At 39.3% G+C, this 144,179-nt stretch overlaps 1 protein-coding gene across 5 annotated transcripts; it reads right to left on the reverse strand.

The window, feature by feature from the left end:
- Nucleotides 1-37,242: 37,242 nt before the first annotated feature.
- Nucleotides 37,243-120,117, reverse strand: PIK3C3 (phosphatidylinositol 3-kinase catalytic subunit type 3). 5 transcript variants are annotated; one of them, XM_037372219.1, is made up of 26 exons: nt 119,933-120,116; nt 117,958-118,146; nt 117,317-117,460; nt 114,997-115,129; nt 107,681-107,767; nt 105,491-105,586; nt 99,048-99,119; nt 98,532-98,621; nt 97,855-97,959; nt 97,448-97,540; nt 96,619-96,804; nt 95,133-95,287; nt 93,793-93,880; nt 92,512-92,579; nt 89,331-89,436; nt 88,386-88,502; nt 86,684-86,815; nt 84,933-85,061; nt 84,537-84,606; nt 83,801-83,865; nt 80,673-80,757; nt 79,502-79,576; nt 67,697-67,865; nt 62,026-62,116; nt 44,920-45,045; nt 37,243-38,016 (listed from the first exon to the last, which is right to left on the reverse strand). In XM_037372219.1, the coding sequence occupies exons 1-26, from the start codon at nt 119,998-120,000 to the stop codon at nt 38,002-38,004; spliced, it is 2,754 nt and encodes a 917-aa protein (XP_037228116.1). In that variant the 5' UTR covers nt 120,001-120,116; the 3' UTR covers nt 37,243-38,001. The 5 variants fall into 5 exon arrangements, with proteins under 5 accessions (XP_037228116.1, XP_037228118.1, XP_037228117.1 ...); XM_037372221.1 differs by lacking the exon at nt 84,933-85,061 and having other exon boundaries at nt 119,933-120,117; XM_037372220.1 differs by lacking the exon at nt 98,532-98,621.
- Nucleotides 120,118-144,179: the final 24,062 nt, after the last annotated feature.

Here is a 144,179-nt window from a genome sequence, read left to right on the forward strand (position 1 = left end):
ACTTTTCCTGTTTGGAAAACAAGGGAAAGAATAGCATGGTAGTGTAGAGAGAAGTGATGGATTTTCAGAGCTGCTGATCACTGATTTTTTATCCAAGCTGATTTGTGTTCAGCATTTTTTAAATGTTTGGTGTCTAAATTGAGACATCCAAATCACAGCTTGGGTTCCTATTTAAAACTAATCGTTGCAGTGTACCTACAAATCAGTACCTAGGTGTTGACTTTGGGCCACTCTTTCTGAAGAACTATAGGCACATAGTCAGAATCTCAGAAAACATTCAAATTTCTTTTTTTGGCTACACCTGGCTTCAGGCCTAATTCCCTTTTTTGATACATGTCAGAATCCTCTAAAATAGTTAATTTCCCAAGGGTGCCAAAAGAGACTATAAACAAGGTATTTTGTAAACCTGCATCTTTGTTAGAGAGTTATGAATTATTATTCTTAGAAATTTTAATAAAAACCCCAAAACATATTTTTTTTTCATCTAGCAGCCTCATAGACATTCCAGAATTTCAGAAGAAAATGTCATCCAAACCCTGAAATACTCATTTTGGGAAATGCAGTTTTTCTGGTATGCCATGATGCCCAGTGTTCAGGATAGGTCATGTCAATGAGTTCAGGTCTAATCTCCAAATACTATTTATGTGCCCAGGATACTGCCTGGTATCCTGAGATATAGAGAAAGGATGGAAACAACCACCATTAAGGGCTATTCTGGTGGAGAAATGCTGCTGGTGACTACTGACACAGCTCAGACACCACATCACTCACTCCTGAACAGGGCCAGAAGAAAAACTTCAGGCACTGGGGAACTGGAAAATCTTTGTTCCCATGGAGATGAGGCTTCTCCAAATTTAAGTGCCTGCTATTCATGACAGTCCAGTGTCAAAAGTTTTCTGTGCAACTAGTATGTATGGTCTTGCCCAACTTTACGTCAGGAGGGGTTTGAGCTGAATTTTTCAAGTCCTTTCTGGACTTTAGACCATCCCTCTTGCCAGACAACTAAATGAGCCCACATGGATTTTTTCAGTTCTACAATACTTTTAATCTTGCTTGTATTTAGGCTGATGACATGAAGGACAGCTACAGCGATACTTCTGTTCATAGGGATTTAATAGAAACCCTCAGCATAAGCATCTTGCTATTGGAACAGTTATATTTTAAACACCATTAAACTTGACAGAAATAACAGCACACATCCTCACATAAACCTTTCAGTAAACTTCAGATGACGAGGCAAATTCATCTTCAGGACGGGTGGGACATAGCGGCACAGTTTCAGAGAGGCTGTCTCATAGTTCATGAAGCCATTCAGGCTGAAAGACATCGTTTTTCCAGAAGACTCTCTCCTCCATAATTTTTGGTCCTTAAAAAAGCAAGGAGGGAACTACTACTGAGGAATTAGGTTGCTGACTGTGTGGGCTATGGGACACAGGGGAGTTTCTGTCACCGCAGCCCCAGACAGCTGGGCTGCTGTGGTCCCCTGTCCCCAGCCAGCTGCTGGCACCTGGACCCTCAAGCCCTTGAGACTTGTGGCCTTCCACCAGGGTCTGTACTCAGATGTCTTATTCTGCTGCTGGCTAGTCCAGCCTGAATTTGGCTAAAGTCACACATGCATCCTCTGGGAACGTGCCTGTGCAAAACACAGAAATAGCATTTGGTAAGGACAGAGGACAAGCACAGGGCAAGGTGTTCAGCCACCTCCCTCCACTTGACTGGCCCCCTTTATCCCCTTTCCCTTTTATTTCCCATGCTTTATTCCTGCCCCCAGGCACTACTTAGCTGCTCAGCCTCACAGACCCCGTGGTCCAGCACTCCTGATACAGTCAGCAGAGCCACCTTGGAACAAATGTCTTTGTTCCTTTCATGAAGATTTGGCCTGGACTCAGATAGGGAAAGGTAATTTATTCATTTAAAATCACGGTATCAAGTAATTGCATTTAAAATGCTTGCTATAATCCTCAGGGCGTGAAACATGGCCCTCAGAAGAACAGTCCAAGAGCTCTTGCATGTTTCTAAGGGCTAGTGAGGGCTTAGGGAAAAGGAAGATCTGCTATAGATGGAGAAATAGTCAAGCTTTCTGACACACAGGCTCTTCTTTTGGTCTGATAAAGAAGCAGCAACTGTCAATGTTACATTCAGGCTGAGAACAATCGTTCTCAGTTGAACTTGATACAGTAATTAGTTAAATCATCCAAGAGAAAATGTTGCTGGTGTCTGTAAAGAAAAAAAATAAGTGTTTTCAGGGAAAAAGGTGAAGAGGCCATTGTGTCCTATGGGGAGAGCAGAGCCAGGGATTTATCACCTTTGGGAAAGGCAGGAGGTGGCAAGAGGACAGCGGAGGAAACTGAAACCTTTACCCAGTGTCCCTCCTGAGTGCAAGGGGTTTAGTAGCCAGTGCAGTTTTGTATTACAATTCACAGACTAATTTTTTGAAGGATTTTGGGTGGGGTTTTTTGGAGGTAGTGGGGTGTTACAGTAGCTTTCCCTTGAGATTCGGGACTGAGAGACCAGATAGAATAGTTATTCAGTGAGAAGTCTCCTCTGCCTGATAACCTGATGTTTCCATCCCTTACGGATTATCCTTAGAAGGCTGTGCTGGTACATAATGGTTGTCTGCTTCTGCACACACAGTTTCCAGGAGAACAAATTTTGCATGGGAGGATGTAGATTACATTCAAGTATTATCCAAGTGTCATACAAATAAAACTTACAAGTCTCGAAGACTGTGTCATGAATCTAATTTATCCTGATGGCTATGAAAATATGTTTTCAGACTTTACTTTCATTCTTCAAGAACAGTGTGGCTTCATCGAGAGTGTGTGACAACTGATGAGCAATTGGCTTTTGGTGAAGAGCTCTGAGAAGCTGGCAAACAGTGTAAATGCTGCAGAAATCGAGGAAAATACATGGAGAATCATTGTGTATAAAAGACAGTTACCACACTAAGCACAGTGAAGCAGAGAATAGACTGTTGTTGATCCTAAGAAATTATTTCTATTATCTATTATAAATGCTTGCAAACACATGTGGGTGTATATGCAATTTTATTACGCTAATGACTGCCATCAAGTGGTTCTGAGAGGCAAACACTATCAAGCCGAAACAACTGAAAGCACTTTTCCTGCCCAAACAGGTGAGGTGATCAAGCATCTTGATCAAGTAAAACTAGGTACAGGTAGTGTTGCAGCTTCCCAGGGCAAAAAAAGCTCAGAGCTGGAGTCCCCCTGCCTGCTTGAAAACATGGAGGGAAGTTCATTAGTTTCAAAAATATGTATTCATGAGTTCCTCCATCATTCAGACTACATTTCTTCCTATTTACACTTTCAGCAATTATTGAAGTAACTGCCCTTCTTGTGCTCAAATACACCCCTGTTAATCAAATACAGAAATATATGGTAAATTAATGATGTAAACTGTTATAGTCCATCTCCTTAGGGACACCCATTTCAACTTGTGTGAGAGGGAAATAGCCTTGCTAGGTCCTTCCCACCTTCCTGGTCACAGCTGCAACGTGGCTAATGCTACAGGCTATGAAAACCTAAAAACAAACAAAAAAACCAACCAAAACAACAAACACACATGAAAAAAGATCAACATACGTGGCTTTCTGTCCTGTACTACTTTGACAAGTGCAAGTTCGCTATAAAACTGATTTATAGTGGAAAAGCGAGAGAAGCTTTATAAACCTGAAACTTTTAAATAACAGGGTTTTATGAAAAAGCTAGAAAACCACAGGGTTTGAAGTTCCCCAGAGTTTTTCTAGGCTGTCTTTTTTCCTTCATCATGCAAGAAAGTAAAAAATACATTGGTCATCATTCTGATTTAACTTATTAGCTCCACTGACCCTTAGAATTACTCCCATTGACACGAGTACAAAAGGATATCCTGACAGATCTGAGCAAACTCAGACTTATTAAAAGCAATAAATAATTGTTATGATCCCAGAGAAGCAACATCTACTACTCTATCTGTTTTGTGTATGACTTCAGAGATTAGGGGACCCTGCTACTTAATTGCTTAGAGGGACACTAATCTTATAAAGCTCTTTTCCTAGCAGAAGTTATCCAATAGAAGCAGGACTTCTTAATAAAATTATAGTTGTTAAATTCTCCATTTTCCTTGCAGTTACTAGGTCCAGAAACAATCACCAAAAACACTCTGTCATGGTTTAAGCCCAGCCAGCAACTAAGTACCATGCAGCTGCTCACGCACTCCCCTACCACCCCCTGTGGGATGGGGAGGAGAATCAGAAAAAAAAATGTAAAACCCACAGGTTGAGGTAGGAACAGTTTAATAATTGAAATAAGATGCAGTAATATACAACAAAATAACAATAATAATCATCATCATCATCATAATGAAAAGGGAGTATATTTATGTATATTTCTGTATATTTCTGTTATCTGGTCATATATGCTTTTTCTTTCCCACAAACTACATTTTCACACCAAGCAACAGCCATGGCAGGGAAAATTATTTCTCAGCCTCAGCCACCCTGGGAAGAAGCAGGAACAGTCCCTCCAAAGGACAGCACCAAAGGGAGATCCAGCCACAACGCATGTTCTACCCAAATAAAGGTGTTCAGAAATGTACTTCACAAAATCTCTTTTGCACATACGGTATTTTTCAGACCCAACATGTACAAATTCTGATACCACATTTACTTGCCCACCAGCACTTCAGTCTCCCTTGGAGAAATTCTGAGTAACTACGGGTTTTCAGTAAAACAGTGGTAAGAATGGGTTTTGCCTCTGTAAAAAGGAAATATTTTTAAAATACTTCTCCCTGAGTTGGTTCTGAGACACAGCTGTAGACATCTGGCCTGGAAAACGTAAGGTTGGAATAAACTTTGGGCAAGTCATAGGTGGCTTGAAACATGGTGTTGTGACAGGTACAGGAGCACATACCACACTCTGGGCTCCAGGGCTGGCTGTTTGCAGATGACTAGAGAATAAGGACCAGCATTTATGATACACCCTGCAAATGGTCTCCATCTGGCTTCAATTGAGTAGCAGTAAAGGTAGCTTTAACTGCTGGAGATTCCATCTGTTCTGCTGATAATAACAACAGAAATGAAGGCAGGCAGCTCCTTGATCATGTTGTAAGTTTTATTTTGCAGGGACCTTTCAACCTGTTTGTGGAGTACCCAGAGCTGGTGACGTTAGTGCTACCGTGATACACGGGAGACATCAGGTAGGAATACCTGCCCAGGCTCCACTCAGTCCATCACAGCTCACATCACCTTCGATCCATCTGTCAAACCCAGGTCACAGCGAACCATCTGACTGCTCCATCGAATGGGATTTGCTATGGAAAATGAAGCTCCTGGAGGCCCCTCGTTATTAATAATTATAGCATAATAAAAAGCACACAGCTAATTGCTGATCCTCTGCTGTAACCTGTTAGATTAATAGAAACAGTTCTTTCTACTCAGGAGAGCAGGCTCTCTCACATTACCAAAATAATTAAAATGTAATCAAGTGCTGAGAAGTCACCCAGGAGGTCTGTGGGTCAAAGCCCACGCATACGTTTTGCCTTTTGTGCCAAACCCACTCACAAAGGACCAAATCTGTCCTGCCCTCGAGTACTGATGCGCCCTCGGCCATGACAAAGGAGCAGGCTGATCCCAGCAGGAAAGCTCTGCGCTTTTGGAGGGGGTCTGGCCCTACTGCGGCCCCTCCAGCTGTGGCAGCTCCTCGTTGCACCTGGTCAGATAACCAGAAAAACCTTCCCCTATATCCTGTAATTGCACAGCATTACATTTTGCTTTCAGATCTGAAGCTCAGGAAGGGGCTACAGCAGAAGGGTGGTGTTTCATCTGTCTGTCTCTGTCTTTCTGATGCTACATGCCCCCCTTAGGAAGCCAGGGAGGCAGGGACGGGCAGGACACCTCCCTCGCTCAGCAAGGGAGTCCTGAGCCCCACAGAGGAAAGCTCATCCCGCTGAGCCCAATGACATGCTGCTGTGAAGGCAATCACAGGAGCAACCACGTTCCCTGAGCACATTTTTCCCTCTCCTGGGTCACTTCATCACGACCTTCTGTTTCAGTGGAGTTGCTTGGTTGCTAAAGATGCCTTCCCAGCATCTAAGAGAAACCAAAAGATTGCTGCAGCTCCAACAAAAACAGGATAAACCCTGAGCTCTAGACTCATTGACCAATAAATATTCTTGTGTCTTTTTTTTTTTTAAATAATTACTCTTTTAATCTCAGAAGTAATTTGCAGAGGGAAGATCAGAGGAAAATTTCCACTCACACACATACTTCTCTCTATATAACCAATTTACAGCTTCATTTCACTCCAGGGTGAAAATGTACTGCAGTTCTCACTGTTCCTCTTCCCTGTACCTGTGGATGCAGTCAAAACTCCCCTGCAATCACCACAACGTATTCACAGGGTTTCAGACTGGAGATCTTCATTATATTAAGCATAAGGCATTAAACACTTACACAAATGCAGCAAAAGACCAAAATATGCAGGTTGAATTGAATTAAAAAAAAAAGGAACTATTATTTTATTCTATCAGACTTTTCACATTCTACAGACCATTGCATGTGTCTTCCATATGTTATCCTGATCCCACGACTCAGTTACAGTTAGGCATTTCAGTCCCTGAGAGTCTAAACTGTTGTCTATCACAGAGAAAAAAAAAGAAAGACAAAGACTACTAATTCCCAGGTTCTGTTCAGTATGTGAGCCATGCCATAACGCAAAAAAAAAAACACCCCAAAAACACCAACAAAACAAATACTGAAAGAACTCATACTCCCCCAAAATCTGAACCCAAAACAGCAATTCCCAGAAACAAAGCCTAGGGAAAAACCTCTTTCCAGACCTGAATCCAGCAGGGGGTGTTTTTGGGGATGTGGAAACAAACAACCCAGGAGTCTGGATAAAAAGGACCCACCTTTCCATTCTTCAATATTATTCCAATTTGGGCAATACCCTTGGTCTCCTGCTGTGCTAAGGTGGTCTTCACAGTCTGAACTATCTTTTATATGTGATGTTGGGACTGCCAGTTGTATCTGGCTCCTTTGCGTTCGTGTCTTTACAGATCCTTTATCTCTGACATTTTTTAAATGTATTCATGCCATGCATTCAGTATCTCACTTTCCAAAGTAGCACATAGTCTTCATTGTATCAGACACCTTATCCTCACTATAACTTGTCCCAAGGAATTATTTCCAATGAACATGAACATGACTGCTGGGTCAGGCAAAAGGGGCTCAGGAGTAGAATTCCATTTTGATGCCATTAGGAATTTCTTACCAGACAGAGCTCGGAGCAGACCATTGATTCAAGCTTAGGTCAATTCTCAGTTTTTTCTTTTGCCACAGATGGGAATTAATACACCCAGGGAAGCTCCTTCAGAAGTATCCACATGAAGAATGAAACTCTCACATTTTTGAGAATGTCAGTGGGGTCTAAAGAGTGGGGATAGAGGGTGGAACAGGCAGTGGTGCACTGAAGAATTTGTGCCTACTTGGCTTCAATTTCACAAACAATATCTGATTTTCACCTCTTACATCTGGAGTAAAACAGTAGTGCAACAATTCTGTAAAACTCATAGAACAAGAATTGTGGCCAATATGGGGTTTCTTCTGTAATCTTTTTTGACGTGGATAACATGCTGACTTTCACATCTAATTTTTTTTTAATTACTGTCTGGTTGGTGATTATTTACATGAGATAAAGAATGTTTGAAGGTTCCTATGGTAATTAAGTTTCATCTTTTTAGACTGTTCTTTACATGTAAAGGTAACTGCTTTTAGTTTTTATAAATCTTGTGTAAAATTCCTCAAGCAATAAACACAAGCTGTATCTCAGTAATTGTCTATTGACTACACTTTCCAGTATGAATTAATTTTCAATTACAAACTTCCTTTATTACTGTATCAGGTTCAAAGTCTGCATTTTGAACACGTAGATATTCTCATATTGTGTAGATTTGTCTCACATTATACTGGGAAAAGGAGAGAGAGATTCATTGAGCAACCCTCAGTCTGAATATCAATGCAGCATGACAATAATAGTGTATGTCAAAACTCAGATTTCCTCTGCAAACTGCCAGACAGCAACAAAGACCCATTTCCAACCCTAATTATTTTTATTGCTCTTATATTTTACTCTTCTCTACTGCTTCTTTAAAAGTTAATGGCTTGATTAAGAAGGGGACCTAAACTCCAGGAAACTTTCACAGCAACCACAAATTACTATCCCTATTGACTTAATGAGTATTTTAGGGGCTAAGTACCTAAGTTACCTAAGAGGAGTAAGTAAGTAGTCCTGGGCTGAGCTATCACATCTCTTTGAGCAAGAAGTTGGACACTACGGCAAGACATTTCAAGTGTTCATCCAGAATTACATGCCCAATTTGCTGTTGCTTTCAGAAATGCCCGAAGACATCTAGTTGCATTTTTGGTGTGGTGTACTTTTCTCATACTAGCAGCTAAATCCCATCTTCAGAAGCTGCATGACTTACCCAGCACCACAAAGCTGGGTGCATGGCTCTGCAGGGGGTCTAAGCCATGCTGAGGGAGATGCCAAATATCCTCCCACATCAAATCTGGGGGAGAGCTGCTGGCTTGGGGCCTGAAAACAGCCAGCTGGCCTGGCGGAGAGAGTGCCAAAACCCTCCAAGGGGAAACACAAAAGGTGCTGATTCAAATGCAGGAAAATGCCATCATGGACTTCTGCTGCCAGAAGAGGAGGTTCCATCCTTCCTCCTTGTCCCTCTCTCACAGCCATGAGGTCCCACCCTCCCTTGAGCTGATTCTGGACCTGTGCTGTACCAATTTAATTAAATAAAATAGCTGAAAACTACCCACTCTTCCCTCCCCGAGACATTTTGGTTCCATTTTAGTGAGGTAAACCAGCTCATGCAAAAGCCCTAAGAATGCCAAAGGCAGCATTAAACAAGTGACAGAAGAAGAAACCCAGGTGTGGAAGGTTCTCCTACTCCAGTGCCACATGTAGACACTGATGTGAGCATTCTTTGCATTTGTTCCCTTCAGGACTGAGGCACCCTAGGTTTACAAAGGTCTTGTAACATGCAGGGAGAAATAATCCCACGTGGTTTCCCACTTGGTGCCCATACACTTTCCAATGGGATATGGGCGCCCCAGATTTCCTGTGTCTTAGATCTGCAGCACAGCAGAGGCATCTTTACTACCCTATGGCATCTAAAATGGCCCTGAACATCTAGGTTTAGGCACCTGAATCTCTCCACCAGTGACCTCAAGTCATGCCACTAAAAATTCTGTAATCACAATGATTTTAAAAGGATGTATTTAGTCCAAGAAAAGGGTTTATATGAACCCTTCATTAATGCATAAAATGTGAAAAAGCAAGGGTGTCTTTACAAGCAGTTCCAAGTAAGACCATATTTAATGCTTTTTAAGGTATATAATAGGAACTAAGAAATAAAATATTTCCATTTATGTTCAGCACATCTGCATTTCAAATTTCTAAATTTCTGTTCAGGATTGTTAAAAAGTTTATTAGACTCAGTGTTACCAAATTTCTGACACTACAGGAAAAAAGCTAGTGACACACACACACGTATAGCTGTAGGTGATCACGATCACACATTTGGGCATTTATTTAACACGGGACATTTTTCTGTTCTCTGGTATTTGATGTAAGGGAAAAAAAAAAAAAAAAAAGATAAGGAGAAAACAGTTAGATCCTTCCACGTGTAGGAATCCTGGGAATGGGACCGAAGAGAGCGTGCTGGTACAGGCACGTAAAATGAGGCTTGACCGTATCACTTGATCACTGCAACATGAAGAGCGCCATTAGCAAGAACTGTCCTTTTCCTTCTCTTTTTCTTGTATAAGGTTTCGCGTCTGTTTGTGGAGCAAAGACCTCAGCTAACAGTGCCACCAGATGGGCCCTTGGTGGTACTGTATTCCTTGAGTGATAGCTTCATGGAAAAGAAAAACAAAACCCCAAACTTCAACGTTTTGGTTCATTTCATCCTCTCTTTTAATCTCTGCTCTGGAATTCTGTCTCCAGCAAGAAACTGAAGGCTTTTTAGTGTCTTACATAATAAGGTGAAAAGACCTTGGTTTAATATTTCAATGCAATAACTTAGTGGCTTGCAGATTTCTCACTTGAGGTTAATTGTATCTTCAGAACGTGTGACCCACATTGCAGGCAGGCAGAGTAAAACAGTTCTGTATACTTTTAATGGATTTATTTAAAAGGATGAGCAAGCAAATGTTCACTTAAGAGTGCCTATTAGTGAGCTAATCTACTACATTTTTACTAGAACAATTAAAGACCGAACAATGCAATGGTCACATTAAGGTCACAATTAAAATTAAATCAGTAAATCAATAGACTCAGAATGATCAAATCTGCATTAATGCAATACATAATGAAATCGAATTACAAGGTCGGTAGTAGATTAAATTTGGTTGAATTTAACAGAGGTGTTTTCCTTCTGGGAAGACCCCACTGGTGTTGTACCAACACGTTGTTGACCCAGAAGGTAAAGGAAGCAAATATCCACACATGTGGTTCTGCTGGTCTACTGGTAGCATTTCTTGGGAGAAATCTAACAGGCAATTGGCTTAGACTAAAAAATCTAGCTCCTGTTGTATGATTTTAACATCCCTCCTCAACTCTCACCACTATTAATACTTTGGTGTGGTTGTTCTGAATTACCACCCTCTGGTTTTGCCATGGAACAGAGAATCTCCCTGAGGACTCAAACAGAAGTGATGTTTTACGCACGTGTAACTGTGGCTTTGGGATGACAGTCTTTCTCTAACACAGAATCCACTCACTGAATCACTAAAAGTTGTCTATTTTAGGGAATTGTTCAGGTGTCATCAATATTACTCACATAATGGTATTTAAAAACCTGTGGAGTACAGCTCTTCTTTAAATCAAATAAAAATACATAATCCAGTTTCAGCCAATGGCAATATGAAAGAACATGAAAACCATGTTTCTTATGTAAAACACCAGATTTCATCAGGGCTATTTTTCTTTGCTCTGCCTCTGGAGTCAACAGGTACATGAACTCACATGCTCTGAATATTCAACATGTCCAGCACTTCAATCCCTACGTGTCAGTTGTTAAGGTTTTGTGTTGTGGAAGAAAACTCAAGAATCCATTTCTGTCTGACACACCAGCTGCAGCAGAAAGAAGTCTCCAGAAGAAATGAAAAGTCTTTGATAGTAAGGTGTGTTGCCAATATTTCAGCCAATACAACAGACATGAGATCTTGAAAATTAAGTAAATTAAGTAAACAAATATACACGAATGAGACCAATATATTATTTCCAATGCAGCTTCCTTTTCATGGCTGTTCTCTCAGTGGGTTTTAGCAGTTCCTTTTTATTATTATTATTTCTAGATTTCATTTTTTTCTCAGATAAAAATTCAGGAGCAGAAACTAATGACTAATTCCCATGGCTTTTGCTCTCAAAACACTTTCAGAAGCTTTTATATTTTTATCAGTTTATGCTTTATATATGATTACAACATTTGGGGTCTTTTCTCTTCTTCCCCAGTTCAACTTAGACTCCCTACAACATTAACCAAAAAAAAAACAAACAAAAAACCAGGGAGTTCCAAAAGCAGCATTAGTGACCCCACACTTCCTCTGGAGGCACCTATCTCCACTGAGAACAGGATGACTATGGTCTAACTTGGCTGTCTCCACTACATAAACGGAAATAATCTACCCAAAAAGACAGTCAATCTGAATCAAAGCTGAGAAGCTTGATCCTTCAAATATCATCTCTGTTCTCTTAAAAAACAGGCTGTTCTTTCTATCTTGCATCACTTCAGAGCTCTGGTCCTAACTTCCAAAACTCCTTGACCAAGTAGTCTTCTCTCTATAACCAGTAACAAAGCTTTCACAAAGAATTAAACAGTGCCGAACTGCCATTCCATCAGCTGACTGAAAGACTTACCCTGTTTTAAGAGTAATTATGGAAATGTTTTGGTAAAAACACTCATCGGTGATTTTTTAATGTTGTTTTTCCCAGTTACTGATCCCATTAATGATCCACTTCATCTGTTCTAATAGGTGTTTCCTATTAAAACATTTTCAGGAAAAAAAAAGTAAATGTAATTTATAATATTAAAATAACAGAATAATAAATATATAAATATAAATATAAAAATAAAATAATAAAAATAATTTGTGTCTCACCACCACAGGATTAAAAAGCTGGGATAATTTTTCAATTGTTAAGCAACAGGCTTAGGAAGCCAGTTGCTACAGAAAAGAAACACATACACTTCTTTGCATCATGGTATTTTTGGACGGAGCAGATAGATTATGGTCTTTAAATGGGAGCCCTGACAATCTTGTGTTATAGAGCACTGGTTTGGTGTTTTTTCTGGGGCTGTCTCTAGTAGAAACATGGCCTTCTGCTATATTCCTGTAAGAAATGAAAACAAGATTCCAGACTTTTGTTTGACGCTGGCTGCGGTGATTTGCTTTGGAGCTGTAGCACAATTTGGAGCCAGATCCCCCGATAGCTTCCTTTTCCTTTGTCACTAGTTCAGTTATCAGAGCAGTTCAGATCCCACTGATTTCAGTGGGACAGGGAAGGAGACAATGACCTCCTTGTTCAGGCAGTGGCAAGGACATTCAGGTTTCTCCAACAAGACATGCATTTACTGCGCGAACTTGGGTAGATCATGCAGCTTGCAATTCATCTGACTTAGCTTCAGTTCGTGATTATCTAGTCCAAGCCAGTCAGATGGGCTCCTTGTGCTCCTGTTGGACAGCTGGTTCAAGACCACGTATCTGTTCCTCCAGCAAATGACCAACTAGGACTAAATTCCTAGCTTTTGATGCTGTTAACATGCACCTCGGTTCCCCGCCCTGTTTTTCAGCGGGGAGTTACGCTACAGACTTGTTTCAGGACTGTGCCAGGGTTTTTGTTTCAGAGAGATCACAGCCCAACAAACATGCAGCAGAAAGAATCATTCCCAGACCAAGATGTGCATTGCAGGACACAACTGCTGCCACCGTGGTGCATCTCACAGGCTCTGTGCAAAGCTGTCGGAGAGATTCTCTGTCACCTCTACCAGGCCATAAGGCTTGAGGAGCAGGTCAAGCTTAGGTTAATAGCCATGGTTACAAGCAGCACTTCAGATGTCTACCATGGCTGTGAACAGATAACCAGAAATTCCTAAGCTCTACATGTTTTGAGCAGGTGCAGGGAGGGAGATAATAACTCATGAATGTCCTAAACAAACATCAAAACAGATTTGAATGCAAGAAGGTTTTGTACTATCATATTAAATAAAATCCATGATAGATCGCTAAGTCACAGGAGGCCAGTAGCAAGCCTTTGCTGCTGTCAAGTGATTAATTTCAGTAAGAACATCAAAGAGAGGAAACAAGGAAATGGATGAGACGTTTGCTGCTTTGGAAGAGACAGCGGTGAGGGTTTTTTGCCCACAGGAGAACCGCAGCCCTGTGCCCAGAGCTGCCATAACACATCGTAACTGCCATTGTGTTGGATTCACGTAATTGTGACAAGTAGTAAAACTCACTTTTCTCCAAAACAGCAGTAAATAGCAGGAGAGATAGGCATTTGAGAGAAGCAGGATAACTATACTGGTCTGCCATTCCCCACCCCAAAAGTTGTGAGATCAAGTGTAAGAATCACAATATTCAAAAAGAAAAGAAAATCCTTCGTTGCAGTGCGCAGCCTTCAGCTTCCTCTCGTGTGGAGATTGTGAACTTTTCTCTGCAACTGAAAGAGAGAGAGATTGTCATCTTTAAAAAATAAATCAAAGATTCTTACACAAATAAGCTGAATCCAGCTGTCAGGCCTTTATATACAAAGGGCATGGGAGCCCATAACACTTCTGCCACGTTTCGGTGGACAACACACTGTCTAGAAGGCTCTCCAATGTTACTAACACTCTCAGGAAGCTGACCAGTATGGTCTAGAGAGAGAGAAAGAGGAATGTGCTCACTGGGTTAGTATTTATTTCCATGGACCTGTGAAACCTGGGGACAATTGTAGCAGATCAACTTAGAATAATCTTTTAGTCCTGATCCTGTCTTCATATTGAACTTCTGGGGAGGCTTCAGGAACAGCCCAGACTTCAATGAAGACTGAAGACAGTGGAGAAGTTAATTTTATAATGGAAAAGAACATGGGTGGGTTGTTTGGTTGTTGTTGTTTTTTGTTGTTGTTTCAGGTTTTGTTTGTTTTTTTCCCTCTGGCTGAGAGTTGGACCTTCATCAGAAAGATTGGATGTTACCTGATGTTTATGGAGAGCCTGGTGCTTTGGATTAACTCCACCAACCCAGCCAAGTAGAGTTTGAACTCCCACTCCTAATTGAGTAATGGATGCAGAACATCAGCCAAAAGGGTGGAAACTGTCACTTTTTTTGGGGTTTTTTCCATTTGTTTGTTTGGGTGGGTGGGTGGTGGGATGGGGGGAAGTGCCTGCTCTCCAGAGAGGATTCCAGAGTTGGACTTTCCATGGACATACATGCCTATGGCTTTCAGACATATCTCACCTACTATGTGTTCTTAACTGCTCCACTTTGAGAAGTTGCACCCATCTCTTTCAGTCACTGGATTCTCCCAGATGGGAACCCAGGCTCCCTAATAATGATGCTGTAGAGCCCGTTTGGGGGATGGGGACAAACCCCTAAATTTAAAAGTCTGTGTCCAATTTCCACTTCCTTCTTAGAAACAGAATGTAACCCTTTGATACTATGCAAATTCTAGGGCTCTAGCAACATGAGAGTGCCTAGATGACATTGCAGTTTGTTACTGTTTGTGTTGAGGTGCATGTCTTCAAAGGCTAGAAATTTTTGAGATGGTAATACAACGGAAGCCAATTTCACATGTGGAGGTCTGGGATTTCCCTTCACATATTCCGTAAAACACAGAGCAAATGGCAACCTTAAAACACCTACCAGCAGAGATTCATAGATCTCAAAAGAGAATTGATCATAGCCCTCTGCAAACATGACCTTCTGTTTAACACAGGCCATAGGATTTCACCCACCGTGGCGGAGGGAATTATTCTTTCTTTCTTTCTAACTGAACACTATCAAGCCCAATAACTTGCTGATGGCTGAACCATAGCTTACTGTTAAGTAAGACATCCAGGCTTGGCGTAAATGCTCCACTGTGAATTTACCACCATCTTTGGTAAACTTACAAAGTACTTAAACACCTTGACAGAATTCATTCTTTTCCATTTGAATTTATTCGACCTAAGCTCCTTGCTATCCAATTGTATTACACTTTAGTGCACTGAATTGCATACCCCTTAATATAATTTCCTGGTTAAGACTGTTACACAAACCATCACGCACCAGGGGTCGAAACGGACACCAGTGCTAAGATCTTCTGTGTCGACAGTCTGAGATAGCTCAAAGGTGCTTCTCCATGGCAGGATAAGCTACACTGGGACTGCCACAGACACCCTGCCCCACTTGACCTACCCTCGTGTTCATGAACTCGTTGAGTAAACCAGTTCAGTGTGTTTAGCCGTAAGAAATCCAATACTATAAAAGTGATGGATCAGGTTTTTGTTGGCTTGGTCCTGAACTGGGTAGACATATGAATTACCCAGTGCTGGGACAGGGAAAGGCAGCTGTGACAGACCGAGTTAGGCTGCGGTGTATTCACACTTTGAGAGAACTGCAGCAGATTTGCACCATCTGTGGAACATGGCCACACAACACACAGTGATCGGTAGGTTAAAATGATCTCAAGATCCGAAGACGTAATCCTGAACCTAATGTAGGGCTTCAAAAAACCAGTCCAATCCAATCCGATCCAAACCAATCAAACCAAACCAAACCTCGTTGATTCAAGTGGTGACTCCTAAATTAGGTTGAGGCATTCACCATCATATGCGGGACTTCTGATACCAAAAGAACATGGGAGGAGTGACGCTTTATAGATGAAGTTTGAAAACCAAGGTGGAAGTCCAGACCCAGAATCCGTCTCAAGAAAGTATAATCTGAACAACCACCAGAAAGAGCTACTGTGTCTGAACTGAACTAATGCAAGACAGATTAATGCACTGGCCTGAATAAAGGTGATCCATTTTTCATACTCTTTTAAAAATATTATCTTTCCCCCCTTCCTAAATAAAAGGCTAGAACATTAAATCAGCTAAGTGCATCACTGATAAAAACTATGCAAATTTTATATAAAAAGGCACCATCTATAACACTGACAATTCAGATAAAGGATTTAGTTTTAGTTTAAAATGTAAGTTCCCAGTATGGAATGTAAATATAAACATTTGTTTTATTTTATTTTTTTAAAGTACTTTGTGTTTTGTACTCTGACAGTTACAAATTGCATGGATAATTTACTGAACTTTTCCCTCCCCACAAACCCAGTCCCCCCTTCTTCAAAATTCTCAAAATTATAGGAGCCTGGCTAGAAATACATAACTTGAGGGACAGTGGGAAGGAAGATAAAAAAACCAGAAAAATGACACAGATTAAAGTAAAATAAATAGCAGGCAGCAGTTCAAATTACAAAGTGCTGGGGGTATTAAAAAAGAATTCATCATATGAGCCAGGAAAATGCATGCACTATACAGCATTCCTGCACTGGTCCTTCCCTTCTAACTTGAGGTCACAGTCCATCTTTTTTCCCTTTCAAAGGGAACTGGCTATTACTGATGTGCCCGGATCAAATCCTTGCCTATCAAGAAAGCAAAGAGCACGGAAAGCAAGGAGGAAACGTCACACGCTCCTTCAGTCTCCTTCTCTAAAGACTTTCCCATTGCCGATGCCCTGCCCTCCCCTCCCCTGCCCTCCCCTTCCCTGCCTTTCCCTTCCCTTCCCTTCCCTGCCCTTCCTCGCCCTGCCCTGGCGGTTCCCTGCCATCCCTTGCATTCAGTCCTGCCTGCCCCTCTCCCTGCCCCTCTGGTGTACCAGCACAAGAGTCTACTGTGATGCCAGGCAATGCAAAAATGTACAAAGAAGATAAAATAAATTGGAGTACAAGTTGTGCTGTTTTGTTTTAACCCAGATAATCTCAGAGCCCTGGTTTAAACTGCAACCCCGCACAGCTGTATCAGTGCAGCTGAAGGGACAGCAAGGAACTTTGCATGCTGCAGAAAAAATGTAGCACATAACTACTCCCATTGGAGCCATTCCGCCAAATGGTTTGCCATGCCCATCCTGCCTGGAGAGAGCAAACTTCAGGGCAGATTCAGTTCAATGCGATTGCACGGCAGTTGGTGCCTTGCTCAATGCCAAAGTGCTGTGCGGTGGGTTTTTTCCCCCCCCGAGTTAATGTAGATAAAAGATCTTTTAAAACTAGAGTCTGTAATACAATTTTGACTTTACAGAATCTAAATGAGGGTAAGAGGAAAATATACAGGAAAATATGGCAGTCCAAGGAGTCACCTAAAGACCCAAGACACCATATCATAAAATTACTATTAATTAGATAAATTCTCAATTTATTACACAATGGAAACAGCGGAAACAATACTGTCTCCCTGAACAACAAAGTAGAAGGTAAGTTAGAAATCTTACTGTCTGAAGACCACTCATGTATAAAACAACACAGAACTCACCTTTGTTAGCATCTTCTATAAATTAAAAATACGGAGCCCAGAGTATTTCCCAGGTCTGCAATCATTGCAGCACCATCAGATGCCTACAACAAATGAGAAGCTGGATGTATTTCTTGGTATGTAGGTGTCAGAAACCACTTGAAGGTCCAGTACAAAAAGAAAGTGCCATCATACCCTCTACAGAGCTTTTTTGTTTTTTAAAACAAACCATTGTTCAGAGAAATAAACCACTCCTCCCCCTGCCTTTTGTATTATTATTTTTTTTAACCACCTTGTTTGAAGAAGATAGAGAGCCATACAAGAGCTGGCACATAGAGGTCTGAAACACGTCAGTAGCTTTTTCTAGGGCATTACACAATAGTTATTACTTGATTACTTTAGGGCTTACTCTCCACCTTTAAGACATGACTAGGATTCAACATGTGTTTTTATCAGTTTGCCTGAAAAAAGCTAAACACCGGAGAGGTGGCTTGACAAACTATCAGTCTTTATCTCACAGCCTACAGTTTTGAAAGTCAGTAATACTGACAGATGGTGGCAAAACAAGCCAAATTCCATGGGAAACTCAGAACTGACACCAATTTCTCATCATTGTTATGTTACATCAGTAAGAAAAAGCAGTAAAATAGTTTAATATGCACAAAGCGAACATTCAGCCTGAAAACAGCTGAAAATGACAGTGGGTAACCCCGTGGACTGCAAACTAATTTTCCAGGCAGATGTTACAACATCCTACAGCACCGGTAACCTGATGCAGAAAAACTTTCTGGTTGCCATACTTACCTGATAAGAAACAGATATTGCCCCTTGGTCAGGATGTGTCTCACCTTAAGCTGGCAGGCCTAACGCTGCGACACCTTACCTGCGCTAGGGGGGTTGGTTTCCCTTTGCAATCAAGGGGAAGAGAGCCGCAGGCTGCCACTCCACATGCCCTCAGGCTGGAGGTGGGAAGAGCCCAGCCCTTGGTGTGCCCAGCTCCCCACATCCTTCATGGACAACAGGTCTGTCCTCCAGCAGCACCTCAGAGCAGCCCTCATGCCGGCTGGTACATGGAGAAGAGTAACCTCCAAACGGGGCGTGAGGAATGCTTTAGAAACATGCCGCCATCAGGAAGGCAGGACTGTTACTGCTGTCTTCTCGAGAATAATTTCAGCTGGAGGTGATGGGGACTGTAGGGCCTCCCCAGCCCTTCCCTCCCCTCCCAGACTGCATGCCCAGTCTCTTCTGGAAGGAAGTCACTTGCAAACACGGCGACTGAGCACCTGCCAGAGCACCATCAAAATCAGGAATCAAACCCCTTAACCCCACTGTAGCACTAAGAAGCAGGCACTGCTGTGTTGCAGCGCTGGGTGCCCGGTGGCATCGCCACAACTCAAGCACACCCATGCAGATTTCATCGCTACATTCATACGCAAAAATTACAAGGTCGTACACTCACAGTTACAATGACTGGTAATTTGTAATTTGTGTCTAATTATAATATCTGCTCTGTCATCCTCTTCTGTTACTACGCTTGCGCAGGGGGAAAGGTCTTCACCTGGACAAGGGTCTTCTTGACCCGTGGGTGTGTTTTTTAGTATTATAATGAAGGTAGTTCACTTTGGGACACCTTAAAAGTAAGTTTTGTTGACAAGTTGCGTGGCTGGATATTGGCCTTGCCTTGCCAAGCTGTCCAATAACCCATCCTATACACAGAACATAGGTGCTCTGGTTATGGTCTAGAGAGTAAGGACTAGGGTTATTATGGTCTATAGGATAGTGACTTCAAGTTACACGGTCTTGGATAACAAGCAGCACAGCAACCCATACATCGTTGGTTAATAAGTGCTAACATAATGTTAACATGGAGGTTAACTCCTTAAAATCAAGGTGTTTCTATAGCTGTTTCACAAACACAAAATACAGAAAGGTTCAGTAAAACTTTAAGACAATCTGCAACAAGAGCAGCACCAACAGCATCGGGGAGCCTCAGTGAGTTGCCGCCCTTCCTGCATATCCTGGTGGGGTCTCCATCACCTCCTGCTGACAGCCCCGAAGCGCTGCACTGAGCCACGTGCTGTGCATTTTGTTCAGTGCTATTCCCCCTCCATGCTGCACCAAACTCCTTAATTTAATTATTCCTTTCTTTCATTTTTCTTCCTCCCAGGCCTCCTGCCTCCCCTGTCAAAGCCTCATCTCGCCTTCACTCCCTGATCTAATTAGCTCCCACAGAACACCTGGGTTCTGCGTGCCGGACTGACATATTCTGCGATCCACCAATCTTTTGCTCGATTGCCTCAATTATTTTCCATTGTACACCTGGGTACGGCATTAATGTGACATCTGTACAGTTCGGGAAATGTCTGCTCCATTATGGAGCTTTTCCATCACTTCTCAGAGAGAAAGAGATTATTGTGCCCTTAACTGTACCTGCCTCAGCCGGAGGGATCATTCTCTGCCTCCTCGTCTTGCCTACAATGCCTCAACCTCTCTGCAGATGACAGAACCATAGAATCTTTTAGGTTAGAAAAGACTTTTACAATCATCACATCCAACTGTTAAGCCAGCGTTGCCAAGCCCATCACTGAACCATGTCCCTAAGCGCCACATCCACATGCCTTTTATATCCCTTCAGAGATGGTGAAGCTTGGAAAAAATGGGTCCTCTGTGAGAGAAGTGAAATCACAAACCATCAAGGCTTTGGAAACAGTAATTTATCACAGAAGCAGGAAATCATTTCAGTTGGAAAAGACCTTTGAGATCATCAGATCCAATCGTTAACCCAGCACTGCCAAGCCCACCACCAAGCCGTGTCCCTAAGTCCAACGTCTACATGTATTTTAAATACCTCCAGGGATGGTGACTCAACCACCGTTATGGGCAGCCTGTTCCAGTGCTTGACCACCCTTTCGTTGAAGAATTTTTTCCTAATATCCAATCTAAATTACCTGTGGTGCAACTTGAAGCCATTTTGTCTTGTCCTATCCCTTGTCACTTGGGAGAAGAGACCGACCCCACCTGCCTACAAGCTCCTTTCAGGGAGCTGTAGAGAGCAATAAGGTTCCCTCGTGACCTTCTCCTCTCCAGACTAAACACCCCATGTTCCCTCAGCTGCTTCTTATAAGACTTGTTCTCTAGACCCTTCACCAGCTTCATTGCCCTGTTTATTGGAACAATTGGAGCCAGAATTGCAAAGCTGGGTGGAGGCTTTCTAACTGTTGCACCTTGATTGAACTCTGTGTAAACCCAGCAATGTGTAGCTCTTTGCCCTGTTTGGGCTGGTTATGTGTTTGAGGGGCTCCTTCAAGCTGCATAGCAGGATTTTTAAATCTTCATTACGCTCGACTGCTCAAGTTGTTTGCAATAAATTGCAGATAAGGATGTTCAGGGGATAGGTCAAGACTGTATCACAGATATTTTAAATTTGTATCCATGGAACCACTGCACAAATTTGCCCCATGGTCTTCAAAAGGACAGTGGAAAGGGCATCCTCAGAAGATGAAACTGCAGAAATTGTTGAGTGTTTTAAATTTAATATTAGCCATAAGAAAAGGTATAACAAAATAATTTGTTCAGTGCAGGTGAGAAGAAGTGAGGCTTAATGTTTCCTAGCAAAGATGAAGGCTGCCTCTCTGGATTCAAAATGATAAAATAGTATTTTTCAGCAACTCAACATGTTGGGTTCATAAATTCATTTTTTATAAAGTCCAACCCCCTAATAATCCTTATTTTGGGTATTGGTAGGGAAAAAAAAATTAGTTGCTGTAATTCTGTTTGACAGACATGAAATCTAAGAACAACATTTTTAGTGATGTTATGGTGAAGCTGGAAAGTTTATGTTATCACTTTTCATCCATCTGTCCTTCCCTAGCAGTGTAACTGCTGAAGCTGTTCACCAGTTTCAGCTAAATCTGGTAGATCAGGGAGGTCTTAAAGACCTGTTTGGTGATTCCAAGCCTCTTCTTCCACAAAACAGAAACTGAGCTGTAGCGTAGCTGCCTACAAACAACAGGACTCCTGAGGCCAGAAGTTAACCCGAGACCTCTTTGGGGTCTTTCGGTTGCTCTTATCTTTTGTCTCCTTTTGTAACTGATTCTGGTGTATTTTGCTTAGCTTTCTTCACATGTGCATGTCTCCTGGAAAACAGCCTTAGTTCAACCCATTGAAACTCTAGAGCAGTCTCCCATAATTTTGCTGGCATGCCTGAGGCAAATAAGGAAGCCTAATGGCTTCTAACAGCTGTTAAACCCCTTGTTTTCAAGAAGTTTAACCCATCTCATTAAAGGACTCTATGCCTTTGAGTCATCCCACTGGATTATTTGATTGTTAAAATTAAATGCATCAAGATGAATGGGCGCAAATCTCTTAAACCATCTTCAGTCCACGATGAAATTTTTGCAAAGTATTTCAGCCACTGCCAGAAAGCCCTTAGAAGGTGGCAGGATGATGGAGAAAGGACTGGACTTGTTTGGAAAGGGACATCTCAGGCACTTCTAGAGGAGGGAAGCACGACATTGTTGCATTCAGTTTCACTTGCCCTAGCAGGGAGAACTCTAGCAGTGGTGCTCTTCGAGGACTGGGTGAGATGGACAGCAGATGCATGCAGGCTTCTGGATGGCAAGGTCAGGCATCCTTATTATCGCTGAGAAGTAATGTGTGATCAGGAACAGCTACACGTTTCCAAAGTGGAGAGACATTCTCCAAGGGCTGGGGAAGGAGAAGCTCTGGGGTCGCCCCGTCCTCCCATAGCACTGCTCCGTGGCTACCTGCATTCCTTGTCACACAGGGAGCCATCTCCACTCGTATGACAGCTTTTCTGGGGAGCCCTAAGCAGTGCACAGAAACTTGTTTATGTCCATTTAAGTGCTAACAATGCATATCTTCCTTTTGACTACTGGCACTTTAACTCCATTCCTCATGTCTCAGAGTTAAATTCTCTCAGAAGACTCCTGGATTTTTTACTGCATTTTGTGTTAATTCAGGTGATTTAATCACACACAAGCATACAATATCACACAGAGGCAAGCATGAGCCCTTGGGACAGTGGAAAGAAAAGGCGATCCTAAACTGCTTTGCTGCTAGAGAAAATCTCACATGGAAAGTCTTTCTGAGTAAGATCTGAAATAGTATTCTAAGCCACAGCACAGGTGTCCTCTTCTCATCCTTTCGGAAGAAACAGAATTAAATAAGTCCTTTTTCTTTGGCCCCTGTGCTGAACCAGTAAATCATTGCCCCTGGAAGCAGAGCACCATTTTTCAGGTCTCTCAGACCATGTGATCCACAGACAGTAATTTCCTTGTGATAGGGGTCTCTTTTACATGCTGAGAGACCACATCACATGGTTATACTGTGGAATCCTGGAATGAGCTCTACTGCCTTTGGGGGAAATCCGTTCCTCCCACAGCAGCCTCTCATGTACCACTGTGTCACTATGGGTATTTTTCCTGTAGCAAATATTATTTCCATACACTATAGTTAAGCTGCTGAACAGAACGGCTCCATCAGTCAAAAACATTGCACCAAAACCAAACTTGAACTAAATATACATGAAACAAATATAGCTACAGCTTTGACTCCTTTCAGGAAAAGGAGAAACCCCCAGCACCCTCCGTTCCATTTGTCAGCATGGCGAGGGTTTGCTTTCATAGCAAGTCCCTCCATGGAAGAATGATTAAAGAGAACAAAATCACTTTATGCTGAGTTTTAGAAAAGACTGTCCAAACTGTATGAGTGGCAATTGACTCACTGGAGTGTAGGCTTGACTTGACTGTTCGAGACTAAAAGTGTTTTTTCAAAGCTCTTTGTGTTCATAAATGCTATCTATAACATCTTTTATGGTGCCTTTTCTGCAACGTACGATAATGTGAGCTCACACACAGTGAATAATTAGCAGCCAATGGGCTAAGAATAATGGATATGGAAACAATTTCCAAGAGGGAATTTTCCCTCTTTTTCTTGCTTGACTTTTCAGGCGAGTATTTGAATAGTCAGAGACAGGAGGGATTATATCCTAAAGGTAATTAATATCAATCAGTCATCAAAACTCACTGCTTTTGTGAGTTCTAATTACCGAGGAGTCCAACAGCTTGGCGGATCATACCGCAGGGAGGGGTTCTGGCCACGTCCTTGCTGTAGCCCCGGGGCTAATGGTGGGTTTGCGCTTAGTCATCCAGTAGAGGGGCGTCCGAGGGAAATCGCAGGACAGCCTACAGAAACAAGCAGCGCTCACAAAGGGACATCAGCTCCTGGTGTGCAGCCTGGAGCCCAGAAAGGGAACACGTTTTGACCTTCCTTCCTCTGGAGAAGTTTTATCAGTAGCAGAGGACGGGTGTGATGGGGCTGGTGTGACTCTGTATGATGTCCAGTTTTCCTGAAGGCCATTTCTTTGTACTTCCTTGGAGCAAACCCATCCGATTAAGCCTGTCACAAACCGGGAGGGTCACCAGCTCTGAGAGTCCTGCTTTAGTTTTAGTGTTGTTTAAACCTAGCAATACAGGCATAATATTGTGCTCATCCTGAGGCACAAACTTCAAGGTCAAAGAGAGCAACTGAGAGATCTGTCAGAGTCCTGCCTGACTCAGTGGGTGGTGTCAGCACCACAGACACTCAAATTCTGCCTAAAAGCCATTTTAAGCAGACATGTTCCTCCTCTTCCTTTCCCTAAGTTCTCAATATTTAAATAAAAACAAATTTTATCCTGCTTCTAGCACTGCTTCATGTTTCCTTTGTGTCTGATGCTTTAAATGTTCTTTAATTGTCATTACACATGATGCAAGAATATTATCAAAGCAATCAAACTACAGACAAAGGGACTTAGAATATTTACAGCTGCGTTCTGCTCTCCAGATGAAGCTCATGACAGATTGAAGGCACAGTGTGTATCAGGCTCAGTTGCTGGCCACAGCAGGTCAGTACCCACCCAGGGCAGGTGGGGGTGGGGGCGGAAAGAGGGGAAAAAAAAAAAAAAAAAGCACTGAACTATGCTAAATGAACTTAGAGAAAGAAATAGATGTGATATTCCATGGGGCTTTTCCTGCTCAAACAAAACTAACAGCCTTTCCAGGTTAGTAACCTGGTGTTCCTCCCTTTTACCAGCTCATTCCAAGGGCTGGCGATGCAGGCAACAGCAGGAAAAAAGCAATCTTAAACCAATACTGACATATAATTGATCTGGATTCCTAATCACTGCTCCACAGGGACCGGCAGCACTTTAAAAACAAGATGTATTTAATCACAGGGTCCCACTGACATCAGTTCAAAGGCAGCTTCAGCTGCTCTCATCTTCAAGGGAGAACTTTCTTGCCCAGACTTCAATTAATCCCCATGCTGTCTAATTTTTCAACATTTTCAATCTCATAGAGATTCTTTGCACAAAATCCTGTCACTTCCGCTTGTTCTCTCTTCTCAGTTCGCACATACAGGTCTTCAGCCAAAAAGAAAATTAAAAAAACTTTATTTTCCAGACTTTTCCTTCCCTGTGCTGTTAATGAAGACTGTAGCTGCTTTTTGATTTGCTTTATTTGTCATAATCAAAACAAAAAAATAACCCCCATGGCTCAGTCTCCTCAATTTTAGCCTGTTACAGAGACTGCCAGTTTTCTGGCTTGTGCAAATCAAGTTCTTCACTATTTTGCCTAAGAATTAATTACGATGAAACATTTCTTCAGCATATGCTCCAGATTTCCCGAAAACTGTAAGATTTGCCTTCTAAAACAGGAAACTCTTCAGTTTCCTAATGTACAGCTATACTCCTGTGTTTTGCAAAAGGAACAGATTTCCTAATTCCCATTTGATTCTAAGTCATTTAAGTAATTTTATTTATACTTATAATCTTCAGAATTACAGCGAGCTTCTGAAAAAGCATATTAAACTTTCACTTGTGCTTGAATAGTTTTCAGTATGGAATTTCCTGTATTATATATTAAATCTTAATTTTTAAAAAAAGTCTTAAAATATAGGATTCATCAAGAGCAGGCATGAGAGTGGACTTTTCTTGCTCAACAAATCTGCCCTCTGCAAATAATTTCTTTCTGTGTTCAAGGAGTATTTTCTTCTTCTAAGATAAGACACCCATTTCTCCCTTATGCTTTTGTATGTGCAATGAAATGGATCACAAAGCACACATGCGTTATCCAGCTAAACATACGACCAGCTATGCAAGGTCAGCTGTATCATGTCATGTCTTCAACTGTGACCACTAACAACAGTCAAAAGAAGAGTGACGGGAAGGGTAAGAATATATTAATATTTCTCTGTTTTAGTATCTCAGCTTTCAATGACTTGTAGGTTCAGGAAATTCAGGTACTGTGGGTAATGTCAAGTTTAACTAACCTTGATGAATGTTTCTTCCATGCATTTATCTAATTGCTATTTAGCATCCATAAAACAGGATGATAAAGAGCTTCATAGTTTAATTACGCACTGTGTAAAAAAACACCTCCTTTTATTTGTCCAACCTTTCTCTTGCTAATTTCCTTTTGACACCATCTGTTCATTAAGAAAGAGAGAAAACAATCATTCTTGTTCACTTTTTCCCCATATTACTCAGGATTTTCACAGAACAGCTTAGGATAGAAGGAGGTTCTTGAGACCACCTAGCCCAACCATCCTGCTCAAGCATGGTCACCTGGAGCAGGTTGTCCAGTTGGGTTTTGTGCATCTCCCCTAACAGAGACTTCAAAGCTTCTCTGGGCAACCAAACCCAAATTTAACTACCTTACAGTAAAAAAAAAAAAAACCAAACCCAAAAAAACCCCAGCCCAACGACAAAACCAAAACCAAACAACCATGTTTTCCTGTGTTCACATTGATTTACCTGTTCTTTGAATTTGTAACCTTTGCCTCTTGTTCCATTACCAGGTGCTACTGAGAAGACCCTGACACCCTCCTCTTCATTCCCTCCCACCAGGTATTTATACATGTTGATAAGATCCCCCAGAGCCTTCTCTTCTGCAGGCTGAACAGCCCCAGCTCTCTCAGCCTGTCCTTACTGGAAAGAGGGGACCGCATCATTGTGACCCTTTGGTGGACTTGCTTCAGTAAGTCTGTATCTTTCCTGGACCAGGGAGCCCAGAACTGGACACAGGAACACAGATTTCAAAGAGCTCTGTCATATTGTTCCTCAGCCATCTCTTTTCCAGACTGAAGCTTCCTGGTTCACCTATTGCATCTGTGTTGGGAGTAATTTTCTTCCCTTGCTTAACATTTTTACTCATCCTTATGTTGTCTAGATCCAATATACCCACTCTGGGATGGGACCGTAGCTTTGCCTGCGTTGTGTGTGGATGCACATGCACACACACAATGGCATGAGGATGTTGTCTGTACCTTCTCGATTTCTTTTCTAACAAATCTAATATTCACTTTTCTTTGACTGCTACTGAGCATAAAAAGATGTTTTCCTAAAACTGTGTCAGAACTCTGCGATCTCTTTCCTGAATAAGCCTTTTAACAGATGGGGTTGTATAATGCAAGTTTTTCCTTATGGTATTATTATTATTATTAGAATCACTTTCAGATGCTCCCTCCTACTCTTCCTTCAGGTTTTGCTTTGCTTTTTTAAACAAAAACTGAAAAAGGAATTGATTTTGCATTAGCATTTTTGCCCCCTTTCGATTATTTTCCTATGGCAAAACAGAAAAGTGAATGTGGGGTGGGAAGAGAAGGAAAAAAATGGTAGAAACTATGGGTAAAGATGGAATATTGAAGTAAAGCATTGATCCTACAAGTGATTTTCTTTTAAAGATAGTTACAGCATAGCTTATGGGAATGCTTGCTACACTGACACGCTAGTCTATGCAATGACAGAAGAATTCAGACACATTATCAACATTGTGGGCACAAATTTTAGATATAAATAAAGCAAGTAGTCCAAGGGCTGACAACTTTTGGCTTGTAAAACAGAGAAGGGAGCTGAACAGCCCTGTCTTCCCTACCTGCTCTACCTACTTCTGCTATGTAACTTGCTTTTCAAAGCCAAGTTGGCTACTATGACCTCTGAACAGATGCCTGGAGGGGTCTGAAGTATGTTGGATCTCCTAGCACAAGACAGACATGCATAGAGACTGCTTTATTGTAACTCCCTGCAGTTTTCCTTCTTTTCACATTTCTACACAAGCCTTGTTTAAATCCTGACATGAAGATCAGTGGATACAAACCCCCTTGGGATTTGATCAGAAGTGGCTGTTTGTTAAGAGGCAGAGGAGGCGCGTCACGCTACGAATGAGGTAGGACTTGGAGTAGTTGAGGATTTCATTCCAAAAGGGCAAGAAGCACTCAAAATGCACTCAAGGCCAAGGGCCCAACTGTTTTGTGATCAGAGGCTGGAGCATCTCACCTATGAAGACAGGATGAGAGAGATGGGGTTGTTCAGCCTGGAGAAGAGAAGGCTCCAGGGAGACCTTACAGCAGCCTCCCAGCACCTAAAGGGGGCTTATAAGAAAGATGGGGACAAACTTTTTAATAAAGCCCTTAGCGACAGGACAAGGGGTGACGGTTTTAAACCAGAAGAGCGTAGATTTAGACTAGATATAAGGAAGACATTTTTATGATGAGGGTGGTGGAACACTGGCAGAGGTTGCCCAGATGGGTGGTCAATGGCCCATCCTGGTGATTCAAGGTCAGGCTGGACGGGGCTCTGAGCAACCTGATCCAGTTGAAGATGTCCCTGCTCATGGCAGGGGGGGTGGGCTAGGTGACTTTTGAAGGTCCCTTCCAACCCAAACCGTTCTGTGACTCTACGATTTTGTTACCGACAAAACTTGGCTATCCGTGAGTCAGAAGCTGACAGGGATGCGTTACTGCCGCCTTAACACTAACGTTTTTCTGACTGAAGTTTTAGACAGGACATTTCTGTCCAGCTCTACCCTACACAATGATAATGAATGCATTAACTGCTTTGGTCTCCACCAGAAGTTATCTGGCACAGCCTAGCAGGCTGACTTGAAGGATTTCACTGGGTGCTTATAGAGTTTGGTTTAACAAAAATAGTTGACAGTTGTTACCACTTGGATTTAGAAAACAAACCTCTCATTTCTTTTCTGATATTTTCAGGTTGACCAAAGTGAAAATGTGTGAGTTGAATTATTTCTAGTAGAAGATACAGGTTTTCTTCAGAGGGCTTCTCCTGCCTTCTGTGCAGCTGTCCAGTGTCCCTTCTCATTTTACAGGTAATTTAACTATAAAGATCCAGCTGTATTATTTACATGTGTCTTCTAATTTGGGCTTGGATTGCTGGTTTCTTCCGGAAGTATTTGCATTATAGGAATACTCAGAGATTCTAGACCTTTGCTGAAAATTACAAATATAATGGTATGATCCTTGCTCAGAAAAGCTTACAAGCTTAAAAGGTCAAGAGAAGCAAACACAGATGGATGCAACAGATGAAATAAGAACCATGTGAATCTCTGATGCTAGATATACAGGATTTAAAGGAGACTGGATAAACTTCATGCACACCAAATGGCAAACAGCTGGCATGATATCTGTGTAGCACTGGGATCAAGTCTGTCCTTTATTGTGCCAGCAGAAATTCACTGTAATGATTTCAAATTCACGTAAAGCCCAATTCTTAAATTATTTAGATTGAAAATAATAAATAAATAAATGCTTAAATAAATTAATGAAAGCCTCCTTCTCACCCTCAATCATGCTGGATTTTATGGAATTAAACAAAATAGAAGGGGAATAATCAATAAAATCCTCAAGAGGCACTCAAAAACTGCAGCATCAGTACAAAATCCAGTTCAACTTCAGATAATTCATGCAAATCTATACAATCTATACCTAACAAAAATTAACATATTTATGCCTCATTTGGCATCTTTCCACTACCAGGACCTGAATATGTTTGTTATTTTAAGCTTCTCAAACCACCTGAAAGCAGGTGAAGTAGGGACCAGAGCAAGCACAACTGAAGCCTAGCTACCATGGCAATTGGATGCTGCACGAAGATTTAGAGCCCGAAGCCGGCCATAACAGAGCAGCTAGCTGATTTCCTAGAGCAATGTAATTATCTACTCTGTGATTTAAGCTTGGTTGATGTGCCTAGTTTTGTAAAATGCGTTTGACTCTTCTCCAGCTTCTGAGAAGATGGCATTTCTAAAAGGTGGTACCCCCTGCTGCAACATCATCCACTTGTAAATTTAGGTACAAGCAGTCTGTCTTCTCGGGACAGTCCCGTCTCCTGCGGTGGTGGGGGGAGACCTCCCAGGCTAATTAAGTTCATAGGCATTTGAATGTGGGGAAAGGACCTCAGCGTTCAGTGATGGAGCTGTGCTCCTAACACTTCCCTATACGTGAAGCTCTGAACTCCTGCAGAGGTTGGACTTAGGGAAACCGTGATCTTTTCAAGGGAACCAGCTGGATGAAAATGTGACAGGTTAACCCTTCCTCTGAACATTCCTGTACCTATATGACTCCTCTCAAAAAACAACTCTGTGATCATGCAGTCAAATTAAAGCCTAAATGTGATTTGGAGACACACTTAACCCACATCTCACGGTGAATTCCACTGCTCAGGGAGTAACATAACATCTGCATGCCAATGACCGCGACCTCCTCTTAGATAAGGAAGCAGCCTAGTACCTTGAACTTCTCCCCCGAAGACTAGTAGGGCCTCAGACTCCCTTAAAATTATCCGAACTTCCCACAACTGGGAGATCCAGTCAGGGATGCCCTCTGTTTGGTCCTTGCAAAGGAACATGGCAGTGCTGGAAAACAGAACTGCCATGTGTATATTTCAGCTTCATATAAATACCTGCATCTGCAAAGTCCGTGGAAATCTACTCAGTACAGTCTGCTCATCCTAAACCTCATAAACCTTGATTCAGTTCGGCTAAAACTGAGCTCACAGTGCCATTTGAAACAGCCTGGGGTAGCTAGGACCTCTGTGGCAGACTGGCACATATAACATGGAAAATATGGGTAAACTATGCTCTTCTAGAGCAATCGCTAGAGTCCCAGAGGGATACTGGTTAGATCTGGGAACCACCTTAAATTTACTTTAGAAATCCTAATCTGTGATTCAAATATCACACTATAAAGCTAAGGGCTGATGATCCTTACCTGCTTGCTTGGCAAGACAAACGGGAAGGAATAGATTCATCAGTAGTTACCCAAGGGCAGCGAAGAACTGAACAGGATCCTGCAGATACTGCAATCTACAGGATCAGAACCTGCGTATACCTGGCAGCTTTAATCTAGTAGGATTAATTGCTCCAAAACATGTCACCGGTGCTTGCTTGCCTTTGCCCTAGTACCAACACCATGGCTGAAAAATGGCAAGCTACAATAGTAATGAACTAGAACTCAACATACAGAAAACTGAGTTACAAAAAGAACAATCTTTATGACTGAACAAAAGGCTCAACACTAAAATTGCTATTGAGAACCATTAGTAGGTACATGACCAGGAATATTAACATGGGCAATAAAATAATGAACTAGTGAAAAAACATATGCTAAGTAACCTTTTGTATACATACATAATGGAGATGTAAGACTGAACAGTGGGTGTCCCGATTTATGCTGATTTACAAGGCTTAAATGAGTTGGTTTTCTTGTTTATTATACAGCTCAAACTGTAAATGAGAAAACAATCCTTAGGACTCATAATTCTCGGTTGTTCCTGTACACACCCATTTACAATCCGTACGTTGTTAAACTAGAAAAAAAATGTACAGCTTTTAGCTATCCTCCTGGCTATCTCTCTTCATTGAATACAAGAATTTATGTGTTGCAGTGTGTTAAATCAGGATCAGGTACCCATTACGCTGGATGATGCAGATGCAGAAAACACGGACCCTGATAAAACGGGCCTGACAACGTGTCTTGAGGCTATGGCTTGCTTCGGTTGAAAAACCGATCATCTTATTTTGCTGTACTTCAGTTAAGCTTTCTTTTTGCATGTACCAAACTTCCTGATTAGTTAATGAAAGCAAAGAAACATTTTCCTTCTCCCTATTTTTATCCCAGCTTTCTAAGACAGAAGGATGGAAAGAACTGCCAGAACAGTGCTTGACAGGAACAGGAGTTCCAGCAAGTACATTTCTTCAGGCATCTTTCAGCTCTAAGGTATGGAACAAATACAAGGCAACAAACCAAGGCTGAATGCAAAATGCAATCAAAACACATTGCTCTTTGGCAGAATATAATGGCACTTTCCAGATCTATCTGAAATTAAAGCCCCAAGCTATGGTATTTCTTGTGTGAGACAAGTTACAAATGGGTCCTGCACCACTGAGTTTAGACAGGTGTGAGGGAAATAGAAGTTCAAAAAGAGAAACATTTTCAAGGCCAGTGGACAACAACAGCCCCAGCCAGGGCTGTAACACAGTCTCAGCTCTTGTTTCAACAGTAGCATCTGTCAAGTTAGCAGAATGGGAGCTAAGACTTGTCATCTCTTCATTTGCAGGGTAAGATGCCACTCAGCACCTCGTTACGGGCACATTGTTTGCAACTTGGGGAAGATAAATGCAATACGGCCCAATATCCTTGAAAAGATCCCACCTACAGGTTGTAGTAAATGGTGGGGACTAACCACACAAAACACCCCTCTGAACTATATAACCACATTTCTTCCCCCACGTAGGATTTAGTACAGTTCTTACGGCAGCCAGCTCTCTGCCACGTACCTCAATTTTAAGAAGAACTCATCATTATCTCAAGGTATTTTGCTGTGCTTTCCCTTGGAAAAGGAATTGAATTAGCTTACAGTATAACGCCTCCTTGGCAGCGTCTGGTCAGAGACCTCAGCCGAACCACTTCTTCAAAGCAAGAGCTTCCTGCCTGCAAGCTGCCGTCCTCGCTCCTGAGGCTGGTGAATGAATCAGGCAATCATTACAGCACCAGCCCTCTCCCCTTCACCTCTGCTGGGTCCCAGAACTTAGTATCCAAGTTAGTCACTGCACGATCAGACCTGAGCGTCAGAAGCCAGTTATCTTAATTATTATAATATCTTAATTATTATAATAAACAAGAATTGCTCCCAGCTGGGACGACTTAAGGGAAAAAAAAAATAATAATCCCAAGTTTAAGCTAAAAGGGAAGCTGCCTGCTTCAGGGAACAGACACTGCTACCAGACCAGTTGTGCTTTTGTCAGAAATTCTCCCTCGTATGCCAGCTGATGATGACCATAGAATAGAATCACAGAATCCTTTAGGTTGGAAAGACTTTTAAGATCATCAAGTCCAACAATTAACTCAGGACTGGCAAAGCATTAGAAAGGTGACAGATGACTGGCTGGAGTGTATGAGTACATTTGACATCACAAATATGGGGAAAAAGAACAATTCAGTGTTTACTGGAAGAGGAAAAAAAAGCTCTGTCCCTGTCCTGTTGCTACAGTGGCCCTGTCACAGGGTGCTGTGCCACCAGCCAGGCAAGATGAATAGGCACCTCTCCATACCGCTCCCAAGCAGCCATGCAGCTTGTTACTGCACCTGAAGGTCAAAGGGACGCAGTTTGTGAATGGTTTGTTAAAAGCAGAGATTTTCTCTCATTACATCCCATCTTCTCAGCTAGAAAACTGTTGATATACGACTCTGCCAGAAAAGAAAACTATTAAGAACAACAAAAAGCCCTCTTTATTTTGCAATATGGGTGATTCAGCCTCTAATCAGCGAGAGATGTTGCATTAAAGAGACATGGGAGAGAAAAGCCTTTGGTTACAATTAACTTCACAATCTGATTCCCAGTGAAAAAACCCCACACTAAAAAAAGGACTGTGCAAAAACTCTTCCCATTTTATAGATCAAGGACAGACGAACCAGTTTGTTTGATACTGTGGCATGTGTATCTGTATGATTTACCCATTACATATCCCAATTAACGCCCGAGCACCTAGCAAGGTGAGGCAAGTGCCATTATTTGTCACTATGAGGACTACAGGCTGGAGCAAACCGAACGGCTCACCTGTGGAAGAACCGATCCCAGAGCCCCCCAGTGTCCCCACATTGGCTCAGCCCTCCCTTCACATCGCTTTGTGGTTGCAGTTGATGAATTGAACACCTTCCCTTGAGTGAGTCTATGAGGCCACCTTCTGATCCCTCACCATTGATGAAGAGGGTGGGGTGGGGAAAAAATATCAGGACAAACATGTTTCTATTAGGGGAAGGAATTTTTCTATCAAGGGAAGGAATTCAAAGCGGCTCTGTTAAATTTTGCACAGCTTCTAATTGTGGAGAGGTTTTATTTGGAATTTAAGTACCTCCCTGCAGTACAGCTTAATCCACTTTGGAAAGGGCCGTGCCACACACAGCTTAACTGATTAACGCCGGGGTGTAGGTGAGCTACGAATTCCTCTCCAAGCAGTGCTCTTGCTGTCTCAGGTTTGAACCCATGCAGGCGACCCTTCACTGCTCAATACCCTATAAGCAACTGGGGTTACGTATTTTACCCTCCAAAGAGAATTTTTCCCCCCCCGGCAGAGTCTGATCTAAATCACGGATGCTTGGAGGGACAGGAGGACACCAGTATTGCACTTCAAGTAGCTTCAGTATTACAAGGCACCATCACATCAGCTGAAGAGGTTACAAAAATGTATTTTAACACAACCCACCTGCAATCTGTTTTCAATGACTCCCTTAAGACTCCTTAAACGTACGCCTTCAGATACTTCCTAACAACCACGGTACTTTACCATCCATTGATGATACTGGGTCTTGTGAGTAAAACCTCTGCTGACTACAAAAGGCAGGAGGCCATTTAGCCATACGACCTCTCTGCTGCTACCCCCACTCTGTGAGGTGGTGTTAAGATTCCCATGCTTTGTTCCTTCTTCCCTTTTCCTAAGCCATTAATCCTCCAAAGCCTTGCAAAAGTGCTTGTTATTTTAGATTGCACACAAGAACAACAAAGCCAGGAAACTGTTTATCAGAATGGGGACATTTCTTCCTGAAAGAATATATGACTTTTGCTTGAAAGCAAAGTGCTCAACCCCTCTCTTCCACCCCAAAACACATTGGCAATTACTGCTTCTTCCCCCTGAAAAAGAAAAAAAGACAACTATGCCACTTTCTGCTCCTGATGCACTGGCAGTCGAAAACAAGCAGTGACAGTGTATAGACAGACGAGGGGAAAACAAATAAAAAAACCCAATAAAAAAGGAACAACTTACTTTGCTTCCCTCACCCTCAGTCCCAACAGAAAGACCACCAGATTCCAGAAGAAAATAAAATCAGGATGAAACCAAGATGGATGCTGAAAGGCAAATAAAGCACCCACAAGCTGGCATTACCTCTAAAAGGTTTTTATGTTTTAATTTTTATCTCTAGTTATAAAAAAAATACAACTGCTGGGTAAAACAAGCCTACGGCAAAATTATTTTTTGACTGTTCCATTTCGTTTTCGCTGTAATGTTTCCTGGAGAGACTTAACAGGAGGAATTTTGACAAGTTATTCTGTGACACAACTGGTAAAGCCTGGTTTCCTACCAGCTACTGCATCATGCTCTGATGCACATGATGGAGCTCACAGCTTCAGACTCTATATGGAATTTTGTGTGCGCGCGCGCATCCCCTGCATATGCATATAAACAGATATATGTGCAGGGTGAAACTGTTGTCTGACATTGCCCTGGGGATCTGCGCCTGACTGGAGTTCTACCTTTGTGAAACATAGAAGGATTTCACCTTTAAGACTTGTAGTCCTCAAGACAAAACTGGTACTAGTTATTCAAGTGATTCAGCAGTTATTAGAGACAGGCACATAATACACTCACAGTACTAGATCACACAGAGACATCAAGCCACAACAACCTATCACTCATTCGTACTCCAGTAAGTCAAAGCTTTAGACTAACATATCAAAAACCCCTTCATTTAAAACAAAATAGCTTATTCTCCCAGTTTCGCTTTTTGCTGTTTTTCTTTGTTTTGTTCTATTTTAAATAGATGCTGTTGCATGAAGTGCTAAGAGCCATCAGATTTTACAAAATAAAGTCAGAACTTACTTTTTATATGAGGATTAAAAAAAATATCTATAGATGTGTTGCTTTCTAACAATTTTCAACAATATTTGGTATTTAGAAGCCTTAAAGTAATAAATTTACTTACATCTAGTATGTTGTAGCAGTCCCAGTTCTTCATGCTATGTAAGGGTTCATAAGAGCAGGGAACAGAATACGCAGATCAGCCCCCCAAAAGTCACCAGTTGGTTCAGAGACATCCAGTTTGGCAGTGCTCAGCTGGTACGTGTTCTACAACATTCTTTGGAAAACACACTGAAAATATATGCTGGGTCACTCAACAAGCAGAAACAACGATGAACACAGTGGCTGGACTATGTTCCACTGACTCAGGCAAGCTTCTCCATTTTTGTGTCTGATGTTCTCCATTTATAAAGTGCTCAGTGATTCACAGTGAAGTCAGGGTCTTCCTAAGCCTGACCTATCATACTGCGATTCCATTTGGATTCACATGTTAACATTTATAAATGACTTAGTGTAGAGTTTTAATAGGCTGTTGAATAGTCCAGCATATGAACAGGTTATTATACTAATTTTAAATCACAAGACATGGTGAACAACCATGTATTAATTCATAGCATGCTTACAAAACTTTTATTTAACACTTTACAAGCTCTCTGCAAGGTGGAATGTGCTGTAGGATCAGGCTGATGACACCTTTTGGGTTTTAACTGGGAGTCATCCTTGGCCTGTCTGGTCAACTGGTACGGAGTGGCTCATGCCCATATGCTTCCTAGTTAAGTCTTGGGCAGGGGGAAGTTTTCTTCAAAGTAAGTAAGAGGAAAAATCCTAGACTACATAGTAGAAATGTCTGGGGGTCAGGAGTCAAGAACTCCATCCAATAAAGGGGGGCTACACCGTACAAAACAAAGTTGTGTGAGCACATAGGATGCTCCTTCAAAACAAATTAAAGAAAAAAAGACCTTTTTTTTTTTTTTTTTTTGCAGAATTTTCTCTGAATGTCTGCAAAGTCCATGCTTTCAGAAATATCCTTGGAAGACACCACACAGTACTGTATGTAGAATGAGTTCATGAGAAATGCAGGCAATAGAAATATATATTTCTGCCAGATAAAGCAAGGCCCCAAAATACCCACAAGAAAATGATAACTGCCACTTCTCCAAAGAAGAGTCATCTAAACATAAGAGGTACTACTGTGGCTCCTCCGTGGCATCACCTTTTGCCAGCTAAAACAAGCACTAAGTAACGAGGGTAATACAGTTCCTGTAAGCCACGCATACAGGGGAAAAGAGGGGCTGAACCAGTCTTGTGCTTAACTGGCAAATCTGGGTAATACGCTGAAATAATGAAGGGCCCATCACAGCCCTACTGGATTTTCCTCCATCACAGCCCTTCCAGTGTTTGCTAGCAGAAGCAGCACAAAGCAAGGCCAACTCAAATACCAGGCAGATTCAGATTCAAACCAGTCCTTTTTATTTTTGTAATTGGGAGGGATTTCTTCCTGACTTAAATTGTTACTAAAAAAACATACAGGAGTATAAGAGCACTCTTTGAAGAGACCCACACATTTATGACGAGCTAATTACATTGTTGATCATTCAAAACAGACTCGTTATGAACTCAACATGTGGCATAAAGGTCATTTTATGAGTGGTCTTATTCCTCCAGCAAGCAAACCAAGAAATGAAAATCCTTGCGAAAAGCCAAGAGTTACGAACATAATCCTCTCATATGCCATGTCTCAGCAGGTAAGATTAAAAACACAAAACAGAACACCTCAAGACTGCAATAACAGTTTATTAGAGCCAAGAATATATAATCACTGTACAGAAAACATTAAGAGTTAAAGTGTGAAATACTGAACCTCTCACTTTGTATTCTTGTTGCTGAGCCTGTTAGTGATGATTTAATTGGCTGCCTACAGCTGGCTAACTTATCAGCACTTAAGAACATTTTTGTAAGCAGGGAAGAAATGATTGTCCTTTCTAAAGAGAACGTTGCCCAAGGTGGGAAATAAAGGATCATATGAATTACATTTAAAACTCACTCAAGGAACAAAGTTGATGTGAAGAGGAGAGGGGAGACTGCCATAGTTTTGTGGGTGTTTTGCACTGAGGAACTGTAGCCTCACTGCTGCAATTTTGTACGTACTCATGCTCAGCACAGCAATGATTTCCATTTTTAAATAAGAAAATATATTAACAGGTCCAAGAATTTACCATCAAATCCAGCCTCTTCCAGTTATCTTTGGCTTGAGAAGAAGTTGCTTACTTCAACTTTTGAGGCTCAAACATTTTCAGTGGAAAGAAATGCAACAGCATCTGATATAAACATCCATTTTCCATTACAAAATGGTTGGTTTTAAACCTTCAGTGAACAGAGACTCAAAAAGCTTCACCACCTCCTGAGCTCTCAATTCCCCATGCTACCCAACCTGCAGGTTTTGCCTTCCAAAACTGTTGAAGTCCAACAAAGGCTTGAGAAATAGTCTCTTTCTGTAGCATTTGCTTGTTTCCACCACAGGTAGGCAAAAGGCTTATTTTCTCCAATACTAAAAAAAAAAAAAAAAAAATAAATCACATAGCACAGCATTTATTCAACTTGGTTTACTCCCGAACAACAAAAGTTATGCATAAATTGAACTGTGTGTTAGAAACATGGTGAAATGCCTGAAGGCAGGCAGTTTTCACAATCCTTCAGGAGAACAAACAGCATGGAAACCAACTCTATCTGCCCCTCGACAGTTTCATCCAAGCTACACAATCCTGCTGGTAGATATTCTGTGTTTTATTTTGGCATCCAGTAGAAGGAAAACAGAAGCCCTGTCATGAGGGAAAGGAACCACAGCTGCATTCTGGGATGCAGCAGCACTGGGAGCACAGCTTAAAGACATTCTAAAGCCACGTAACATTTACAGCATAGACGGAGTTTGCTCCTAAGCAGACAGCAGCCAGGCATTAGCAGAACCCCAAATTATATAGCTACATTTTGGGTGGGACACCCCTCATTCCCCAAGCTTTCACTTTTTAAATCATTGTTTAACATGAGCCCTGAATGCAACTGACTTGAGTTGTAAATTTACAAGGGAAATAAAATGTGAAATTAGACACTTCAATTGGAGATTGTTTCCTTCCTCTGCAGAAATAAATAATTCTGCTAAAATGAAAATGACTCTCCAGGGAGAAATGGCTATCCAGCCTTCATCAGTATCACCAAAATTAGTATGCAGTTTTTCTCCTCTTGAGCACTATTGTACAACACCATTAACTTATTCCAAATGTTAGATTTATTTACTTTTGAGACAACAGTTTTTTTGATAACCATTACGGAGACAAGTACTACATAAAAAGGTCTGTAAAATACCTGATAAGGTAATAGATTAGAGATGCATTAGAAACTAAACCAAAGGCTTCGTAACACAGCTTTGAACTGAACTCAATTTACAATACTGCTACAAAAGAACAATACACCAACCTGATGGCTAGATTGCTTTATCCAAGAGCTTTACTTACTAAAGACTGACATACAGAATACTGATACACAATGGTTGCTATAATAACCAACCTTATTAAAAAGCTCTTAACTGCTGCAGTAGACAGCCCAGATTCCTTGTAGGCCTATTTTGGAGGCAGTAAAGAGAATAAATATCTATTGATAAAACAAAAAAGCACATTGAAGGGCATTTCAAATGAAAAATTGTGTGACATTAGGCCCAAATCTGCTGTTTAAGCATGTGTCATAATACCTGTGTAGTGGTGTGGGTTTTTTTAGACAACTTATATTATTAAGGGCAAAGCCACTGGCAACTGAATGCAGCATTATACATGAACAAATTGAAAGCTTCAATTGGCCATTGTGTAAGATGACCCCTTTACAGCAAATTCAATGATGCATTAATTGTTCATTTGTTCAATGATTCACAGACTCTGTGAAGGCTCCAGCAGCAAATTCTTAAAGACTGCCTCAGACAAAAAGGAAAGATAATGATTTTGACTAATGAATTACTAAATATCACTAAAAATTATCCTTGTAGTATAAAGAAAATAGACATTAATGTAGTATAAAGAAAATAGACATTAATTACGTTTTATTTTGATGGATTTTTTGTAAGTTTTGTTAAAAAATATAGAGAGTGCATATTCTTCAGACTTGTCAACTGCTGATTAATTTGTAACTATTCTTTTTGTATCCTCCTCACATTTCTAAGCAATTCTTTCAGAGGGAAGCCTAGAAGTGTAACTGTTTGTAGAACAGGAACGAAGGCAATAATCTGAATTCTACACTAGCAGAAGAATCCTACATCACATGGAGCAAAGAGGTGCCTTCAGCACTTACAAAGCAACACGGTATTGTTTCCATTTTAGGCACCCGATCCCAAAAGTAGACAGGAAAGCTAAAAGCACATAGGTAGCAAACTCTGCAGCAGCACATGGGGAGAGTTCAGGGCCTCAGGAAAAACAGCCCCAAACGCTCCATGCTGGAACTCAGCAGCAGCAGCCAGCTGGAGAGGTAAAAACACAAAAATGAGACAAAGGGATCAGGCTTGCACTAGTGGCTGTCACATCTGCCTATGTGGTACCCAAAGTGCAAGACACACTGCAGGCTTGCTTTTTAACTCCCCAGAACAGGAATGGAAGGTGCAGTCGGTGCCTGCTGCTGTATATATCAGCCTGTTGCGTAGAACAGCATGCCTGGAAGCTAGAAGCCTGAGTTTCCAATTCCTGGGTACTTTTAAATACTCTGAACAAATCTGTCCTGTGATTTTAAATGCAGTTGTAAGTGCTGAAGAAAGGTCAAGCAAGAACAAGTCTGAACGGAAAAAAGAAAAGGTCACCTAAATCAAACCTGTAAACTCTGACTTACTAATACAGTTTCACAAATGCAGTAACAACTACCCGGGAGAGTCTGGCAGTCACCTAAAACCAGCGAAGTAAAAAGACGTATCTTAAAAAAAGTGACTGTCAGCATGTGTTTAAAAAAAAGGTCTATACACATATTGGAGGCACTTAAAATTTTCATCTTGAATCTTTGTAATTGCTTTTTTTATTATTTTTTTTAACCCCAAGGTAGATGCTAGGCATTCTTCACTGCCTTACAAAATTACCATCCTGCAGCCTATGACCAAAGTAATCCGTAATGAATGACAACAGATTTTGCAACATTTTCATATAATTACACTCCTTTTTTTCGTATCATGTAAAAGATCATGTTTATTAAATATATATGCAGATGGAATGACATTTTTGCTTCTTACCCTGCATTACAGTACATTTCTTCAAAATAAAAATTAAGTTTGCAGGAAACAACAGATTAGTTGGAAGACCTTTAGCAAAGCAAATAGCCCTAAAAACAGTTCTCCTGAGTTTGTATCAAAATCTGGTTAGTCTTCTGAAGAAAGAATCAATAAAAACCCTGGGATAATGACTGGCTTTTCAGATTGGTTTCATTTTACCTCTCAACTCATTTCATTGTTGTGAGTCTAATAATTAAGGTAAACAGTCTAAAACCTTAAATCCCTGACAAACATAAACTAAATGTCAGATGGTTTTAGGGAAAAAACCCATCATACATTCAAAGAAGAAATGCTTCTGTGAACATAGTTTTACTCAACATGAGAATTAAACATTTTATTGTCATACTGTGGGTTGTGGTAAGACAGTACACCTACATGTGGTTAAACGTTTCATTCTCCATTTTCCATGAATACTAAAAATAGGGGAGACAATAATTTACTGACACTGCAGACCACTGCCAAGAATCAGGTAAGGCATGAGGGTGCATGGGACCTCTGCAGATCATTTAGCACAAGCCTCCTGCTCAAGCAGGATGAAACACACAGCAGGTGGCTCAGGACATTGTGCTGTTGGATTTTAAGTATCTCCACAGCTGGAGACTGCCACCTCTCCGAGACACCTGTCCTAGTGTCCAATTACCCTCACAGTATATTTAGATGAATTTTCCTGTCCTTCAGTTTGCACCTACTGTCTCTTGTCCCATCACCAGGCACTACTGAAAAGAGGCCAACTTCATCTTTTTTTCTCCCTTCCACCAGGTATTTATACATATTGGTAAAATCCCCCTGAGCCTTCTCTTCTCCAGGCCAAACGATCTCAGCTTCTCCTTGTATGACAGACACTCCGACCGCTTGATCACTTCCATGGCCTTTTGCTGGACTTGCTCCAGCATGTTCACCTCTCTCCTGTACTGGGCAGCCTAAAAGGGGCACAGGACTCCAGATGCGTCTCACATAGCACTGGATACATGGGAAGAATCACCTCCCTCCACCGGCTAGAAACACTCCAGCCACTGTGGTCAAGGAAGCTGGTGGCTCTTCTTCACCATGAGATCATATTGCTGCACAGAATCATAAAATAGTTAGGGTTGGAAGGGAGCTTTTAAAGGCCACCTAGTCCAACGCCCTGCCATGAGCAGGGACATCTTCAACTACATCAGGTTGCTCAGAGCCCCGCCCAGCCTGACCTTGAATGTTTCCAAGGTTGGGGCATTGACCACCCATCTGGGCAACCTGTGCCAGTGTTTCACACCCTCATCATAAAAAAAGTCTTTCTTATATCTAGTGTACATCTACGCTCTTTTAGTTTTAAACATTCCCCCTTTTCCTATTGCTACAGGCCCTACTAAGTGTGTCCTGAATGTTTTTTTTCTGGGGACAGCCCGGGTGGATTTACCAAAGGTAAGCTGTTGCTGAACAAGGTGATGAGATGGCTGGCTCTGTGGACGAGGACAGAACAGAGGATGGTGTTTACCTTGCCTTAAATAAGGCTTTTGGTGTGATTTTTTCACATAATAGCCTTATGACCAAGCTAGTGAGATACAGACTGGGTAAGAAGGTGACAAAGTTGATGCTGAACTGACTGGACAGCCAGGCACCATGGTCTGAACAGCCATGCAGAGGTCCAGTGGCTCCTGCATGTCAGTGGTGGCCCTTGGATATTACTACTGAGGCTGATACTGAGCTGATCAGCTTCACCAGAAAGAACGTCAAGCATTGGGACAGGCTGCCCAGGGAAGTGGATGAGTCCTGAAGGTATTTAAAAGACATGCAGATGTGGCACTTAGAAACATGGTTTAGTGGTGGACTTAGCAGCGCTGGGTTAATGGTTGGACTTCATGGTCTTAAAGGCCTTTTCCAACCTAAACGATTCTATGATTCTTATAAGCCACCTTTTAGTACTTACAGGCTGCTATAAGGTCTCCCCAGAGCATTCTGTTCTCCAGGCTGAACGACTCCACCTCTCTCAGCCTGTCTTTATAAGAGAGGTGTTCCATCCCACTGATCATTTTTGTGGCCCTCCTCTGAACCCACTCCAACAGGTCCATGTCTTTCCTGAACTGAGGTCTCTAGAACCGGACACAGTACTGCAGCTAGGGTCTCACCAAAGCAGAGGGACAGAATCACCTCCCTCAACCTGCTGGCCATGCTTTTTATGTGGCCCAGGATACAGCGGGCTTTCTGGGCTGTGAGCACACATTGCTGGCTCATGCCCAGCTCTTCACCCACCAGTACTCCCAAGTCCTTCTCCGCAGGGCTGCTCTCCATCCCTTCATCCCCCAGCCTCTATTGATACCAGGGGTTGCCCTAACCCATGTGCCGGATCTTGCACTTGGCCTTGTTGAACCTCATGAGGCTCACGTGGGCCCACTTCTGGAGCTTGTCCAAGTCCCTCTGGATGGCACCCTGTCCCTCAGGCGTGTCAACTGCACCACTCAGCTTGGTGATGTCTGCACATTTGCTAAGCATGCACTCAATCCCACTGTCTATGTTACTGATGAAGATATTAAACAGTACTGGTCCCAGTACAGACCACTGAGGGACACCACTTGTCACTGACCTCCTTCCAGATATTGAGCCGTTGATCACTGCTACTGATCAGCATCATGTGCAACTTGTCAACCAGAACATTCAGGGCTTCCTCTGAAAAGCTGCTTCCCACATCATCACCCGTCCCACCTTGCCCATGCTTCTGCATGGGCTTGTTCTACAGTAGGTGCAGCACCTGGCACTTCCCTTTGGTGAACATAATAAGGTTCCTGTGTGGTCATTTCTTGAGCCTGTCAATGCCCCTCTGAATGTCAGCAAAATTCTCTGGTGTACCAGCTACTATTCACAGTTTTGCATTTTCTGCAAACCTGCTGAGGGTGCAGTTTGTCCCACTGCCCAGGTCATTAATGAAGACACTAAACAGTTTGACCTCAGTATGAAACCTTGGGAGTACATCCCTAGTGACTGGCCTTCAGATGGAGTTTGTGCCACTGATCACAACCTTCCAACCCCAGTACAACAGCCAGTTCCCAATCTACATCAGTATCCATTTCTCTAGTCCATATCGCACCAGTCTGTTTATGAGGATATTATGGATGACAGCATCAGAAGCTTGTGAAAGCCAAGACAGAGAATATCTACAGCTGTAACCCACTGAGCTAACCATTTTATCACAGAAGGCTGTCAGGTTGGTCAGCCATGATTTCCATTTTTTAAGTCCACGCTGACTACTCCCAGCCACCTTGAACCTATTCAGTAGATCTGCAGGTAAGAGCAGAAGCCATCCCTCCTAACACTAGAAGTCTCAAGGTTCCAGTTGTCACCATCCTGGAGTCTTCATATCCTAACCTGATGAGCACAATGTATTCTTGCTCTTCCCTCAGTGCAGCTGAAGGTTCAAGCTCTTCTATCTCCAAGGTCTTGGAGAAGATCTGGTCAATCTCCTTCTTGTCAGCCCTGATATTGTGCCATTTGCTGACCTCCTCCCACAGCTCTTTTACTTTGGGATGCAGACATTCCACCACTGCACACCTCCTGCAAGCAAGGAGCCCAATGCTCACTGCCCCAGCAAGAGGTCTCAGCCATGCCTGCAGCCCCATATCTGAAAAACTGCATTATTCCTTACGATCTCCACCAGTGCTGAAGGCTCTGACATAGGGGATAGCTGCTCCCATAGCCACTGGGGCCATGTTCTGGGGTACAGTGTCAACACTGCAGAAGATGTGGATGCTGTTATGAGCAGAGTTCCTGGCCCCTTCTGTGCAAGCTGCTATGTCTGTTAATGATCAAGCTAACTAGCTGGAGTGCACAATTAAGGAAGTCTAGCAAAGGTACAAAAAGAAAGGAAGTTTATCTTCACACGTTTACTTTGGGAATGAAAGCTAAGGAAGTTCTGGATCCTTCCCTCAGAACTCCAGCTCACTGATTCGCAGTTCTTACCTTCAGTAATACAACCAGTTACATCCCACTCAGCATGTTCGCTAAGGTGCTTTAAAAAAATCTTCTATCATCACTAAGAGCTTGCTCTCCAGTCCTGGCAGCAAGGAGACTCTTTCAACTTGTTGAAAAATGAACTAAAACATCATAAACAATGACGTCTTGAACCTACCACTCACAATCTCTCACTTTATTCAGCTTTCACAGAGACCACCAACTAAGAACGTATCTCACCTGTGCAAACTTGTGTATCTGTTCCACCACAGCTGCAAAGAGGGCATGGACACTTTCATCAATTAGACTCTGCATATAATGGACAGCTTCCTCATCAGACAGGTCCAAACGGAACTTGTCCTGCACCTGCAACGGAGGCAGAGATGACAAAAATAAATTAAACGGTTAAAACTAACATTAATCTATCTGAAGTATATAGCAGCAGACATAATTACTTCAGTTATGAAAGTGTAGTAGAGAATGTCTCTTTTACTTCTAAGTTACAGCAGATTATAGGAAATTTGCAATGTTACATAAAACACCTATTTTCAAAAAAATGAGTATTTAAATAAGCTAGAAACAGCCCCCCTTCGCCTCATCCCCCCCAAGTCAGTAATTTCAAAGCTCAAGGCCAGAAAGTCAAAAGAAGTATTTGGACACAAGAGTTTAAACAGAACTAAAATTCTATGAGAAAAAGAGAAAATACTCAACATTCACTAAACAAGAATGAAATGTCATTGGAGAAAAAACACACAACTTTGCATATTACATACAAAGTTGGAAGGGTCTGGATGATTCTAACCATTTTTGAAAGTTGAATTTGAAGTTGAGAATTTCATTAACTTTGATTATATCCACCATCCATAAACAGTTGGTTGGAGACACTGCTACCCCTTACGTTGCTTTTTCTTTTGACAGCAACATATTTTAACTATTGTAACAATAATGTATTTTGCCTAGTATTTGAAAATTCTATATAAATTAAAAAGCTGAATGCACTATAATCAAGAATACAGCAACATCTACGCTCTCCTATATCAGCCTCAGCAAAGCCTTGATCCATGAATATTTACGAAGGTTCAGTGGATACCTTCCTGTGAATTCCAACTAATTCCATGGCAATTGTTCAGAACTGCTCCAGATGGCAACATTTCACAAGCACCATTACCACAGACGTTCCTTTGCTCATACTCAAAAACCTCTGTACATAGAACTGGCAAAAGCTTAGAAAGATCTTTAGGGGGAAAAATACCCGAAACCAAAAAAAGAAAACTTACTTGGCTCCTGTAAAGCAAAGTTTTGCAGACATGCCTTATCCCTCACCACATTTGTAAGAAGGCAGATGCATAAATAAGCACTTTGGACAAGTACAATCTGATGCAAGGATCTGAGGAAGTGCTACAGGTATCAAAACATTTTTTTCTAAGTTTTCTAAGTGCCGGCTGTGCAGCAAGTGTGTATATAGGAATGGCAAGTGCTCAGATTCTTTCTGGACAAAAAGAAAATAAACCACCACAATGGTTCAAAACTGCACCAGGGGAGGTTATGACTGGTATTAGGAAGCATTTCTTTACCAACAGGGTGGCCAAACACTAGAAAATGCTTCTAAAGAGGTGGTCAATACCCCAAGCCTGTCAGTGTTTAAGAGACATCTGGACAATGTTCTTAACAACATGCTTTAACTTGGTCATCCCTGAATTCATCAGGCAGTTGGACTAGATGATCACTGTAGGTCCCTTCCAACTGAAACAGTCTGCTCTGCTCTATTCTATTTTTTGGACAACAATGCTAACTTTAGGCACTCAATTTCCAAAACCCATTTGTGCTGTTAAAGACCTCCTAGTGAGTCCGTAACTCTCAGAATGAACTAGTCTAAGACAGAATCATAGAATAAAGTCCAACTGTAAACCTAACGCTGGCAAGTCCATCCCTAAACCATGTCCCTAAGGGCCACATTTACACATATTTTAAACACCTCCAGGGATGGTGACTCAATCACTTCCCTGAGAAGACTGTTCCAATGCTTGGCCACCCTTTCAGTGAACAAATTTTCCCTAATATTCAATTAAAACCTCCCCGAGAGCAACTTCAGGCCATTCCCTTTTGTCCTATCACTTGTACTTGGGAGAACAGACTGACCTCCACCATACTACAACCTCCTTTTGGGTAGTTGTGAAGAGTGATGAGGTCTCCCCTGAGACTCCTCCTCTCCAGGCCAAACACCCCCAGTTCCCTCAGCCGCTCCTCATAAGACACGTGCTCCAGACCCTGCACCAGCCTCATTGCCCGTCTCTGGACACGCTCCAGCACCGCAAGGTCTGTCTTGGAGTGAGGGACCCAAAACTGAACACAGGATTTGAGGTGCAGCGCTCCAGTGGTGCAAATCATCTCACCATGTTTCCATGATGGCAACACAGTTTTCCTGCTGCACAATGGCTTCCAGCTCCTCCTGGGTAGATGCACTTCAGTTGGCCTATTGATCCCACCACTTTTTGGTGGGGAGAAGCCCTAATTCCCATGTGACCATTCTCAGACACTTCTGTGGTTTCTAACACATCAATAACCCTTTACATCTTTGGTGCCGCATGGATCTCCATCCCCTGCCTCCACTGAGACGGCAGACTGAACAATGGACCCTGCTAACACACTGTCCCTGAGACACTGGTGTGCTGCCCCCAGTCTCATCTCTGCGAGCCTGGGTTTATCCCTTTCTTCCTTTAAATCTAAAGCTCTTTCAATGAGCCTAGATCCTAGTGTTCTCTAATCAATCCTATCCCCAAAGTTTAAAACTACTAGTCACCTTCCAAAGTAGTGCTGATCACAATATGAAAATTGCCCAGCAAATTCACATTACTTGCAGAAAATTAATTGCTGCCATTTTATCATGTGCTTTATTATCATAAAGATAAATTTCAAATTATGTGAGCTCTTGTGGAGCCCATCATATTAATCTACTTCAGTCTCCTGCATAATGAACTAGGTAAAATGGTATCCAACAATTTTTGCATCAAGTATGTAACTTGAGGTTTATCTGTGAGAATCTTTTTTACGGAGTCTTTACACCTAGACAGAGTGTTTCACATCCTAGGTAAATTGTTGCAATGATTAATTGTCCTATTTAACAATCATGACTTATTACCTGTCTGAATTTGTCCAATTTCCACCTCAAACAGTTGAACTCATTAAAACTTTTTATATTAAAAGAACTGTCCATCAGAAATCTCTCTTATGTAGGTAAATATGAAATGATTTAAGTTGCTTCTTAACTTCCTCCTGGATATGATTAAACAGACTGTTACGACTGAATGAAGTCCTTCCTGAACATTTTCCATGCATTCACTTTTTTGTAAGCATTGAGAAAAATGTGAGCCAAAGTATTTCAACAATGTTGCTAATAAGGTCGTTATTTGTGAGAAGATTCTACCATTTCTTCACATTTTGTATTATTTCTACGCACCAAGGATACCACATATTCTTTCTGATAGCAAAATTTTCTGAGATTTCAGTTTAGTATTGCTCTGCATTCTTTTCAAAGGCAATGTATTCCAGAGTAGTGCCCTTCAGCACTGCAATAAAAAGCATAAGCTAGCTTGCCAAGTATGGGAAGATAACGTTGTTTCACTGAAAACACTGTTTGTAACTCTGTTGCTGGAATGTTTGAAGTACGCATAAATTGATTATTTCCTTAACTTCCCTGCAAAAGGATGCCTGACCAATATGAAAGCATAGATTAAGCTGAAAAAGTTCAAACTCTCAAGGAAGCAAGTACCAAAGAGAGATTTAGAAGATATTTTAGGCTAATATTATAGAACTTTTATCTGCATAACACAAATGATGAGAAGGAAGTTTATTATCTCTCCACAGACATATTAGAAGTTTGACAGCCAATGAAGCACACAGTCGATTCGAATCCAACTGAATTTAATGGACTATCCACATGCTTACAATTATGCACAAGCTTAAATACGTCCCCAAATTAGAGCACAGACTTCTATCAGATCTATTCTCTTGTTCGTAGAAAAGGTGACGTAATGAGAATTCAGGAAAACTGCTAACTGCAGGTTTTTGGGGGAGTGGGCAGTAAAGTGCTGTAACACTCGTACAACTCTAGTAATCAAGCATTTCAGCTATCTTCTAATTTGTTTATAAAAGAACTTCTCAGAAAGTGTTGCAGTTAATGATGTTCAGATGCAGTGTCATTCTACTGAAATAAAGACTACTTAAACCCACTTCCCACCTTCCCCAGGAACAAACTGGCACACTTGATACACAGGGAAAGAAATCTACCCACAGTTAGATCTTAAAATCAGTTTGCAATTAACAGGAAAATCAAATACTGCCGAGTACTAGATCTTTGCATGGAAGTTTTCCAGCAGTACAATTAAAACAGACTGCTGCAGCCTAGCTGAGAAGAAACACGGTGAGACGACAAATCACCTCTTGAGCTGCAACAGCAGCAACAAGATTAATATGCACTGACTTACAGTTCTTGTAACAAAACCAGTAGTAATTCTTAATTGAAATCTCTGAGTTTCAAAGTAAGCCATGTATTCTAAAAGCCAACAGTTTCTCACAGAGGAGGTGCAACTAGAAGGAGATTTTTGCATGGTGTGAAAAAAAACCCAAAACATGAATCTGGGGAGTCGAATTCTGATGAGTTACAGGATTATCTCATTCCACACACTTAAAAAGAATGGCTACCCTGAAGGCATCAAAAATGTCCCACTTGAATTATTTACTTAGAATGCTCACTTTGGCTTTCAAATTAAGTGAATTGTTTTAGTTCAGCCATCAGCATTTGTCAAAGAGAAAAGAAACATACTTGATGAATCCGCTTAAACCTCTGTTTTGTTTCCAGAAAGGAAAGTTTTAAACAGCACAATGTATACATACATTGATTTTAAACATCAGGTCTCAACGGCAGAATTTGAATGTTTAAGGATGAAAAAGCTGGATAAAGATCTAGAGAGTCCATGAAGATATTGACATCAACGTGAAGCTTTCAAGTTGTCCACCTCCTATCCCCCTGTACAATGCAGTTTCATAATAAAGCATAAGAGAACAGGATTGCACAGTTATATGAATCTGCATGATTGCATTTTTTTTATACTTCAGTAAAATTTGAAGCATCCTGTAAGAAAGCTACTGTCAATTATCATGACAGAGCTCTTTTTTTTTCAAAACACAAAGAAAATAAAAAATTAAAAGGGGAAGAGAGTACAAACCATGAGGGACATTTCAGAAGAAAATACCAGGAGGTAAGGGGAGAAGCATTTAAGTATAAATTACTTGGAGCCAAACTGATGATGAGGAAAGAAAGCAAAGTGATCATCACTTGCTGCAGAATCACAAAGAGAATAGGAACTTAGCAAAGTAACGAGTGAAAAAAAGGAAAAAAAATGTTTTACAGTAAACCCACAAGAAACACTACTTTGCATCATGACTATCCCACCTAAAATTACTGGTTTGTTTCAACTATAGTTGAAACAAGCTCAAAGCAAAAAGAACTACAAGAGAAGGAACTGGATACTAGGTAGCTCCCTCACCTTCCAGCACAGTGTACAAAACCAATACAATAACAGATACAGTGGGGTTTTGGTGGTGGGGTTTTTTGTTGGGATTTTTTTTTTTTTCATTGTTGGTTCCCCCTGCCCCCGCCCCCCTAACTGATACATATCAAAGCTCTTCACACATTCCACTACATACATTACTCCACACATTCCATGCAATTAATTTCTCAGTGCCTGCAGAGATTGCAGATTAAAGCATTAACTAAAGAGTCTCCTTCTTTTAATGCAAAAATGAATTTATACAGTGCTTATTTTTAATATGGTCTAAAGTTTCATTTACACTTCTTATTTATAATCAGGTCACAGTTTGCAGATACATTATTATGCTTTCCAGAACAGTTTAAACTAAGGATTAAGGTGCTAAGATACATGAGTGTGTGTGTTTGAAATAACAAAATAACAAAACCAGACAGTTTTGACCACACTTTTGCTGAAAACCAAGCAAGCAAAACCCACCCAACCAACAACAACAAAAAACCCCAAACCCAAACCACAAAAACCTGGGGTGAGATCCCAGCCAGCATTAGAACAAACTTCCTCTCTTCCTCTACCTACCAAAATCAAACAAAACACCTCAACACAAAATTATTGGGCTACTTCATCTATTGTAAGAAAAACCCAGGATCCTCTGATGACACAGCCTGCTCACAGCAAACACTAGCCAGAACCCCACATCTTGAATTCTGGGGTAGGTAAAGGAAGTTCCACACTACAAATACTGTGGTGGTGAAGCAGAACATCATGAGAGATAAGACTGCAGCAGTGTCACGGGGGAAGGCGGGGGGGGGGTGGGGGGTGGGGGGGGGTGGGCAGGGGGCAGTGGGGAAATCCTCCCAACCCCAGGTGTTTGATCTGTCAGCCCCCCAGGAAAGCTGAGACCCTTGTGCCCGACCAGTCTGGTAGCGCCCTGTTGCGGGGACCCTTCACTGAACAGTCAAGCTGGATCAGAGGGTGATTCGACTGCCTTGTTCTCAGCGGGTCTGCCCACTTCACCTGAATGTGTTACCTGCTGCCAGCAAATGAAAGTGTCCACAAATGACTCACACTAGCCATTTATGGAATAACACTCTTCATAATAAAACGGTAACAAGTTAAGATCTGTGATTGCCAATGATAGGGACTATCTGCAAAAACAAGCTTGAAATGATACACAACCAAATTATATACAACCAAATCCTTACTTACTAGTAACAGCTAGCGTGAGTTAGTTATTTAGCAAACATAAAACAAATTTCTTACCCAACAGGCGCCTCTATGGGGAAGAAGACAGGTTCAGCCCATCGACTCATCCCAGAAGTACGATGAAGTCTTCCCTAACTCCTCCCCTGATTCATTCACTTTTTACACTTTCTTTGCTCTCAGGTGGAGCCTGAATGACTCTAGCCATACATTCTTTCATTATTGATTGGTGTAAACTTCTCTCGTTTTTATTTAAAGACATAGTTGATAAGAAATAGTGCATGCTTGGTGAGGGGTGGTCGTGCACTGGAGGTGGGTAACTTTGGGATGGAGGTGTGTGTTAGTATTAATACTAACGAGTTCATAATGAGCAAGGTTCATTCTAAGGAGAACAGTTTCACCACAGCTGTTGGCCCAGCAACGGACATCTCATGTATTTTCCATTTGACAGCCGCTATGCAGCTTATCGGCTGTACGGTACCATCAAGTTCCCAATCCTGCAGGGAGCAGAGCAGAGCAGAGCCTGGCCTTGGGGTCTCCACTCCGCTCCACCCTCCACTGCTCCTCTAGGACAGCAGGTTGTGTTGCTTAGGGAAGCACGGCGGAGTAGATTCCATGCACACTAACCATCCTGAAAGTGGCAACTCTATTTTTCCCTAAACAGGGTTGTTATAATACTGCAATTTCTATTAGGTCTCTTATTTTTCTATAATTTCACCTCTCCAAGTGATTTTCCCACATGCAGAAATTAAACTATTTCATGCAAAACACTGATATTTCCCACAAAAAAAAAACCAAAACCAAAAAAACAAACAACAAAAACCACATAAAACAAAACAAACACCAATGCACCAAAAATATCTGTTTTATAAATATGAAATTTCAAAACCTGTAAACTTTACATCTATTTACAATTGGGATATTTCATTATAAAAATGGAAGTTGTGAAGTTAACTGAAAGGGAAAGAGCATAACATCTACCAGAATAACAGGCCATGTTAACTGCTGGTAAACTTCCACATTCTTTTTCCTTAAAGCATCTTCACGGAGAACTAAAGACTACTGTTTTGAAAATTGTATCAAACATGTTGTATGAGGCTGATTTCACAGAAAACTCCCAGTCAGGTCCAAGAGCTGTGTACCATACAAAAATCAAGACAGCAATAAAGAGGAGGTGCAATACTCAAGAAAACCCTAATCATCATATCAAAAACTGCAGCTAAAGGTCTGAGACAATGGCAGGCGTGCATCTTCATTCAGTTGAATGAATCTCCAAGTTTACCCTTCTCTTTTTTGGTATTTTGTATTTTTGGAAGTGTGACAAGCTTAGAAGAGATCATACACAAACTGAGCTGGATTAAGTGCTAGCGCAGCTAAGTGCACTTCATTCCAAAGCTCCAAGATTTTCACTTATGCTTTTTGCTCCTTAACCACACGACTGCCCTTTTCCCTATCACCAAGATTTCTTATTTTTTGGGATTTTTTTTGTCCTAAAGTTTGGCCTACTGAACAGTATAGGGCGTAGTTATCCTTGTATGAAACTCACGAATTTTTCTTTTTTACCAGCAAGCATCTTCTCACTGCTAAAATATTAGCCAATGTGGATTAGGTACTTCAGGCTCAAGGTTAAGACAAGCTTTTTAGAAAACCTTATGAAGCTTTTATGAACTGCAGGACAGTATTTAAATCCAAAGTTCATGAATGTTTGTAGCTATGTTTTTCGCAATTACTGAAGAAATCAGTAATGAATTTTGAGGTAACACTTCACGGTACATATGAGAAACATTTCTCAATCCTGTTTAGTTTTCAGGCAAATTGTGAGTCAGCCAATCTGAAGACTTGTGACTGTTCTAGTATTTATTCTCGCAGCAACATTAAGCAGTGCTGCTTGTGTTTTCTATGACTACTAGCTACATAATTTTATCATTCTAATATGGGATTGCTCATTGCACAGCTGCTAGAATTTAAGAGAAATTTCAGTGTCCTTTTTCATTGGGTCACAATATGCGTTGGATACAAGCACCCTGATAACAACTAAAATCTCAGGCAAAAATCAATTGACAGTCAAAAAAGAAAACAACAATATTTAGTGGGGTTTTCGTGATTGTTTTTCCTGGTTTGTCTTATAACTTGCCAAGAATCAGCATCCAAAATTCATGTAACAGAAATGGGTATTAAATGCTTGGCTTAACCCCTATCACGTTTCAGCTTTTTCAGCAAAAGACTTTCTTGCTTTCCCTGCTGCTTGCAGTCCAAACAACTCACAGTACAAACTATTCAGATGCTCTATTTGCATGAATAATTTAATCTGAAAGACTGTTCCAACAATAGCTTTTGTTTTCAAGGTTTTGATTTGAATAAACTACAGTTTCTAAATAAGGCTATATAGGCTTCTCTAATTTTGTTTTTTGGGGTTTTTTGTTTCGTTTTGTTGGGGGGGTTGGGGTTTTTTTGTTGTTTTGGGGAGTTTTTTTGGTAAACAGAAGCCAGTAAAGATGTTAGTGAACATCTCTAAACTGAATTTCCTTGAAAATCAGGGATTCAGTTGCTGCAGTACGCAAAGATGATACTGTCCCAGTTCAGAATTTCATCACATTGGCCAAGACTTTATAATCAAATAGCATGAGATAAAGCAACAGGAATACAGGAGTGTTCTCACACTCGATTCATGGTGTGATGTTTATTCCATCTTTTATTATTTTATTTTCAAATTAATTAATTTAGTTGCAAGACCAACAGTCTAGTAACAGAAAAGCTGAGAGTGCAGCTGCATCATCATTACCCAAATGGACAGAAACATGAACATCTGCATAGACAAAATAAGCTCCATATCAATGTGACAGTTTTTAAAAGAATAAACCTCCCCAGAGCAACAAGCAAATATAAATACTGAAACAAACACTCTAACCAGGCAAAACTGAGTTTCCTTCTCCTATAAAAGTAAACTTTGTCTTAGCATTAATGTATCTCAGAAGCGTTTCTCAGCTACGCCTTTTAACAAATACTTGTATTTTCAGGCAGGTGAAAAGGGACAGATACTCACTGTCTAAAAAGGCACATGAAGCACCAAATTAAAGTCCTTTACATTTCACTAATTTACAAACTCAACTCTCAACTAGCCAATGGCTAACTCCTGGGGAGGATAGAGAAGGGGGAAGGAGTGCAGGGCGTTTTACTACAACAGGGATGAAGAAACTGGCAAAATTAGCTCAGGCTGATGTGAATAAGCTGTAAATAATATGGTCAAGTTTGTATTCATAAACCAATATTCATTTTAATGCATAAATAAGCTTGTAATTGTATAGCGACAAAGGGGTTAAAATGTCTGAAAGATCATATAGACTGTTCTGGCAAGAAAGTTGCAAATCTCTGAAAGGGGAGCTGTCCTCCTTATCTGCAAAGCAAGCTGCCCTACCAAGGAGATAATGGGACAGCAGGATGGCCTTGAGTAAAATTACAAGGGGTATTGTAAAAACCCTGGGAAAGATTTCTACAAGTCTGCCAACTCATCACTTTTGAGAACTAAGGTGAAAAGTACACCATGAGGAAGACCTACGGCCTTCCTCCCATAGACCACTGCCCACATTCTAAAGACCCCGGCCCACAATTTTTGGAAGAATCTGCGCAAGCGTGAAGGACTGATAAGCTAATTAGCATACGAAGCGAGGGTAGGCGGGTTCAGGTGATGAATATGTATAGGCGTTAATGGAATATTCATTGTTTCATTCTATAAATATAAGATAATCTGCCCCTCTGGGTGTGTACGATTGGTGGAAGGATCCCCCGTACACCCGGCGCCAACAATAAAGAATACTTAATCACTAAGAAATTCTGAAGACATTCTTTGAAACAGGGCTTAGAAAAAATGTAGCTCAGAAACTCTTTCTGTACCTCCAGTCACATCACCCCTGCTCTACCTTTTACACCTGTAGAACAAAAATAAATTTACTTCAATATGTTTAATGTAAAAGGAACAAAATATGTCTGCTCTCTCTTCTTCCTAGTTTCCAAACACTTATGTTACCCATTTTTTTATTGAGGGGCATGAGATCTGGTCAATGTTTGCATAGACTTAGAAACACGGAGGGTGCTCTCAGTGTTAAACTCCATAGGAAGAAAATTCTCTACTCTTCTGAATGGTTTGTGTTAAATACCCAAAGGCACTATCAAAAGTGAATGGGGCTACTTTCACAAACAGCAGATACCAAATGCTTGCTGGAAGCCAGGTATTTGTGCCATCTATGCTCACAATAACCTCCCCTGTAAATGAAACTGTTGCAGCATCTTTGCAGCACCTTCTTCGATCAATGAGCATCTGAAACACAGTTCAGTCAATTAGGACACTGTCCTTTAATGCCTGCCGAGTCCTTTTGTGCACCAATGAATCACTGGTCCCTAATGTTTTCTAATTTAAAGGTCAAATTTTTTGCTATGAAGGACAGATAGAAATCATCTGGCTTTCCCGTAGAAAAATCAAAAGCTTTTTTTTGTTAGAAGGTGACAATGCTGAATACATTAGCTACATCTAAAAAGTGACGGTCTACCTCTTCCTTACACAGAACTGGCTCTATAATTGACTCCAGATTTTAGTCATTACTACTTAATTTTATAGCACGGGCTAACTTAAAAAAGGCCAACAATTAGCTATTAGTGCTGCAGCTGTACTAGAAATTAAAAAGCAAGTAGAAAAAAGGTATGTGGGGAAATCTTCATTGTATTACCAGTTACATTGACAAGTCAACATAAAGAGGTTTCAGCCCAGCCTTTTTCCTGAAAACTGAGAAGTGGAAAAGCATAAGCAAAGAGTGGAAAATCTAAAGGCAATTACCTCAGAGGCCACAGAAAGGGAGAGGCAAACTGGGGAGAATCTTCCACTACTTGTCAATTTAATTCCATTTTGTGACATTTTTGAACCAAAGCAAGTTTTCAAACAGCCTAAATCAGAGAGTGCCAGTAGGAGATGGTACCGTGAACCACGAGGTGAAACACACTAGACTGACACTTTTCTTTATAAATAGTACGGAGAGGACAAAAAGAGATGAAAGGATCAAAAAGACAACTAATTTTAAGCTCTGCAGCTACCTTCTCTTGGTCAAAAATTGACAAATGCTTTACTATTAAACAAAACACCAAGAATTTGAAGAGTGTTCCCATGGTTTTGAGGATGGACGATTTTGTGCAGTTGGTAATCACTGTCTTCTGGGGTTTTCGGTGGGGAAGAGTAGTGATCAACACTGCATTGAGGGAAGTGAGTCACTAAAGTTTTTTTTTTTACAGTTGAAAGGTACTAGCCAATTTATGTAGTGGGTATACAAACTGAAGGTGGATAGCTGGCTGGAAAACATTTTTCCATACACGCTCAAAAAATAGTTGTGAAACTCCAAACAGAGCTTTTTAGTTTTCAGGCCAATGCTGACTAACTCATTTTGAGTCCAGTTTTAGATGTGAGAATACATCATTAAGGTCAGCACTCACTGATACAACTTCTGAAAACAAATGTAAGTAAAAATGTATTGTGAAATTTTGGTATGCTCTAAAGCCACATCTCCAGTTGAGGTCATTAGGAATTTCTGGCTGTTTTCACACTACCAGGAAGGAAGTATCCACATTGTCATCTTTCTCTGGTAAGTAAAATCAGTTTGTGTAGAGCTTGCTCTCTTTTGGACAAAAAGAATGTGAAAGTACCTTCAGATGACAGGAACAGAGCACCCAGCTCTGCTTAACACCATCCTGTGCCATAAACCATGTCAAACAGGTATAAGCTATACTTATTTCCCAGAAAGCTGTACATGACACAAGCTGCTGTTCCAATTCTGCCTTCAAACGTATTCGATACGTATTTCTCCCAAGATATTTCACAATGACTGGACAGAAATAACAAGTGGACAATATGCTTCCAGTCAGATTTTCAACTTGATTATACAACTAGATTCTGCCAGTTAGCTCCTTGAGAAGTAACATTGTTACTGGAAGGTAGATGACTGTTTTGGCAAAACCAGTCTCCAATTAAAAGATCCTACCTGCCCTTTCGTTCCATAGGTTAGTAATAATACTCATGAACGCTTTCAGCACTCAAATTTTTCTAGAAAAAGTCTCATTTAACACTGAAATTCTTAAAAAAAAAATTAAAAAATCACAATTCAAATCACCCAATGCCTCACTGAAGAGAACATGCTCCACATAATTTTCCTTCATGATCTTGTTTCCTTTTTCGCCTGAACATAAGAAAGCCCAAGGATTGCTGATTTTCAGCCTTCTTTTCTATTCTAACTAGCAAGCATCCTGTTATAATATATATATGTCACAGGAAGTAACAAGACAGTACAAGAAATCAAGCCATACAAAGTGCCGTTACTATTCATTATTTAAATTTGTTTTATTCTAGCCATCATTATCATGTGGTATATGCAACTTATTTTAAAATTTATAATATGTATATGATTACAAAAATTATACCCTTATTCTGGCTCTAAAACTCAGAATATTATTTTCTGAAAGTTCACACATGGGGAACACCAAAAATATTCCCAAAGGCAGCTTTATGTGGTAGCAACTTCTCACATCTGGGTGTATTTTTCGCAGGCAGGTATTTCCTGCAACAAAGTATTGTCCTGCCTATCAGAAATGAAGATGATGTTATGACACCTTGTGAAGCCAAGGATTAGACTGGAACTTGAGCTACCATCTAACATTGCAATGCTTCCACTCAGAGGAACGAAAACTCTGACCACTGAAGAAATATATTTCCTCAGAAATAATCTTTAAAATAATTAATGCCCACTTAGTAACAGCAGTATAGCTGCACCTACTGAAAAAAATCCAGTATCAAAGATCTCTATGACAAATTAATTGTTTGCCACAATAACTTAAGTATAATTAACTCCCTTCAGTAAGCACTCCTTTGTTTAAAAACAAGAATATTTTTTTCTACTATATAATCTTCCTTGTAGTTTAATCATACACTAGTATTCTGATTTATCACCAAATTTAGGTATAAAGGTAACTTATCTAGTTACCTCAGTGACTTGACTTTAGCTGCCTGTGAGACCAGAGCCTCACTGGCTCATCCGTCCACTAAACCAAAAATGAGGGTTTCACTAAACATGTATTACTACGGCACCAATAAGGAAAATGGTGCCTATGAACTTCCCTCTGTGTAATGAAGCAGGATACCTTCCTAGATACAGAAACATTTGTAAACCTCCACTTTTGTTTCCCATGAAAGTGTATCGTAGTTGAAATGGCTATTGACTCAACTCACACATCAAAGGTAATTTAATTTTGCAGATCAGTCCAAAATGGATCTTCAGCTAATTTGAGTCTGTTGAAATATATATGGATTTTTTGTTTAAAGCTTTAAGAAAGAAAAAAAATAAAATCAATTGAGATGCTGAAAGCATTTATTTAATTTTCCTACAACAAGGTACAGTATTATCTTGTCAAATGACTGAAGAAACTTACTGCTCAGCCCAAGAGATGCAAGGCACCTTGTTCCTTTTTTTTATTAGTACTAACAAAGCTCGTAACTGATTTAAGACGGGCAAATGGGTCTTTAATATCCAAAAGAAGTTTTCTAACACATTATTAACAACAACAAAAGAATTACATACATCATTGTATATTGGATTAAGATGACTCCGATCCTAGCCCATTTACAGGAGATTTGCCATCAGGCTCTTTTTAAAGCAAAAAAGTAAAACTAAAAATTGAGAACTAAAGAAAACAATTACTGTCCTAGAGGCTTTGCACATAGTTGTATGCATTCAGTAGATCACAATATCCAGAACTGCCTCAAAGGGTCCTCTGTTCACCTACTCTTTACGGATCCCATTATGATGCATTATTTTTGCACAATTTCTAGGAGTATATTCAAAGGATACTTTTGGAACCAAAAGGACCAAACCTGCACTGTTAACAGGAGTTATAAACAGCTGAGCTGTCAGAGAAAAAAAAAAAAAAAAGAAAAAAAAAAGGAAGAGAGTTTATATAAAATAACAATACTTGGGGAGGGCTGAAAACTATGAATTACAAATAAAACATTTATGAATAATCTAAACAATTTGGTTATCTTTCTGGTAATATCTTACTGTGTGGGTTTGGTTTTGTTTTTTAAAGGAACAAGCAACTGTAAATGAACTTACAGAACTTGTAAAACCTTTTCCTCTCAATCCATTTGAAAATGTGAAAGTGATTTACATACCTTATCAGAAAGAACTCACCTTACTGGTTCAGTTCTAGCTCTTTTCAAATTTTAAAGCCTCTGTGAACAGACAGGCTTGAACCTACCATGAGGGTAAAAGTCACAGCTCACCAAACTGCAGCACTGTGGGAGCTCAGGATCCCAATAACCAACCACAGCATTCGATCTAATAGTGATTTCCCATGTAGCAACTAAGCTTGTTTTTTTTCATGTGAAGGTGGCACTATTATTTAGATTTTTTAAGGGAATTTACAAGTAATCACATTGATTTAATTCATAGCTCCTAGAACTTCCTCTTAAACTTTGCCAACATCCATGATCTCCAGTGGGGTATAATACAAATATGCTTTACACAATCTCGATTTTTAACTACTGTACAGTGAACTGTAACATACCAGCTGTAGAAAAGACTTGGCTTTAAATTCTGTTTCTTGATTTGTTATTTCAAGAAAATTATACCGGGAATTTATATAAAGACTTCTAGAAGCATCTGAAATACTCAAATGTTGCTACACTGAAACAATCCTTTATAAATATTTTACAGAATCTGACATCCTATTATTAATTACAAAAAACAAAATACCCATGGACAGCACTTCTACAGAGTCTACCACTAAAGAATAAAATGCCAATATACTACTAAGAAACAAGGACATTGCATATTAATTGGGAGTGAACACTGGGAGACTCCAACTGATAAAAGAAAAATGTCAGAGCTCATGAAGACAGAGCATTCCAGGCAAGAATGAACACTATCACGTCAAGCAACAGTGAACTCTGGACAAAGATGAGTAAGGTTAAAATGCGTGCCGAGTCTCAAAACTTATTGCTGCAAACATGAAAGAATCAGCACTCCTGGAATTCAATGGAACAGTCAGTTTGATCTCTTTATGACTACTTCAGTCAACAACAAACTTCCCAAAATTAGCCCCTGCCCTATGTACAGATACATACATCAATTTCTCCTAGGATTTATTTTGCACCTATTTGTAAACTTTGCAACCTAAAAGGTTTTCCCCTCCTTACTGTATCATGGAAGTAAACCAAAAAAATCCCACGTACTTTCCATTTTTCCCATAGGTTGCTAGTACTACACATCTCTCCTCTATAAAAATTTATAGATGTGTTGCAAGCATACCGTTAGGAATGTCCCTTCAAAAACAGGTGTGTCTACAAAAATGTAGTTACCCCCAGAGCTTAGGAGGTATTGAAACATTTTGGTCTTCTACTGTAAGCCTTTATCTCCCACATTCTATTTAAGTAACCTACTCAACCTTTGTAGGCATTTAGGGACAAAGTTGTGGCTCAAATATTGATATGGAAAAAGAACTAGCTGTTGGTTTCTCAGGAAAATAACCAGGTTCAGGGAGGGCTGTCATCTTTACCACAAAATACTTCTGGCTAGCTCAGCCTTCCTGAAAACAGAATTGAATAGCTACATGAACTCTGTATCAATTTGAAACCAAGAAACTCTGAAATCCTCAACTTTTTGCAGGCTAAAGGAAAAATAAGGTTGGAGTCATAGTTTAGTTTTCTTTAAGGAAATCATATTGGAACATGAAATATTAAAGATTCTGAATATCTGTTCTCATAACTTATTGAAAACACGCAAGAAAAGCCTATTTTAGAGAAAACCCGCTGCTTGAATAAAAATTACACTGAACTGATTTCCATTGGATATACAGGCTCCACAAAGTCTTTTGTAGAATTAAAACAGATAGCCCTTCACTGTAAATCAGGTTATAAAAAAACCCAACATTTGCCTAAATGTTAGTGTAATGCAATCTAGATGAACATTTATACAGTATCTTTGATGTCAATTGTTGTTGAAACATCAAATGGAGGAAAATGATACAGGCTGGTGCAAAGGGACAAAGCAAGAATTATGGGACATGAGTTTGTTTTCACAATAAACAACAATGTCTTTGTGATGAAGATATACAAGTCTACTGGCTTTAAATCTTCAGCAGACCAGTTTTATACCTACGAGTAGACTAGTCTTACAAAACCATCCATGACTTACAGGATTCTAGACTAGATGGAACAATCTTTCATGATACAGTCCATGTTGATTGCTTCACTGATCAAAAGTTTCATACAGTGGAATCACTGTTCTTAGCAGAATGCTAAAATACCACTTGGAATGGAGTGCTACAGCAGACTCCTCACTACAGCACAGACGATAAAAAGCACTTCCGCATTTATGGGCACATGTGCTAAGTGATCTCAAAAGTATATTCTCCTACCTTTAACTTTAATGTTCTAGAAATCGCTGAGAATTTCTAAGACAGGAGCAAGTACTTTCAGGTCAGTTACAAGTAAGTTACCACAAGTAACTGAAAACTTCATGCCATGATGACTTTGGTTACTGAAAGACAAGGAAAGGTTTCCAGTTACCTTTTTAACAGTCTTGTCAGGTTCAAGAGCAATATCTGGAATGTTGGCATCCACCATGAGGGAAAATAAGTTCAAGATCAAGTTGGAATACCTAAGCATAAGAAGAGCAAATTAGGTACAACACTTTGTAACCTATACAAAAGACATTTTGTAAACAACTTCATTTAAGAAATCATCATCTTAGTATGAATTGGTAATGCTTCAGGGGAGATGCATTAATAACACTGTAGTTCAATGTATTTATATTAAAAACATAGGATATCTGCTATTCGCAGTGTAAGTTTAAACCTCAAACTGTCTCAAACTGCCAAAACTGACGACTGCTTGGTTTTGTTACAATTTTCTAAAAATTGCCAGAACATTTATTCAGACACACATCGAATAAAAAAATGTGATTTCGTATATTGTAAGATTTAATACCATTTTCTACCTCTAGTAGTATAAACATATGCTGGAATATTGATGTAAAGGTTATTTTTTATATATTAAAAAAAAGATATCAGAGATACAGCGGTGTTACACAAATTAGCATTCAAAAAGTTGAAGTCTTCACAATTACAAGAAACAATTTTTCAAGTTGTTGCAAGGGCTTTTGCCATAACAAGTTGAATATAAGTGATTTAACCAGATCCAAGTCTGCAGTTGCTCACTTAAGCTGCAATAACAATGGCGTGCTACACTTATGAAGTACAAATACACCATTTATAACCATTAAAAAAGACAAGACAGTGCACAGTTTAAAGTTTTAGTATGGTGTTGAAGTCCTCACGAATCTTTTAAAGAACACCATTTTGCCCTCACAGGAGATTAACTGTAGAGATGTTTTTTGAAAGGATAATTTTCAAGCTGTTCAACATACACTGAACTTCCTCTGCAAGGAGATCTAGTCCCCTTTCACAGACAAAGTACATAACTGACTTCAAAATCTGAAATACTGCTTTGCTAAGAGCACTAGAAGCTTCACAGATAATATAAAATGAATTCTTAGCAGCAAAACTTCTTTATTAGCAAGCTGCTGAATATATGTAACCTGACAATTTCAAGTAGCACGAAGTATTTTAACTACACAAAACGACTGCTGCATAGCCATATTTTACAAAGTAAATACTACTCCAAAAAAATTAAATGTCTCTCTAAAAAAGCATAATTCTATCAAAAATTCTTGACACTTCATTATTATCTGGAACTAGCATTACCTAACACACTCTAATAAAAGTTTTAACTCTTTGTAACACAAATATTTAACATAAACTGTTTGGGCAGAGATCTTCATTGTCTTAAGTTACTTCAGCTACTCTTCTTCACCTTCCCAGGGGCAAGGGGCTGGAATCAGGAAAATAACTTTTATGAAAGACAGACAGACAGAGAAAAGTTACACTACCATTTTGTTTCAGATCTGGCTAAGGAATCTGGCAGTCAAGTTGCTTTGGTGCCAGGAACAGACACCACAGGTTTTAAAGAATTTTTTTTCTATTTGCCTGAAAAAAGTGTATCTCACTTTAAACATGTTTAAATCTTACAGCTACATTTTCTCAAGTCTCTTCTTAGGTTGTTGGTAGCTTCCGCTGGTAGTTCTCCCTTTGAACTGAGCTAGGAGTCCAGAGTCTCAGAGTCTCTTTTGCTCTTGAACCACACAGAGGATAAAAGCTTATGAGCACTAGAGGTTACTGAGGTTATTTAAGTGATGGAGGTTTGTAAGAGAGATTTCACAGGTCTAGGTAACATTGCTAGACGCCAGTTAAGAGCTGGTTCTGTTTCACAGAATTAAGTCTTTTTGTTCTTGGTGCTTAAAAGTAAAAGCACTAGAAGCATAAGATCATCTGAAGACCCTAATTTAAAAAAAGAAACAAAATCAAGGACAGGTAATTTTTTTTGGGGGGGAGTATGGAACGAGAAGATACAGAAATTAGGAAAGAGCTTCTCACTGTATCTTCAGGTCTCTCCTCTGCCCCTCACCCTGACATTTAACTCAGTTATCAACTAGATGGCAGTCCTAAGGATGAAAAAGAGCTTATTAAGTAAACTTGTTAGCTGCCTCTAGGATCCTTGTCACATTCCACACATTTTTAGAAAGCGTATTTAAAAACTGGAACTTGACAAGAGGTAAGAGATTCCTGCTTCAGACAGCTGGCTGTCATTCTTCCCTTGGGCAATATCCTTGACAAATACGCCAAGAGGTTCACAACTGGTCAACTGACAGCCAAAATTCATCCTAAGATTAGACATTTTGCTGAAACACCTGCATTAGGAATCTGACCTGTGAAAAACAAAATGCCTTCATCAGGCCAGTCATATCACTCTGACATCTATGTTACAAAGACCTCTGGAACGGCTGACCCCCATCCACAGCCAGAAAGAACAAGAAGCTGTTTTTCTAGGTTTAAGGAGCTTCAATTAAGTACCTAAATCTGACTCTAAATCCTTTTCATGTAAATACATTCTTTGTTTTCCTCAAAGCTCAGTACAAATTAATTTGCAAACTAAATGAGAACTCAACTACACTGGAGGTTGATTAAACTTCTAGTTTCCACATGAAGTGCTAAAAAAACCCAAGGTTTTGTAAAAATTTAAGAAATCCAACAAAATAACTCCTACACAGAAGAGGCCTCATACATACCAAGAAAGAAATGCACATTAGACAGAAGTTCCAATTCTCACTGCAATCTTTTCTGAGAAAAGCAACTTTTTTCTTTTTAAGTGCTTAATATATCATCAAATATATACATGCTTGATCCTAAGCACTCCTTTATGTATTTTTTTTTTTCAGCATTTACTGGCTTCTTTGCATACAGATGTCCTAAACCAACTGAGTATTTAGGCTGTTGACATTCCAATACTTCTATCAAATTCAAAGCCACAAACTTCCACTACAAAGACAGGACCGGACAGCACAGCATACAGTTTTCTGCAGTACCAAACTAAAGCCCCGTTTACCTCGTCTAACACAGAAATTCCTAAGTTTAAAATGTCATAACCTTTTCCGCAGTATAACTTGGGAACCCCCAGGACCCATCTCTTGTCAAGACTACATATAGTCCCCCAATCAGTATCATGACCCAGTTAGCTACAATAAACCATGGCATTTATTCCTCCAATAGTATTTCCTTGCAGCCCAGACTTGAGCAAAACTGACCTGATCCTTTCCAGTTTCACTTTTGGTTTTTCCTCTTCACAATGTAGCTCCAGCTTCTAGAAGACTATCCAGACCCTGCACTGCCTAGCTACAACCTTATCAAAGAATCAGCCCTTCCCAAGGGCCATCACAGCTTTCCACTTGTTGCCTACAGCACTTTTCATTTAGATCTATATGGCCACCTCTGTCCACTATACCACTGAGAACAGATTGGGGAAAAGTCTGAGCCAGCAGGATATCCCAACCATACAGAGCCAATCTCATCCCAAAGTACAGCTTCTCTCCCTAATTACTTCCTACTCCTTTGTCCTTATCTGTGCCCACTAACTCAAACTGAACATCAAAATTCCCACATGACTAACACAGGGGAACCCTTATTTGGGAAGGGACAGTACAGTCTCTAACCTCACTCTGGAAACAACTCTGAAGTGTGGCTGGATTCTTCTTGGCTGGATCCTGCTGAGAATGTGTAAACTGGGGATTCTCAAAGGATGGGAAGTGCTGACACATATCAGGACTTAATATTTTTAAATAGGCTCAACATGTATAACAAAGGTGTAAAAGGCTGCTACAGCCCAAGTGACAATGCAAGCTCTGTTGCCAGCCACAATTTGCTCTGTGACACATTGAAAAAGCAGAGGCTGTGCCTTTGATACAGCACTGCTGACAAACACACAGGACTGATGTTCAAAAAAGTGGACAGCACCGCCCACACCCTCCAGGAAAAAATACAAACAAACAAAACCAATAAAAACCTGCACATCAATGATCATATGCCAAACTACTTCAACCTAAACCAATGAACTATTTTTCCACTTGCAAGTTTTAAAATGTTTTAATTGGTTTCACTGTGCAACACCCATTCCACCAGGAATCCTGAAACACTTGAGAAACAGCACTTAGAAGACATACAGAACTGTCTGTACCCCAGGGAAATAAAGAAGAAAGAAGATGACAGAGATGTCAGAGTTTGCATTTTGTCTTAGCAATCAGAGGTTATAATTTCACACTACTTAGCCAGAAGAATTATCTGTGAATGGGTTTGTGTCAACATGCAGAACTGTTAGAACTAAGCCATTCCACCTCCAATACTTTTTCAACAAGTAATCTTAATAATTTTTAGTTCTAGTTGCTTAAAGTAATAGTTACACTAATACTAACATTATCCTATGCTACCTTTGTTGAAAACCTTTTAAGATATTTATCCAGCACCATCTAAAAATACTTTCCTATTTAACTGAATAAATATTGGAGAAACTACAATTGCAACTACAATCCCCGACATTAAAAATGAAACCACCTTAACCTACAGTTTAGTTTGATACCCAAACTACTGCTAGACTCCACAGTTAATTATGATCTTTGTAGCAAATCACTGCATAAATTCATGCCATGGATCATCTTTCACTGACACAACAGACCTTTCCATTGAAACATCTAAGTTTAAACAACAACAATTCCAGTACTTCACAATAAAAATATACAGTATTACAAAAGTTTTGAGCAACATTTAGAACATGGACTATACATAACCTTTCTGATTCTTCTCTGAAGTCATGAATGTTGTTTGCTAATAACATGCCATTGTTTTTTCATGCTGCTGAACTGCTTTTAATCCATTAACAAAGTCAGTTCATAAACCAACTACTTACTCTCTTTTTAAGAAAACTACAGCAAGATTAACAAAACCACATTTTTAATTGGTATCCCTGACTGCCTGCTTCTTACACTGTATGTACTTGTCACATAGGCTTTTCACATGACTGATTTTTTTCCACATATTTGGAGGTTTATGTTATGCAATCTTGGTAAGTGAAATTCTTTCATCTCCATTGAACACGTACTAAATCAAATCACTGGACAAACCAAGACTGCTTACCTGTGTTCTGTTCAAACAGAGCACAGCTGAGCTATCTGGCTCAGAAAGTTGATGGTAAGTAACATAGTCACTGTGAAAGAATGAAGCTGAATCCAAGTTAAAGTAAAGATCTGTTGGCCTGTAAGTAGATACAGTCTAAAGAGGTTTTTGCTGTCACAGTTTTTGGTATCTACAGAAACTGCTAACGTACCTGTCACTACAAGTAGCTAATCTTTGTCCCGCAGGCCCTGAACCCAGCTAAGCTTATGTATGTGTCATCTTCAAGCCAAAAAATTTGGTCATCACTGATCTAAACTGGAGAAAGATAAAGCAGGAAATGAATAGTGACTTAAAAAGACGGTTCCTTGATTATCAATAATGAGATAAAAAGTTGCTTAAGGGCAAAAACGTATCAAAAAAGCAAGATATAATTTACACCCTACAGGAGTTCTTAAAACCCCCACTACTGGGGGCCTTAACATGAAGGACATTTACACTCAAGCTCTGTTACACCAATGCCATCATGTTTTCATTCCATTGCTTCATACAAATTCTTGTGTCTACATTCAGACTTCAAACAAGTTTTGAATTTTCAACAAAAGTATTTTCTCTGATTCATTTACTCCTCTCCTGTATTAACGTGGCTCTAATAAATGTTAGTATAAACCTAGTATTGTTACCTGCGGAGATGGAGAAAGGCTGTGTAGCACTGCTTACGGAACTCCTGGTACTGTTCACTCTGCGTGCCTCCCATACCTTCCACCATCTCCTTATTGAGCTTCATTGGGGGAGGTAGAGGCTTAGGGTCCCGACCCAAAATATAACCAAAGTCAATGTGAAATAGTTTACCTGTAGAAGGAAAGGCAAACACTTCACATTGTATCAAATCTTGGTGCAAACATTTATCACCTTTATATGCAATCTCCAGAAGATGCTAAGCAGCTCAAAAAAACCCAAAAAAATTACAGTTCACTGTTTTCTGTAAGGCTTATAAGTATGTATTTTATATCTTCAGCTGCCAATTTGAAATTATGGGTTTAAAACAAGTAAAGCTGATTTGAAATTAATTAAAAGTACTAAAAATCTTTTTTTTTTTTTTAATTTAAAAAAACTAACAAGTTGAGATTTTCTGCCTTTTTTTTTTTACATGGAATACATACACAAAGACTGAATATTGAAACTGGTCAGTAGATACTAAATGCACAGTTATATAATAGACACTACTAGTTCTTTGTGCTTTCTTTAGAATTTGTTGGCAAATTACAATATTAACACACAAACTGCATTAATTTTAGTATCCCATTTTGTTTCTGTGGCATGAAGTATCTTATTTTAGTTGTTTTAAATTTACTAAAAGGAAAACAAGACTCATGATCCTATGAGTGACCTTTTGAAGCTGCTAAATAACAAAGAAGATTTCAAAGCCATTTCAAAATTCTTCCTAGTTATTTGAGTAAGATTAACATTTATCAACAGTTTTCATACATATTGAAGAAACATCACTATGATTCTAAATTTGAAATTTTATTTCCCATGTGCCAAAGTCTGTCTTTTGTTTTTTCAGTACTAAAATGCAAGAGTTCTATGAGTTGATCATTACCTTTCCCTTCTCAGATCAACGACTACATATAAAATGTATCTGCAGCATTAACTTGACAAAAACTTATATATATCTTGCTTCAAATGCACAAAGCACTTCCCTTCTTATGAAGAGCTTGTGTGCTGCCATGCTGTTTACAATATTGCTCAGATATTTGTTGGTGAGTATTCACTGCATTGTCTTCCAATAGTACTAAACCATGTGAGAAGCAATAGGTGGTAAAAAGAATAACTGAAACACTAGCAAGTTTCCAAAAACCTTCCAGATAATCTGAAGATTAAATATTATATAAATACACAAACTAAAATGTTGTCAACAGAAAATAGGAAAATTCTGTTGTCAACAGAAAATGAAAATTCGTAACTCTTAGGAAGCAGTTTCTAGGAACATTCTTGGCTCAAGTAGAAAATACTGATCCCACAAAGCAAAAAGAAGTTTCTGAAAGTGTTCTGCAAACAAATTTTCAGTTTGAAATGCATCATTTAAACAATGAATTGGGCCATACCAGAGCTGCATTACAAAAAGATAGTAAGAATGCAGATATGCAAGAAATATTTATATTAAATACATTTTTTACAATATGCATATAAATGAAATCTGTTAAGCGATTTCCTTAGGACAGAGAGAAACCATCTTCCTGAGCTTTGCAGTAATGAGTAGTCAGGACGTAAATTAAGAGGCACAAAAAACTGATGTATATTTGAACCAAAAGGTTTTGCATCCAAAGCGAAGCTACCCAGTGACATTAATGAATTTAAATCTTATATGACTAATTATAGAGGAGGATGAAATGTAGATACAAGATGGAAGATCTCTTAAACAAGGAAGTAGAAAATTATTAGCATGATTGTTATCTGACAGTCACAGCACAGAACATACAGAGTCTTGCTTCAGAATTACGGAACCAAACAGTATTATGGACAGAGCACTGTTTGCCAAGCGGTATCTTAACCTGAAGCATCTGTATTCACTTTAACCATAAGCTTAGGTATTCAGCACTCTTGGGGGGGGGGGGGCAGAAAGAACAGTCAGTATTTTTCAATTAGTCACCCCTCTTTGACCATTTCATTGAATAATAATGTTCTATCAGAGAAGGCTGCTTGAGATCTCTCATAAGCACTCTTCTTCAACCCAAGAAACAAATTCCATCACAGTCAATTTTCTAAGGGAGATCACAAGGATGCTTAATAAGCAGGCAAAGTATATGCTAGTTGATAAATGCCACAACCATTACATTTTGCATACCTATTGTGCTAAAAAAAAAACAAAAAAACAAACCCTCCGTTCCTTCAATAGTTTTTCAAGCTGTTACAGGAGTTTCTTTTAGAGCACTAACTTCTTGAAGTAGGCGCTCTGATATATACAACCCCTCTCACCCTTAAGTTACAAGAAATGTTTAATTAAAAAGTTTGGGGGGTCTGTTTTCTGTTCAATTATTCAAACCTGTCACCTTGAAGAGTCAAGAGACAACATTTTGAATAAAACAGAAACTCTTGTGGTAGTAATTAAATCCTTTTTTTAGTTTGCTCTAGAGATAGGCAGTAAGAGGCAATGATTAATAATTTAAATTGGTAAAAAATGATGCACCTAAAACATTCAAAAGCGTTTTAAGAGCTGACTGATATAGGTTCATATAAATTAGATATCAAATACTGTACTTACGCATTTTTAGGAATCAAGTGTAAAAGAAAGTATAAGATGAGGCCATCCTGCATTAGCATTATAGCTTTCCTAGCTGTACTTCAAAATTTGGTAGACTTTTAGCTGACTCAAAATGTATGTCAAAAGCTTTCATTTAAATACATTAAATCATTTTTCAAATTTACGTATTAAATAGACAACTCATTTTCATTTGTGCAGCTTCTCCAGGTTCAATCAAACCAGTATACCGTATTACAGAAGGTTCCCCTAGGTGCTGGCCTGAGGATGCTACACAGTACAGACTACCAGGCAGCATGAGGGAGTACTGCAGTTCTAGAGCTTTCTATGGAAAAGCCTGACTTACATTCTCCTCAAGGACCTTATTACAGTGTGAACAACTGAACAGCAAGCCTGCTTTGGACAAATGAAATTGGTTGTATATGTAGTACTGAAAATTCAGTGAAGCTTATATTATTATTATTTATATTAGTATATATATAGGATGTATATAGTCTTTATACATATTTTATAATATTTACATTGTTATTTATAAATAATCATCAATTTAATAAACTTGACTATTGGAAAACGTATAATCTAAGATAAAAAGTTGCAAGTAGCTCAAGTGACAATCCCAAGTGAAATTTGTATCAAGGCATAACATTGAGCATCCCACTTTCACGATATTAATGAATGCAATAATTAGACTACCACTCAGTATAAGCTCTCTTATAAGAGCAAGACTGGAGAAAGTTTCTGGTACCTATTTGATAAGGTGTAGTGCCAGAAAATACTAGTAGTAGCAGAAAAAGCAGGATAAAAATAGTAATATCAACACTCGGACCACTGTTGCAGATTATATGAACATCAAACAAACAAACAAACAAACAAACATCACCCTGATCTAGAAATTACTGAAATTGTAATTTAAGAGGACAAAAATACATTTAGTAAGAATTTTTAGTCTGTAAGAGTTGACTTTCATTGTGAATAGCATATTGTCTCCGATGTTAGCAATCACTCCTGATACACATCTGTACAGAGGCAAAAACTGCCAGCAACAAATTTAAACATGTATTTTTCTTCAAGAGCACAGTTCCTCAAAACTGTACACATTTGAAATCTGTCAGCCTTAAGTATATGACAATACTTAAAAAATGACCTTGTCTAGTAATCACAGCTGAGAAACAGTCTACAGGAGAATCAGCATCTCATTTGGGCAGGTATTGAGTGAGGTTTTTTAGTTCCGGAGTGTCACACGATTTCTGTGGTTTGTATTTGAAAATTCCTGAAAGTTACGTAACTTGGCTGAGAAAAAGCATACCTTCTCAACTGAATTTAGAAGACGACTCTTTAAACCTTTATAAACAACGGTTGAACTTGGAAGGGACCTCTGAAGGACATCTGGTCCAACCTCCTGGTTGAACAGGGCCTGCTGGGCTGCCTTGCCCAGGACTATGTCTGGATGGTTTCTGAGTATCTCCGAGGATGGAGACTCTACAACCTCTTTGGGCAACCTGTTCCAGTGCCTCATCACCTTCACCGTGAGTAACAATTCATACTCAGTGTGGTATTTATATACACTTATCATCTATCCTCCTGGCAAATTAAGACTGCTTGTGAACTTTGTGTAACGCTATTTTTCTAAAGGCTTTGAACTTCTATGTTTTATAAAACTATTACATTTCCTTCCTTCAATATACACATAGTGCCGGTGCCATAACACATACCGTTCAGTCTCTCAGACCATCATGTGAGTCTCTCAGACCTCAGCTTCTAATCCATTTTCTTCAGATCTATTACATCTCAATTTAAAGGGCTCCTAATCAGTCATGCTGAAAGGCAAAACTGGACTTCTAGTTTTGGTTTATTAGTGTTCCTGAATGACAGCTAAGCCATATGGGTGATGGGTTTTTTTTGTTCAAGTCCACTTTTAAACTAAAAGAGCAGTTACTTTAGACAACAGGTGAAACAGATTTCATCCTCTGAGATTCTTACATTCTTGCAGAGCTAGATACAAAGGCCTTGGCTTTCTAACATTTAGACACTGAAACCTTTAGGCACCTATTTAAAAATCTGCATTCCCTATAAAAATGGGGATTTTAGGCATCTGAGAAAACAAAACATAACAATTCAGGAAATACCTTGAGACCACAGACAAATACGCAAGAACTTCCTGCCCTGTCTCAAGGCTAGGAGCTGGACTTCTGTGTAGGCATCCATACATGTAGGAGACCAACTGGAAAAACAATCTAACACCTAGGAAAGCTGGTAAGAGTGCAGTCAGCAGGTGATGAAACTCGTTAAGGGAACAGGGGGTAGAGATGCCCTGAGCCTGGCAAGGAAGGAATCAGATACTGCAGGAATGTCTCAAACACTGGGAAGATCAACAAAAGGTTACTTTGTATGAACTAAGTCTGCTAAGAGGGAACAGCCTGCTAAACCCTGAATGACGGCTCCAGAAGCAGCGAAGTCAGTGGGTTTCTGCAGTAGCTGGGGGAAAGGTAAACGCGGCAGGGGGAGAATGTGAACACTGACTGAATTCAAGACCAAAAAGACTTGCCCCTCCCCCCTCCCATGCCTGTAAGGAGCATGTGTGCTAATTTACAAGGCAAGTGAGGCTGATTTTAGTAAGGTAGTCCACATTGAACGATAGGAATAAAAGAGGAAGGCAAGTGATATTTTAGGAGGGGTAACACATAAAGGGACTTCTGGATGAGTGCTCCTACAAAAAACACCCCTCAGACAGGCCTGGCACTGGATCCAGAACTGGTGATCTCCCCCTCTCTTCCCCCCACACCCACTCCTTTTTTTCTCCTTTTCTACCTTTTTCTAGTAACGCAAGGCATGAAACTTTATATGCATGGCAAGCGATAAGAATTTCTGCTACCCAATTATCTACCAATGAGCCTAACTATGAAATAACAGTCTTTGTTCACCTATGGACCTCTGGTATTGTGTATACCCTATTCCGACCAACAGAACCAGCAAATCCGAGTCACTCCTCCCTCCTTGGTGGGACAGCACAAGAACATATAGTTCAAGATACACAGCTTCGGACAAACATTTCTGATGCTGAAAGTGGCTCACTCCTCAAAGTCCGCAAGATTACACTGGCACGCTTTCAGGAAGCAGGAGCAAAATCTCTGCTGGAAAGACTTTTAATGGAGTGTCTCTTCAAAAACAGTGCCCTAATAATCACTCTCCACTCCTCAATTAAGCTACTTCACTGTGGAAAAAGCAAGAATCGAGGCATTTACTGACTGGAAGAGGACAAGATGTTTCCAGGCACATGCAATAACACAGCATACACAGAGAAAGTAATTTGTTCAAAACCTAAAAGCTAATACTCTTTTATATGTTTAAGTGCCCCCCTCCCCAATGTTGACTACATTTTTCTACTGAACACCTGGTTTTCTAACATATGGAATATAGAGGACAGGCCCTTGGAGAGTTCCGAGGAAATGGCATCAAACATGAAAACTTTCCCTGAGTAGCAGTCAGGGCATGAGGGATTTGAAAGTCCATCTGAGTTCCTTTCAGCCTTAAGAGTGATCTTTGATTAAATGAAGCACATACCTGAGGAGACTAAAAATTGGTATCTGGTGCTTGCAATAGCCAGTAACATCTAACTCTAGCCCAACAGGCTGACTTGTCCATCACTTTTACTGCTAATGCCTAGATTTTAATACAAGAGAACGTTCCCATATAGCAGCACAGAAGTTGTTTTATTTCACCAGAGAACTGTTAGGGAAAACTACTGAAAACCTGCACAGAACTCTGAAATCCTTAAACAAAATGCAGAACATAAGGCAAATCAGATGCAAGTAGTAAACCAATTTTAAGTCTGGTGGCAACCGTCTTTTAACAGGTAAGAAACTTCTACAAATTATTTCAAATGGACCTTTTCCCATGTTTGGGAAGAGGGGAAGAAAACCCCCAACCCAAACACAAAAACCTGCAGCACTGAATTATAATGTACTTTCTGTAAACTACAACTGCCACTAATTTTAACCTGGCCTGTAGAGAAGTAGAATTTAGTGACCATTTTAACTGGATTCTTATTTTAAAATTGAAGCAATAGGATAAAAATTTCTCTGATGAAAATGAGTGGATGGATGGGGTGGTTTCCTAGCTTCACAACAAATTGTAATGTTACCAAAATTTCTCCTTTGCTAACAGAGCACTGCCATGTTAAAAAAATCAGAACGCCTAATTTATTGACACCACTTGTAATCAGCTACACATTGTAAATTTTCTAAGATTGCACAAAAACGGAAGAAAGTAGCATGAAACATTAGGGACTTGAAAGATACAGGTTTTAAACTCAGTATGCAGCAAGAGCTGGAGGTAAAGTTTATCATCATCATCCATATAACAGATAAGCGCCCAGCTTGTACTAAGAACTGTAATTTTTCCCCCTCACACCTCAAGCTGTTCATTCTCAAAATACACTCCATGAAGGCATATAAGAAAAAAAAAGGTGATGTCAGGTAAGTATTGTTAAATGAGAAATACTGTTCAAGATACCTATGTAAGAAAATGTTTTAGCTGACCAACAGCTAGAAGTTTATATTATTTTTGGCAGGCATCACACAAATTAGAGTTGCAGAGAGAAATCTAAAGGGTAACAGTATGTGCTAAGGGTTTTTTTATTTATCTTTTTTTTAAAAAAGATGTTCCTTTATCAAGACCAGTAACGTTTAAAAACATACTTAAAAATTCCACTGCATTTTACATACTAAAGTAGTTTGCAACATTAATAATATTTATAAATACACTCATCTAAGCACTGATATAGCAGAAGGGTTTGTATCCTATACTTTTTCACTTTTGTCATCTTTCAACCTGCTTTGGGAGAGATGGTTTTAACTGCAAAGCACTGCAAGTACAAATACATGGTGTCATCTCACATATGGAACTATTCAGATCTTTGCTGTCTTACCTGCCAACCCTTTCTGAGACTGAAGAATAAATCAGATGTCAACTGCTGCACTTCACATTGAAGACAGACCATAGCTCTACCTCTAAGCATTACATGAGAAGACAGCCCACTTCTTTCACCTATCTACACATGATGCTAAAAGCAAATGTGGTTTTCAAGCCCTCAGTCTTTGACCTGCCCTCAGATATTAATAACCTAATTTTATCCAAGTAGCATTTTTTTCTACTGCTACAGCAGTTTCAGGTGTAGAGTTCAGATCAAAGTGCCTGTATTTAGGGAAACTATAACGAGGACTTCAATTTACATGTAGGTCCCCAAAGGTTACTGAAAGATTCATCTGGCCAGTCACTAAGATGAGCATTAGTTGGTCACACACACACATGCAGTGCTGCTCAAGAATGCCTTTTCAACATCTAGGATATCCTAAAATATCTACACACAGCCTGCAAATATGACAGGACCTTTACGAAACCTCTGTCTGCTGATAAAGCAAGTTATTAAGATATCTCAAAATGGGACAGGAGACTTCACTTGTCTATCATAACTCAAACACTACCTAAGCTTGACTGTACTGATTGTCCTAAGACTTTAAAAGGCCTAGCAATCATGAAGACATCCATGCCAGGTGTAAGATAAGTAGCTAAATCACAACTCTACAGTCAAAACCAGTGGAACAAATGAGAGTAGTTTCAAAGGAAGACATGATGTTACTAACGTAACACATATTACACTAAAGTTAACTGGACATGTAAGTGGACATGCTGCAACTTGTGTATCACAATCCAGCTTCACAATGACCCAGCTCTTCCTTCCAAGGCAACAAAGGGCACATTAGCTGGTAAGTCAGATGCTGGTATTTATATACATATCGGTCTGTAATTCTACAGCAAGGCACTGATGTTACTTAAAGCTGAGTATTCAGCTGCCAGTGTCTTGTTATTTACAAGTCACAGTAATACCTGCTCTTAATAATTTGGAAACTAGAAATTAAAACTTAGCAATTGATAACATTTTTCATCTCCAAGAGAAGTAGGAAGTTGAAAGTTCTCAGAGAAAACAAATATTCCTGTCATGCAACAGCAACTATATAATGTGACCTTCAGGGTACAAGCTAATGCACATTTGTGAAACAGATGCAAGCGTACTTGTAAGTTTTAACAGCACTCACAGATTAGGGATGTTTTGACAGAAGGTTCCCTATATTCCTTTCCAAGCAAACTTCTGCAGCTGTCCTTTAAGTATAATGGGACAGCATTTAAAAATCTGAAAGCCTAGGTATCTTGTTTAAGATGACTTAAAGGCAGTCACCCTACTTCCAGAACTACAGGCATAAAACAGTCACGAAAGACAACAGAAATTACTTGACCCGACATGCTCATCCTATAGGGCAAAAAAATACATTTCTAACACTGAATGGGAAACAATTTGGTTTTAAGAACTTCAATATCTATTAATATTTAAATTACACCATATCTATTATAAACAGACATCTGTATATTAGAAGATAATGCAATAATTCTATAGGAAGAAGTGCAACATACATGTGGCTACATCCACCAAGCTAAAAAGTAGAGCCAAAAAAGGTAACCATATGTTATTGCCATATACATCCAAGAAAAGTATGTGAATCCACTGCTGGTACTCAGCATTCTTTACCCTGTTGGAAAGCTTCAATTCATTAAATAATTATCATCAAGAAAGGATGCATATACGGCCATGCAATTTTGAAGAAAGGTACATATAGCTTCCATTCTTCAACAGAAGAATTAAGTTAGCTTTTTCCAACTTTAAGTCTAAGGGATTCTTAGTAGCAAGAAACAAGCATTTTTAGTAAGCCTTTGTTGTACGTGGAACCTAAGAATTTCTCTTGGTAGCTCAAAAAGATCTCACTCTGTATGTGACAGAGCATAGGTAGCAGATGAAAACAGTTTCAGAAACTACCGTAGATCTGCACTGCCCTCTGCTGTACTGTTTAAATTCTTCCACCAAGCCAAACCACCACTGTGCTGTTACTTTTTAACAGAAAGGTAAGATGTATTTTATCCCACAAGAAAACACCAAAATACTACTACTCTAACCATGCAAGCAGTGCCTGCTAGTGAAAAATTTATACCTCTCACCTTAGACAAATGACAGACAAGGCAGACGAAAAATCAAGACAGATTTTTAAATGACCATTTATACACTTCCAACCAGGTAAGGAAAAATACGCTGGCTTTAGTTGCTCCCCCACGCACTTAGAGCGAGACCTTTTACTCTAACCAAGGCCCAATAGTTAAATTTTCTAGCCTTTCATACAGAGCATGCTGGTTCAAACTTATAAATGCTTCAGCCTTACCTGTAAACTTCCACATGGAAGCCTTGCACATGGATATTAAAAATTACTTTTTTATTTACATGTTTCCATTTAATTTACATGTATTCTGTTTACATGTTTCTATTTAATAAACATTTCACTATTATCAACACTTAGCCACAACTCCTAACTCTTCATCATTATGTAATGAAGATATTCAAGGAATCAAACTCCTGTGGGAAGCTGTAGCTCAAAAGCAACCAAGCAAATGAACCAAAACAACACACAAAACCACCAAAAGTTTTCTCCTCCACAAGGTATGTTTTTCTTTGTTGAAACTGTGAAGTTCATGCAGCTACATACAAATTAATTTTCAAGTAAAACACTTGAACTTCCCTCCACCCCAAGCCATTGATTTTAATAGTTGAAGTAGCTTAATTTTCAAATCCTTCACTTCCTCTGGTAGAGAAATCTTCTATTAATTTACCATTAGAGTTATTCACTCTACTTGGTCTATTACTGAATCTGTAAAGAGGGCAACAAAAAAATATTTAAAAAGTTAGAACAAGTTAAGGAGTGTCAGAATGCATATTGCTATTTTGAACTTTCAAGATACATGGGTTCTGCTGCAAATTAAAGGATGTACTTGATTAAACAGTAACTTCTACTTTCTCTCCTGCAGTTCTGAATTTGTATTGAGCAGGACACTAAAGAGCCTGTTTCCTTCTTTGTGTTTAAAAAGGCTTAAATATCTATCTATCTATCTAAAATCTCAATTGGAGCTAAACAGTCCAGCCAGCTCAGTTAGACTGATGATGAAACACTTGGATTTTTGTGTAAAGTGGTTTGTTTTCATCAAGAACACAAGATTCTTAGGGAATAGAAAATGCTTAAGTGAATCCTACTGACAGGCCTCACTTGACATTCCCACTTCTGGGACATAACACGTACATTTCTTAGAAAAACATACAGACCTGGACAACTCACAGAACGATTTTGATTAAAAGAAAGTCAAATTTCAGACAAGAATTCACATGGACAACTCAGTGAAGTCATCAAGATAATAGCTAATTCCATACGACTACTGATAATACTTGTCTAACCACCTACTGTATTTGGAATAGCATACATTAAAAAAGCAGAATTATTTGGCAACTATTAAAATATAACTGGCATCTAATTATTAGACCTTGAATTTGCTTTCTGATAGCATGTTAAAAAAAGCTACTGAACAGGAATGTAACAATTTAATGAAAATTAAATGGCCTGGTAAGAACAATTAGGATACCTGGGGTTGGGGTCATTTTACAAATACTTCTTAATGCATCCTTTTTTTAAAGCTTTGGACCAAGATTTCTGAAAAAAAAGTAACTATTATTTTATCCAAGTTTAAGATAACAATGAAATCTCTCTTGATCTTAGGTAAAGGCAGTCAAATTCTACCATATACTGGGCCCATAGTACTTTCAAAAGAGGTAGCATCACTCAAGAAAATTTTTGCGTTTAACAAAATAAAAACTTACACATCCAGTTTTCAAATGGAAAAAAATGTGACAGTAGAACACAGGCCTTTCAAATAAGCCAGCTGAAAACTATACAAAACCCCCAGTATTTATAAACATGTCTGTGTTGAGGTTAAGTTGAATTTATGCTACCTGCAGAAACATAAAAGTCTCTTAAACTGACACCAAAACTACATCAGATACACATTATATCTTGTATACTAATGTGTTTAGAGAGCAATTAGTCATTAGTCTACTTGTTCTTATTCTTTGACTGCAACCTCACCCTAATTTAAAACAGTTTAATAGCTTAAACCTAAACTTTGATTTACCGCATCAAATATTACCTTAGATGAAACAATGTAACTTTACATTTAAAAATATATTCTAATCTACAATACTCAAGTGGGTTATAGTCAAAAGGAAATGGAGCAAAACAGTACCGACACATTAGAAATTAATCAACTGCTGTTATAAAATTACACTACTAAAAAGAATTACCTGTTTTTGTTAGCAAAAGATTATCCAGATGTCTATCTCCAACTCCAAGGATGTAAGTAATTACACAATAACCAGCTGTAACAAGTAAATTATAAACATGAATATAAGCACCTTTCCTGGAGAGCAACAAGTTCCACACAATTAACAGCCGCCTTATCTTAGTTCTTGTTCACTAGTAATAAATATACCATGCAAACTGGGAGCAGAGGTGGTACTGATGAAGAATAATCCACATTATCAGTACTATGAAGAACATTTAAATGAACAAATTAAAACTCTGAAATTTATTCAGTACTACATAGATTTTAATTTCTTACCACACAATTACACGCCTAACACTAAAAGCCTAAATTCGTTCAATATTAGGATTAAGATACTTCAAAGGAAGATGAAGTGTTCTGAGTAAAATGAGCATAACCATTTTGCACTGAAGTATTTTAGACACCTGTAAAACAAGCATTAGACATTGATACAAATCTGAATGCATATTATCAGCAGTATTCACAAACTCAGCAGTAAGCCAGGCAGTATTGAACTTTTTAAATTGTCACTTTCACCCTCTAACCAGATAACCAGAACAGCGTGAATCAGTTCTAAAGTATGTGGCATCAGAAAGAGAAGGGGAAAAGAAAAGATACTGTGAAGCGAAAACCTTTTTTTTTTTTTAATTATTATTATTTTTTAGAATGGAAAAGTGGTATTTCAATACTGCTGTCATTTTACTGAACAAGAACTACACTACCACGTTTTCTTGTCATCCAAATGGAACACTGGGCTGCATGTAGCCTCATCCCCAGAGAACCCAATGTTTTAAAAAGAAATGGAAATTTTCTACCTTAAATACAGATGATTTATTATTATACAAATGCCTTACATCTCCCTGCATTATAAAGATCCTAACTCATGATGTGGAGGGGACAGAGGTAAGATTATTGCTAGAAAGCAAAAAGTATTTAACTTCCAGTCTCCTTTAAGGAGAACAAAAAGAGCACTGAGGAGATGAACTGTGTATGACATGCCAAGCTTAAAACTATTCACAGGGATTCTGACAGGAAGTACATGCATAGTGCCCTATCTGCAGTCATCTGAACTGAAAATGTCTTAATACCTCATCAGCCCTGTCCTATATACCTTCAGATAATAAGTTACCAGCTGTAAGCCTGTAACTTACCGCAGCTCTTAACGTATGTGTCCATCACCTCTGCACTTATTCCATGAGGGCCAGTCTCACTAGGTGCATGTTTTCTGAAGAAGTTCTGCAGGGGAAGTCATTAACATAGTTATTCCACATGACCTGAAACAAGATCTTTAGAACTGGTAGAAAAGAAGATTTATGTCAAGACCACAAATGGCCATTATTACAATCTGTTAAACTAGCAACTCCTCCCAAAAAACCCAGGAAAATATAATTTAATTTTATATTGCTTTTATCTATTTTACCTTAATCATCTCATTCTTATACGCAAAAGAAACAGATCTGAAGTTCAAACTGAAAAGCAGTTTATTTTATTAACAGTTTCAGAAAATTAATAATGCATTGAAAAGTTATTAATTAATGAGTACAAATAGTTCCACAGGAAACTGTTCAGTCCAGATCATGCAAAACTAAAACAGGCCTAACAGTCTAGATTAGTAACTAAATCTGGGACACGCATTCTTGTAAGGTTTATCATTGTTACAGGTCTCCCTATTCCACAATATAACTGAGTGCTACTGAGTTTAAAATGAAAATCTAAGTCATCAAATGGAACCTTCACATTTTCTATGTAATGTGGACAGGGCTAAAACAGTCCTTCCCACTACTCAGAAGGAAACTGTTTTTGTCTTGACTGAGACAAAAGATAGCTAAATTGAATCCAAGATAGCACAAGTTTCTTCCAGTAAGCAAACACAAATTTAAGCAAGCACTGTAAGAGGAGCTTTGTAGGCATCTGGATGACATATGACTAAAATCATGACAAAATGAAAGGAGTCTTAATAAAAGAGGAGTGGTACTGAAGGAAAGTATCTGCAGGCTGTTTAAGAAAGTTTTGCTAGAAAAGCAGTCCTGTTGTAATGTGTATCATAGTTTTAAGACCTAGAGGAAGCTTTAATTATCTCTGCTTACACAGAAACAAGCCCTTCTGAGATGTTAGAAAAAGCTGACAGGGTAGAAAGATTCCGTTAAATGAAATCCCTAAGCAAAACGTGGACGGGAATTTTTAACTGGTTAACAGGATACTAGAGAGGTGTATTTCAGTGCTCCAAAATTTTACATGGTGTATGTAAAAACAAACAACAAAACTGCACTCAAAACCAAAACCAACAGAAAAACACAGACTTCAGACCATCCAAACACTAAACTGCAGAGTGTGGAACAGAAACACCTCCAAAACATGAACTGTAATTTCAAGACTGTTGATAGCAGGTAACACTTTTTATTCCCTGCACATCTGTATTATCAGCCAGTACTAGATTATTTGCTTTAAATCTTTTCAGAAGTGAAACATTTTTTCATGTTTATATACAGTGTTCATCTTTATTACAACAGCTGCGACACCCAAGATGAACATTTACAAAAAGAATAAACCAAACTTTCACACACCTAAAAACATTCATTCAGTTTTGTCCTTGCTTCAACTAGGATAGCTCATTTTCTTACCAGTAGCAGATACACTACTGTGGTTTTGAATTTAGGATGAGAATAACGTTCATAACACTGATGTTTTAGTATAAATACTATACAGCAACGACTAAGTCAAGGACTTTTCAACTTCTCATGTCCTACCAAGAAAGTAGGCAGGGGGTGCACAAGAAGCTGGGAGGGGACACAGCTGGGACAGCTGACCCCAACTGACCACAGGGATATTCTGTACCATAAGATGTCACACTCAGCATATAAAGCTGGGGGAACGAGGAGGAAGGGGATAACGGCAACATTCAGAGTTAGGGAGTTTTGTCTTCCCAAGTAACCTACAATGCCTATCTATTTTATCATGCTTTGGTACAGGAAATCAGAGCTCTATAATGTATTTTGCTATTGATCTGTGAAGTAATGTCAGATCACATTCTTTGGCATCTTGTCTGTCTAGATTAGCATTTTTCACAGGAAGAATTGTTCCTTATGCCTGCACAGCGAGTAAAACAGCAGGCACCTATTTCAGCTTAGAATATGATATTATAAATAACTGCAAAATGACAATTTCACAAGCAACACTACATGTATTACTTTATAAAAACATGTAATGGACTAGAATATAAACAGTACATTTCCAAGTTTACAAAGGACTTCCAAGAAAACACTTTCTAAACTGTGATTACTGAATGTGTACATGTACCTTATCACTCCCTTTATGGAATGGGAAGCTCAAAAAAATCTTATGCAGCTTGATGCTGGTCATTGTCTGATAATGATAAGAAGATAAGCACTTGATATGCTTATTTGTTAAACAAATGATAATGTCAAATACTGAGTATTTTTTAATCTATGTATTTTTAATATATGTAGTTTATAGTAGCTGGGAGCTCTTTGCTTTGGCTCCCTGCTACTGAGCTATGAACAATGCAAGTGTGCAGTGTAAACTACAAAAAAAGGGAAAAAAGTACTGTGACAAATTGAATCCAACATAAACATGCTGTGTTTTCACTTAAAAACTTATTAGTTATATGTAGTTAGATAACAACATTCCAAGATGTATATCAACCAGCTGAGCTCTGCCTCACAGCTTGTGTGTTGTGCTTGAAACTAGCATGAATTTTATGTGCCACTACTCAATTACATGTCCCTACTCAATTCCATGACAGTTACAGAAAATTTGCTAAAGTAAAAAAACAAAACAAAACAAAACCCTACACAGTATCTATACATCCACCATGGCAGGGAAACAGACTTCAGAAAGTATATGAACAAACTATTAAGCTGTTCCATCAAAAAAATATCAGTAAGACATACTTGGACAAGGTATCTAGGCAAAACTACTGAATGAATGACAGAAACACTTTAAAACAAAACCCTACAGAAAAGTGTCATGCACCCTCCATTCATCGTTACAGCAAAGCCAGATGTTCAATAGCACAACTAAAATTACACTTTAATTATTTAAACAGTATTGGTTTTAGGACATGAAATACTTGTGGTGATTTAAGTGTATTTTTTTAAAGCAAAAAATCTGCTGTGAATGTTTCAAGACACAATTTGTCTTCTAACAGATACAAAATTCAGCTGAGAGACTAAAGACTTTTGTAGGAGATCTAAGCCTGCAAATTATACTGTTTTTTTATACTAATCACTAGAAGACTTAAAAATCCCCCATCACATACCTGTATACTTTCTTCTGTAGCAAGAACTTCTGCAACTGGTACTGACTGAATAAACTGCATGAAGCCTGTGACAGAAAACAACCAAAAATAGTCTCCAATGCATACAGCTTTCAAGGCACTCTGTAACACATGTTTATTAAAGGACAATGCTAATACACAGTTTCAATCAATTGCTTCTCAGCAAAGAAACACCAAACATGTTTTGCCCCAATTTTCTGCCTTCAGTAGTTTTAAACCAACTTGTCATTAACACCAAACTAGCTTGCAAAAGGTCTGTTGTTCCAAGTCTTCATGAGAAGAGAAAGAAAATCAGTGGCTTTCTAAATAGTTGTCCAGAATGTACCTAAAAGCAAAGACAAGTCTGATTTTGTTTTGTCTTGTTCTTTTCCCCCCCACTTCATACAAAGATCTATAAATAGGAGTGTTGTAAGCTATTTGTCCAAGATTACACCACAAGCTAGCAGCAAAGATAAGACTATGATTTTCACATAGTCCAAAATGCAGACCAGGATTCTTTTAATTAAGATAGTTGAGTCACCTGTGCAATACTGTAGTCACTCAGGTCACTCCATGACTTGTATTACAATATTTACTTACACATTTGAGCTCCTTTTTAGAATGCTATATGTAAGCAAAAAACCTCTGATGAAAACAGACTGTGTCACAACACAGTCTATGAAGAGAGGGGGAAGATTCCTCCCATTGCTGTAGTTTTAGGAAACAGAAGTATTCATACCATGTTTTGTACTAGTTGCCAGCACTTTATAGGGCGTCAGCTTCAAATCCAGATTCTCTTTTCTTAACAGCTGGGGGGAAAACAACAACACAAAAAGTAAAAATGAATGCAACAAAAAGGCAGCTTCTATTCCAAAAAGCAGTTTGTGTTGGATGTTGATCTCCACTGTTCTTCACTGAAATTAGTAATGAGTGAAAGCCTGTTTGTCAATTTATTTACATCTATGCAGGATCATTGCATGTCTATAAAGAAAAGAAAAAAAGCCAACTAAGATTTGAGAATTCTTAAATGTATTAGAAACATAGGATGCAGTAACAGTTTTTAACAGCCTTGCTCTAGACAAGGAAAAAAAATCAAGAACACAGAGGGACAAGGACATGAATTAACAATTCTCACCTTATCCATGAGTGAAATAATCTGAAGAATAAGTTGATCTTGACGCAAATCATCACCATGCTTAAAAATTACAGGATATTTGCCTCCATCTTCTGTCTTGAAGAATAACTGAGCGGGCATTAAGGCACTCTGGAAAAGGAAACTTACTCTACTAAACCGGTTCACAGTAACATTCGTATTAAGATGTTTCTACAGCAGAGTTCTAAAATACAAATCTTTGTTTACTGCACTGTAGATCAGAAGTGAATTAAGCAAGTATCAGGTCACAGGATACTTGTATCAAAGCCAGTTACAAAAAGATTTAGACTAGTCCCATCTGAATACCACCAGTGTCAGTGATCACCAGAACTCGTTTCCGTGTTCTTCAAGTTTGGTAGCAAAGAAGCAATTCTGAAGCTTATAAAAGAAGCTACTCAGTGTCTAGGACTGAACAGTTAGAACATACCACTTCCAGCTACCTAAATGTGATGTAGGCATACTTTTTAAAAAAATACCTTAGAGTCTTCCCTCTTTTTTCTTTTTTAGCAAGGAATGTGAAGGATACTTCCCCCACTCCCCACGCTCCCCCCATCCTCAGCAGCAGAAGAGGAAAGGATATAAATATTCAAGTTTTGTGTGTACGCATGTAATTCCAATCAACATAGAAGCACTATGCAAAAGGTCACAACAAAACAAATTTAAACTGACCAGATCAAAAAGAGACACAATTATAGAATAAACATCAAAGAAATGCTAGGGGCAAGACATCTTAAACAACTAATTGCTTCCTTAATCTATTTAGTAAAAGCAAAAATGCCTTTTTACATTGTTTGTTAAGAAAGCCAATTTAATTGCCTGCAATTTCTCTGCATAAAATGGGTTGAAGGAAATCAATTACCTGAATGAATGATTTCATCTACTGCAACTGACCAAGTCACTTCCCTCAAAACCAAATCAACAACAACAACAAAAAAAAGCAATGATACAGAGTTTGGTATTTGAGCAGTTACATTAGATTTTCACATGCAGTGAATGTTTCAAGTCAAGGTATTATTCTTGGTAGGAAATAGTTAGGTTTTGTTCCAGCAGTCTTTTTGTCAACATTCTTCCCCCAACCCTTAAATTACATTCCTGCTAAAAGCTGACTGACATTTGCAAAACCTTGTTTTCATGACAAGATCTTTCCAATGTTGCCTCCAACCTGAGGTGCAAGACCATGCAACTGAAAAAGTGTACTCTTCAAAGAGACTAACTGGTATATAAAGAAGCAAGCCAAAGCTGAAAAACCAAGAGATGTTATGATAGAAGACTACGCAAAAAAAGTTCATCTCTGATTTTAAGTAAATACAAATTATATCACAGTCAACAAGTAGCCTGTCACAGTTTGACCATACTGGGCATAATAAATTTATGACCTAGTAGAGGTGACGGATTAACACTGGTCATCACAGCAGCTTGCACATTTTTTAACTGGCAGAGGATGCCTACTAGATACAGGCCTGACTTGTAAAGCACATTTTGGCCATCTTAAAATTACATCACAGTCACCTATGAGTTGAAAGTAAATTTATGAAGAGGTCCTACATCACTAGATACTGGCAATAACTTACATTCCAAGTAGAAAAGGAAGCAAAATAACCCCAGCCTTTTCAACAGTATGTTGACTGTTTATTAGCCTCAACTATATCAGCCCCTTTAAATCTTTCAGTTGATTATTTTAAGCTTAGCACTCATAAAATGTGTATTTCAGCTGTTCAGAAGATGTCATTTACCTTGAAGAGTGTGGCTTTTTCAGGGATTATCCCTTTAATTTTCACCTGTGGTTCCAGAGGAAGTGGAATAAGTTCCATATCTGCTAAATTCATCTTTTCATTATCTGCTAACAATGCCTGAAGCCTCTCATTCTGAAAGAATAAAAACTTATTTAAAACACCAAACAAACCACCTACTAGGCATATAGCAACAGTTGAAAAGTCTCTTAACAAAAGACGTATTAATAATAAGTATCCAATTTATTCAATTCTTTACTCTTCCAAAGAATCAAGGTTTTGCTCTTAGAATCCAGTGAAATCAAAATTTCTCTTTATGCAGTAACCTGAATAAGGAAGCACATATTCCACCTAGTATGAGTATATTCAAGCAATTTTATAAGTGCCAGGTGTAAGTCTTACAAAAATTTATTTCTAAATTGCCTGCACAAGTGGCAGAATTACGTTTTCCATACTAGTATCAAATGTTAGCTCTGTTTCAGAAACTTGATTCAAGTCTTTTATCTCTGATCCTTTATAATCCCTGAACTGAAGGAAATCCCCTACCACCAATGAACCAAATTGCCAACAGCTTGCACAGGTCTGATTTCAGGGCTTCCTCTACATTCCTACATCTGTAGTTACCAGAAACACAATACCAGTCAATTTTCTAGTACTTTACACTTGATATCCTACATAATAAATGTTGAACACATAAAAGTCTCTCGTCTTTTCTCCTACTGAATGTAAGAGGCATAAACTCACAGCAAGGTAGCCCACTACTGCTAGTAATAGTTCTAGCAGTCAATTGCTGCTAGCTAGATTTTAATCCCAAAATGAAAGCCATGCAGTCCTTAGTTTTACAGAAATATCATAGCAGATACAAAAATATGTATGACACAACGCTAACAATGTGTTGTGCAAGCAGGAAATATACTCTTGTGAATTGAAAAACCCTCCTCCCCTTTTAGTGATTATACCTTTTTACTGATATATAGAACATTCACAAAATCTCATAAAAATTATGCAACACTGAAGCTTCATTTTCCTGCGCAAATATACCCCCCCCCTCCCCCGATTTAAAGAAAGAAGGTGACAAAAGCCATTACATTGAAAAATCCATGTTTGAAAATACTGATGTGTGTCAGAGGAAAATACATGAACAGAAATCCCCTTTGGCGTTCTTGCTTTCTCCGCATACCCATCTGTCAAGTTCACCTAAAATATCCTAAGGACAAAGCTTTTTAAAATGCACCCATGATGGAAATAATTTTCCTGAACATGCAACAGAAGGCAAAGTTCTGCTAAACACATACCTTATAAAAGAACAGTTTTGTTGTGCTTGCAAAAAATGAAATGTTGCTGCTAGTCAAACTTCATTATCTACCCTGGCTTAATTCTCACACCATAATGACCTCTGCTACCTTCCTATGTCGCCCACAACTTAGTCACTGTTACATCATCAACTATTCTTATATCTTCTTTTTGTGAAAATATTGCAAGATTTTTCTCAATGGTCTCTTCTGTTTATCATCTACAACCTTTCAGAACACCTTGGAACTTTGACCCATCTAAACTCTTCCGAAGTTTGTTTAGACTTGGCTAAAATTATTACAGAACAGATAGACATCTGTTATAAGTCTCAGTGCTAAGAACTTTTAGTGAAAAACTAACATTCCTATTGTCAAATTCTAGCTAGAGATAAGTTTCCCAATCCTTTAGTTACCTTTTTCTTACGGTTCCCACTTTCACGCTGCACTGCTTTCATTACGTGAACCAGCCGATCTACAAATGTCTGCTGGGCTGCCAACAATGAACGCATAACTCTGACAGACTTATCACCCTAAATGAATTAAAAGAAACAGAATTAGTTCTTTGTTCTGTAATTATTTTACCTAGAAATTATTCCTTTATGCTTAGACCTTTGGGCTTCTAAGAGGTAAGTGAATAATGATCAATTTCCTGTCAATTTGAAAGGTATTTTCTGTAAAATGCTATCAGAATCACTGTAGCTGGCAATCAATTATCTGACCTACCAGTACACTTCAATTTGCATCAACAATTTCAGTGAGGAACAGTCATGCATGACAAACCTATTCACACAGCCAAAATAAGTTAGTAAGGATAAGCACAAGAAATATTCTTATTAAGCATAAGAGTCATATTTGAATAACATACCTAAACTCAGAATTAATACAGTGTGAGATACACGAAAATCAGGAAAGACTGTACATCTGCTACAAGTTAGAGCTTGCAATACACGTTTTCTGGTGGTTTTTTTTTTCCTGCTGCTCTAGCACCCTCTGCTGCCGATAAACAGAACCGCACTTTTTGTGAACCCAGAAGATAGGTCTCGTCTCAATTTTTACCGTAAGGACAAGTACTTCCAATAAAGAAATAGTAAATAAAAAAGACTCCGTACACAAGGCAGATAATTTTAGGTCCTGCATGTTACAACCAGGAACAAGCAATAAAACAAGAGAAAAGTTCTCAATACTTGTTTTCTTTTTCAGTAATTTCTCTGGTTTACTACAAACTCAAATTCAAGCAGTAGAAGCTTTCAAATTTCAATACATAGGACAGAAAAAGCTGTCATCCTCCTACACACCTGTGCCTTTTTAAAGAATTACTATCCCAAACCACTATGTATTTCCTTGCATACAGGCATTACCTTCAGCAAAGCCTGACTAAATCTTCTCATCACATTTAAGTACATTTCGTGAGTCTTTGGGTCCCTCTGCTGAGTGTCTTGGTCTTCACACTCCACTATTACATACCTGCAGAATAAAAACAAACCAAGCTATGCTGTATCCCGGTGCTACACAGTTTGAGTGAGATACATTAGCCCTGTATTAAAGGCCTGGAACTAAAAGTCCCTCTTTGAATAGATCTGTATCTCAACCAACAGGTGAACTCTCAAAAATTGCAGTCACCAATTCCCACCTGGATCAGGAGAGCCTGTCAAAGTTTCTGAGGTCTTTCACTTACAGTGAAGTGGCATCCCTCAAACAGGACAAGTCAGAAGTCTAAATCACAAGAACAAACTCCAACCCAGCAGTACACGTGGGAGGAGCAGGCATTCCACTGTGCTACTACCTCCTACATAATGCAGTGGCTGCAAACTTGCTATTCAAGAATACTTGTAAAAACAAGAAGAGTCTCTTCCCACCTGCTCCCTGTTTTACCATTAGCAATGGTGGAAGAGACAATATTGGTCCTGAAGTAGTTCTGCAAAGTCTACATCCCAAAATAATTTTTCATTTCTAAAATTATGATTTGGGCATGACATTTAAACAGTACAATTCGGGACAGTTATACTGAAAATTTATTTTGATATGATAAGCAGTTGTTTGGAATGCTTTTGTGCTTATTTCTACACACAGTCAAATAAAAAGCAGCTATCCACAGAGGGCTGTCTTTCTGTTGATCAATGTATCTCCTATTACTACCCAGAAAAAAACAAATAAACCCACTATATAAAAAAAAAAGTAAGAAATTAGCAAGTCAAGTTGATTCTCAAACACTGTATTTAGATTCAGAAGTGACTACATATTCAAACACACAGACTTGGACTTTATGCTGACAGCTAGAATTACCCCTTCTCTTCTGTAGAATCTCTTCACAACTAAATGATTATGGGACAAGACTAGAGGTCTATCATTTGCAGCTGATCAAATTTGACTAGCCTTATTTATAAATAACTTTAAGTTATAAATATATATAAATGGTCTTGTTTATAAGTAACATACTATAAATTAAAATAAGGCACATGTAACATGCCATGACACTTATATCAATGATTCTATAACTAAAGATTACTTCTAGGACTTTGTTAATATATTGTTCTACACTGTTCCCTCATTAAAATGACAAAATTAGATTGCAGTAATGTGTGTATAAAAATAAGTCCATATTTACAAAATTTGTGCACCAAAACTTCAAGGAAAACAGGAAGTAATGAATGGAAACATGCCATTTTCATCTTCATTTGTTAAAAAGCCCTAGATAAGTTTCTCCGAGCTATCTTGCAACAAAGGAGTAAGAGTAATGCCTCATACTTGGGATACGTGTCTCATACATGCAAAGAGACAGAAAAAGCAGCAGCACTGACTTCTGTAGCCACTGTTACAGTATAAGGATAGGAGAGCTTTACAGTGACATGGGACTGAGCAGAAGGTTTGATTTTCAAGGGTTATTGGACTTTTTCCATTGATTATTTTAGGTGCATGCTGTGTCCGGATAGTTGAAACAAGCAATCGATCAGCAGTCAAGAGGATTTATGGGTACGTCAGCTCAAACAGTGGCTGCAACATTTGTATTTTGTCACTGAGAAATTGAGATGTCTGTAAAGAAAAAGAATAAATTGACTGGGGGTTTTCGTTTGGTGGGGTTTTTGTTATTTATTTTTGGTTGCTTTGTCTGTGGTGTTTTTTAAGGTATAAGACAAAAACTTCTGGATGTTTGAACTTTCTATAGACTGAATGCCTGAGATGTTGCCGAAATAGAAGTGCACAGTTTCTATCAATGTGATAGAAATAAGCTAACCTACTAACACTTGTCTTAATAGAGAATATTTGATTAGGTCAAGCATTTGGCTTCTACCCATATCGATTCAGCCCACAATTACTTTATTAATTTAAATTTAATAGTACTTTTTCCTGAAGCCAAACATTATCGTTGACTACTGTGACAGAAGTTATGTACACTCATGAGCTGTAGTTCTCATGCACTTTAAACATCTTAAATTCAAGCTAATGAAAAAGCAATGAAACTTTGAGACATTTACAAATAGAATCATTCTCAGGATAGGTTTAAGATTCTTTTCAGAATTTTATAGGAACAGTTTGGCGGATTTACATCACATAGAACGTTCCAGTCCAAATTCATGACTTATCAGTGGTTAATATTCATAGCATATTAACATAGGATCATGTTTACTAGTTATTTTAAATGAGATGCATCTACAAAGGATGCAAATAAGAACTGATTTAAGTTTAGCCACGTAAAAGGCACCTAATCTCTCCATTTTAGAATATGTGTATACGTAAGTAAACAGCTGTATGTGTTGTGTATATGCATATATATGTACATTAATATATACACATAAACACACTTTCACAAAGTACAGCTCTATTCATCTCAGCTTTCTTCAAATGAAGTAATTCCTATATGCAACTGCTTACTCAGAAGGCATGCAGATGACTAATTTAGACATCTAATTTAATTTTTAAACCACTTAACTAAGTAATCTTACCTCTCCACTATCTAGAAAAATTAAAGAGTTCACACACAACTAAAGTTCCCCCTAATAAAGCACACATCTGCAATGATGTTGTGTTTGTGATCGTAAGATAACCAGAAACGGAATCAGGAAAAATAATTAGGTTAGCACAAAAAAATTAGTGCTTTATGAACTTTCATAAAGTACACTATTGATTAATAAAGTGCATAACTTAAATATTCTAGCCAACACTGTCAAAAATTATAAACACAAACCAAACAGAAAAGCAGAGCAGAAGATGAACTTTATCTCCTCCCCACCACCATAAACAATTTGAATGGCAACCTATAAATTATAATTGGGCTTTTTTTTTTTTTTTGTAACACTGTACTGAATGTCCTACAAATCTACTTCCTTTCTCTAATGGTAAAACACTAAAAACCAGCACCCTCCTTTTACTAATTATTCTGTTCAAGCACATACTGTTTTAAATCTACTACTCCATCCTGTAAGAAAACTAAATTCTGAAGTTCTAAAGACAGGTCATCTTTTGCTGTGCATCCTTCTGGGCATTATAGCTTTGATTTCAATTACACATTGATATAGTATGAATAAACAGTTTCTAACATACCAATACAAGTAGTTTGCCAACATGGAATTTTTGCATGCTCGTGATATCAAGAAAGTGCAAAGATCTTGCTGGAAGGGATTTAAGAAGAACAAAATTAAATTATAAAGGAGTCTATAAACAGTTGAGAGACACACAAATTTAAGGAAACAGCCCACATAAATGCAAGAAATTTTGAGAGATATATTCTCCTCTAAAATGTGACTCAAATCCAACCTAATATTTAATCATAATAGTTTTCTTATTTCTCCAAATCCAGCAACAACACTACATATAAAAAAAGGCATGCTATTACAGTATTACATTTACCAACATGTCAAAAGTACATGATGTTTTCCAACAACAGACCTTTAATATAGTTTATATTTACAGTATCTTACACTCTCCTCCTATGCAATTTTCTCCCGCTGCGTGTCAACCCTGAAAGGGATTTGCTACCCTGTTTTGCATCCAGAAGATCTGAACCTCTTTAAATTCTACATTAAAAAAAAAAAAAAATCTGTAGAAGATACACACCATGTAGCTGCTTTTTCAAGGTTTAGTATTTTCCCTAACAAGAAATCTGTGTACCTTCACTGACATGCTCAATTTGAGGCTTATTTTCTATGCAGTACTGAGACTCAAAAAGATTAATAACAGGGAATTGATCTTCAGTACAAAGAACAATTAACCGCACATCAGATTAAAATCCGATTCCCTCAAACTGTCTACCTTCTATCTTTCCTTGCCTGCAGTCCCATTCTTATTACTACTCTTCTACTTGTGGTATAAATTGAACATAATCCTTGGCAGATGCAAACCAACATAGCTTAGGTTCAAAGAAGATGACACCAACACCAAAGAATGGCTACAGGAAGAACAGTCTGCAGAGACTAAAACATTTGGGTAACTTTTCCATCAAAAAACCTGCTTTAAAATACCTCAAACACATGCAACTCTCAATATCTAATGACTATGTGGATAGCCTTTGCAGTAGTTTTCTCCTTTAAAGGAGAGTACTGTAATTTTATGAACAATTCAATGCCCAGTCACCCAGTTTTGGAGAGTCTGACCGTCTACATAAATTATCTGTAAGAATCTGTAAAATATCTGAAAAAAATCTGTAAACAAAAATGCAGATAAGCTATTGTTATTTTCTTAATGTTTAGTTTACATTTATATTCTTCATTCAGCAAGATACAGTACAAAGATTTAAAATAGTCACAAACAAAAACTAAAACCAGTACCAGGTCACTAAAAAAAAAAAAAATGTATGAAAAACAGAAGGTAAAGCATTTGACTTACATCAAGGTTTTCATTGTCTGCAAGCTCCTTTGTCTTAGAAGTAAGAGGCAGTGAGGAAACAGGTGGAATAGGACTCATGATCTGGGAACTACATAAAGGAAAACATGTAACTGGCATGATTCAAAGCTCTTGCTTGAGGGGAAAGGGGCATGCATGAAAATAGCAATGCATTTTCATTTCTACAACATAATAAATTCAGAAAACTAGAAGTATCTTTGAAGACAGTATCTCAATTCTGTTTCAGAACAAACTGCATGAACAGCAATTTTGACAGCTGTAGTTCCTAAAAATGGCAAAAATCTGTGCCTTGATAGCCACATAGTTTACAGCTGTGAAGGACATTCACTTACACCAAACTCAGCATTTTGTTTATCTTCCACAAAAAACAAGCAGACATAGATGGGAACTTAGCAAATATGCATTTTCAGGATAAGCTTTTTTAAATGTTGTTAAGATGAATTTGCTACTACACAACACCTGCAAGCACTCATCTCTGTAATGCAATTACACATAACAGTAGACAAACCCAATGCTTGCAAGAAGAAATTATCAGACAGTAAATTTACCTGAAAGGAAGTAATCAGACAGCTCTACTAATGTCTAAGTGTTGCTGCAGCCTCAAATACACCATACATGCCAGGACACCCACTCTACAGCTTAGTAGCAAGATCAATAGAAGCAATACACTTGTAATACTAAAATAAACCCTAATGATACAAGTGATTAAACACTGAAGCTTAAAACTAAAAATCCTGGAAATTTGTATTGAATATTCACAGGAGACTTCAGTTAACCAGGTTTGTTTACACTTTGCTCAATACTGTATTAATTAGATATTTCAGTCTTTCTTTTGGATTCCTGCAAGAATAAAAATTGTGCTCCGTCAGCTCTTTTACATGCACAGAACTCTCTCTACACCTTCTTTTACAGGAGCAGGAAGAAATCTATTTCCATTTCAGACTGACTGGACTTTTAGATCCATATTATTTGATGAATTTGGAAGTGGAGCCTCATACAATTTCAGTGAAGACATCCTAACTTTTGCAAGGACAGAAAGAAGCAATGCCAGTGTTTTTCCTGTGCTCTCCAGAAGTTGTCTTCCTTTCATGCAGTAAGGTCAAGGCCACAACTTCAAGATTAAGAATGTTTGCTCTAAACTATCTGTAGTCAGGAAACACATTCCATGAAACCTCAGAGGTTAATTTTTTTAATTTTATGTCACCACTTGGGATTATAAAATAGGATGCTGCATATGCAACGGTTACTAAAAAGGAGAAAGAATCTGAGGGCTTAAGATGTTACATGTTTCTGCCTTTCTACTGGAAATCTAAGCTTCTTACCTGTCTATTTCAGCACCATTAGTTCCAGATGTTGTCATGCTTTCTGACATCGAACCTTGACAGTCCCTCTTGCTAGGTTCCAGTCCATTCTTTATGTCATCAAAGTTTTCATATTTGAGTGCCTGGACTAACTGTAGCAGATACATCAGCAAATCCTCATAAAGGAAAAAAGAAAAAAGCAAACAAAATAAACAAAGCAAAAACCAACACAAAATTAGTTAAGGGGGTCAGTTAAAGCTGGCTAGGACCATATGAAAACCATGTTTTGAAAATTCTAATTGATAGAAAAACTTAGGGTTTAGTGACCTACAATACAGTGACCTAGAGATCAGGAATTGGGGTCTCTCTAGCAAGCAATATACAGTAGAAAAATTCATGTAGGATGGATTTTGACTCCCAAAAAATACTGAATTACTACACTACTACTTTTTTGTTACTCAAAGGTAGTAAGTGCTAATTAAGTAAAAATTCAAATGCAATTCTGAAAGTTCTCTTCAGTTAAGCTGCCCTACTTGCTTCCAGCGTCCACAACATAAACCCTTAAGTTTGTCGCTCCAAGAAGAAAATTCAAGCATAAAATCTAGACCATGGTACCAGTAATTCATATTCTCATCTCTCTTATGAAGTTTTGGGGTTTTTTTAATACCTTGTGTAGCTGGGGATCCTTGAAACCCACATCTGATCTATTTTAGATCGAAGAACATAATTTTATTCACTTGCTGTTTATAATGAAGTTGTTCCCTCGACTATTCATTTTGTTCTGTTTAGTTCCCTTCAAATGTTTTATAAAAGGTACATTTTTAAAGTCAAAGTAGTATGACCTTGTCTGTTGAGGTAGGCTTGCAAAAATTTGATATATTTATGCTCCCTATTTTAAACTCTATTGATTGCCAAGGATTCAAGAGTTACGGAAATGAATTCAAAGTTGGTTTTTTTTTTTACTGTCAAAAGAAAATAAATAATTAAAATTTAACAGATTAGCATCTAATAAGTGGGTTCCACTCATAAATCACAGCTCATCATATTCTAATCAGTATACAATTAGAAACACCTTATTTCCACAGATGCTCTTCTACTCACTTTCTTTAGCAAAAGAGTATGATGATATACTGCTTCAATTTACCAGGCGGATTTGTTGAAAATCTTTTAGAAGACTATTTAAGTTCAGAGCACTTTTATGGAGGTTACCATTCCAAATTTATCACTGGCTTCTGGGAAGAATATAGGGTTGGTTTACTTTGTTTGTCAAAACCAGCTATCACTGGCTGGTCACACTAAAGCAATTATCAATGAGGGCCATTTAATAACATGAAGACTTTGCTCCATAAAGAACTTCTAGTACATAGCATCATAGTGATAATTTTTTATTCCATCAATGTTATTCACTTAAATGTCTTAAAAAATAGCAAACATTTCAAAAGTACTCAATGAGACTAAAAATTGTGACACCAGCTAACTTCACATGTACCCACAGACCAATGAATACCTCATCATCAGCCTGCTGAAGCCTGGCAACGGCATAGCACCGAACTGTTGGGTTGGTGAAGTGAGACGACAGAAGTTCTAGAGAGTCTTCCACATCCATGGGCTTCCATTTGCCCAACAGCTCCAGTGCTTGCTTTGCCTCTTGTGGTAGGTCCCAGTTGACACATTTTAAGAATTTTGTCAAGGCCTAAACAGAAAGAGATTGGACAATTCATCAGTGAAAATCCAAGCTGAAAAAATGATTTCAGAAATTGTGTTTCACTTTACTTAGAACTAGATTCAGACTATACATACATAAACACAGACCTGGGAGGCCTTATTGATTTAAGTGGCAATACAATACTGGATTGTTTTAACATGTCCCAGAAAACCTGCAGCGAAGTTGTCTTAAGTAAAATGTAAAGCCAGCGGTTACTGCTCTACCACAATTACCACTACATAAAAAATGCCTGTTGCTGGGGAATTATTTATTCAATTTACTTGGGCTTTTGGTGTGGTGCTACTTATCCTGGTAATGCTATCCTTCGTCTAAAACGGGTGAAGAAGCTTCTCTCATAATTTTTCTTTGCTGAAGACAACATTGGCCATACTGGTATTTTAAGCTGACAGCCAGTATTTGTAGAAAGACTGCTGTAGTAACAGCCAGTTCACATGATTTAAGAGGAAAAAACAGTCACTAATTTTTAGAACAGTAACATAAGTTTAAAATAATCTTGACTAGCTTCTAAGACACTGAAGCTCTGTATCTCTGCAAGGACAGGATGTTGTAGAACAAGTGCCTGATGAAGCACCTCTTGCAAAAATAAGTCCACTCAAATCATTCAACTTACCTTCTCCTGATTAGTAAGGTAATATCTGAATTTCCAGACTAGATCTTGTTCCTCGTATGTTAGCTGCTTTGTTGGTGGGTAACTCACTATGATCTATTAGATACATAGTCAGAAAGTAAGTTGAAAAGCATGAACAGGCATAATCAACACGTTAACAGACTACACTGTGACAAAGCACAACACTAACAACACACAAAAATAGCTAGGGGAAAAAAAATCTTTCCAACTGTGCAAAGTTCTCATGCTATCATGGAGATGCGTAACAATGGTTACGTGGTTGATTACAACATTTCTTCATTAATAACTTTCTATAAACTGAAACGAACTGTATTTTCCTTAAATTTTCACCATATATTAAGACAACCTACCTAATAAAATTTAATTTAGCCTTCATATGACTGACTTACATTAAGCTGATCTCGCGTAGCTGCATTAGGCTTCAGATCATGGTCAGAAGGTCCACTCCTTAAACTTCGAGCAAGCTTGTGATGTTTGCTTTCTACTAAGTTCTCCTAAATGCAGAGGGCAAGTTAGCACTTACAAATGCTCAAACTCCAAAGAAAATTACTACTGAAATGAAACCATCTAGCAAAGACTTATCAGTATCTTGAAAAATGCATGGCAATTAAAATCACATCTAAAACTACAGTGTCTTCTGGATTGCTTTTTTTGTGGTTATTTTAGAAAAATCTTCAATAATATGAGGAGGGTTTTTCGGAATTTTGAGGTTTTGGTTTGGTTTTTTACTTCACAAAATTTACAAACCCTGCTTTGCCTTTTGGTGAATTGCTGCAAAATGTAAGCGTTTCAGTCAACACATCCATGATTTCTCAGTACTTACGTGCTAGCCACTTTATAAACATTACTTAAGATTATGTTTGCAGTATAAAGCTTTGTATGCAAGAAAAACATCTCAAAAAGTTTTCCCACTGTTAATATTATGTTAGCAACAGTAGGAGCCACAATAGGAGCCACAGTGTCAACAAGATTTCAGCAGCCAAGGCAGTTTTCAGCAGTCAGACTTGCTCTTGCAGTGTTAGATTACACAGTGCTCAAACAGTGTCGCCAGTAGAAGCCCACTTACATTAAGGTTCCCAAAGCTGCCAATACCAGTCCCACTGAATTGGCATCCACAATAATGGAAATCTTTTCTAGAACTGTACTTAGGCACTGTCTACATGGAAAACAACATACAAGAGAGTGTAGGGAGAAAATATTTTAACAAAGTGACCAAGAGTTACTGCACCATCCTCTAAATCTCTCTTTTTCAACTCCCTCTTACCTTCATTCCCACCCTCTGACCTCTTTTGCCAACAGTTCCCCCTCCTGGCTTCCCTACATCTCAGAAGCAAGCACATTAGATATGGAAAGGAAGAGATGAATGTAAACATGAAATCAATTCTTATATTTTAATCTAGCAACTTCAGAAAAACAACTTTAAAATTCAAACCCACTGACATTTCTCAAGTGGTCAAATACATCTTTCCACTGGAATTTTAAAATACTGAAGACAGCGATATAGGCAAGCTTTCATCTGCATTTAGGGAAACTTCAACAAAAAACACTATAATACAAATTGCATTACATGGAGCATGCTTACCATAGACATCTGGGGATCTGGAATCTTAACAATTTCAGAACTTGTTAAAATTGGAGATGACTCATCACCGTCCTGAATGACAAAAAGTTAGAAGTCTATTAAACATCTAAAGTTTTAGGAAAAAAAATAACATGTCATATTAACGCATTGTGAATTATGCAACTACACCTTGCTCACTTTTTAAGTTATAAAGGGGAAAACAGAAAATAAGAAATGGATTCTTTGTCTTGTTAGTTTTTGCCAGATGACAAACAAGGTGGGAAGACAAATGAAAGTTCATCTAAGGAGATGCAGCTTGGCAACCCACTACCATGCTGGCACACAGGTGTGTGGAGAAATTTGCCTTAATTATTACATGCATCCTCTGGCAGCACAAAAAGAAACCAAATCAGAGCCCATATTTCCACTGGAAATAAACCACTTCCTAGAAATAACAGCCATGATGCAGAAAATATCTCCTAATAGTTTAAGAGAGATTAATTTATGAAGATATACGTGTGTCTGTATACAGGTTCCACATGGAATGTGACAGTCTCTTCTAAAAGTTTGTGCTGTCATGCTCCGGAGCAGTATGACAGGAGCCTGCTAATTTTCCTTAGGGGAGTCTAACCTGCTGCTGCATACATAAGGAAAAGGAGAAGCTAAAAGCCTGTTTGAGCCAGGCACAAAGAAAAAAATACAAAGCCTGTCACAACAGGCCAAGAACAGCAACACTGTTTCCATCTTCCAGTCACACCCAGCAGTTCAGGTTTTGTCTGGTTGGGATTTTTTACCTTAGAAGTGTAATTAAACATTAATTGACATTATATACAGAAGAACATTTCATTTAAAAGATAGTATAAAACAGTAAAACAGAAAAACCATGACAACAGCAGCATAATATGTGCTATGCCGTATTTATACTTAGTTTGTTCTCATTTATTCTGGAGTAAATTACAGCTCAGAAAAAAAGCCTTTTTGACGTATCAACAGATTCCTCAATAACATAAGTTTTGAAATAACTTGTTGGGGTTTTGCTTCTGCCCTCACCCTCTTTTTTCTCTTCCCCTCCTACTTTTCCAACCAAATATGCCTATTGGGATGGTTTTGCTTTGAAAGTTATCTCCGAAAATCATAAAAGACTGAGGGGCTTGTATCAAAAGGAGTAACAAAATTATTCATCACCAACAAGACACAGGAGTGAACATTGCCATTAACCTTTCAGAAGAAACTTTTTTTTTTTTCCTAGCTACATAAATTTAGTGTTGCTGACTACAGTAAAAGGTTTCTTCTTATTAAAATCCACATTCAGGAAGACACTTCCACTGCATTTCTTAGTGTGCTATGCCTTTCTGAAGTAACAATTATACAGCCAAAATAATGACAATAACTACACACACATCACTCCAAGTTAAAGGAAATCTACCTACAATCTGGCTGTGGCTGATGATCCCTGCAGAATGTGAGGAGGATTGCTTTTCCCATTAGTCTTTAAGTATGCATGCAAACACTGATAAGGAGAAAGAGGACATTTGCTTACAGTTTCCCTGTTTTAAAAGCATACTGCCTCAATACTGAACTTAGCTTTAATCCAATAGTACTCCCAAAGTATTTCAATTATAATAAAATACTAATGTATCACTGTAAAAGTAGCCTGAACTAAGTTGAAGCCACAGTGACAGATTCATTGTACTAAAACCTTTGCCACCTCAGACAGAACCTCCAGATCACATTATACTAGTTTTACAAAGTCAAACTGCATTAAAAAAATAAATCTGTGTGTGTAATCCTTCTGAAAATAAAACACATCTGATGACAAGAGATGCCAGACCAATTTCTATCTACTAATTGGTTATTGTCCTAATGAAAAACATAATAAGGCTGCAATTTGATTTAACCTCTATAAAACAACAAATTACCAATACCCCAGTGACAAACAAGTTTCCACTGTTTAGACCCTTCGCATAACAACACTGTAGGAAAAAACTTGACACAGGAGTAGATTCATTAGCAACCAATAAATGTTCTAATGTCTACCAAACTGTTTCTAACATCTATATCCCTATATACACTTTCTCACAGTGAAAAGATTCAGACAAAATAGCTGTAAAAGAGGAGTCTGATAAATCTTTTAGGCTGCTAAACATGGGACACCTACCCCACGATCAAAAGCCTATGACACCTATTACCAACTCAGACCTTACAAGGATCAGAATGACAAAAGTACAGTTGCCAAAAATTTGCTTACTTACAAAACTAAAAAAATGCAGTCTTCCAGTGCCTCATGTCAAAATGTTTATAATACCCTCTAAACCAAAGACTGGGGAATTTTTACAAAACTAGTGACAGAAGAATGACTTCTGAACTCATCGCTGCCATCTTCTTTTTAACCTTTCAAATGAAATATTATAATGACTGTTCTTTAAACTCCTCAAACATAGATTATGCTGACAAGCCAAGCTCAAAAGCTCTAGTTACTCAGCTTAAGAAGTAGGAAAACTTCCCTCCATTTTATTACATTCTAGAACAAAGCTGCAAGCTTGAAGCAAAACTTGCTATGAAACCAAATTTTGCCAAGCATTGGTGGGACAAGTTACAGTATCAAGGATTAACAACATTTTCAGAACAGTTTAACGAAATCATCAAGAAAGGACAATGCCATTAGTTTACCTGTGAAAGATGTCAATTGTTTAACTTGCCCTCAGATTACATTAACACGCAGCTCTAATTCTCCTCATACCTGGACTGTAACCCTGGCCACACAAACTTACTACACCACAACTGAGGGTCAATACTAAATTAGCATTAGAATTTGGTCAGGTGGGTGCTTTTGAAGTGTCCTGATCATCCTCATCCAGTGAGCTTTAGTTCACATCTGGGAACTTTTAGCAATACCTAGTAACTTCCCACTGTCAACAGTCATTCAAGCTCATGGGACTTGATTAAATCTAGTCCCAAGCATAAAATACAGTGCAGACACTGAGCCTTCAGCAACCCCTTCACTCTGTAAATCTGCTCCTCTTGGCTGCACTACTTGCTAGCAGAGCCAGAACCTGAGATAACCAGCTATTTTGCCACTGGGAAACAAAAGCAGCATCAATACTACAAAGTATTAACTTGCTTAATACTACTACCTTACAGAGCTTTAGAGGTATTTTACTACATTAAGGTTAGTATGTATGTAGAGTCCGTTTTAAAAAGTCTATAAAATTTGAAGACTACTCTGAATCAGCAAGGTTGTTCTGACTCTCCTGAAAATCTGTTTCACAACATCAATAAAGAAGGAGGTTCTATTTATCTTATTCTTTACTCAAAACATCATTTCAAGTAATGCCAATGGGATCCAACTTCTCCCACACAAAAAAACCCCACCAAAACCAGACCTCCAATGCTATAGACACTATTTTTTCTTTCTTTTAAGCCGTCAAAAAGGCTCTGATAATCAGACTTTCTTTTAAAAAAAAAAACAACAAAAAACTAGATGGAGCAGTGCAATCAGTTTATTCATTTGAACAACGGTTCCACTTGAAATCTGCACAAGAAAACATTAATGATAAATGCTGGTGTTATTTTCACTTGGAAAATCACACTGAATTTTTGCCTAAATGTAGAACCAGAAGCGATGCTCTCGTTAATAGCAGACCGCTATCCTTCACATCTTGAATGCTGTATTAAAATTAAGTTCACAGAGAACACGGAAAAAGCCACTGCCACTTCATTGTAATTGAACGCCGAGTGAAAGAATCTCAAATTCTATCCGCCACTGTTTAACAGGCTAGTTCTTCGTAAACACTTGAAAACAAATTTATCAAGAAAACTGTGACAAGTAATCTCCACTTCGACTATCGGTCACAGGCAGGTGACAACAGAACCTGCTTTCATTAGACTCAACGTACTGGATTGGTGATGCCAGATACGTATACTGTACGCTGTAATTGGAAGCATGACAAAACTGAGAAGATGGGAATTAATTTAAGTAGTTTCCTACTGCTGCCAGACAAGGATCAAGAACTTCTTGAAAAGCTACTTTGTAACAACAAATCCCTCAAACCGCAGTTAGGTATAGCTTTAATATGTACTATTACACATTCAATTACTTCATTTCCACAAGAGCAACCAATTCACAGTTATTTTGTTCCATGCACTTTTAACATGCTTCAGAAACATCTGTTAAAAGAGAGATGCATGCTTGAAGTCTGGACCTTCTTTCCCACACCTTGCCCATCTGAAAAAACATAATGATGACAAAAAAGTATTATGTGTAAATCAGGAATAATTAATCTATAATGGGAGGTTTCTGGAGGTAAGCTAAGGGAAAGAAATCATTTTTAGGAATGTCACATTCAGCTATAAAAATTAAAACGATCATCAGGACACAAAGCCACATAGTAGTCATGTTCATCAGTTTGAACCTGTGAAAAGTACAGGTCATTCTAATGTAAAAATGGTTAGTAAAATGTTTCAGTATTTTGATCATATTCCATTATGCTCCCCAGAAAAATATTTCCTTGATTTCCACTAAAGTAAGTAACTTTATTTTGTTTCACGGAGGAATCTGACACATTATAGGTTTCATTCTGTTTTGTAACACAAGGGAGTTTTGTAATCCGAAGGTCCTCTGCAATAGCTGGTTCTAAGAATAAGTGTATACAAGTGCTATGAAACTAGCCCTTCTAAAGGCAAAAAGACTTGGAAGGGTGGGGAGAGTCCCATTGTCAACTCCAGTCAGCTAAAAGAAATGCTAAAAAACTAACCTACACATCTGCCTAAGGCACAGTTTCGTCAAAATTACCAAAATCCACCACAAAACTAAAAAATAGGAAAAAAACCCCACAAAAACCAAACCACCAGCCTCCCCCACAACACCCTCACGCCCAAAAAAAGAAAAAGCAAACAAAAACCACAACAAAAACAAATAAGAAAGTAAAAAAAAAATCCACAACAAAACTTCATCCCCCTAAACACACCCCACATTTGCCTCAGACTGTGGGAGGAGACACTGAGTCCCAAGTAGATCTGCTGCTTCCTCCAGAAGCATTACAAAGGCAGCTACCACCACTACATGAGATACCTGGACAGCGCATGGACATCCCCATGTACTATTTATATACCTTGTCTGCAAGCCCTTACAAGGGCTTAAAAAACTTCTCAAACAGCCACTCATTTTTGTTATGACCACAGCAATTTGAAAAACAACCGTAACTTCTCATGCAGTGACATCTCTGTTAAATTCTAAGACTACTGTTTGTAATAGTTCCAGATACCAGTAACACCTTAATTCAAAAGGGCTAGAATAATAGCATTTAAGCAGTTTTTCTAAAGATTCATAAGCTTTAACTTGCAGTAGATCATACAGTTGAGGTAGATTCTGATTTGTGTCTCCTCAGAGTACTTTTGGTGGAATCCTGCTTTTTGCAATTTATTACTGTATTTTTCACTACCTTCTTCAAGAATCTTAGATTAGATCCCAGTTCTTCTGTCCAGATCAACCGGTAATGTTGTCACATACACAGAAATGTTTGCAATCCATTTTATTAACAAACTGCATTCTGAATCACAGATTTTTTTTAATTCTCAGAAGAGATGCTGCTTACAGTTAGTGCCTCTGATCTCAACAGGGCTCCAGTCTCTCTACCTTCTTTCTCTTTCCCATAAATCTGCATTATTCAGTAATTTTCTGACTTCCTATGAATCTAAACAGGTTGAAAATTTTAAAAGGCAATTAGTAACAATGTTGGTTTTTTTTAAAAAAAGCAACAGATTATACATATACTGCTTCTTCTATTTTAATGGGTCTTTCCACACTACACACTTTCTATATTATCTTATTATCTAAGTACTGATAATGCCTGGCAATGCCACACTGATGTCTTAAGCACACTATTAATCCTTCGTTTCATTAAATTTGAACTCATAAAAAAAACACTAAAGGCACCGATTTGGAGACCTGTTTTGTAAACAGGAAGAAAAGATGCAAGACATTCAATCCAGAAGTCTTACTTAATTGACTTCCAAAGCATTTGCAGCATGAAAAACTAAACTTTTTGTATTTGTTCATTTTAGAGAAAACGTTTACCAGCAGAGCTCCTGGGCAAAGTTTTGATAACTTACCTTTTCTAAAGTTACCAATAAATAATGGTACATTTCTTCCTGATACAAGACGTAATTTTACATACAGCTACTCTGAAAGTACTGCTGGATGACTGAAGAAACCATAAATCAAAAAGTTTTTAATCACTCACACTTACTAAATTCTGTAATCTTGAACTGTATTACATGAATGATTGACTTCTGCAATCCTGTTGCATCTACAGTATTTGATTTTTATGTACATAAACAGTTGCCACTGACAGCTGTCTGCCGCTATCCTGCAGCAGAATATTTCACCTCAGCAGAAAAACCCATCCATTTTAGGTGCATAAGCTGATTTTTAAAGAAGACCATAAAGCCTGCTAGGCACATACCTTTTCGTAGTAAACTATTCCATATTCTTTATCATCACACTTGACGCAACGGAATTCAATCATCAGGTACATAAAATTAGAACTTCGTTTTTCCCTCTGAGGAGAGATCCACCACAGATGTGTATCATATATTAAAGTGCATCAATTTTCAGCATTCTCAATACAACAATTACCCTACTTCCTTTATGCTGTAACTGATTAATTAGATTATCAGTTGTTGTATCAATTATTCAGTTAATCATTTCATAGTACTACTCAAGACCATATAATCTTCTTCCTGACATTCTTACTTCCTCACATTCCCAGTGAATGATAAACATCCACACATAACAGATAAAATTATTTTTATCAATGGCTTGTGATGGTGGGCTAAAGGTCTGAATAAAGGCAATGAAGAATAACCAGATGACAGCTGGGATTTTTGTTTTTAATCATTACACACAATTATGCATGTCACTGAAAAAACAGAAGACAAAAAAAAAGAACAACTTTTTTTTATAAAACCATGAAAGAGACAAATTACACTTGGACTAAACGATTAAATTTGCAGCTCATTCACTTTCAGATGAAGATTTGCTTATGTATGCGTTTTTTAAATGCTTTACCTTGAAAAAAGTGCTTAGAATTTTAAAGTCTAGGTGGGAAACAAGAAGTTATATATAAACACCACCAGGAACACACATTTAATAAAAAAAATAAGCATCCCCATTAATAATGAGCAACTCAAGTTTGTTTCATGTGTTAATAATGGATTGACTTCCCAGCACAGGCAGAGTTGCTCTGCATTTAAGGCACAGCTCTGGCAAACGGTAATTTTTAGATTTGCACATTTTTACAGAAACTAAGAGAAGGAGACAAAAAAACCTGGATAGGCTGAACTCTAAAGAAATACTCATAATTCATTTAAGTTCAAAAATAATCAGATTCCCAGAGGTGTAGTTATAAGTAAGACAACAATATTCTCAGCACACAAAGCAGAAAACAACATAAGAGCTGTAGTGCAAGATCCAGTAAGTTAACAGTTGGGGGTGATTTTTCTCAATGACGGTTAACATCTCATTCAGGTATTTAACTACCGGATTTTATTTTTTTTAACTATTCATTCAAATCTTATAAGTGTTTCTCCTCAGCACCCAAAAATCAAAACCAATAAAGCTGAACAGGTCTAAAACCAAGGAACAGACTATATGTCCAAAAAGCTTCACATCAGAATCTAAATCCTAGAGTTAAGCTCATCATACCTAACAGCACTTGTTCCAAGCTATTCCAAGTTGTTAAATTCTGTTTTCTGTGATCAAGTTCACTTGAAGTTGAAAACATGTAACATAGCTGTCTATTCTAGTGGATAAACCACTGGATATGAGCATGCAATGTGTGCTCGAAGCCCAGAAAGCCAACCACATCCTGGGATGCATCAAAAGAAGCGTGACCAGCAGGGCGAGGGAGGGGATTCTCCTCCTCTGCTCTCGTGAGACCCCACCTGCAGTACTGCATTCAGCTCTGAGGTCCCCAACATAAGAAGGACATGGATCTGTTGAAGCAAGTTCAGAGGAGGCCAGGAAAATGATCAGAGGCTGGAGCACCTCTCCTACAAAGTCAGGCTGAGAGAGCTGGGGTTGTTGAGCCTGGAGAAGAGAAGGCTCCAGAGAGACCATGTAGCACCTCCCAGTGCCTAAAAAGGGGGCTTATCGTAAAGATGGGAACAGACTTCTTAGTAGGGCCTGTAGCGATAGGGCAAGGGGGAATGGTTTTAAACTGAAAGATGGTAGATTTAGACTAGATATAAGAGTTGTACTCATTTACTCTCATTGAGTGCTGAAAATCTGAAACGGGTTGCCCAGAGAGGTGGTAGAAGACGCACCCTTGGAAATATTCAAGGTCAGGCTGGATGGGGCTCCGAGCAACCCGATCTAGTTGAAGATGGCCATGCTCACTGCAGGGGGATTGGACTAAGTGAGCTTTAAAGATCCCTTCTAACCCAAACCATTCTACAATTCTCATTATTGCCAAAGTAAATTCAACTTTGGAAGCTTAAAGAATTATTTTTCCTTTTCCTTTTATCATATACACTGGTGGTACAAGAAAAATTGGAGAAATACTTAAGAGTTAGTCTCCTAAGAAAGCAAAGGTTCCATATTAGCAAGATTCAGGAAAAAAAAAGAATTAAAAGTCTGATGTATGATGACATACCTCATTGATCATTTCTATTTCTCTAAAGGTCAGTCTGTCCAGCCAGTCCACTTTCACCATGTGACCTTGTCGATGAGACTTTGTGAGCTGCATGAAAAAACATGACAACATTCACATTGCTCAGAACAAGAAAAAGATTATAAAAATTTAACACAGACACTAACATGAAAGGGGGGGGGGGCGGGACAGAGAATAAAAGAACTGGAAAAAATACTTGTACAGTACACGCACAGTAGATCCTTGTAAACAGGTAAGCCATGCCATAAAAATATAATCCTACTACTTAAAATACCAGTAACAGCAAAGACCAAAACCACATCCAAAGCACATCACCTTTGCCTTTTCAAGACATTAAAAACAGGAACCTATTATTTTTAAGCAAAGTCACACAGTGAAGATATTTCCTTTTTTGCATTACTAAGTTTCATAAAAATTTACCAAGTCAAACAAAAAGATATTTCAAAAACTATCCAAATTGAGTAATTCTGCCCTTGTTCGCCTTACCTAAACAAGTTTTCAGACTGGACTTAAACATTGCAAAATGTCAGTTAATACTTACAGCAAGTCACAAGTTCTCCCTCTCCTCTTAGTCATCTGAAAAGTAGCTCAAGTTTTACTCCTACGTCTACATATTGGTCTAGTAATAGCAAGGAAAGAGTTGTTTAAAGGACTGCCTATCAGTACAAGAGAGGAAAAGAAGATACGAGCTATACTACTTGTAGTTTCAGATGCACTGACACACAACAGTTTATGAAAAATTCAGCAGAAGACCACACAAATAGGAGTTGGAATAATCTTTTCAGCTCCTAAGAAATCACAAGTGCTCCACACAAAAAAATATCAGTAAGTCCTGCAATACACAAGAGACGCAAAGGGACTAGAAAACATTCTTTCATATTTCAAAGAAATCAGTTACCTGTCTAGAAAATAGCTAGTGAAGACATCCTCAAAATTATTCCTATTAAGAAAAGGGTTACAACTAATACTTCATCAGCTTTGTTCTGTGGGCGACCTGCCCACCCATAAGCATTTAAATCTGAACATGCCATACAGTCACAACAACTGCCATTTCTTGCCCAGTTGACAGCTAGAGGACAGGCAATATACAAAGAGACCTAGGAGAGCATATGAATGGAAGGTATTGTATGCAGGAGAACACAACAGCCTACTCCTCCCATATAGAACTGGAAAAGAGGTTTACACAAAAAAAAAAAAAAAAGACACAGAAGACTTAAGGGAGTTGTCTAGGTAGCACAGTTTGTCAGATCACTGTGAAGCAAAAAAGGTCAAGAGTTCACACCTTCACCAGTAGTACTGTTTCATTATCCTCAGTCAAATTCCTAGTAAATGGATATCTTAGCAGTACAAGGCTAAATACAAACCCCATCACGATGTACTCTGAGAAAAGCATCAACTTCATGTCCAGGTACAGATCCTGACTCATATGGAGAACACACACATGACAAACTCACACGAAGTTGAGCTTCAGAAATTATGCAAAATCAAATAGCTTTTTACATTTTAGAAGCAATACTGGCAAAACAAGCAAATAATTGTCTAGTCTCCAAAAGACTGTAAACAGCCATTAAAATCATTAGTGAAATGAAATTTCAGTGTTCTGCAGTCTCCCTCTATCAGTGTTCTTGTGTCAGTGGAATTATCTATCAGAGATCAGCTGGTAAACGTTTATCCTTGTCTTTTAAAACTCTGATCAACTGCCCCTTCATATCCAACAACAGATCATCTTGCTTGCTCACTTTCCACAAAAGTTGCTGTTTAAGACAAGTTCATTGCTCTGTGGTTTGGGTGGGTGTTTTTTTCCTCCTTATTCACCTCCCTAGAGGTTAGTTTGGTGTTATGGTCTAACAAGACTTTGGATACTGGTTCTTGCCTCTAAGTAGGAAAAAAAAAATAATTCCTATTTAGTTTTCTTGGAAACAGTTTGTTAGAAAGAGCGAGAATACAGTACAGCCCACACCATGGCCTCTGCGCCCTTCTCAAAACCTGAATTAAAATTTAAGGCAGATTACTTACAAAAGCAAGCATGACATTTAGCTCTGAATGCCAATACTTGCTCACTTCACAAATACATACCCTAAATCAGCTTTTCTGATTGTTGGTTCTGATATGGAGAAATAGTGTGAAATGGGGACAATGGACATCGACTGTGATTGTATATGTCTGCTCAAGGAATGTGGGTATGGTGACTGGTCATGGGTGAGGTGTCTGGTCACATAGGCACACAGCCTTGAGGAGACACCTGCCCTTCTTCCTCTAACAAAGGGGCTATTTATAAAAAGGATGAAAAAAGGATGAGAGACATTCCAATGTTACCTAGAGGGAGGGAGTGCTAAGTCTTCTTGCTGAAGAAGATCAGATGGTCACAAGGACATGAATCACCTACAAACCTGCAAGACCATCACATTCCAGGCAAAGGACTGATAAGCTAATTAACATACAAAGCGAGAGTAAGCGGGTTTAGGTAATGAATATGTATAGGCATTAATTGAATATTCATTTGTTTTATTGTATAAATGTGAGATGGATTGTCACTTCGGGTATGCACGTTAGGCGGAAGGATCCCCCGTGCATCCAGCGCTGTCAATAAAGGATACTTAGTCACTAAGAAATTTTGACTTCGTTCTTTAAATCAGTTCCTACTAAGTCTAGCAGAGATGAGGTTTAAAATTTTCCTATATAATAACTATAGTTACTGCCTCTACAAAGTAAAGAACTAATCAAAAGCAGTTACAATTTAAAAAGCAGTCAAAAAGCTACTCAGCTGAGAGGAAAATCCTGCCCTTTTTCTTTTAAACTTATTTCCAGATCTGCTAAGAACATTTTAAGAAGCCATGAGTATCGGATGACCTTGTTCTGAACTTGTTCCATGAAACACAAAAAATAATCCCATAACAACTCTGAGACTGTTTGCTTAAAGCAGCTGATTCACCTCACATTACTTTAAGCTCTAGACCACAGAATAGCTTGACAGATGTAATAATATTTTGCTGCAAACCTTGGAAGATCACTGTAACTTCTAGGAATTAACTCCATTCAGTACACAATAGGGGCTTTTTTTCATTTGTGTTGTCTCCAATAAACTCTGGGACAAATAATCTTCAGATTAACTTCAATATACTTCAGAAACTTAACAGCAAAAAAGGAAAAGGAAAGGCAGGGAGGGTGACAAAGTATAATACTCAATTATGTTTCAGGATATGGGATGTAACCAAAGCACAGAAACTCAGTGTCTGGGTTCTTTTAACTTATCAGCAAGACTGTAACAGGAGCACAGTTACGGTTCTGTAGCCAGTTAATCACACTCTATCTCAGCAATATTAGAGACAGGATGTGCTAGGATTGTACTAACAGGATAACACAAGACTCAGCCTTTGCCTTATATGTGACTATGACGTGCGGAATTAGACTCTATAACTCGAAAGTTATAAAGTAGGTATGTTTATTGCACGCAGATGCACAGGGGATTGCTCCTCCACAAGCGCGCATGCCCAAAGTGACGAACCATCTCACATTTATACAGTAAAACAAATGAATATTCAATTAACGCCTATACATATTCATTACCTAAACCCCGCTTTGTATGTTAATTAGCTTATCAGTCCTTTGCCTGGAATGTGGTGGTCTTGCAGGTTTGTAGGTGATTCATGTCCTTGTGACCATCTGATCTTCTTCAGCAAGGAGACTTAGCACTCCCTCCCTCTAGATAGCATTGGAATATCTCTCATACTTTTCTCATTCTTTTTTAAAATAGCCCCTTTGTTAGAGGAAGAAGGGCAGGCGTCTCCTCAAACTCTAGGCGTCTCCTCAAGGCTGTGTGCCTATGTGACCAGACACCTCACCCATGACCAGTCACCATACCCACATTCCTTGAGCAGACATATACAATCACAGTCGATGTCCATTGTCCCCATTTCACACTATTTCTCCATATCAACTATATAATATATTTCAAAGGTAGAGAACAGCAGCATGCAGACCAGTTATAACCCAAAATGCTGTTTCAGGCAGGCAGGACATCATCACTTTCACAAATGTCCTACCTAGTTCACAGAAAAGGTCTTCTCATTCTCAGCAATGAAGAAATTTCTTACCTTTACATGTCCACCATTTTAGCCACTTCTAAATTACTCCTTATGTTGTTTTTTTTATCTAATGAAAATATTTTTTCTTACTCAAGGTAGCCCTCATCTTCACTACCTTAAACCAATACATCAAAATTCTCAAAATACCACATATTCACATGCAGCACCGATACACAGATTTAGGATAGCACTTATCAAAGGCTTGGCAAACATAATGTTAGATACCTTGGTCTAACAAATTCTAAGTTTGTTTTCTTATTCACTACACTAGAGAACAAAGAAAAATCTCATTATGTATGTTTAAGAAGAAAATTATTAACCTCTTAGAGCTGCAAACCTCCCCGGTAGACAAGAAAATCTGTAACACAGCAGCTAGATAGGACTGCATACAAGACCCAGAAGATCTGTAAACATACATACACACACACAGACACAAAGAGCCGTTCTCTTCCATTAATACATAAAGCTTAACAGAGAAAATACTGCATGCCCTTCAGGGAAAGAAGCACTCATCTGCTACTAAATAAGAGCCATCCCTTTAGATACTATCTCACCATTGTTATTATCCATTTTCCTTCAGCCAGTAGAAGGTGTGAAGGAAATAAATTGATCAAAAAGAACTTAAAAGAGTAATTTTTGTTTAAGTAGAATAAATTAACACACCACTCATGGGAGAAACATCTTTATGTCATTTACATTTGAATGTGCTAAGGTATTCCACAAAAGTGGAATAGCCATTAATATTCCCTAAGTATGCAGGAGCGGGCTGGAAATTAGGACCATGTGTGGCAATCAGCTGAGGGGAATGTGCTCAAGGTTGTATAGACACAACAATTAACATGATGAGTCATGCTGAGAGAGCATAGGGGAGTGGGGGACAGATGGCACCAAGGATGGCACCAAGGAGAGGTAACACCTTGCTGTTAATGGATGGTAGTTTACCACCAATCAGGGATTGCCTAGTATGCAATGCTTAGCTTCAAGAACCAATCTGTTTAAAACACGCAGCTTCTGAAAGTGTATATAAACTCGTGCTTCTGTACAATAAATCGACATTTGCTTGCATCAAGCTGCGTCCTGTCTCTCCACCACAGCATAAGTACAGGAAAAAGACACATTCATGATGACCTCCAGGATGCAAACTCATGCCTTTTTCATCCATAGCAATTTTACAAGCAATAGTCAAATGTTTTGTAAGAGCACAACTATATGGCATCTCAACATGAAATGAAAGGCTTGCTATAGCATCAATTTAAGGTAAAAGGATAGCAGTAAGTCATTGATTTTACAAAAATTCTCTATAAGTACCACACACATACACACACACAAACTCAAAAACCTGTCAAGAATATAGTATATTTATATATAAAGAATATTTTAGATGGTAAAAGGTCCTTTAGCAAGCTCTTAGAAGTTACTCATTATCTGGAGGACATTAACCTGGCCTCTAGTACCAGACATCATTCAATACCATAACACAAATTATATGCCTGCTCAACAAACAGAAAAAACTAAACCAAAACTAACAGAATCCACAGGGATTCATCTTGTATTTAATTAGTCCTACTCCTCTTACCTATATTTCAATATACCTTCACACAGAGTAGCATCAGGCAGTATTCAGCAATTGATGAGTAAGTCATTAAAAAACTGAAGCTGATTGTGCTCGAACAATGGCTATTTAGGAATGATACATCACAAGAACCTCATCTGCTATGCAAACAGCTGTGCAAGTCAAAGCTCTCACAGACCACTACCCAGAAATCCCATTCACTTCACTGGTATCTGGTGGTAAAATGCTTTTGTAAATGAACACAACAACATACCAGTGAAAAAACTCTCTCAGGAATTACTATCTCCCAACACAGCTTTCAGAAGAGAAGAATGGGGGCACTTACGTTATCAGCTTTTTATCAGCTATTAACTATAACGTTTAATCAAGATGTGAAAGGAGAATTCCTGTCCCTTCCTCAGAGGCTTTGAGCCCTCATCTCCCACATACCAGAAGAACAGGCTAGAACAGACCCAGGTACTTTAAGACAGAAATAAATTACATTATTTGTATTTCTTGAGCTACGGAGCAAAAAGAAGGGAAGGGAAGAGTAAAAGACACTATGGTATGGTCATGTTTGCACATCAGAACTAACACGAGAAGGCCTACACTTCAAAACCCTTTCTGAGAGACACACTGTGTACCTCATGCAACCATTCAATGAACTATAAACAAGCCTTGATATTTAGTGTCTGTCTACAGAGCTTCCTTAGGCCAGAGGGGATTTATTCTACCATCATCAAGAAATGGGGCACCACCACTGACAGAAAGCTTTAATGATTTTCTATTATAAATTCAAGGTGAACTACACTAATAAAAGAGAGACCCTAAATGAAAGTTGGTTTACTGCTGTGATAAATCTCTAGATGAGGAAATGGACATATTTATGGCACTGGACTTATCTTCCACTAGGAGCTGCACAAAGTTGAGGATGAAAACTAGGCGACCAAGATTAAGAAGAAAGGACGCTCAGTGGGTTGAGCAATTTGGCAAGCTTGGGGTAAGCTTACCTGAAGAATGAGAGATCAGCTGATAAAGCTGATCAAAAAAATCAAATAAAAAAAATAATCAAGAACTAACACTACTGTTACATTCCAGAAGTAGCTTTGATAGCAAAAATACACTCTGCCATCATGCTGGGAGAATAAAATACTAATACACACATGTATTCGTGAGCTTTAATGATTGAAACTTCGGTTAATTTTTGCAGTTCTATTCAAACTCTTTCTTATGTAGAGGTATTGTCATACACATCTGAACACTACACCAGACAGCCTTAAACCTGAAGGATGGCTACTGAAAAAAGCAGTCTGTCCTCATAAATTAGTTAGAAGCTGCTCTTACTGAACCTGATGGAATTTTGGCTTCAAGTATCAAGGCATGTTGACATTTTCATTCTTTACAAAGAATTAGGATGTTAAGTTGTCACAAGGGAATGCTATGTGTATTAAAAGGTATTTATATGTCCCCTTTTAAAAAAATACTTCAGAAGTAAATGAGTATGACCTAGTTTACTCATTTGAATAAATGCTGTCAAATAGCTAAACAATCAAAAGAAGATAGCTTTCACATGAGAAAACAAGATGACAAGCCTGTCTTCATTCCAGTGAAAGTGCAAGCTTTTCACATACATCTTAAAAGGTTACTTGCTATTTCATTACCTTTGCCAAGCGGCTCATTTGATCTTCAGAGACTGTGCTGCTGCTGGTTCTCCCAGGAGTTTTGGTGGGCTCTGAGCCATCAGCTTCTACGTTGGGCCAGACTTTCAAATCATGCATTCCTTGACGAAACATACTGCAGGGAAAAATGCAGAACTGCTTCAGTAAATTCAAAATAATACAGCTGTCATGAATCGAAGTACAGCAGCAGCAAGAAAATGAAGTAGTTTCCTTTGCCAAATCTACAAACATGCACTGCCATGCATAATTTAACTGAACTGCAAAAGCGCCTCACACCTTATGCCCTCTGCAGCCTTCATTTTTATTGGCCCAGGATGTTCAAAAGAAAATTAGTAAGTCTGAGATAACTTATTTGGCAAGTGGAAGAAAAATGGGTAATTCCCAAAGTCAGTGGGGTGGTACAACATACAAACTAAGGACAGAGCCTGACCTTCATAGTTTTATTATTTGTAATGAAGCAGAAAGTATTCCTCTTGACTTGCAAATTATAATACTGACTTTAGGTCTGCCAGTCTGAAAAAAATTCAAGTAAAAAACTACCTAAGTTTCATTTGAAGGTCAACTGATACAAAGCAGCCTTCCAAGCTGCCAAAAAAAAAAATATCCCACAACCCTCAACACACCATTTTCTCCATCTATGCTTGAAATTGAATTGGTAATTGAAACTGTGCAGTGAACAGAACTTTGCAGGGTAACTGACCACATCTTTCCTCTGTGAAACTGTGCTTCCTTTGCATATTTGTGCTGATCCACCTATAAAAGATGCTCCAAGAAATCAAGTGCATTGCTTTTGCCAGTAAGAACTGATCGCTTCACTCTAACAACTTCAGGTAAATACAACTGGAAGCAACACTAAAGAGTCAACCATTAAAAATGAGAAATGCCAACTAGAAGGACCTCTTGACATTGAATTTATGCATCACTTTGTGGAATAGTACTACAAGGGTTTCCATTTACAAGCAAATACAAAATTCCAAAATTATTTGTTGCTTTCTCCCCATTTACTTCCCCCAGGCCCCACATGCTGGAAATAAAAAGTAAATTTCATTTATAAACCGTATCTTTTTCCAGGAACTATGCTCCAATGCCTTAAAAACTACCAGCAGTTCTTGGAGCACAGTCTAATTGATCCAGTTCAATTTCCTGCCCTAAGACAACATCAATCTTTTTGTCTTCAACAAGAGAGATGCAACCTCTCTCTACCGTCATTTTCTGCATTCAGGCATCATTAGAACAGCTTTCCTAATGTAACCTAAACTCTTCCTGTACTTCAGTTCAGCTTATTACTTCTTACCATCTGACAAGATAAAAAAGGCTACTTACACCCATTTTCCAACATAATCTACACACTATAAAAGTGTTCCTAGAGTCTTTTCAGCCTCACTACACTTTACTCTTCCTCCACCACACCCATCTGCTAGATGTTCAATGATACTGATTCCCTTAGACTCCCAGAAGTCAGCAACTTGCTTAAAGTCAATTATATAGAACTGAATGTATCCCAGCCAAGTGGATCAGTATGGAGAAGGATACAACATTGTCCCTGACGTGCATACTTGTAACCTGTTCATATATCCAATACTCTTTGCACATTTCACAAGAGCATCGCAATGCTGGATCATGCAAAACTTAAGATTTGCTCTAAAGCACAAATCTTTTCCTCTGTTTTCCTGGGCAGCTGCTCCCCATTCTGTATTTGACTACAATCAACTGCAAAAAGTACCAGTGTCTCATGCTTTTTTTAAAAGTGCATCCTTTTTTTTTTCAGTTCCTTTAGTCAAGATCCTTTTGATGCATCGTTCACCTTCCAGCCCACTTGTAATCATTCCCATATCAGCATTATCATCTACAAATTTACTAAATCCACCCTCTAGTGGATCACAGATGATTAATTTTGAAAATTCCTATTTACTGAGTTACATTTTATTCCTTATAAATAAGACTGCATTAACAACTCAATTGCAAGCCAATTAAATCAATTATGTTAAGTAATCAGTACTGGCTCCCATGCATTACTGAAGTATAAATACAAAGCGGTTTCAGGATTTTCTATTCTAAAATCCAAGCTTACAGATCTTAAAAACCAAAAAGACTAAATTTTGGTGTTATACAAGAGAAGACTTTTTTTACAACACTGCAGCATGTATGAAGCTGCACTCTGGAAGAAACAGAACAGATCATCTACGCATCTGATTTTTCAGACACAGAACAGTTAAACTCGTTTACAAAAATACAAACAAAAAACACCTCTCATAAGTACTGCTAGCTTCAAATCTGTACCACAGAAGAAAAAGCAGTATACCCGTATTTCCCAAAGAGTGAGACTGTTGTTCCTCCCACAGGAACTGCTTTACCAGGTCCATACACATCCCAGATGGTCAGAGCCACTTGTGCATTGCGAGGCAAGTCTGGATACTTCACAGGCAGTTTCAGCCACTCATTCCAGCTGCAAAGAAACACTTCTTGTTAGTCATAAAGCCTTAGAATTCACATTACTTTATATAACTCAGATTTTCCTTAGAATATAAATTTCTAAGGGCAGTTGGACTACTTTCCTGTAGGTTTTAAACACGCAAATACTCATCTTGAGCATGATTAAAAGGCCTGAGACCTAAGGAAAAATACTCTGGTTTGATAACTAAGTATCAAAGATTAGTCTGTCCAGTAAACAGTATGAAAACATGCTAGTCCAGGCCCCAGAAATTAAGTAGTAAGCCATGCCAAACACACAAGTAACAATTTTATCACTTTCCCCATTACACAAAAACGCTGATTTTGTGATGTCAGGGTAATACTTAATAACCACACAGAGACTTCAAGAAACATAAGTCATTTGTTTCTTGAAATCAAATCTTTCCAACAAATAAAACCCATGCATATTTATTTATATAACTTGATGCCCCAGTGACTAAGAGCAATATGAAATAAAAGGCAGTCACTTACTTCCATCTAGTGCTAAAAGCCTTGTAGGAAGTTCTAACTGGAAGAGCAAGAGGCTTCCCTTCTGCAAACACCTGACAAGTTACATACAAGTCAGAGCAAGTTTCTTGATACAGTCCTGAGAACTTCAGCATTGGATCTTCTAAGAGAGCTTTGTAACTCTTCTGTTCTCTTTTGCCTTCCAGACTTCCTCTGCGGGGAGATAAATAACCCAAAATGTATTTTATCCACAGTAAAAAATCCTATTAGATTTCTATAGCTTATATTTTGATTGCCCAATACTGAGGCTATCCTCACTCTGCATTACTAGGTGGTAGTGAAATCCAAACATCAGAGAGAAATTCAGGCCATGAAATGATGAACAAATACAGAATTTATTTCTCTACTGACTTGTGGGAAGGGGCATGTGAGTGCGCGGAAAGAGCAGGGGAGGAAAGAACTACTACTTCTTGTACAACCTGTATATTCTCAAACAGCATCAAATGAGGTACAATAAGCAGGGCAACAATGAAACTATGTACAGTGCTATTACTAAAAAACCAAACGAAACATCAGATTACATGTGCTCCAAATACTGTTTGGAAAAAAAACCAAACCAAAACCACATTATAAAAGAAGCCTTATTTTTAAGCTGAATGAAATGTGAAACGTAAGACTGGCTTTAGATAACAGCCATTTCTCAAATCAACAACAAACCAAAGTTCAACTAAGAAGACTATTCAAATTGAACTTGAATAAAGCCTTGCAACAATTTGCAGAATGCTAAAGTAAAAAGATGACATTTCTCAGGCCTCAGCTATACCACAATGAAAACTATCATGCAGTTTAAATATCTGTCTCTGGATGCACATGTGAAAACAAAAAAGGAATTATGGTGGTGATGGGAAAACACGCAGGATCAGTCTTCCAGCAAACAAAAATCAGTAGCACAAAACCACTTCAGTTGATGGAACAAGTTTCCACAGCACATTGCAACACATCATATACTCCAATGCACGCACACACACACACAAACAAAACAAACAAAAAAACCACCAAACAAAACAAAAACTGGTTATATTTTTGGGTTTTGTTTGGCAGAATACATTAGCAAAAATGACACATCCATCTGACTTCTGATATCATCTTCCATCCAGAAGTTAAAGAACCCCAAATAAGCTTCCCCAAGTTAGTTTTCCAAAAAAACTGCAATATACCTCAATGTACCAACATTAGATATACTACGTTTTAAAGCCAGCCACGTCACTCCTACACAAGTGTAAACATCTCACTGCTGTGAGGCAGAAAAATTCCAAACTTAAAAATTAAAACATGAACCAGAAAATGTGATAATGCCAGCTCCAACAGGAGTGCTTCCCATATACCCAGTTAGGCACGTACATACGCTGCAACACCTCGACTTGCCTACAACAAAGAACCTGATTAAAAGTAACCAGCTTTCAAAGGAGCACGTAAACAAGCAGGAGAAAGATTATGTCCGTCCCCTAACACTGAGGGGTGAGCTGTGACAGCAGCAGGGGAAAAGTTTACCAGAGACAGGTGCGCTGAACTGACATATCAATTTTTGCCGTAACGCACCGCCCTGCACGCCAGGAACCAAGGCCGTGCACGTTTACAACTCGCTCTGAGCAGAGCTTACACCCCCGGCCCTCCCGCCGCCATCCCTACCCGGCCCACGGGCCGCTCGGCCGCGGGGGACGCTGACAGGGACGTGGCAGCGCTACCTCCGCCCGGCAGCCCTGAGGGAACAGGCGGCAGCCAGGAGCTCCCGGTGCTGCTGAGGGGAGGCAGAGCCAGCTCCCTAACCGCACTGCTGTGGGAAAGCCAGGCTCCGGGACCCTGCGCTGGCCCGGCGAACAGGCGGGTGGCCCAGCCCCCCCCCCCCCCAAGCCGGCAGCGACCGGGCCGCTTCCCACACAGCCCTGGCCGCCCGTTGCGGAGCAGGGGGACGCTGCAAGCCCCGGTCCCCCTCACTTACATCTTCAGCTGCACGTTAATGTCCAGGTCGCAGCTATAAACATAATAAAGCTTCTCGGTCTCGCCCATGGCTGCTGTCGCCAGTCCCCGACCGCCGCTCAGCGGCGCTGAGGCCTCCACAACCGCCCGCGGCAATCAGCGCCCCCTCGCTCTGAGCATGCGCCGCCGCCATCTTGCTTCAGGGAAGCAAGGCCACCGCCTCACGCTGTAATGGACCTGTATCAAGATGGCCGCCATTACGTCTACCGAGTGGGCGGCCACAAGATGGCTGCGCCCACTCTCTCTCACTGCCATGGCTGCCGCCGGCTGTACGGCACGCAAGATGGCGGCCACCCTGAGAGGCATGGCAAGATGGCCGCTACCTCAGCTATGTGCGAGATGGCGGGCTCTCCCACCCGAAGGCAGAGAGGGGTGGGCTGCGCGGGAGACGCCTCCATCGTGATGTGTCTGAAGGTGTCAGGGCTGTGACCCCTGCTCAGTGCCCAACACTTCACCTACATTTCACACTATCTCCTCAGACTGCGATTCTCCACACTGCAGACAAGTCCCCGGTGTCCAAAACCCTTCTGTGCCTCAGAAGGCAGGTGCTACTTCTGTGAGGCTAAGGGGCTGTATGACTTATGGTTTTTTCCAGGGCAATTCAGACCCAGGGTAATTTTAGAGTGAACGATTTTTCCTTTACATTACTGACACTCCTGGAGGAGGCTGAGGAGAAATGGCAATTGCCCCGACGCTGTGCAGATGTGCTGCACAGGATGAGGACAGTACAGGTTGATCGCTGAATTCATCGTGGCGATTTTATCATGAGTCTTGCCACACTTACTTTGGGAGTATTTTTTGCTCATTTGTTTCATTTTTCCTGAAACCTTAGCTGTCCGCAGCAGTAGGTGATCAGTGATTATCACATTGCAGGAAAAAATTAATTGTAAAATATAAATTCAGAGTGGCTCTGCATCTGACACAGGCAACTGAAAATCACCCACAACTTACATATTGTAAATAATTTTATTATTTTAAACAAAACTTAGTGTTTCGAGAGTTAATAAGGATTGCAGGCACTTTAAGTGTCAAAAACTGTACACGCCATTACTATCCTACGCTTATTCTATGTAGGCAAAGCAGCCAAGGCTCACGAAAGGTAAGGTTTGTGTTTTATGATTCATCACAACTGCTGAACTTCTCAGCGCTGCTGAAAAAAAGTATAAAAAGTGCTGTTTTGGTGTAGCTCAGTATACATAGAGCAGCGCTAGTCCTGAGGTAGCACCAAGACAGAGGTGCTCTCTCCCAGCATATACAGCTCATATTAATTAAAAAAAAAAATAATAATTGTTTGGAACCAGCACATTTTCCTCCCTTTTCACTGTAAGAACCATTAACAGGTGGATCTGGAAAGGTATGTCATCACTAATACTCTTCTCTTACAAGTCAGCAGCAATGCAGGAAGAGGCCAAAGCAAAGGAGGAACACTTCTTTAAGGAAAAAAGTACAGTTTTGCCTCAGCACTATTTTTTTTTCCCCTCAGGTGCTATGACCAGGAATTCTTTTCTTTTTTTTCCCTTTCCTACAAAACAGCTAGGAAATTAGAGGAGGCTGTGACCCACAGCTATATATACTAAAATGAAGCCTTTGCTTTCCAGCAGTGCCAAGCTGGCATGTGTCATCAGTGCAAAAAATGAACATAAATAAATTACCAAATTCCTTGGCACAGATGATGTTAAAAAAACTTTTTAAAAAATTTTAAAATATAATCTTTTATCCAGCTTTTTGTATCTCGTTTTATTACTTCTTGATCACATTTACAGTTTCTATAGTTCTGGCATCTGCTATTCATTTATTGTCTGTGTTGTAATTTTTGATGGCTTCTGTTTGTTAGTTTGGTTCCAGCCCAGTTTTTTACATAAAATCTCTGCTTTCCATAACAAAGATAAACACATATTGCTCTTCTTGGCTGTGAAGAAGAAATAAAACATAAAACTGTAAAAATTTAAAAGACAAATACATCTCACATTTTTAAAGCTAAGCAATGTATATCTTTGTGTGTACACAAATAGTGAGCCTATTCATATGTGTGTACCTGTTTTAGTATATAGCTCAAGAAAAAGTTGGATCATTTTTCAGTTAATGGAATTACCAGTATCAGTTAAATAATCTCATCATCAATTTCACCATTACAGAGACATTTTTAGGTCATCATTCAAGGTGTGTTTGCTTCTCAAAAAAATAACTGAGAGAAAAAATTACAGAGAACCTCTGAAGTTGGCAATAAAAAAAGTTTTTAAAGTGGTATATTTCCCAACTTTCTCAGATTCCAGTGTGTCCAGCTAAATAAGTAAATTAGCTCTGTGGGAGGCAAAAGAGAAGAAAAGATGTTTAGGAAAGACATTTTTGACAACAAAATTGTAGAAAGATGCAATTTCAATCCAAAATGTCACTTCATACTACTTTCTCATATTAATCACCTTACATTTGTAAGTTCTCAAACACTGCCATAGGGGCAGATAGGAAGAGTATTTTTCACCTTGAAGGATGAACATACCATCCGTATCTGGGAATCATTGCCTACACTGCTGACACGTATCTTTCCAGAGGTGACAGATGTCTAAGCGGGTGCAGTGTCTGCAGGACATGCCACACAGCTACAACTGAGGTAGTACACTAAAGCTGAACAGGGACATTTGGTATGGAGCAGATGCAGAGCTAGATAAGGGTATTATCCCATTTACTCTCTGCTGCCACTTCTGTGGATCCTTCAGGGCACTCTGCGTTCATGGCAACATCTATACTGTTGAAAAGAATCACCGTAGGCGGTTACCCCTGAAGTAAGCAGTACGTGTGATTCATATCTACCCTGTCTTGATTTGGCCCCTGCAGACTGGTCCATCTGTAGCCCAGCTGCAATAATATTTGATCCGTCTCTTCTCTAAGCTTCAGCGACCACTCTTGTGGCCAAAAGACACAATTATTTATGTGTGCCTTTTCCAGCTCAAAGTGCCTGATGTAATGCAAGGGTTGTTTTGCAGCCTGCAGGAAGGTTTTTGTAGTGTGTCATCTAGGGCATGGCATGAAGGCACATTGTGGTTGTTGAGTGTTTCTGGTCTAGTGAAATAGGGCAGGATTATTCCAAGTCCTGGGTGTCAAACAAGGCACATCTGTTCTCCTATTACTGATCTGCAGCACATCCATAAGCAAACTCTCCTGACAACTCTAACTGGGTTTCTCCTTTAAGGAGACTTATAAGTATATACCAGAAGGCAGTCCAGGAGTGAATTAGCACATACACTGCACAGGCAACTGCACATACATGATAGCAGAAACAAGTTCTGGAAGAGAACCAGAGTGTCAAGATTGCTGATGCTCCAAGTATGTTGTAAAGCAAACTCAGACCTTCATCGTGCCAACAGAAAAAGAGGATCTGTCCCTTCCAGACAGTGTGAAACTGAGAGGGACCTGCAGGACTAATAGGCCTTAATGGTCACCAATCTCCCCTGCTCATGGCCCAGGACCCCATTTCAGATTGTTCCATGTCCCAGCTACATCATAGATACCAATGTCATGCTCCACCACAGCCCTGCCTGGCCCAGCCATGGGCTCCACTGAGCCAGCTCCTGCTTTTGGGTTAATGTCCCATCCCCACGCAGGTGCCTGATGTCCAGGGCTGGAGCTGCTGTGGCTACCACCCAGTCTGCCCTGCTGTCTGGCTGGGGCAGTGGGACAGGTCCTGGCTTTCTGCCACAGCATAGCCCAACCACATGTTCCTATGCCCTAACATTTACCTGAGTGTTTGATCTTGAAACACCAATTTAACTCAAGATATGTGAGTGTTTATGAAGTTTTTGAAGAAATATACACGAAAAGAAATCTATTTTTTTTTTCTCATGAAGGTGTAAGTAACTGGCTAGCTACACCTAGATTTAGTTACTTACTGATATTATGCCATTCTTGTCGTTGGAAAACCTCTAGCAAGCATGAGATTGACACTCTTCATTGCTTTGCTTATGCATTAAAATCTCCACCATTTCTTTTCTTTTTTCAGTCTGATAGTTTGTCAGGTCCTGGAAGCCTGATGAGGTGCAGCATCAAGAAAACAGTGGGAGCAATAGAGAGCTCTGCTGCTGACACAATTCTCTTTGGAGGGAATGGAGCTATTTTTCTTGTTTTGAAGTGAAAGTATCACTCACAGTTCATGTTCAATTGATAACCACAGAGAAATATGTAACTTCACAATCCTAGTAAGAAATATATATCATCTTCCAGAGGACGGCATTGCCTCCTCTTATACTATCTATTTTCTGCGGGTGAGACTACCACGATAAGCAAGAGGACTGATCAGTTCAGATGTTCAGCTAGATCCTATGTTCTTGGTAAAGACCTTCAGCAAAGCTGCTGAAAGTAGCTGCATTGTCAGACTTGCTTTGTTTCATATTTACTGGATGTGGTCATCTGTTCACTAGAAACCGGACTGAGACAGCTAAGAACTATACATAACCTTAGTACATCTGTTGGATGGTAGGGACTTCCGGTCATTAATGAACTGGAATAAAACCAAGTTGGAAACTGCCTTTTTCCCCTCTAGTATTGTCCCGAGAAATACTTTACATACTGGATGTATAGCAGAGAGAGTTTCTGCTGTTCAGATACCAGAATAACAGGCGTGTTTTCGGGACCATGATGGAGAGGCGGTTAACGTTATCATATTTCCTTTAAAAATGGATAAGAATGGGGTGTAAGAAGAGAACACACCTGTTCTTTCCTCAAATGTACGTTTTACATTTATTTATAGGTACATTAAAAGGTCATTGATTCATATACTGTAGATACTGAATTATTTTAAGTACCCATGCAGAACAACAGTTAGCTGTTAAAAAAAAAGAAAACCAACATTACATTAATTTGGAGTTAAGTTCAGATTTAGTAATATCACTTGGGTCCATAAGCTGATCCTTCTCACAATTCTAGCCTTGGAATAAAGCTGCCCCTGTAACGTGCTCAGAAAACATTCAGATCTAGACCATCTGAGGCAGGGAGCAAATGTCCAAAGTCAAACAGTGTTTGGACAGCAGCATATACCCCTGCAGAGAGCTGAGGCTCTCACAAGGGTGGCCCTGTGGATTCTCATCTACATAAAATGAAGCCATGCATAAAGCTCTATTCAAAAACTCGGAGCACCAATAACTGAGGTTTCTGGAATGATGTTTTCACCTAACAAGGTTCACTTTCCAGCTGATTTTAGATTTTTCCATAACTAACAACTGTTACATTTAGATTAGAGTTCTTGGAGGAAGAAGTCATCTACCCTCCTGCATATCTACTGTGCTTTGATATTGCAGGACTTAGCTCCTAAATACTACAGCAAGAAGTACAGTATTTTCAGTCTTGTGTGTGCCAGGCCTTTTCTCGTTAAGTGATACTACCGCTGAATAAACTTCCCAGGTTCTTGTTTCACCAGACTTCTGTCTAAGAACAACAGAAAGAAACCCAGGACTTGCAGGCATCTCTCCACACATTCAGTCTTGTCTTTTATGATTACCAGCACTAACTGTCTCAGTAAGTTCCACTTACAAGTAAAAAGGATTTCAGCTACATGAAAACCATAAGAAGCTTGTCCTAAACCACACTTGGTTAGGAACAACATTCTTTTTTCTGTCTCATCCATAAAAGTCCATTTATTCTGAGTCTGATCCAGATTGGTGCTGCATTTCTGCTATTTTAGTGAGCCAGATCCTCACAGTCTCACTTTGCTCTTGGGGCAGATGTCATACCAATTGATAAGCCCTTCCCTCAGTTGCCATTGATAGAGATAGAGTGGAGAAGATGTCCATTCGGGTTGGCCATACAACTCAGAGTGCCCCAGGGAACAGGTGGACATGGACAGGAGCATTATTAAATGCACTCATGATAATATTAAAGGATTTGTTCTAATCCACTAAAACAAGGGACGATTTTACCTTTTGTGCTCAGTATCCTCAGGTTTCATCACATCAGCTGAAGACAAAAGCACTGTGCTTCTTGCAACATTTAATTTCCATTGAAATGACAACAAAGCTGTGGACTTCACTTTTATTATAGAATCAGCCTTTGCAATAACCCTCTTTGGAGAAGTCCCTGAACTCATTCATCACTGTATAACTTGAACTCAATAAAGTTACACTAGGGAAGAGTCTGGCCCATTAACTTTAGTTTTCTAATGCTGTTTAGTCAATAAGGCATATAATTCCCAAACAAAGAAAGGGAAGGAATAGTAATAATAATAGGAAACATGAAATGTCAACAGCCTGTTCAGAAGCAGGGGGTGGGGGTGGGGGTGTGCAAGGAAGCTAAAGAAAAACAAAAATACTGAGTCAGGTCATCAGCTAGAGAAAAACAGTGTAAGTCCAGTGAAATTAATTAAATGGTAATGGATTACATGAGATGAAGATCTGGTATGTAATTTTCAGGTTTTTCCAATTCTTCCTCCCCCTCTCCCATCATAAAATTTATTTTAAAAAAATCCACTCCGCCAGATTTTGCAAATTCAGTAGTCTGTTAAGTGAGTAAGTAAAGATATAATGAAAGCAGTAAGTGCTGAAACATCACACATGCAGTACATATCTCCAGCCAGTCCAATTTTATGCCTAAGGAGACTGGCAGAGTTCCTGCTGCGATTCAAATCTTATGTCAAATTTATAAACTTGTTTTCTCCGTTCTCCTCTCCTATATCCATGCCCCATCAATCAGAGCTTATACCTGCACAAAAGGCTGATCTGTCGTTAAGGAGGCAGGTTGCAGCCAAATGTAAATTTGCACTTAAAAAAAAAAAAAAGGAATAATACTTATGCTGCAGGGCAGGGTCACCCTCTGACCCTAGGCAATCTGCCTCTCAATCTGCAGAACACAGGCTAAAATAATATGTCCGCCGAACAAGCAGTAAACTTTTCTGCTTCTGCCTTTTTGAAGATTCTTGGAGTTGCTGTGTCTGCCGGCTGACACTCTGTCTGTCTTTTAAAATATGAAAATCTCCTCCATATGCATTGAGCTCAGTTTTCTACTTAGCATTTCAAGAGCCCTAAGGACCTTCAGGGGGAAAAAAAAAAAAAAAAACCCACCATATTCTGAATTTTCAATTTTGATGACAATTTACTTTCCCTACAGGATGTGCAGAAACACCTTGAAAAACTTGTCAGCTGCACTAAAGGTAATGTTCCTTGCCATGGGAATGAGGGCACATCACTTTCAACTAACTTAGGGGAAACAAGTTTGACTCTTTTATAAGAGTGGGTCATATTTTCACCTGCACCCCGTGCTTCCCCAAAGTAGCTGAACATCTCTTTTAAGTTGTTCCAAATAAGAAGCAACAATAGCAACTTTCTATTTTTTAAAAAAAAGTACCCAACACAAACAGGTTTTGACCATGCATGTAAAGACAAAATTAGAGTCAAGGGAAGAGGACAGTAACATTTATGAGCAATATAATCACACCTTCAATTGTGTGAGGGGGCATGTGCCACTGTTCGCAATCTTGTTTGTCTGAAAAAATTGTGAAGGGAACCTAGATGACCTACTTGTATAAAACACTGCTTTTATAAACCAATATTAAATGACCTGAATCTCTCACCCTTAAGCTGAGGTTTATGTATTTTCTCTGTAACTACCACATCACTAAAGAGCACACTGCAAGTGTTGGTTCTCTAAGCACCAGGCACCTCCCAGTTGTTCAGGGTGCAGTGGATTTTGTTGCTTCCATGTCGCAGATGGGAGGTGCTGAGATACAGGGAATATAAAGTTCAATGCTTTCTTCTGCAGCTGAAGCTGATGACAAAACCATAATTGACCCTACAGGGCTCAGGAACAAGTTGTACGGGCAGACTGCTCAGAAAACCCAAAGTCACAGAATTCTGGATGAAATCACTGGATTTCAGTATTCTGGATACTCGGTATTCAGCCTTCATTAGCTCCTGACAGATGAACCACGAGCTGAGTTAGGAACAGGGGAGATAAGCCTTGATTTCTGGGCTTGTTTTCCAGCCATTAGACAGCACTTATCTTTAATGTGAAACTCCTGGTTTTAGAGATTGGACTGATGACAACTGTTTGTTTTGGTTTGGGTTTTTCTGATGTTACCAGTATCTCTGTGTTCTACATGGGCTAGACAGGACTGCATGAATTCTAACATCATTTAGTGTTTCTGCTGCTAATCCTGGTTTAGCCTTGACACAGACAAATCTGGTATTAAGCAAAGGAAGATGTTGCATAAACACGGTAAATACTGCCTCTCTTCCTTTCAGTGGAATCAGAAATTCACACGAGAGCAGTCAGTTAGAATATGCAATTTATACTACAGACTATTTAAATGTTTTAAAATGGAAGTGTTCATTATAAATGCCTTTGCTAACCTTTTATCCAGGGTGAGATGCAAATACAGCAGTGACTGATAAAGACAGACATGTAAATGAATATGGATGTTTGCATAAACTGTATTTCTTTGCTGTTGTGGAACAAATTCTGCTCCTAGTTCCATTTAAGCATCTGCTATTGATTTCAGTGTAGTTATGAGTATGCAGCTGAGAACAGGATAAATCCATCCATCCACCTATTGACTGATCAAACCACATTTTTTATTATGGATAACATTTCCATATAGAAGCGAAGCAGGGCTTGATCTCAAGGGCAGGCTGTGCAGCATCTTCGCTGCAGCCCCATGGCACAGTATGGGTATATACCTGAACCCAGTGGGTGCTCATGTTGGGTACAAGGGGACCAAATTCCCCTATGCCTCTCAGAAAATACTGAGGGCCAGATAGACACCAGTAATTAGAAGTTTGTTATTTTCTTTAAAAAGTTATTTCATAAATAGTCTAAGTTCAAAAAGCAAGTTGAAAACTCATAATCAATTTTTTCATTCTTGCTTTTCTTTCTTACTTGTAGGAAAAAATTACTCAGTCTTCTCCCACCCTCTGATAAGACTAGGCTTTTGCACTCTATTAACCCCAGGGGCTAAAAGATAGACTGTTTTCTAACAGGTGGGTTAGTGCTAGATAGCATTACCACAAATGCCAAGTCATTAAACATATAATTGGATTTTTATTTTTTTTCCCTATCTTAACTTTTCTACATTATAAAGGATCTTTACAAATTAATGACAGAATATGAAGCTGCCCTGAGAGCTATTTGCCCATAAAAAATAGGCATGAAAAACTCCCATCCCCATCACATGAAGAACTATCCCACCAATTTCCAATTACTTCTGCCACTGACAGTTCACTGGACTGTTAAGTTATATTCTGCACCATGCTGCTTAATGTGGTTAAGTCAGTCAGGTATTTGCTACTCTTCTTTTTTTCTTTCTTCTTATTTCTGATTTTTTTTCCCCTGATTGTGAAGCAATTAAGCTATGTCACTAATGAAAAAGCAGAATTTTAGTACTATAAAGGCACAGCTAATTTAAAGATGAATCCCTAGCAATAACACAATAAATCCTTATAGCACCCTGGTCCAGAAATGTTTCTTGAAGTTTATTCAGGACCTCCAGTAAAAGTCTTTCCTATGGCACTCACAGATATTCTGAGACAAGAAGTCTTAGTAAAAAGAGCTAAAGATCTTACACTTGTGTTGGGTAATGACAATGATAATATTAGTGATAATAGTAGTAAGAAGGAAAAGGATTCACTGTGGAATTTTGTTTCTTCCGTTGGATGAAAACCTTCAATTGAAAATGCAAGAAAAGATTGGCAAATACAATCACTTTTGTCAAGAAGCGAGAAATAAAAAAATCTAAAGCTTTAGAAGAATAAGCAAAATACCACTGATTTAGAGTGCTTTGAAGCTTGGTGAGGGAAAATCTAAGTGGCAGTGTGTACTAGCTTCATTATTAGGTGATGGCGCCTTTAAACAGAGATGTTAATGATATCACTGGGAATTGAATAAGGCAATGAAGCATCCTAAGTTCATGGATGCCTCTGAGTTAGAGCTACTGGGGCAGTTGTGTTGTGTATGTCTTGTGTGGTTTTACTTCTCACATACAACCTTCTTGAGGTGCTGGTGACATATCTAACAAGGAATCTGCTCTCTGTAGATTGGTGATTAAGTGACACAATTCAGCGATTGTTATATTCAACCTCTGATTCAAGTGGGAATATTTATTAAATAAAAAGTAATCAATCTCAGTATGGACAAAGGTAAGATAACCAAAACATAAATGAAATTGATTAAAACATTGTGTTAGATGCAGATCTTTCCTTCAGGTTGCTGATAGGATCCTTTTGACCAGTTCTGTGATATCATTCATATGTTTTGGAGGAATTTTAACCTAGCTATTTCTGATTTAAATAGAGAGATCATCAGTTATCACTGAGAAAGGGGAAAGACCTGGGCTTTCTAGAAGTTTTATGACGGCTATGAATCATTAAAGTGATGCAACTGAAAGAAAGGTGAATACAAAAAAATTCTAACAGGAACTTGGAGGCACTAATGGCCACAAGAAGACAAATCCAAACCACAGCGGGTACAGAGAAGGACTATTAAAATTCACAGGGGAATATAAAACTTTGGGGCTTTTAAACCAAAAGGGGAGGGAGCAAAGTAGGGAAGTAATATTATTGCAGTATAATTATCTTTCCTCATGGGCACAAATCCCTGGAAAGAGGAAAAGATATTCAAGTTAAAGAAAAACAATGAAAAATGCAGGTAAGTGAAGATAAATTGCATAGCTGGGTGCAGCTGTTCTCTGGAGGGGGACTGCTGGAAGCATCCACATGCCACTTTGAAGCACTGTCTTTGAACATCACTGTATATTCTGGAGTATCTCCTTATCACATACACTCCACATATAGACTTCAGTGCATCCTAATAAGTGTCTTCTTTAGAAGCCCAGACTCCAGTAAGTCTCTCAAGCAGATTAATACTGGGATATTGCTGGATAAGATGATGCTTGTACTGGAAACAACAGCTCGTTCCACCCTGGACAAAAAGCATATTGACAGGCCTGATGCGTTCCATGCAACTGTTAATTCTGCAGCCTGTTTAATTTGCTAGACTTTTCCTTTCTCTATTGTCAACTGTCTCACTGAAGTCTAGTTTGATATTTTCAAAATTTACTTGGTCTCTCTGATTCTGAGGATTTAGTTTGGCTTACTCAAGTAAACAGAAAAAAACCCCAACCATGGTAAAATGCATTTTCTCCCCTTCTTGCTTTTCCTTTCTTTACATGTCATTCTGACACCTTTGGCTTTTAAGATCTGAAGAAAGAAGTTTGCATTCAGATATTCCTTCATTTTCTAACCTTGCGTTTATTTACACTGGTGTGATTACAAAGTGGAATATATTGCTAAACCAAGGGGACATAATTTAACACCCTTTTCCAGTGTTCGGAATGATTTACCAAGGCTAATCATTTCAGAGATGAAATGAAGAATTACTGTTTTAAATGCCTGTGTTAGGTTCAAGCACCCCATCGCTGCTCTACAGAGCTGTATACAAATACTATAATTTAATAATGAGCAGAAAACCTCGTGCTTCAACCTGTAAATTAATAGTTGAAATTTACTCTTGTGCAGAGAGCTGGTGTCTGGGCCAGTTCACACCCGGCATCACATCAGAGCTTGTGTGAAATTCAGGCGGGCCACAGGCTTTGTGCTGGCTTTTTGAGCAAGGCTATTTTCACTCTGCAATGAGCAAGTGCAGTCATATGTTTCAATAAGGGACTTATCTGTTAGCATGTGAAAATGTTACTGCTAATTTTACACCTTGAAAACAAATCAGGGTTTCACAGTTCGAAAGCAGAAACCAACCAGCTATAAACCGTCAGATTGACTGTGATCTCAGAATTGAATAGGTCTATTTGTTCTAACAAACAGTTAGGCCATTAAATTGCAAAGCCTTCCAGTGTTTGTCCAGGTAAATAAGGACACATCCAAATTGATTATCTGTTGTTCGGAGGTAATGATACGTAATAAACTATTCGCTCTGGGTAACATAACAGAAATGTGCTTTAGCGTGCAGATGTGCCATATCTTCCCGTGTTAAGAGCATGATCTCCCCACCGGTTTAGCTTCAGTCCAGGACTCCATCACACTCTCCTGTCCCCGACCTCTGAGGGAAAAATGCATTTGCCTAATAAACATGTACAATTTTCTTGCTCAATAACCTTATGTGCTGTTGCTGCTGCTGCTGCTGATGGGGATTCCTCAAAAATCTGCAGGTGAGTATATCTGCAACGCACAGAAAAAACTTCAGGGACGTTAAGGTTGATCCTATTCTTTTCAGTGTCATTATACTCATTTGAAAAAAGAGTATCTGTCATCACAGACGTCAGATCCACTAGCTGCCCAGCAATAAATCTTGTGCTCATGTCAAAATGTCTCCCACCGAATTTCTAAAATGAAACTTCACAGCTCAACATTAGGCTGCAATTTATGATATATGATATAAGAAGCATGAGCAGTATTCTAACAGGAAAAGGAGTAATCTCTAAATTTTGTCAAATGGGAAGTATTTAAATGATTCTTGCTTTTCTTGGTTAGGAACTTAACTGACTTTTTTTTAAACTGTCATGTAACAATTCCTCCCTTGCACATATCCTTGGTATCTCCAGAGTTAAGACTATGGCTACATGCAGACGTGGCTGGAAATCTCCAGTGTGGGGGGGAGGAAATAAGCAGCTGGGACCAAGAACCAGGGACAGAAACATTTTCCAGCAGCAGCAGGACCTTCTTTATGGGATCCTGCTCCATCACTTGTGACAAACACCAAATTGAATGTTTGTGGGGACAAACTCTGAGAGGGTAATAACCCGTGCTGAGGCAGTGTGAGGATGATAAATGTTTTATTGTCTTTATTTTTCTCACATCACTTGCCAGTTAGACTTACAAGGTGAAATTAGTAACCTTCCGTGATGGAATTTGTCTTGCCAAATTTTAGCTGACTAAAGTATTGAGTGGGATAGTGTGCATAAGTAAGACACTTGAATTTAGACACCTGGGAACGTTTATGCCCATGTCTGTGTTTAAACTGTCCTTACAGCCACAAGGAGCCAGTCAGTGCTGGCAGTGCCTCCTAGGGAGCTATTGGAGCAGTCCTCGTGCCTGCTCGTGGGTGAGCAGCATCGTTCCCTGGTTCCGCGGGCTGCATTGGCAGCTCTACCCTGCATGTAAGACGAGCCTAGGTGTGCAAGGACTCAACTCACACTACCTGATTTCAGGTCCTTTGAGCTGCTGTTGGTACCCTGCAGCCCAGAGGGAAGGTCTCCTGAAGGCTCGCTCATGCCTGGGGGAGCTTGCCTGATGCCGGAGGCTGATGGCGAGGAGCTGAATAGTGGTCCAGGGGCCTCATCTGACCTGCTTCGATGAGCTCCCTCTGTAATCAGGGAAGAAGGCAGGTGCCTTAAGCAACATTCTCATTTAATCTATTGTAAATGCCCATTTTAGGATGATACAAAATCTAATTTCTCACAAACGATTATTTATAGGTGACTGGCTATGACTTACATAACTAACATTTGGAGCCTTATGCTAGAAAAGGATCACATGGGTTTGGTGGAAAGGAGAGGTCACCTCTACCTGTTTATGGTGTAACTTTGCTGATAGGAGGGGAGCAGCACCGTGGGTACATTTAACCAATGTCCGTTGAAACAGAAAGCAAGATAACAATCACACAAGTGAACCAGGCATTATCTCTCAGTGATCATATAACAGATGGCAGACAATATGGAAAGGGGAACACACAAAGAGAGATATTAATTTAAGACAGACAGATAGATGGAGCAATACTTTCAAAAAGTAATAAATGGCTCAAATTGAAGGCCAATTCTCAAATGTGTATTCAGAGACATATGGGTTGAGCTCTTAATGAAAAATTTTTTTTTTTTTTTAAATATAAGGAAACGAAGGATCACGAATTGACATTTATTTTCTATCTGTAAAAGAAAAAAAGACACAGCTACATTTCTCTTGAGCACTTTTTTCTCTGAAGTTGCTAAAAATCACAGTGCTCCCGGTGGAACTGAGACAAGGTGGGTAAAAAGACATGAAGATTATGTTTTTTTTTTTTTAAAAAAAGGCAAGAAGAATAATAAATGGAAGAGCGTTTCTTTTTATTTCAGAAAACGATGAGACTAGTTCGTCTCCAAAAGATACAAAAATTGGAATCCGAAGATCCTCCAACGGAATTGCAAATATGTTTCTAACCACTAGATGGTACTTAAAGCACAGGGTTGAAATGAACTGCTGGTCCACTGTGAGATGTATAGCCAGGGTACCCGTGTCAGAGGCTTAGTGAAGCCGAGGTTGGTTTTATTTTCCTCATATCCAGGAGGGAAAGAGAGAGAAGGCGGGGGGGGGGGGGGGGGGGGGGGGGGGCGGGGGAAGAAACAAAAAAAAAAAAGGAAAAAGGCTAAATCTCTTCTGTGCCTTTTTTGACTTAAAAAGAAAAATGGACATGGCAAAAGTGTTCCTGATTAGATTGGTACAAAAAGATGATACATTCTTTCTGGATGAATCAGGAGATATGAGGTTCTGTCACTCTTTAGATATAGACCTGGAATACTAAGCTTAAATTTATAGCCTCTTGAATGAGCCACAGGACTCTGTTTACTCATAGAGTAGAATTGGGTGCAGTTCCAGCAGTTCTTCTGTGTGATCAGTTACTTTATCACCTTGATCAGTTCAGAAGATACAATAACTCTTTTTTAATACATCCTACTACAGTAGATCCTTTATCAACCTGCTTTGGATTTAATCACACTTCTGGGGCAGGAATCTTCTCCCCATCTCTCTCTTTCACATGCACGCAAACACATGCCTGCACACCCATAAATGCCTGTGTGTTACCTTTTGACTTTTTTGTAATTTTTATATTTTCTGAGGGAAAGGCTGGAAGAGATAGGGAGCAGGATCTAGAGAAAAGATAGCTCAATTGCAGATGCTTCTTTTTTCCAGCTCTAGTTTTCAGAAAGGACAATCTATTTCGAATAGTGACTAGGGGAGAAATTTCCATCTGTAGGAATGATATAACAGTGGATACCTGGAAATTTGAAAATGTACCTTGGCTGCAGAATTTGGCCTTTCAGTACAACTTCATAGCATGAAGACTCAAAACTGTTGTTCACTCTGTGCTGGCTAACCTCTCCTGTTCCATCCCAGGCTCAATAGTTTAATTTGGTGCTTTGGTTTGGATTAATTTCCCACATACCTTTTTACAGCAGGGAGGAGCACTGGAGAAGCCATGAGATTGTCCAGGAAATTGTGAATTACAAATATCTCCCATCAAACACCCTGCTGTGCAACTGGGAGCATTTCTTCCTGACCTATTCTGCCTATAAACTCTCCCTAGAGGTACGCAGATCAATACTGTTGCTTAATGTACATGAAAAGGTTAGGCTGATTCTTATTCTTTAAACCAAAAATGCTGCTAGATCTTTCCTAAAAGTATCTCAGATGATTTATTGCTGAGGTATTCTGTGCCATTGAGCTCTTAAACCTGCAAATATTTGTTTGGTATGTCTGATTATCCAACAGCATTAACAAAAAAATAAATGAAAAATCAACCACCAACCAATACTGCTATATCTTTATACAAACAACTGTGAATGACATTAAGGTTGGAAAGGTGCATCTAAAAATGTTATTGAGTGTTATATCACCTGGAGTGTTAGTGGGGAATGACTTTGTTGCCGAGGCCTAACTTTTCCTTAGGAAAAGTCTCTGTCTGATTATTCGTATTTCTTTGCTTGTCCGTGGCAAGCCTCACCACAGAACAACAGCTGTGGGCCTGATCTAAAGCTTCTTGAGCACAGGACAAATTCTCCCTGTGGACCAGGTCCACCCGTTCGTTTCATGGCAGCCCCTTGAGCAGGAACTTTTGTCACAAAAACAAAGTTTCCGGAATAGCTCTAGCATTGAGCTAATCACTGAGATTTACTCTTGCTTTGCACCAAAGGACTTGGCTTTGGTAATCAGCCCATCTGCAAAACCTTTGAATGTGAGTTTACCCTGTAGTCCTGAGTCTGACCAGCTGCTGGCTGTGAGTTACTTGTTTTCTGGAATCAGGGTTGTTCAGAAGTTCACTTCTGGGCAGTTTTTGTTTTGTTCTGTTGTGTTTAATAAAGATGCACTACAGCATCTTCAGAAGTCACACACTGGCTGTATTTATTGGCCAGGTGTGACCTATAACATCGAGGGGGTTAAGGTGTAGGACCTGATGTAAGCATGCTTGAAAACACTTTGCTTTTTCTTCTAGCTGGTAATTTCTGTTTCATTAGTTGCAACTTGCCTTCAAGTCCTTGAAATTCCATCCATTTTTTTTTTTCCAGAACTGCATTGCTCCTAGCCATGAAAGTATTCACCATTTCTTCTCAGAGCAAATCCTATCTGTTCCTATCTATCTGTTGTTCCATCTGTCTGTCCGATCTGCTGCTTCACAGTCTGGAAGGGAACACCTTTTGGGTTCTTTCATATATATCTTGTGACCACTGCAGAACTTCGCTTGAAGGGGCCAAACTCATCCATGATGGTGAAACTTCACTGACTTCAAGGTGGTTGTACAAGTGATGAATTAACTCTTCCCTTAGGACCAGTCTGGATACAAACTGTGTATCCGTGCATATGAACCGTCGGTGGTAGGGAAGGGAATCAAAGGTAAGGTTTTGCAGCGAATGTTCCAGGGCAATAGTAAATCATACACTCATTGCTGCACTGCAAAGAATACACTAAAAGAGAGCAAGAAAAATGAAGGAACATGCAATTCTGCCCACTTCAGCAGTTAGGCTTTTGTTAGAATACTCTTAAGCAATTACAAAGCTGCCAGGACTGTATTTAATTAAATATATAAATATCTGTACAAAAATAAAAGCCAGGCAACACTTACATCATGCCTACAAGGTGTTATTCTGTTTATTTTTTGCAGATGGACATTTTGTCAGGGAGAAACTTGCCAAGTGCTGCGAGAGGGAGAGGGAGAGAGAGAGAAGGAGGTAGAGTGATGTAGTAAAAAGAAATGTTGATGCTACAGGAAAAATGGCAGCTCTTATATTTCAGCGAGGCAAACACACTACAGTGCAGATGTGATAAGGGAGTGTGACTTGAGTTCCCTACTTAAGGCTTCACTGAAATTGCCCAGTACTTATGGGAAAACAGATGACAGAGTACTTAGAGATGGTGCATATAATTTATAATCTGTAGTCTTGAACTTCCTGTAGCTGATTTGAATGATCAGATGATTTTTACTAGTAGACTAAATACTTGAGGGGCACTAGTGCAAGGAACTGAGCTGAGTACAAAGAATAACTCTTATTTGCCTAGAAACCTGAATCTTTACCTCTCAAAAGACAAAAAGTATGCCTGCAGATGTTTAGGTGAGGGGAAACACAGCCAGCCTGCACCCATGGCTCTGCTGCAATTTCTGAGACAGGTTTTGTGCACCAAGAAGCACTTCAGTGCAAAAGCACGCCCAGGGAAGCATGGGGCTGCTTCTGCTCCTCATGGAAGAAGAGTTTGGCAATCTACAATTTTCTGAGCATCCTAAGGCTTTGCCTACAGGCCAGGCACATTCCTGAAGGCTGTGTCCTCATGGTGTCTTCCAGGCTGCTTGAATCCTGCTCAGTGGAAAAGCTGGCACAAAGTTTGATCCTGGGCTTTTTTTGGCATTAGTGAGACTAGTTAAAAACTTGTGGATAGCCAGTATTTTAAACTGCAACTAGTGTGGGGCAGAATATCTCAAGGCCAAAGTGATACAGTATATAGTGTGCATCCTTTTGGTTAAGTTATCTCAAATATATGAACGTGTTCACACTGAGTGATGTTTTCTGAAATGTTAGTGTGCTACACTGAGGCAGCCAAGGCATGTTTCCTTCTCAGCTACCAGTGATGTAAAATAACATACGTGTCCGCTCAGCAAAACAATTTTTAATGGCCCTCAAATCCATCAGGTACCATCTGGAAATCGCATATACTGCCTCAGCATTTGCTCAACTGTTCCAGTGTTGTGGTGATTTTCTTCTCTCCTAGGAGGGGGACCAAGTCTGTTACTGCAACTCAGTATTCACGGCCTCAAGAGATGCACCTGCAGGGGCCATGAGTCTGTGATGACTCCCAGGCACAAGACTTTGACCTTAGCTTCAGCAAGACGTATTTTGGTCTAAATGCTGGAGTCTTGGCCTGGGTGCTGTTACAAAGGGAGACGATCACCTGAAACTGATATGGCCTGTATGTGAAACTTTCCCATCATTTAATGTGTGCTTCATATTCCCTCATGACCTACAAGAGTGTGAACCTAAAATGGAAGGGTGTGGGGGTTTTTTAGAGCAGGAGGAAACCCCCACATTTTTACCTGGGGATGTGCCTTTCCGAGTCCCCAGAAGTGGGAGGGAAAGAGTCGTTAAGATGAAATAACAACTGGATTTTTCTTTCACTCCCAAAAAGCCGTGGCTATAGTTTTCAGAAAGGCTAAAGGAATTAAGTAACCATTTCTTTTTCAAGTGAAAAGCCCAAATCTCTGACCTAAGCCTCAAAGGTAAATGTTTTGCTTGCTGTATTTTAGCCTCAGAACTGATAATGTGCTGGATTTATCCATGCTCCTTTATTACCTGGACTATCCCGTAGTATTCGTTATCCTAGTAACAGACTCTTCTGTTAATTTACAAAGAGAAAAACTCAGGGACATCCATAAGCTGCCACACAGAAGCACTGGTGAGGAAACAACTTGGCATTGAGTGCACTTTCTGTATTTTCCTCAGACTATCTCAGGTGGTGCCTGCAAAATGAAAATGCTCCACCGATAAACATAGTGAATGGTAGGTGAAAGAAGCTCTCATTTCAGGTGCAAATCCGATAGCTTCCTCTGCAGTTTGAGGGAGAGGATTAGTTCCCTTTGCCACGCGCTTCTCATACTTCCACCCCCCCACCCCCCCCCCCATCTTCAGGATCTATATCCGAGCCCTCCATCTGAACCAAAAAGCTATATCTGTCCCTTAGTAAAACATCTTTTATTTGCCAACTTGTTTTTCCCACAGACTCCCGCTCCCTTTTGTGTTTGCGCTAATGTTCCGAATGTCTACACCGCGTAGCCGATGATTATTTGTGAGACAGAGTGAGTTAATGCAGATTTGCAAGCTGTTCCCATTTGTTAAATGTCAGAAAAACACATGCAAGTCACTGGCTTTAGCACTTAGCTGCCAGCTGGCTCTTCTGAAAGGAGGGGACAAATGACAGTCTATCAAACAGCATGCTTTCAAAGAAAGAGGAGACCTGTTCCAGAACTGCAGCTTCAGAGGCTCTTTTAACAACATAAGCAAAACCGGGAGCCAACCTCATTTTTTCCCCCTGGCTGTAATGAACACATAGCTTAGCTACAGCATTCCCCCACCCCCAGTAAAAACGAATTGGAATTGCAAAGCTTATAAAGAAAACAAGTGTCTTCCCCGCCCCCCCTTCCCTCTCTTTTTCCCCTTCCTTTTTTTTCTTTTTCTTTTTTTTATTTAAAATATTTTATTATTTATTTATTTTTGGCTCAAAAGTAAGACCAAAAATGTCAAAAGGGAAAGGAGTGGGGTTCTGAGATCAGTCTCAAATCTCAGAAGAAGATTGCAGAAAATAGTGCCAAATGGAAGTGTTTATCCATGGGTAAGTGCCCAGTGTAGATTAACATATTTTAATTATGGTCTCTGGGTTTGCTGCACTCCCCAAAGAATACACGGTTTAGGCCTCACTGGTGAGCCAAAGTTGTCGGGGGGGGGTTTATTTAACATTGTGCATGCTGATGGGGAGCTCTGTCCTCACTGTGCCCAGAGAGCTGAGACGTGCCTTTCTCCTCGAGCAGATGCTGCAGGAGTTGCAGTGGTGCCGCTTTCTTTATGCCACCCGACATGCTTCGACCCTGACCTGGAGGCCACCGGTCCTCTGCTGCGGCTGCCAGCGTGGAGGCACAAGCGTGACGCTGCTTTCCCAGGTGATGTCCACCAGGACCTCCAACATCACCCGCTCATTAGGATGTCTCTGAACAGCTGTCATGTGGTGCTGACTTTTTGTCACGGTTGACAGCGGTGAGATTAAAGCAGGTAGCCAGAGGCTGGAAAACTCTGTGTTTTGTTACGAAGCCCTGAGTCATCTAGTCCCCTGTTATAAATATTAGGTGTCAGATTTGGATTCACACTGAGTCACTTGTAGCCTTGGGTAGATCCCATTGCACAAATGGTCCAATTTATTGCAGCAGGACTATTTGTATACAAGATTGCCATCATTGTCAAGATGTCAAAATCTGGCCTCATATGTTTAATACTTCATAATTAACAAGCTGTATTGTACCAGTCAGCATCTTCCAATTATACAACAAGATTTCAAAATGAGGGGTCAGTTCCCAAAGTTTACTCTGGTTTAAACTCAGAGCCAGTTAGGACAAGGCTTTGGGAAGAAAGAGCATTGTGTGCAGCAAGATTCATCTTTTCTGCCTTCCCTTTTCTTAATTTAAGCTTAAAATCCATGTTCCTTCTTATAGGGGAAAGAGAGAGAAAAAACTATGAAGAGGGTAATTCATTGCTTACAGAAGGAGGAGTCCCTTCTGCTTACCTTTTGTCACTGGGGGGAGCCCAGGTGACTCCAGGTAACTCCAGGTTCAGTGGTACCCAATGAAATGGGAAAAACTAGGTGAGATGAAACCTTTCCTAACTGCAAACACTGCCTGCAAAGCTCATTGCTCTGTTGCTCACAAATGCATCTCAGGAGCACTCCCAAAGAAGGACTTCGGTGCCAAACGTAGTCTCAAATTGTCATCCAAACCACACCTCATTTCAACTATTTAATCCATGGGAATCATAAACTCTCTGGGTGCTCATACTTTTACCCTGAAAACATACCCTGGGCACACCTAAAACTGAACAGTGGGTTGGCTATCACCTCCCTAAACCCCAGCGAGATCCAGGAATTAGGCAAAGTTAAGCCTCTGAATCTGATCGGTACAACCTGAACCATCCCTGATCAAGTTCAGCACAAGGCCTTACTTCAGTCAAGACCCCTTTCATAGATGAAACACGTCTAGCTATTTAACCAAAAAGTGAGCCATCCCAGGTTCCAGGCTGTCCTCATTCAGATGAATTTGAAATGAGAGATTTCAGTTACTCTGAACTTCTCATTATAGCCTAAAACTCTAGACTTTGAGGCTGTCTGGGGAAAAGGGTTGTAAAAGTTATTGTTCTGCAGCTGGAGGAATCTAACCCCATTTTGAATTTTGAGTGCTCAGGGTATTCAGAGCTATGTCCACAGAGATATTCAGAGGTATTTAGGCACCCAACTGCTATTTGTCTCAGTGCCTTCATCAAGAGAGATCACAGTCAGCTTGGATGTAAAGAGCATCAGAAAATGAAAGCACCAAGCAATATCAGCCTGTGGGGAGAGAGAGAAGACAGTTGTTATCTGAAAATTTCATCCACATTAGATACTTATTATCTTTCCTTTTGCACCATAGACTGTTCCCTGCAATTGTGCTTGGGATCATTCAACTGAAAAGAAAGGCTCCCCTGTCCATCTGTCTGGCAGACCTGTCCAAAGGTACCTCGTTTTCTTGTTCTGTTCCTCAGACCTGGCTGGTAAAGCTAATCAAACAGAGCATTACGATCTAGTAGCCTCTCCAAACCTCCAAAGTCTCACTCAGACTACTGAGATCACTGAATTTCTTGCAGGTTAGCATATGGCACTCCTGCATTTTTTAGTGGCATGAGAATATTGTTAGGGAGAGAGTGAATTCAGCAGCCTGACAGAACTGAGGCTGCCGCAGATCCACGTCCCAGGTCTGAGCAGTAGAGAGATGTATGTATTCCCAGTAGGCACACAGACACGCATTTACAACATACATATTTATATATAGATGCATTTGGATCCATAAAGATCACAGACACACAGAGCACTCACACAAACACAATCAGCACCAACAGTTTCACCATGTCCCCTCTCCAGCTGATCAGGGTGAAAGTCTGTCAGTGCAAAATATATGTATAAAATACGGATCCCCTGGTAGCTAGGCTCAGACACGCACGCACACACACACACACACACACACACACACACACGCACGCGCGCACACACACACACACACACAGAGTGGATCTTGAGAACAGTCCTGTTTATGCACAGCTGACCATTTTAACCCCTTTCCCCTCAGTTTTCCCATGTTGGACTCTCCCAAACCACTTCAAATCCTCCCTTTCCCAGCTTTTTTTTTTTTCCCTCCCATAATAACTCCCATTCAATCCCCAAACGCTCTTCCCGTGCTCCACATAATATGTTCCTGTGCAGTGACCCCTGAGATGCTCTGGAGAGCAGCTCCCGTGACTCACCATGGTGGGGTGATGCTCTCCCAGTGCAGCCCTGGGAGGGCCCATGACAGGGGCACATTGCTGCCCTGAAATTATAGGGGTACCCCCCTCCCGGTTGTTATGCTTTGTGCTCCTCTGTGTGTGTGGAGATGAGCCTTTTATCTCACAACCTGACAAATACCTGCTTTCTGTGAGATTTTTTGTTGCCTGGGTAGATCCTTCTCTCTCTCCGAGGCGTATAAGCTCTGTCATACTCGTTACATGAAGAGCATTGGGGTGAGTAAGCCCTTTCCCTTCATTTTCTTGAAGAATGTCAGGCTCAGACTTAAGCAGTAAATGCCGCTAACAGCAAAGATGTGGTTCTTGCGGGAAGGTGGTGAGATGAGACCAGTCTAGTAAATAGAGTAGGGTGTATCTGGAGAGGCTCTGGGAGTCTGGTCATCAGCTCATGGTTTTTTAACCACGTAGAAGTCAGCATCCCCACTTGGCAAAGGGGGTTATTAGCACTGGCTTTCTCTTGGGGCATCACTGGCTGCAAGGAATGCTGGAAAATACTTTGCCAGTTAAGGTGTCAGACACGCACAATGGGATCTCATTTTCAAGTGCACACAAGACTCAGATTTTCAAGGATGCTTAGATTAAAAATCAGCATATGCAAAGGAAGATTTTCAGCAGGTTTTAGGTATTTCATTCCCATTAACTTCAGCAGAAGAGAAACATCTTTTCCTAGCTTCAGTCACCATGTACTAGTATTTTTAATTATCTAGATGTCTTTAAAAACTTCTCTGAGAACTTCTAGATAGAAAGTTCTTAATTTCAAAAATGAGCACTAAAAAGCAATGCTACCAGGGCGTTTAGGAGTTACACTGTTGGTATCATAAAGCAATGCTTTCCCTTTTTCTAGGGAATGGTTATCAATTACTGGGTAAACTGGATTTTTAGACATGATGAAGGGCACACTAAGCAATGCAAAAGACATGAGAAGAGACAAAAGCAAAAGCTGTATCTTCTGGATTTATCCATCCTGAACCCTGTTTTATCACCATGGCAGATGTACTTTAAGACTAAACAGTGGCAAAGCAGAGTTTATGAACAGAAGCATTATTTTCTCATTTTACTTCTTCCTGGGTGAATTGAGGAAGGTTACCCTGGGCATTTGTGGTCATGTTTGGTTGATACACCCTGGAGCGCTGTACATTGAGCCAGCTCTGAACAAGGAGGCTGCAGGACCTCAGTTTACCAGCACCAAGCTGGGATGGCCAGTCTGCTCTCACAGCTGGAACTAGCATCTCTTCAGGTGGCGATGCTGCAGTGCAGACACTCAGCTATTTTGGAGCCAATTTAAATCTCAATCTCACAGCGATGTCTTATGCAGAGCAGGTTTATGCTTAGAGCCTGATCCAGAGCCCACAGAAATGGACAGGATGCTTTTGACTGTGCTTCAGCGAGCTCCATCTCAATCATGAAATTCTCCCCACCTCACTTCCCTTCCTTGAAACAGGGATAACAACCTTTTCTTAACACAGTCTTGCTCAACACAATAGATCCCTTATCATGCAGGGAAGAAGCGAGCAGAGGGGAGGGAAGGGCAGATGGTATCATCCTAATGCAAATAATAATCAGATTAATCCCTGAATCATGACAAGAGTTTCATTAGGTGCAGAACTAGGGAAAAACACTGCTGTATTCCGCAGGAGCAAGTCAGAGGGGGACATAATATAAAGTGCTCCCAAGGTTTTTTTTTTAGCTTCCCCTCCCACCCCTCCCTCATTTTTATTTGTGTTATACTGAGGGTAGAGCAATGTGGGAGGGCAAAGGCAGAAAATTATAGTGCTGGAAATGAGCTTCTGCGTTTCAAAGATTTTTGTCAGCATCTCATGAGCCGGGTGACCAAATGCTCACATTGTAGGGGTCTTGTTTTCGTGATTTCCATCCATATGTCACACACTTAATCAGAGAGACACCATCGTGGTCTAAA

This window comes from Falco rusticolus, chromosome W (assembly GCF_015220075.1).
Source record: "Falco rusticolus isolate bFalRus1 chromosome W, bFalRus1.pri, whole genome shotgun sequence".
Classification (NCBI taxonomy): Eukaryota; Metazoa; Chordata; class Aves; order Falconiformes; family Falconidae; genus Falco; species Falco rusticolus.

What these genes read in the sequence shown, in the direction of transcription:
- PIK3C3 (XM_037372219.1), bottom strand. Translation starts at nt 120,000, where the DNA reads ATGGGCGAGACCGAGAAGCTTTATTATGTTTATAGCTGCGACCTGGAC. An exon ending in GAATAGTTTACTACGAAAAG is followed by an intron (nt 99,120 to 105,490) that starts GTATGTGCCTAG and finishes TTTGTCATTCAG; the next exon opens with GACGGTGATGAGTCATCTCC. An exon ending in CTACAGAAGAAAGTATACAG is followed by an intron (nt 80,758 to 83,800) that starts GTATGTGATGGG and finishes CTTCCCCTGCAG; the next exon opens with AACTTCTTCAGAAAACATGC.